This window comes from Hyla sarda, chromosome 11, assembly GCF_029499605.1.
Source record: "Hyla sarda isolate aHylSar1 chromosome 11, aHylSar1.hap1, whole genome shotgun sequence".
Lineage (NCBI taxonomy): Eukaryota > Metazoa > Chordata > Amphibia > Anura > Hylidae > Hyla > Hyla sarda.
The window spans coordinates 59,723,123-59,867,301 of record NC_079199.1 but is presented as its reverse complement, the minus strand read 5'-3'; the positions used below and the strand labels follow the sequence as shown (position 1 = coordinate 59,867,301).

The 144,179-nt window shown below is 44.6% G+C and overlaps 2 protein-coding genes across 3 annotated transcripts in view; both read right to left on the bottom strand.

Annotated features, from left to right (window-relative positions):
- SCG5 (secretogranin V) overlaps positions 1-6,064 on the bottom strand; it is a 61,839-nt gene extending 55,775 nt beyond the window's left edge. Inside the window, exons 1-2 of the mRNA XM_056547309.1 lie at positions 5,930-6,064; positions 4,757-4,988 (exon numbers count right to left, since the gene is read on the bottom strand). Coding sequence (XP_056403284.1) covers positions 4,757-4,988; positions 5,930-5,935 — 238 coding nt within the window. The 5' untranslated portion in view covers positions 5,936-6,064. The remainder of the gene's footprint in view (positions 1-4,756; positions 4,989-5,929) is intronic.
- Positions 6,065-48,001: 41,937 nt separating this feature from the next.
- On the bottom strand, positions 48,002-108,734 carry ARHGAP11A (Rho GTPase activating protein 11A). 2 transcript variants are annotated; one of them, XM_056547306.1, is made up of 12 exons: positions 108,196-108,734; positions 103,343-103,413; positions 101,335-101,431; positions 94,590-94,846; positions 89,650-89,810; positions 76,118-76,252; positions 72,789-72,863; positions 72,152-72,322; positions 59,229-59,340; positions 59,021-59,129; positions 51,975-52,107; positions 48,002-50,933 (listed from the first exon to the last, which is right to left on the bottom strand). In XM_056547306.1, the coding sequence occupies exons 1-12, from the start codon at positions 108,328-108,330 to the stop codon at positions 49,579-49,581; spliced, it is 2,811 nt and encodes a 936-aa protein (XP_056403281.1). In that variant the 5' UTR covers positions 108,331-108,734; the 3' UTR covers positions 48,002-49,578. The 2 variants fall into 2 exon arrangements, with proteins under 2 accessions (XP_056403281.1, XP_056403282.1); XM_056547307.1 differs by lacking the exon at positions 72,789-72,863.
- Between the last annotated feature and the right edge of the window lie 35,445 nt (positions 108,735-144,179).

Genomic DNA, 144,179 nt, shown 5'->3' with positions numbered 1-144,179 from the left:
TATATATAACATAAAGGATGGAAATGTAAAGTGTATGTTCACAAATGCCAGAAGCCTAGCAAATAAAATGGGGGAGCTTGAGGCCTTGATACTGGAGGAACATATTGATATAGTTGGGGTCACTGAGACATGGCTGGACTCCTCGCATGACTGGGCTGTCAATCTGCAGGGGGTTTACATTGTTTCGCAAGGATAGAATGAACAGAAAAGATGGTGGAGTCTGTCTGTATGTAAGAAGTGGTATGAAAGTCAGTGTGAACGATGCCATAGTGTGTGATGATTTTGAGGAGGTGGAATCACTGTGGGTAGAATTACAAAAGGAGGGAAATACTGAAAAAATTATATTTGGGGTAATCTACAGACCCCCTAATATCACTGAAGAGATAGAAGTTTGGCTTCATAAACAAATAGAGAGGGCCGCCCGGGCAGGTACAGTGGTAATAATGGGAGATTTTAACTATCCAGATATAGATTGGGGTCCGGGGTTGGCTAAAACTACAAAGGGGCGTCAATTCCTAAATTTATTGCAGGATAATTTTATGGGCCAGTTTGTGGAGGACCCAACAAGAAGTGATGCCTTGTTGGATCTGATAATTTCCAACAACGCAGAGCTGGTTGGTAATGTAACTGTGAGGGAAAACCTTGGTAATGGCGACCACAATATAGTTACTTTTGACTTAAAATGTAGAAAACAAAGACAGGTGGGGAAGGCAAAAACATATAACTTTAAAAAGGCAAACTTCCCTGGGCTTAGGGCTGCACTACAGGACATAGACTGGGGGAAGGTGTTATCAAATACTGATACAGAAGGTAAATGGGACATCTTTAAATCAACTCTAAATAACTATACAGCTAAATATATACCAAAGGGGAACAAATATAAACAATTAAAACTAAATCCTACATGGCTGACAAATGATGTTACAAGAGCAATAAACAACAAAAAAATAGCCTTCAAAAAATACAAATCTGATGGGTCAGCTATAACATTTAAACAGTACAAAGAGCTTAATAAAATCTGTAAAAATGTAATAAAAACAGCAAAAATTCAAAATGAGAGACAGGTGGCCAAAGAAAGCAAAACTAATCCAAAATATTTTTTAGATATATAAATACAAAAAAACCAAGGACAGAGCATGTAGGACCCCTTAATAATGATAATGGGGAGGTTGTCACAGGCGATCAAGAGAAAGCGGAGCTACTGAATGGGTTCTTTAGTTCTGTATACACTATGGAAAAAGGAGCTGACATTGGCCAGGCTGGTAACACATCATGTAATGTACTGAACTGGCTTAATGTAGAGATGGTACAAGGTAAGTTAAGTGATATACATGTAAGCAAATCTCCAGGGCCAGATGGATTGCACCCAAGAGTTCTTAGAGAGGTAAGTTCAGTAATATCTGTACCCCTGTTCATGATATTTAGAGATTCTCTGGTGTCTGGTATTGTGCCAAGGGACTGGCGCAAGGCGTATGTGGTGCCAATCTTCAAAAAGGGCTCTAGGTCTTCCCCAGGAAACTATAGACCGGTAAGTTTAACGTGCATTGTGGGTAAATTGTTTGAAGGACTTATAAGGGATTACATACAGGAATACATAGGGGATAATAGTATTATAAGTGATAGCCAGCATGGGTTTACTAAGGATAGAAGTTGTCAAACCAATCTAATTTGCTTTTATGACGAAGTGAGTAGAAGCCGTGACAGAGGAATGGCTGTGGATATAGTGTTTCTGGATTTTGCTAAAGCATTTGATACTGTGCCTCATAGACGTCTGACAGGTAAGTTAAGGTCTTTGGGTTTGGAAATTTTAGTTTGTAACTGGATTGAACACTGGCTCATGGATCGTACCCAGAGAGTGGTGGTCAATGATTCGTACTCTGATTGGTCCCTGGTAATTAGTGGTGTACCCCAAGGTTCAGTGCTGGGCCCGCTGTTGTTTAATTTATTTATCAATGATATAGAGGATGGTATTAACAGCTCTGTTTCTATCTTTGCAGATGACACTAAGCTTTGTAGCACGGTACAGTCTATAGAGGATGTGCATAAGTTACAGGATGACTTGGATAGACTAAGTGTCTGGGCATCCACTTGGCAAATGAGGTTCAATGTGGATAAATGTAAAGTTATGCATCTGGGTACTGATAACCTGCATGCATCGTATGTCTTAAGGGGGATTAAACTGGCAGAGTCACTGGTAGAGAAGGATCTGGGTGTACTTGTAGATCACAGACTACAGAATAGCATGCAATGTCAGGCTGCTGCTTCCAAAGCCGGCAGGATATTGTCATGTATCAAAAGAGGCATGGACTCAAGGGACAGGGACATAATACTCCCCCTTTATAAAGCATTGGTACGGCCTCACCTGGAATATGCTGTTCAGTTTTGGGCACCTGTCCATAAAAGGGACACTGCGGAGTTGGAAAGGGTGCAGAGACGTGCGACTAAACTAATATGGGGCATGGATCATCTTAGCTATGAGGAGCGATTAAAGGAGTTACAATTGTTTAGTCTTGAAAAGAGACGTTTAAGGGGGGATATGATAAACGTATATAAGTATATTAATGGCCCATACAAAAAATATGGAGAAAAACTGTTCCAGGTTAAACCCCCCAAAGGACGAGGGGGCACTCCCTCCGTCTGGAGAAGAAAAAGTTTAGTCTCAAGGGGCGACACGCCTTCTTTACCGTGAGGACTGTGAATTTATGGAACGGTCTACCTCAGGAACTGGTCACAGCAGGAACAATTAACAGCTTTAAAACAGGATTAGATACATTCCTGGAACAAAATAACATTAATGCTTATGAAGAAATATAAAATCACACCCCTACCCCTTAATTCCCTGGTTGAACTTGATGGACATATGTCTTTTTTCGACCGTACTAACTATGTAACTATGTAACTATATATATATATATATATATATATATATATATATATATATATATATATTGGTTTTCTGATTTTGGTGTTTTTATTTTTTGAAAGGTCTTTTAATAGATGAAGAAAGAAAGGGTCCCGGCACTCAAGTTTCTTGCTAATCTTTGCGTTTTATTTATGCAGTTTGCATAGCATACATCACAGTACATGTTACGGCTCAACAGCCTTTATCAACTGTGTATAGGTATCAGTTAAGAGGCATCTTATACACCGCATCTGACTCACAGATACCACGTCATCTCAATTAGTACTATCATTCAGAACACATGACTAAAGAAATGGAAAACTTTTTAACACAATAAACGCTTGAAAATACTTGAACAATTCTTGACGAAGATTGCTTCAGAATAGAGATTCACTTGCCCCCTGTGAAAAGAATAAAATGAGCAAATAATCACATCAACCCATGCATGACATTTACGTTAATCTAATAACTGTGACCGTTCATAGTCGCTGTTCATGCCACGCGGTTCCAGGGTCTCTAGACAGTGAATCCAAAATACTTTTTTCTGTACAAGTAATTTCTTAATATCACCTCCCCTCCGAGGCTGTATTACTTTGTCTATTACTTGGTATTGCAATTGTGCTATGGAATAATTTTTATTCTTGAAATGGGCCAGAATGGGAAGAAGGAAATTTTGACAGCTAATGCTGGATTTGTGGCGGTTAATGTGGTCTCCCACACGTTGGGTGGTCTACCCAATGTATAGGAAACCGCACGGACATTTTATAAGGTACACTACGTTGCGTGATTGACAATTGAAAAATTTGGAGATAGGGAGACCACCCAACATGTGGGAAACCGCATTAACCGCCACAAATCCAGCATTAGATGTCAAAATTTCCTTCTTCCCATTCCGGCCCATTTCAAGAATAAAAATCATTCCATAGCACAATTGCAATACCAAGTAATAGACAAAGTAATGCAGCCTCGGAGGGGAGGTGATATTAAGAAATTACTTGTACAGAAAGAAGCATTCTGGATTCATCGTCTAGGGACCCTGGAACCACGTGTTATGAACTGCGACTATGATCTATCACAGTTATTACATTAACGTATATGTCATGCATGGGTTGATGTGATTATTTGCTGATTTTATTCTTTTCACAGAGAGGCAAGTGAATCTCTATTCTGAAGGAATCTTTGTCAAGAATTCTTCAAGTATTTTCAAGCATTTATTGTGTTAAAAAGTTTTCCATTTCTTTAATAATGTGTTCTGAATGATAGTACTAATTGAGAGGACGTGATATCTGTGAGTCAGATGCGGTGTATAAGATGCATCCTAACTGATACCTATACACAGTTGATAAAGGCTGTTGAGCCGTAACAAGTACTATGATGTATGCTATGCAAACTGCATAAATAAAACGCAAAGATTAGCAAGAAACTTGAGTGCCGGGACCCTTTCTTTTTTATTATATTCATACCTGGTCCTCGGACACCAACGCTTATCTGCAGTACCGACCTTCCTTGGACTTTGTTGATTTTAATAGATGAAGCACCTGGCTTGGTTCTGACCTTCTTGCAGTTTTCTTTTTGTCCTATTAGAATCTGCAAAATGATGGACAACGAACAGAAACCTAAAGGACTCCATTAAAGTCAATGGGATCTTTTTGGATCCGTTGGTGTCCATCAGTCTGAGGACCATCCGGCTTGCATTTACCCCTACTCAAGCAGATGTAAACCTAGCTTTAGCTGGCAGTTAAAACTACACATGGAATCTTGAGTCTTTCCCTATAACACTTAACCAGTTACATAGCACAGCAAGAATTTGTTGTACAGGTGTTGCTAGATAACATATTGCAGGTTTTTAGTTACCTTCAATGTTCTGTGGCCCAACAATGTTCACTGCCTGGTGGGCCGGGTACTCTACTCTTGGCCTTGCAATCCCCAACTCTTCCATTACCCCATGAAGCAGCCGCTGGATATCTGCCTCTGACACACGATCTGGGCTTCGTACACTATGACCAAAAGCTGGATTCATCAAACGGAGCATTATGGCCAGAATGGGATACACCAAGGAGATGAAAACATTAGTCTCCATCTTTACCTAAACATAAACACAAAAGGTCCTGTTATGCACTATCGCTGTCATGCATTCAATTATGTTTTGACCCCGTTTCCTCATCGACCCCGTTTCATCATCCTCCCTCTAGCTGCAATGTGTATGAAGGGGCTCACTGTCTTCCCCCTTCACCATCCCACATCACCAGAAGGGGGCTGGTCAAACTAATAAACTGAGGGGTATAAAAAGAAGTACACTTCGAATCTCTAATCTGCTACTGTGTTAGCTTTATCTGAACAGTTTACACTTTCTCAACTTCTAACAGTGGATGCAAAATTTAAGGAAATTTACTATACTACCTTAGATACTTTTTTCTTCTTTATTCTCTATTTCCCTTTTCCCCTTTGTAGAGTTAGTAAATGTAGATATGTATAATACATAGGTGGGAACAAGTACTGGACTAATCTAGTAGTAATATCTCTATTCTTCCACTGGAGAGCAGACCTTGCAATGCATCAATGCACAAAACAAATGTAATAGCGTAGGCCGAATTTATATATGTAAGCTAGTGTACATACATATTTGTGATTAGCAATGCTGTTACCTAATATGTAATTGGATGTTTTAAATTAGAATACTTTTTGTACGTAAAAGAGGTACAGATTAATCATTATCCATGGTCAGTGCTTTTTGCAAATAAAAACAATTAGTGTTTTTCTGCTTATTCTCCTACCGATTCAATGTATGTAATTAGCCGAATATATTACACATTGTTCCTAAACAAAGGGTTAAAACAGTTCCTAGCATCCCTTTATATACAATGAAATTGAAACACAAGAGTCCCCAGCAATACATTGGAAAATGACGCCTGACCACCCAATTTCACAAGGAGCTTGCTATAAGGATGGGAATAAGATATTTAGAAATCCAACCAGAAAGACAAAAGAGATCATCTCATGCATTAAGAACGGAATCAGGAGACTTACAAACATGGAGGCTGACAGCTGGGAGATGCAAGATCAGAAATGAGAAGAGGAAACAGCAGGGAGGGGGAGCGAGGATGAATGCAGATGGAGCAGATATGTGGGCGGGAAGCTACAGTGACAGGTGAGGGGGAAGGAGCACAGGGCTGCACAGAGACAGTCTAGCCCTGGAGCCTTATGGTCTCTCCTTTATAACACATAGCATATAAAAAAAATACCCCTTAGCACACAGCAGTATTAAAACCGTAATATTCAGATCATAGAATAAGCAAATATATTTCAAAAGCAGTCACATAATGTGCTCTCTCTTTCTCCCCAAAGTCAACCAAACATTTTCTCTGTGACCGTGTAAATATGGTAGCATTGTGGGGGGAATGGATTTGGTCAGTGTCTCCCAACCAAGGTGCCTCCAGCTGTTGCAAAACTACAACTTCAGCATTCCCAGACAGCCTTTGGCATGCTGGGAGTTGTAGTTTTGCAACAGCTGAAGGCACCCTGGTTGGGAAACACAGGATGAGGTGAATGTGACAATGTTCTATGTAATTGCTAGGCTGAATTTACATGTGTTAGATTTGTTCTGCAGAAACCCATCCATAAGTAAAGGACTGATTTTTTGGTTGCAGAAATTTCCGCAGTGTGTGATTTTACCTTGTAAAGAAAAGAACGATGTCCAAAGACATAGAGGCAAGAGTAGAGTTCTAAAAGCTGCATCTTTTTATAACATAAGGGGACAATTCAGAAAAAATTACATTACGAATACATAAAAACTCTTTGGGAAAAAAATATCAAGCAGGGAATATAAATGATATATTACAGTGGTCATTTTCTTTGAGAGGACCCCCGCTGAAACCTCACCCATAAGACCACTTTTTAATGCAATATCAGGTGTTTGTTTTATCAAGGTGGCACCAAGAAGTTGTTGGAATTGAATAAAACATGATGGGGGATATTTATCATAGGATTTCGACTGGTTTTTCCTGTCTAAATTTGTCGCACAGAAAGTCGCAGTCTAAATATGAGCGACTTTTTGGCGACTTTTGCTCTAGGGGATTTTTAGAACATGATGCACTCTAGTCTATTTTAGACGGAAATGCATTGGAAAATACATTGGTGCTGAATTTATCAAAAGTGACAAGTCGCATCGGCTGAAAGTACCCTGAAATGTCAGACCATGTTGGAGCAGGTTTATATACAGTCTAAAGCATAGATCTCAAAGTCCGTGCGCAGAATTTATCAAGAGCTGTGCACCTTTTGATAAATTAGGCGAACAATAGAATAGCCTAACCCTCTGTAGTCTGGTCTATATTGATGCGGGACATAGACAGCTTTGATAAATATCCCCCGATATGTGTAAATATATTGATGATGTATGTTAGTGATTGCGATAGAAGAGCGAAGGGATAAGTTTATTGGGGAAAACTGTACAGATGAAAGGAGGCTCTGTGGCGAGGGTGTGATGAGGGCAGATGTGGTTGCCCTAGGGGCAGATGGCATTAACCCCTTGTATTCATGACGAAGGTACACCAATGGTATGACGCTGGATCCTGGGCTGGGCACGGGGCAAATAATGACTCTGACGCCAAGTTACGAAACAACGGCAGCTTTACTGAGGTAGACAGGTGTAATAGTCTTGACAGCTCAGTTTGTTCCATGAAGGTGACCAGTGACTTCAGAGACTCTAGGGCTTGCTGGGACTTATAGTGGATTTGGACAATTTGCTGCAGGCCCACACTGACTGTATACAGACTGATCTTGACAGACTTGACTAGACTGACTTCGTATGTAGCTTACTAGGTTTTGACGTTCACCTGTGGGGCACTGGATTAGTGGAAACGTGGCTGCGTGGTAGGCCTTGGGTCTCCTAAGGACACCAGACCCGCTCTGAAGGAGTCCTATAGGTCACCCTATAAGTCACGTGATCACTGGTACCTTCCTTGGTGACAACACATGGAAACAGTAGTTAAAGGCACAGTATATATACATTACAATAGACAATATAAGATATAATTAACCACTATTCCTATCCTCATTTACTATACCTTATATTACCCGACTATCTATATGTCTTATTTTAGATTTTTTGGGTTAACCACAGAACTGTCCTCACCTTTGTCACCTACCATCTATGAAGAATACCCAGTGTATGCACACTGACCATCACCTTATTTCTATACAGTGGTCCCCCAACATACGATGGTAATTCGTTCCAAACGACCCATCGTTTGTCGAATCCATCGTATGTTGAGGGATCCGTGCAATGTAAAGTATAGGAAGCTGTACTTACCTGTCCCCGCCGCTCCGGACCAGGTCCTCACCGCTCCCGCTGCTGTTCCAGGAGCTCCCGATGCTGTCCCGCTGCTCCGGTGTCTTCTTCGCGATCCTCCGGTGTCTTGCGCATCTTCTGCAGGGTCCGGGCCTCGCTTTCTGGTGACGTTATTACGCTGCTGCGCCGGCGCGGCGTGCGTAGTGACTTAATAACGACGCCGGAAAGCAAGGCCCGGACTCTGGAGAAGATGCGCAAGACACCGGAGGATCGCGACGTGGACCCGGAGCAGCGGGAACAGGTAAGTGAACCTGTCAGGGATGCTTAAACTGCTATCCGACAGCAGCTTAAGCATTTTGCGCTGTCGGATAGCAGTTAATGCGATGGCCCCGACATATAAAAGCATCGTATGTCGATGCTGACATCGACATGCGATGGCCTCTGAGAGGCCATCGTATGTCGATTTTATCATATGTCGGGGCCATCGTAGGTCGGGGGGGTTACTGTACATGTGAAGGCACACGGAATTAGTGTGCATGGTCACAAACGAACCTCTCAAGTATTGTTCACAAATCCCTGACGAGCTACCTGTAGCAATACAGAGCAGCGAAATGCGTTATATTGCATAATATCACCTCTGGTTATGCTCTACTGATAAATGTCTATCCTTGATGTATGAATAATGTGCTATACCCCTGGTCATCACCCACGGGTTTGCTATATTCTTGTATCTACCACATGTTTTTGTGTCACATCTGTGATATATTTAATAGAATTGTGCGTTTGTACTCCTCCTTTATAGGGGCTAATCCCTGCCATCTGTATCATATCTGTTTACCATATCTAAGCATTTTATCCCCCACCTAGCCCAGGGTCTACAAGGAGGTTCCGGTGTAGGCCCAGGTCACTAGGACAGGGGACCTACAGCTTGTTAGGCAGGTTTAACAGAAAGGAAAAAGATTGGGACAATTAATCCGTCTTATCCTTATGCCTTTTTTGTTACAAAATTGTGCACAAGTCTTATTGCTGTCTTTAACCACCTCTACTTTTGTTAGCTAATAGAAATATCAAGAACAACATCTTTTGAATGCATATATTTATGTCATTTCTAAAATTTTTCCTATTACCCTAAAGAAGTAATGTCTCTACAAGTTACTCCTATGCGCCCCTAGGGGAAAGAGAGACTCAGGGGACACCACAATAGAGTCCACCTGACAGGACAGCATGAGTACAGGGGTGCCACTCCTGTACTGGGCCACTACACTCTATAACCCTTTTGGGCTGCCTCTTTCCTGGATACAAGATGAGATATCGTTGGGCATGGATGCATACAGGTTCTGTTTAGAGTCTTGAAGTGTTGAAGAGTCTATGGTTCTGTATATCCTGCACACTCATATAAGATCAGCTGAGACTCCAGCTTTGATAACCTAAATGCTCTATTGGTCAAATCTGGTGACCAGGCAGGCCGGGGAAGTGTTTCAATCTGTTGGCTACCCCGGGTAACCCTTTCTTTGAGCAAGTGAGCATTATCCTGCTAAGAAATGCCAGTTGGAAGCTTTGCCATGAGGATGTCCTGCACATATCGCTGAGCTGTTATTGTCCCTCATATCACTACTATTGGGGTGATCGATCATCCACCAGCATTTGGCAAGAGATCACTAGACAGCAAAGGCAGTGTTGAAGCACTCACCATGATGCCTCCTACCGTCGTCGAATTCCAAAAAGAACCTGGATTTAACGCTATCTGTCCAGTCTTTGTTTCTTATTTATAACACTACTGTAAAAAAAGGAGACACTGGCTGGCTGTTAACGCAAGGGCACATAATGGGCATCGTGACACCAAATTTTCCTCTAGTAAGCACCAGGAAATGGTCTAGACAGAGACATGATCTAGGCAGAGGTGCGTAAAAAGGTGCTAAATGTGTCTGGATGGTAGACAAGGAAACCGTAGCTGCTCTTGCTTGTCAGCCAATTGAATATTTTACTATCCATGGTGACAGAAATTATAGATTTTATGAAAGACAGGAGGCCTCGCATTATATGCAATATCTTTCTTTACTGCAATAGTTAGCAGCAATATTAAAGGAGTTCTCCGGTGCTTACACATCTTATCCCCTATCCATAGGGATAGGGGATAAGATGCCTGATCCTGGGAGTCCCACAGCTTTTGAGGGAGTTGGAATAGATTTCTCGTAATTGATTATGAATCAGAGATTGGTTAAGAGGGATAATGTCCATTCTATATGAAGGGAGACCAGATGAAGAGAAGACTCCATGATGAGAATGTCATCTAAATAAATTATTACACGAACCCCCCTGGATTGTAGAGAAGCTACTACGGGTTTCAGTAGTTTTGTGAAACACAAAGGGGCAGAAGAGAGACCGAAGGGAAGGCAAGTAAATTGCCATTTTTGTTTGTTCCAGATGAATTGAAGATAAGATTGAGACACAGGATGAATAGGAACTGAAAAGTATGCATCTTTGAAGTTGATTTTTATCAATCAGTCCTCTTGTATTAAGAGATCTCTTAATAGATGGATACCTTCCATCATGAAGTGACGGTAACGTACAAAGTTGTTGAGAATTCTCAAATTTATGACAGGTCTGTGACCGCTGTCTTTTTTACTAGAGATTGCTTACAAAACCTGGGGAGTTTAGAGGAACCTGAACAATGGCTTTTTTCGCACGTAAGAAATTTAGAAGGGATTTGATAGAAATTCTATCTGGTAGCCCAGAACAGTGTTTAGAATCCACTGGTCAGAAGATATCATTTCCCAGTTGTGGAGAAAAGAAATGATCCTTCAACCCACTGGAAAATGGAAAGAGGGAAGATGATGACTTACCTGAGTAAGGTTTGAGCGGTTGGCGCCTCTCTGTCCCCTAGCCCTCCAGGGCCATCCTTGGTAGGGGAAGAAAGGTTGAGGTTGTGGGATCGGCATAGTAAAGGACTGTCTGTACTGTTGAGGGGGCCTCGATGTTGAGATCTGAATTGTGAGGCTCGGCTGGGAAAACGGCCCTGGCTTCTCCCAGCCTTCCCAAAAATTTTACTTGAAAAGACCCTTTTAGGTGAGGTCTGAGCCTTATCCAATGAGGAGAAAAGGCCGACATATTTGGAAATTTCTTTAATGAAGTTGTCCCCGAATAGGAGACCCTCTGTGGGTGTGGAGGATTCCGAAGTGGCCAGGTGGGCTAGTTGGGGATCCAACTTCATAAGTATAGACCATCTCCGCTCAATAGAGATGGATTCGTTAGCATTGCCTGGGAGGCATATCGCTCTTTTGGACCAGCATTTTAGTGTGTTAGTATCAACAGGAGAGCCTGAAACTGAGGCCTCCTCTGAGAGTTCTAAAATATTTGTAAGAGGACCCAGGAGGTCAAGAAGTTTATCTTGGCATGTCCTGAAGGCACGGTCAACCCCCTTTTTAAAGTTATTACCTGATTTTTGGAGGTATTTGATTAATATGGGATCTAGTTCAGGATTTGCAGAATTATTAGCGGGAAGCGTAGGTCTTGGACACTCTGCTCTCATCTTATTATGGTATTTTTTATCCAGTGCTTTTTTGATCTAGTGGGATAAAAATTGTTCCACTTGAGGATCAGGAACCCATTCTCCTAACCTAGGGTAAGTAACTTGGGAGGGACCAAAAAAGAGAATTCCTGAATTATCATAAAGAACAGTGGCATTTCCCGAGTCAAACTCATCAAAAGTGGTATCATCTTCATCACCACCCTCTGAATCAATAGGATGATATGAGGGGTCATCAAAGTCTGAGGAGATGGAATCCTCTGCAGATGTTTCCCTATGGTGTTACTGAAAGGAATCAGGTTTTAGTCGGTGAGAGGCTATATTAACCCGTTTTTTTGCTTACTTCCTCACGGGTGGAGGGTGAAAGATGCGATGAAGGAGCACCTGCTGTATGGCTGCAAGATGGGCGTAAGCTTGCTTCAATTTCCTGGCACACCTTTTCTGAGGGTTATGGCCGTCAGAATCAGAATGCCTCTTAAATTGGGTTCTTTTTTGGGTGTTTACTGGTCTGGCCTACTTTATGAGCAAAAGATTGGGATATTGCCATAGCCACAGATTTTGCCAAAGATTCATGCATGGAAATTTAACTGCCTTATGAACAGATATAGAAACTGATTGGTCAACAATATCTTGAAGTTGGTCAGTAGATACATATTCGGTATCTTTTGGAAGAAGTTTGTTCAGAAGACATTGTATTAACCCCTTAAGGACAATGGACGTACTCCTACACCCCCGTTTCCGAGTCCTTAAGGACCGAGGACGTAGGAGTACGTCCTGTCCATTCCCGGCCCCCCGCTGCTAGCCGGAGGGGAGCCGGTGCCCGATGCCTGCTGAAATCGTTCAGCAGGCATCGCGGCATATCGCCCAGGGGGGTCGGTCACCCGGTGACCCGGAATTACTGGCTGAATTACAGCCAGAGCCTGCAGGGGTGAGGTGGCACTGGTGCCACCTCACGATCGCCCTGATTAGTCGGCCGGATTCCCGGCCGACCAATCAGGGGGCCTGCTGAGGGTGTCACTCCCGCACCCGCTCCTCCCCTCTTCCGGGATCAGGGCCCCAGGAGCGACGACGGCGGCGGCGGGACTGACCTGTGCGGCGATCAAGCAGCAGCAGGAGGTGAGTGACAGCCTCCTGCTGTTGCTTAGCAACAGCTCCCAGCATGCAAAAAGGGCATGCTGGGAGCTGTAGTTATGCAACAGGAGGAGGCAGACCACCACAACTCCCAGTATGCACTTATGGGCATGCTGGGACTTATGGTTTTGCAACAGCTGGAGGCACATTCTTTCTATGGAAAAGTGTACCTTCAGCTGTTGTGTAACTACAACTCCCAGCTTGCACAAACAGCTAAAGTGCATGCTGGGAGTTGTAGTGGTGCATCTGCTGGTTGCATAACTACAACTCTCAGCATGCTCGTTGGCTGTCGGTGACTGCTGAGAGTTGTAGTTTTGCAACAGCTGAAGGCACACTGAGTTAAGTAGCAAACCAGTGTGTCTCCAGCTGTTGCATAACTACAATCCCCAGCCAAAGTAGTATGCCTCCCGCTGTTGCATAACTACAACACCCAGCATGCCCTTCCGCTGTCCGTACATGCTGGGGGTTGTAGCTTTTGCAACAGCTGAAGGCACACTGGTTGCAAAACACTGAGTTTGTTGCCAAACTCGGTGTTTCACAACCAGTGTGCCTCCAGCTGTTGCAAAACTACAACTCCCAGCATGCACTGATAGACCGTACATGCTGGGAGTTGTAGTTTAGCAACAGCTGGATGTCCCCCCCCCCCCAATGTGAATGTACAGGGTACACTCACATGGGCGGAGGATTACAGCAAGTATCCGGCTGCAAGTTTGAGCTGTAGCAAATTTTCTGCTGCAGCTCAAGCTGCCAGCGAGAAACTACTGTGACTGTACCCTAAAAACACTACACTAACACAAAATAAAATAAAAAGTAAAAAAACACTACATATATTCATACCCCTACACAGCCCCCCTCCCCAATAAAAATGAAAAACGTCTGGTACGCCACCGTTTCCAAAACGGAGCCTCCAGCTGTTGCAAAACTACAACTCCCAGCATGCACTTATAGACCCTACATGCTGGGAGTTGTAGTTTTTTTGCAACAGCTGGATGTCCCCCCCCCCCCCCAATGTGAACGTACAGGGTACACTCACATGGGCGGAGGATTACAGTAAGTATCCGGCTGCAAGTTTGACTGCCAGCGAGAAACCCCCCGCCCATGCGACTGTACCCTAAAAACACTACACTAACACAAGATAAAATAAAAATTAAAAAACACTACATATGCACATTCCCCTACACAGCCCCCCTCCCCTCCCCAATAAAAATTAAAAACGTCTGGTACGCCACTGTTTCCAAAACGGAGCCTCCAGCTGTTGCAAAACAACTACTCCCAGTATTACCAGACAGCCACTGACTGTCCAGGCATGCTGGGACTTTTACAACAGCTGGAGGCACCCTATTTGGGAATCACTGGCGTAGAATACCCCTATGTCCACCCCTATGCAAGTCCCTAAATCAGGCCTCAAATGCGCATGGCGCTCTCACTTTGGAGCCCTGTCGTATTTCAAGGCAACAGTTTAGGGTAACATATGGGGTATCACCGTACTCGGGAGAAATTGTGTTACAAATTATGGGGGGTATTTTCTGCTATTACCCTTTTTAAAAATCAAACATTTTTGGGAAACCAACATTTTAGGTAAAAAATTATTTAATTTTTTTACATATGCAAAAGTTGTGAATCACCTGTGGGGTATTAAGGTTCACATTACCCCTTGTTACGTTCCCCGAGGGGTCTAGTTTCCAAAATAGTATGCCATGTGTTTTGTTTTTTTTTGCTGTCCTGGCACCATAGGGGCTTCCTAAATGCGGCATGCCCCCAGAGCAAAATTTGCTTTCAAAAAGCCAAATGTGACTCCTTCTCTTCTGAGACCTGTAGTGCGCCAGCAGAGCACTTCTCACCCCCATATGGGGTGTTTTCTGAATCGGGAGAAATTGGGCTTCAAATTTTGGGGGATATTTTCTGCTATTACCCTTTTTAAAAATGTAAAAATTTTGGGAAACCAAGCATTTTAGGTAAAAAAAAAAATTTTTTTAACATGTGCAAAAGTCGTGAAACTCCTGTAGGGTATTAAGGTTCACTTTACCCCTTTTTACGTTCCCCGAGGGGTCTGGTTTCCAAAATGGTATGCCATGTGGTTTTTTTTTGCGGTTCTGGCACCATAGGGGCTTCCTAAATGCGGCATGCCCCCAGAGCAAAATTTGCTTTCAAAAAGCCAAATGTGACTCCTTCTCTTCTGAGACCTGTAGTGCGCCAGCAGAGCACTTTTCACCCCCATATGGGGTGTTTTCTGAATCGGGAGAAATTGGGCTTCAAATTTTGGGGGGTATTTTCTGCTATTATCCTTTTTAAAAATGTAACATTTTTGTGAAACCAAGCATTTTAGGTAAAACATTTATTTATTTTTTTTACATATGCAAAAGTCGTGAATCACCTGTGGGGTATTAAGGTTCACTTTATCCCTTGTTACGTTCCCTGAGGGGTCTAGTTTCCAAAATGGTATGCCATGTGGTTTTTTTTTGCTGTCCTGGCACCATAGGGGCTTCCTAAATGTGACATGCCCCCCAAAAACCATTTGACGCTCCTTCCCTTCTGAGCCCTCTACTGCGCCCGCCGAACAATTAACATAGACATATGAGGTATGTGCTTACTCGAGAGAAATTGGGTTTCAAATACAAGTAAAAATTTTCTCCTTTTTACCCCTTGCAAAAATTTAAAAATTGGGTCTACAAGAACATGCGAGTGTAAAAAATGAAGATTGTGAATTTTCTCCTTCACTTTTCTGCTATTCCTGTGAAACACCTAAAGGGTTAATACACTTATTGAATGTCATTTTGAATACTTTGGGGGGTGTAATTTTTATAATGGGGTCATTTATGGGGTATTTCCAATATGAAGACCCTTCAAATCCACTTCAAACCTGAACTGGTCCATGAAAAATAGCGAGTTTGAAAATTTTGTGAAAAATTTCCAAATTGCTGCTGAACTTTGAAGCCCTCTGTTGTCTTCCAAAAGTAAAAACTCATAAATTTTATGATGCAAACATAAAGTAGACATATTGTATATGTGAACCCAAAAATGTTTTATTTTGAATATCCATTTTCCTTACAAGCAGAGAGCTTCAAAGTTAGAAAAATGCAAAATTTTCATTTTCTTCATCAAATTTTGGGATTTTTCACCAAGAAAGGATGCAAGTTACCATAAAATTTTACCACTAAGTTAAAGTAGAATATGTCACGAAAAAACAATCTCAGAATCAGAATGATAACTAAAAGCATTCCAGAGTTATTAATGTTTAAAGTGACAGTGGTCAGAATTGCAAAAAACGCTCTGGTCCTTAAGGTGTAAAACGGCCTGGTCCTTAAGGGGTTAAAGAGAATAAAATAATATATTAACTTTTTTTTAACTATAATATATAATTAAATTATTAATTAATAACCAATTAATTAAACTAGAATTAAATATTGATGATCTGCTATAAATATTAGAATATATAGATATCTAATGGGGAATATATTGTATATATATTATAATGCAATGAATAGAGATAAATAGAAATTTTAGCTGCACCGTCCTAAAAAGGACAGTAGGGGGCAGCAGAGGATAAGAAATGACTTGCAGTCAGAAAAATACAGCCGAAGCGGTAATACAGTTAGTCAGTGACTGAACGTGTATGCGGAGGTACAGCGTGAGGTAACTGGGAACAGGAATACCAAGTCTGAGGAAGAGGGAGAGCGGGAACAGTTCAAATGAATGCCAATTGAACTCTAATCTCGTGAGCTTACGGTAGAAAAAAAATCTCACAAAGTAAGGGGGAGTCCAGAGATAGCGAGGAGACAATAAGGTGAAGGCTCACATGCCAGTAAGAATAATAGCGGCGAAAGTAGACCAACAAGAGGGATGCTGAGAAATATGAATATATGAGGGGGAAAAAATAGACAGAGGTAAACGGAGAGGTATTAGAGTATCTAACAATACTGTAAGGGGAATTTTATATAAAATAAAAGGAAATAGGTGATTTAAACTGATAATTTGAATAGATAAGGACAATATAAATATATAGAAGTACTCATATGCGTTAGTAGCAAAGAAAGAGGACTATTTCAGTCAAGCAGGACCTTATATCACCTGGCCTGTATGCTCATTGGTCAATACTATACACAGCATGTTTGGTTGTCTATACCTGTAATTGCTACACCTGTGTACCTAAAAGTTTTCTTGTTACCTGTTGAAAAAAACATTTTAATATTGCTGCTTTCCGTTGCAGTAAAGAAAGATATTGTATATAATGCGAGGCCTCCTGTCTTGAAATAAAATCGAATAATCCTCTAATAATCATGTACATATCTGCATAAAACATAAATGCATGACGAGTTTTGAAGCAACCTGACAGTTCTATGTGGGTGCATTATTATTATTTTTTTGTCAACTAATATATTTACACACACTGGCTACTTTATTAGGTACATCTTGCTATTATCAGGTTAGACCACTTTCAGCCTTCAAAACGGCCTTCATTCTACTGGGCATTCTACTGGGCAACTGGAAATATTCCAGGTTATGGTCCAAATAGATCTGATGGTATCACACAGTCGCTGCAGATTTGTCAGCTGCACCTCCATTCTCTGAATCTCCCTTTCCACCACATCCCAAAAGTGACCTATTGGACTGAGATCTTGTGACTGTGGAGACATTGAAATACAGTGAACTCATTGTCATGTTTAACCCCTTCCCACAGATATATTTACATCCATTTTAGCCGTGACTTGCTGCAAATATATATATCCATTCACAATCGAGGCACCACAACTCTGCAAGCAGTGATTGGCGGTGGGCTTAGGTGTACTGTCAGGCAACCGCCGCAACTATATTATACCAGAATTGAACCAGAAGGGAACAAAAGGGAACTAATTCAACATTATAACTACAAAAGTAAGTCACTCTTTTCAGAAAAAACAAAAAACAAACATGCACACACTTATTACTTACATCATTGCGATACATTTTCTCTTATATCCCCCACCGATTTCTCCGGTGGACTCTATATACATCTGTCCATGCCTCCTTCCCTCACCTATGTATTGCTCGCATGCACTGCTCACCATCATAAACCACCCAAAGTCACCTTATTCCATGGTACAGCACAGAAGTCGCTCCATCACTTCACCCAGCCATCTGCTCTCCTTTTTCTTTCTTCTGCTTTTAGCTGCTGGGGACATTGCTCCTAACCCTAGCCCACCTTTCACGAATATTTGCTCTACACTACCTGCCTCTTGCGGAACCACTACAAACTTTAACTGTGCAATAAGCTCACCCAGATTCATGACTTATTTCTCACTAATTCTCTTAAAAGGGTACTCCGGTGAAAACCTTTTTTCTTTTAAATCAACTGGTGGCAGAAAGTTATACATATTTGTGAATTACTTCTATTAAAAAATCTTAATCCTTCCAGTACTTATTAGCTGCTGAATGCTACAGAGGAAATTCCTTTCTTTTTGGAACACTGATGACATCACAAGCACAGTGCTCTCTGCTGACATCTCTGTCCATTTTAGCAACCATGCATAGCAGGTGTATGCTAAGGGCAGCATGGTGGCTCAGTGGTTAGCACTGCTGCCTTGCAGTGCTGGGGACTTGGGTTCAAATCCCACTAAGGCCAACAATAAATAAAGCATTATTATAATATTGTCAGCAGAGAGAACTGTGCTCGTGATGTCATCAGAGAGCATTACAAAAAGAAAAGAATTTCCTCTGTAGTATTCAGCAGCTAATAAGTACAGGAAGGATTAAGATTTTTTAATAGAAGTAATTTACAAATATGTTTAACTTTCTGCCACCAGTTGATTTAAAAGAAAAAAGGTTTTCACCGGAGTACCCCTTTAATCTGCTGGCTCTCACCGAAACATGGATACAACCTTCTGACACTGCTTCTCTCACTGCTTTATCTTATGGTGACCTTCACTTTTCCCATACCCCCAGATCTGACACCAGGCATGGTGGAGGAGTTGGGGTGCTTCTAGCCCCACAATGCACTTTTCAAGTCATCCCCCCATTACCTTCACTCACGTTTCCCTCTTTTGGAGGTCCACAACCTCAGGCTCTTCTGCCCATTGTCTCTCAGAGTGACGGTCATCTATCGTCCTCCTGGTTCTCCCCAAATGTTCCTGGATCATTTTGCCACCTGGCTCCATCACTTTCTTTCCTCAGAAATACCTACACTCATCATAGGTGATTTTAATATTCCCATTGATACCCCAATCTCCTCTTCTGCCTCTCGGCTTCTGTCTCTAACCTCCTCCTTTGCCCTTTCACAGCTTACTTACTCTCCCACACACAAGGATGAAATAAAAAGGATGGAAAAACGCTCCACTGTGAAGGACAATAAACAAAAGAAGGTGAGCCCCTAACAATAGAGAGACTCACCAGATGGTGTTGTGCTATAGAGGCACAACTCTCTAGCAGGCATATCATCCTTTCGGAAGGTTGGGATGGAAACTCCACATGGACATCCACCTAGGACTGCAGCTTATCCCGCCCTCAGCTAGGCATAGGGAATGTGAACTGAAGATTGTGAACTGAAGATTGTGAATTATTATGAATAAATATTGGCCCATAATCAAGAAAGATCCAATTTTAAATCTTTTACTTCCAAAACATCCCCTTCTAACTTTTAGAAGAGCAAAAACACTACGGAATCAATTATCCCCAAGCAATATGAAGGATATACATATAAAAAAACATTGTAGAACTGAATTCACAACTGGCGGTACCTTTCGATGCGATCGTGGGCGATGTATGTGTTGCGGATGGATTGCGATTCCTCTGTGCGCTTCGGTCATGTCTTTCGCAATGGGGGAAACCTTTAACTTAAAAGAAAAATTAGATTGTTCATCCAAGTATATTATATATCTTTTAACTTGTAAATGTGGTCTACAGTACGTGGGTCGTACTGTTCAATCAGCTCGCTCCCGTATGAACAAACATAGACATAATATTAAAAAGAATTTTGCTTTACACAGCATCTCTAGGCACATTATGACTATGCATAATAGTGACCCTACCTGTTTAAAACTTTCTATTTTAGAAAGTATTTCCTCTTACCAATCTGACCGCTTTAGAAAATTAGTGAATAGAGAATCCTTTTGAATTTTAACACTTAACACGTTATGGCCGAGAGGGCTTAATGAAACAATTGAGAAAACATGTTAAATATAAGAGAATACATATATTCTTAAGGGGGATGTTTTTAAACAAAGATTTTTTTGTAATTTTTAATTTTTGGTATTTTTAGTCATGTACTGGTGATTTGGAAACAGTTAATTTACTTATCACAAATGTTCCTTTTTTCTCTATGTCTTTTTATGTAAATGTTATGTTAATTTTATGCAAATGTACTATGATGTCATCACTGATCATGTGATCAGCTGTATATATTGCCGTACTTTTAGTCCTATGCATGTCTGAGGAAGAGGACGGAGCGTCCTTGAAACGCGTTACATGTAAAAAATAAATACTTTTACCATTTACCTTGGTTTTGGACAGCGCTGTAATATCCCTATTACCTGTGCACCATAAAAAGTGCACAATCTTCAGTATACACAAGGATGGGAATACACTGGACTTGATCTTCTGTAGACTTTGCTCTGTCTCTAAATTCACTAATTCTCCTTTTGAGCTCTCTGACCACAACCTTCTCTCTTTCTCTATCAATAACTCCTATCCTCTTCCGGACACTCCAACCTTGTACACTTACAGAAACCTGCGTGCCATAAACACCAGTCAATTTATAGACATTCTACAATCTTCACTATCACCAATCTCTTCTCTCTCCTGCCCTAATCTAGCAGCCAAACATTACCATGACACCCTAAAGTCTACCCTGGATCAAATGGCACCCCCTAAAACACAAACCTCCCGAACAAAGATGGCAGCAACCCTGGCACACGCTAACAACCCGCTTTCTCAGGTGATGCTCTAGGTGTGCTGAACATCTGTGGAGGAAAACCAAGACTTCTTCAGACTATCTGCACTATAAATTCATGCTTAATCCTATTACTCCGCTCTTCATCTCGCCAAACAAACATATTTTACCTCCCTCATCTCCTCTCTGTCTAACAACCCAAAACACATTTTTGACACGTTCAACTCTCTCCTTCAGCCTAAAGTACAGACCCCAATCACTGATCTCTGTGCTGAAGACCTGGCCAAATGCTTCAAAACTAAAATCGATGACATTCGTGATGAAATCCTCTCCCAGTCCCCTAAAAGTTCTGATCCAATTCCCAGCCACGTCTCCTCTTCATCACTCTCAGTTTTTGAGCCTGTAACGGAGGATGAGGTTTCCAGGCTCCTCTCCTCCGCCCGCCCCACTACCTGCTCTAGTGACCCCATGCCTTCACACCTCATCCAGTATCTCTCTCCTGCTATCAGCTGTCACCTAACTAAAATCTTTAACCTCTCCCTCTCTTCTGGGGTCTTTCCCTCCTCTTTCAAACACTCTATCGTAACCCCACTATTGAAAAAAACATCTCTGGACCCATCCTGTGCAGCCAACTATCGACCCGTGTAAAATCTCCCCTTCATCTCCAAACTCCTGGAACGCTTGGTCTACTCCCGCCTTATCTGCTATCTCTCCTAGAACTCTCTCCCTTACAGTCTGGTTTCCGCTCCCTTCACTCCACAGAAACGGCCCTAACCAAAGTCACTAACGATCTTCTGACAGCCAAATCAAATGGCAATTTCTCTTTACTGATTCTCTTGGACCTGTCTGCGGCTTTTGACACTGTGGATCACCAACTCCTCCTCAGTAGTCTCCGCTCCATCGGTCTCAAGGACTCTGCTCTCATCTGGTTTTCCTCCTCTCTCTCTGGCGGCTCCTTTAGCGTCTCGTTTTCTGGCTCTACTTCTTCTCCTCTTCCCCTTGCTGTCGGGGTTCCCCAGGGATCGGTCCTGGGTCCTCTACTCTTTTCACTCTACACATCCCCCATTGGAAAAACAATCAGTAGATTTGGTTTCCAGTACCACCTCTATGCTGATGACACCCAACTCTATGCCTCTTCCTCCAACATCACCCCTGCACTCCTACAGAATACCAGTGACTGTCTCTCTGCTGTCTCAGACATCATGTCCTCTTTATATCTGAAACTAAATCTTTCGAAAACAGAACTTCTTGTTTTTTCTCCATCAACTGATACTGTACCTAACCCTGACATTTCCATCTTGGTATGTGGTACTACCATAACTCCCGGGCAGCAGGCTCGCTGTCTTGGAGTTATACTTGACTCTGATCTGTCTTTCACTCCCCATATTCAGTCCCTTTCACGTTCTTGTCACCTGCATCTCAAAAACATTTCCAGAATCCGCCCGTTTCTCACTGCTGAAACTGCTAAAACTCTCATTATTGCTTTGATTCACTCCCGCCTCGACTACTGTAACTCTTTACTAATAGGCCTTCCTTTCTCCAAACTCTCTCCTCTCCAGTCATTCCTTAATGCCGCAGCCAGACTCATCTTCCTCTCCAGCCGCTACACCGATGCCTCCTCCCTGTGCCAGTCACTACACTGGTTACCAATTCAGTCCAGAATACAGTACCAAATCCTCAGTCTCACACACAAAGCTCTCCACAATGCTGCACCTCCCTACATCTCCTCCCTCATCTCTGTCTACCATCCTACACGTTCTCTCCGATCTGCTAATGATCTCACACTAACATCTTCTATAATCCGAACTTCTCACTCCCGTCTCCAAGACTTCATTCGTGCTGCATTGGTTCTCTGGAATGCTATACCTCAATCCCTCAGACTCAACAACAACATCCATAGTTTCAAACGTGGCCTGAAAGCACATCTCTTCAGACAGGCCTATAACATTCTTTAATTGGCCTCAACATATCCTCAACATATCCCCACACCTTGTTTGAATAGATATTGTGTAATATTATGTCTGATACTTGTCTTTGTTTGTACCCCAGAATTGTAAGCGCTGCGGAATCTGTAGGCGCTATATAAATAAAATTATTATTAACTGTCAGGAGCGAAGCAGTGCTCTGATCCTGACAGTTAATCTTTTTAATGCTGCGGTCAATGTGACCACAACATCAATCTAGATGACAAAGGTAGACAAGTAGTACTCTCAAAATAATAATAAATACCTTGGGGAGGTGCCTAAAACTTAACTTTTATTGAGTATTAAAATCTTCACCACAAGTACTTAAACAACCCAAAATTATATAAAATGACCGGGTTACTATTTTATTAGTGTTGATTTATGTAGTCACCAATAAGAACTGTATGCATGGCTACCAACGCGTTTCTACGACAACATGGTGTCTTCAGGAGAGACCATAAGTAATATCAATCCACTAAGCGACTAGACCAATACACATAGATCCAGCAAATACGTTATGGAACCCAGTCCCCTAAATTAGGCTTCCAGACTCTGGCCTCCAAAATATTGCATCATACAATGGGTAAGTGGATGTGAGCACCATACAAGAAAAAAAGTTATATAATGATTTCTATATATTAATGCGGCAGGAGCTGTTGCTCCAAGTAACCTGTGAAGAAAACAAAAAGGAACAGAGAGCCCTCTCTCAGACCTCCTACAAGTATATGCTAGTTGTATAGGGCTATGCTGTGGTCCTCTACTCACAGGTCCATATATGGTTCCACGTCGACCTAAAGAGAAACATACATATGCCCTATAAGCATACTTAATTGTCTGGTTTCCTACAAAAGAAAGTCACCCGCATCTGTGGCTGCTTATAGTTCCTTGCCCGGTCAGGATCTTATGTACAGATGGCTAGAACCTGCAGTGACAGGGAGCCGTGCAGTAACGCTGGCTACACTGCGCTTCCGTACCGGAGATCCCGGCGTCTGACTTCATACCCACCCATCAGGTCCGTATGTCATCAAGGCATGCCCCCACTATGACATTGCATTGGGGCGGGGAACGAATCAATGATGCGGACGCTGGTGCCAGCGGGATATGTACAAATCATGTGATTACGGTTATTGGTTCTCACTTTACTATATAACGAATAGAGTGGTTTAATGTGCTAAACACTAGGTAATAGGAAGTATGCTTATTTACTATGCCCTTCCTAAAATTCACAAGGGGATCACTCCTTTAAGAGAATGCCACATTGTGGCAGGCATAGGAGGTGTGGGACAAAACTTGGGCATTTATATTGACCAGGTCCTTGCTTGGGCATTCATATTGACCAGGTTCAGAGAGTTTGTGATGGCTTTGCCATCCTACACACGGGATACCACAGATCTTTTAAAAAAATTGGAGGGTTTGCTTGTAGAGAAAGAGTCTTTACTTACAAGTATAGATTTTGAAGCACTTTATTAGCGATATCATATTTTCTATCCTTTTGAGGTATCCATATGCAAGAACACAGCCAGTTAGTACTCCAACTAATGCAATTTATTTTAACACATAACTACTTTCTGTTTAACGGTACTTACTTCCACAGGCTCAGGGGTACGTCCATGGGGAGCCCATGCGCACCCACTTACACAAACCTGACTCTGGGCTGTTGGGAGGCCACCGCAGTTTTTGTTGACACAAGGGAACATTTCAGTGACCAATACTTAGAAAAAGGTGAACTTGACCTCACCGTCCATGTAGTTAATTTTCTTACGGGATCTATCTCCGTGCGGCAGGAAGACATGAGATGAGAGGGCTCAGAGCGCTCTCATCTCTGGTCTCCCTGTCGCACAGAGATCCCGTAAGAAAATGAACTACGTGGACGGCGAGTGCAAGTTCACCTTTTTCTAAGTATTGGTCTTTTCTTCTATTTTTTCGTAACTTAACACCCCAACAGTATCATCATTTTTCAGCTTCGGCCACTGAATGTATATAAGACTGTGCTTTATAATACTTGGCAGGTGCACTAACCAATGACTGTCCTCTGATCTACATTATATTTTGAACATTTCAGTGAGTGTGTCCTAATTTGGGCTAGATTTATAGACGATATCCTGATCCAGGGTTCGCCTACACAATTCAAGGAATTTATCAAATCCTTGAATGACAACACTTTAGGACAATTTTTTACGTTCGAAATCCTGGAAAATTGTCTTTCATTCCTGGATATCTGTATACATAAAAATGCAAATGGTACCTTGCGGACTACTATCCACAGAAAGACCACCTCTACTAACAGTCTCCTGAGGTGGGAGAGCTGTCACCCGGGACCCCTCAAGAGGGGGTATCTTGCATGGTCAGTATCTCTCCCTTGGGAGAAACTGTTTGGAAAGGCAGGATTTTGAGACAGAGGCAAAAAAGCTACGTACGCACATGGTTCCAAGAGAGAGGATATCCATCATATGTATTATCCTTGGCTTATCAACATGCCCTTTCAAGACCTAGGGATTCACTGCTTATACCTAAATCACATAATACAGATACAGATGTTACAAAGATAATGGTAACTTTGAATAATGTAAAATTTTGCGTGTTTTTTTTAAATCTTCTTAAGTTCCCCCACATTAATACGGTGATTTTAGGCAGCTAGTGGAGACCGTACATGTCACGATCACACCCTATCGGTCCAGCCAAAATGCTAGAGAGAGTGTGATGGTGCAAGGGTTAAAGCCGCCAGACCTCTGGGTATCCACTACTAGTCCCAGCAAGTCACCAAATGAACCCTTAGATAAACGTGTTTGCAACAGAGCTGCCTTCAGAAAGGTGAGCTCCTATATTTAGAGATCAAAGACCAGAGCTGATTAATTAAACATTTAATATGATAAAAGGCATCACAGTGCTGACTATATAAAAATACAGAAACAAAATGACATACAGGTATAAAAATATATAAAAGAGTTTAGCAAGGCAAGTTCCGAAAAAAAAAGATGAAGTTCTTACAGCATGATGATATAGTAGTCTATGAGAGTGAGTTCCAGCTGTTCTTAGGATGGTCTTGTCAGCTTGTTGCACAGCCTTGAACAACAGTTGAGTCCAGCATTTTAAGACTTATCTGCTTCTTTGGAGGGAAACTCCATTCCCCCCTCCTCTCTGATCCCACCAGGTGGGGCATCTCTCTTCCTGACCCCTTATCTCTTTGATCATATGATGAGACCAGAGTGCATGACTTCAAAGGAGATACAAACAAACAGCCAGACCCCCCAATAAATACACAATACACAAAAAACAAAGGATACACCATCTGAATGACCCCTCACCCATGTCTTATAAAACACATGTATGTTTCCATAGTCAGGCCTTGGGCCTGACACCTCCCCCTTAAGATGGAGACAGAGAGATCTTGCCTTTCCAGGCTAATAGATCTGTCTCCATTACTCCTCTATTTCTCCCTGACGCGATCGTACCAGTACTTCTGCCTGGACTGGCAGTACTTCTGCCTGGACTGGCAGTCCAGTCAATGTCTGCATCCTGTCCCTGAATCTCAGAACATACTCCACCACAGAAGTCTCAGGGGCATGTAGCCCCCCTTCCCATTCTCCCCTAACTAAATCTAGGGGTCCCCGCACTTTGCGACCATACAATAACTCAAAGGGCGAGAAACCTGTAGACTCTTGGGGTACCTCCCTGTAAGCAAAGAACAGATGGGGTAAATACTTTTCCCAGTCTCTGCCCTCTGATTCTACAAATGTTTTTAGCATTTGTTTCAAGGTGCCATTGTTACCGGACACTCTGTCCAACCAATGTAGAGGGTTGTGATCAGTTATGACAGAAAAATCCAAGCCATACAGGTATGGCTGTAATTTTTGCAAAGCCCAGACAACAGCTAGACATTCCTTCTCTATGACCGCATAGGCCACTCCCAAATGTCCTGCCAGGGGGGTCTCATGGGCAAACCTCAGCAGCTCTTTCCTGTACTGCCTAGAAACCACGAACTGCCTTTCTCTCTCCTGGGCCCCTAGCATGCCTTTGGAAAGGGACTCCCAGTACAAGATATCATTTTCCAATTATACACGATGCCCATCTGTGTCAACACCTGTATGTTCAGCACATTGTCTCAGCCCTTCAAGGGAAGGGTCACTGCGCAGAGCTTCCCGGAAATGCTCATTTCCCTCCCCCCATCTCGTGGTATCAGGGAGCACATTTCCCCCAGGTGAACTAGCATGTCCACCTTCCTCTGCTGGGGCTTGCAAGTCACATAGCTTGCCCCTTGCATCACCATCCTCCCTTCCTGTTAAAGCTGCAGCCCTGGCATGCTGCTGACGTGTTACCACTGCCACCATTGGTATGCCTCCCTGGGGTTTACCTTCCTCTCCCTCAGTTCCAGACATAACAATGTTACAGGCATCATACACAGGGCTATCACTCCTTCCCTCCTCCTCCTTAGGCTCACAGGATTGGGACATAGCACTCACTGCTGGTCCCTCATCCTTAAATGTCACCAGGGGCACACCAACCCCTCCCCCTAGCCCATCTCCACTAGGTTTTGGCATTGGCAATGCATTGTCACCACATTTTACAATACACCCCATTTCACTTTTGGAAAACATTACTGGTTCAGTCACAGGTAAACATTTATCAATCCCCTGCGCTCCCTCCCAGTTACCACATCTCGCAGTGTCTCCCAAAGTCTCGCACAGTACCTCAGAATGAACAGAGCTCTCTCCTAGCCCATCCGGTGTGCAGGTAGTGTCCTCTGGAGCATAATGACAGAGCATCCGACCCAAATCATTCCCCAGCAGAACATTAACAGGGATGTACTCAGAGACCCCCACCTCCCGCAAACCCTTGCCTGTACCCCAATCCAGGTACACACGGGCCATGGGCACAGCAGGCCTCACACCTTCAATTCCTTTTAAAGCCATGGTTCTTCCAGGGATGATATCCTCTGTATCCACCACTTCAGGCCGCACCAAGGTAAAGGAGGCTCCAGAATCTCGCAAATCCACTGTCACCCGGTCACCCACAGTTACACTCTGCAGGTTATCCACTCTTTTATCCACTGCTTCGGACACCAGAAGAACGGCTGTGTGTCCTCCAGCTACTGGTGGAGACTTCTTTTTGGTTGAGGCAAGTGGCACTCAGGTGCCCAATATTGTATCTGTAACATCGGTGGGTGTCCCCATGACCCAATGTGGCTCCTGTTGCTTTTGGGAATGATGGCAAGAATTTCCCGGCTGACCAGGTGGTGCTTTGTGGTTGTGTGGCTCCCCTCCAGGTACTTGCTCCAGCTTGTGCAGATCCACGCTTTGCTGCTGGCGCCCGGTTGTTGGCAAAGTCATCTCCTAGTTCTGCTGCTTCCATGGCTGTCTTGGGCTTGCGGTCCAAAATCCACTCTCTGGCTTCAAAGCTCCGTGTTTGGAGAAACTGATCCAGGACCATCAAGTCCTCCAGGGCCTCATAGGTAGTGACTTGTAGGCCCCCAGTCCATTGCCTGAATGCAGTCCTTAGCTGACCTGCATGTTCAGTGCAGCTCTCTGTGGCGCTTTGTTGCAAAGTCCGAAACTTTTTCCGATAAGTCTCAGATTAAAACTTTTGAGCAGGGCAGATTTTATTGCCTCATAGTCCTGGTCACTCTCAGAGGGAAGCGAAGCAAAAACATCCAGAGCTTTCCCTCGCAGCCGTGGGGTTAGATATCGTCCCCACTGTTCCTTAGGTAGATGGAACTGCCGGCAAACCTTTTCAAATCCCCTCAGGAACACATCCAGATCACCATCTTTCTCCAACATGGGGAAATGTTCCAAGCGGGGTTTGCGGTCTCCTTGATCCTGCACATCACTCCGTGCGGATGAAGCATCCCCTCTCAGCCTCAGAACCTCCAGTTCCTGCCTCCGCTGGGCCTCTCTCTCTGCAGCTCTGCCTCTCTCTCTGCGGTCTCATGTCACTCAGCTCTTCTGCACGGGCATCATACTCCACAAGATAAGCAATAAGTTGGTCCTTGTTCTTTCCTGCAGTAGGGATGTCCTTTTCTTGGCACATTAGCTCCAGTGCATGCTTGGACTGCTTGCGATATGCCTCCATATTTCCAAGATGAGACAGAGGAGGTAAAACAGGAGATGGGGAGGACAGAACTGTCTTGCACTCTTTTTGTATGTCTTTTAAACCAGCACTGAGCTCTGTCTTTGGAATTTACACACAAGAATATGTATGCAATTTCTTTTTAGTGCTAAGATTTCCTTACAGGTAAAATCCAGCAAGCACTAAAAATCTCTAAATATATCCCGACGCTGCCACCAATTGTCACGATCACACCCTATCGGTCCAGCCAAGACACTAGAGTGTGTGATGGTGCAAGGGTTAAAGCCGCCAGACCTCTGGGTATCCACTACTAGTCCCAGCAAGTCACCAAATTAACCCTTAGATAAACGTGTTTCCATCAGAGCTGCCTTCAGAAAGGTGAGCTCCTATATTTAGAGATCAAAGACCAGAGCTGAATAATTAAACATTTAATCTGATAAAAGGTATCACAGTGCTGACTATATAAAAATACAGAAACAAAATGACATACAGGTATAAAAATATATAAAAGAGTTTAGCAAGGCAAGTTCAGAAAACAAAAGAAGAGGTTCTTACAGCATGATGATATAGCAGTCCATGAGAGTGAGTTCCAGCTGTTCTTAGGATGGTCTTGTCAGCTTGTTGCACAGCCTTGAACAACAGTTGAGTCCAGCATTTTAAGTCTTATCTGCTTCTTTGGAGGGAAACTCCATTCCCCCCCTCCCCTCTGATCCCACCAGGTGGGGCATCTCTCTTCCTGACCCCTTATCTCTTTGATCATATGATGAGACCAGAGTGCATGACTTCAAAAGGAGATACAAACAAAAACAGCCAGACCCCCCCCAATAAAATGCAATACACAAAAAACAAAGGATACACCATCTGAATGACCCCTCACCCATGTCTTTTAAAACACATGTATGTTTCCATAATCAGGCCTTGGGCCTGACAGTACCTGATCTGAAGACAATATCATCTTTAGTTAAGGGGTCTGGCAGGCAAATAGGAGGTTCGGGAGTGGGGCTGCCCAATTCAGGGTGTCACACACTGCCTTGGTGTAGTAGGTGATCAATAGTGTGAGTAGGGTCAGTAAGGTTCCCTAGGCTTCCAGTAAAAAACTATCCCACCATCCTATAACATAGTACTGGCCCCAGGAGGGTGACACACAAATTAGGTTAATTAATTATGTCTATAGCCTCTGTTGCAGTTGTGCATTATGATATATCTTTTGCAGAATTTTTTTTTACATCAAACATTTTTTACATAGTTGGAGGTCCCTTACAAGTTGTGTTTTTTTGCTACTATTATGGACTTCATGTTTTCAAATTTTATGGAGTTCATAATGTTTAAGAAGAGTTACGGGTGATATTATACAGTGGGAGATCTGTCACCAAAGATGCAGAGTACTAGTGACGTCTGAGGGTTATTGGCACCTTGACTTTGCCCTCCCACTATACACATCTAATTTACAAGATACTTACCCTTCTATAATAACATATCCTTACTTCCTATTACCTAGTGTTTAACACATTAAACCACTCTTCGTTATATAAGAAAGTGATAACCAATAGCCGCAATCACATGATTTGTACATATCCTGCCGGCACCAGCGTCCGCAACATCAATTTGCTCCCCCCCATAATGCGACGTGATACTGGGGCGTACCTAGATGACGTTCGGACCCGGCGCGTGGATATGACGTCAGACGCCGGGATTTCCGGTACGGAAGCGCAGTGTAGCCGGCGTTACTGCATGGCTCCCCACCACTGCAGGTTCTAGCTCTCCGTCCGTAAGATCCTGACCGGGCAAGGAGCTGTAAGATGCGGATGACTTTCTTTTGCAGGTAACCGGACAATTAAGTATGCTTATAGGGTGTATGTATGTTTCTCTTTAGGTCGACATGGAACCATATATGTACCTATGAGTAGATGACCACAGCATAGCCCTATACAAGTGGGAAATACTTGTAGGACGTCCGACAGTGTGCTATCTGTTCCTTTTGTTTTCTTCACAGGTTACCCGGAGCAACAGTTCCTGTCGCATTAATATATAGATATAATTATATTACTTTTTTCTTGTATGGTGCTCACATCCACTTACCCATTGTATGATGCAATATTTTGGAGATCTAAATCTGGGAGCCTAATAATTTAGGTGACTGGGTTCCATAACGTATTTGCTGGATCTGTGTGTATGGGCTAGTGGCTTGGTGGATTGATATTGCTTATGGTCTCTCCTGAAGATGCCATGTTATTGTCGTAGAAAAGATATTTATCATAGGATGCAAACATAAAGAAGACATATTGTAAATGTAAAATTATCAACTGAATTATGGGGTATGACTATCTTTCTTACAAGTAGAGAATCTGGAATTCAGAAAATGCAAAGCTTTCCAATTTTCCATTGATTTTTTTTACACAAAAATTCAGAACAGAACAAAAATTTACCACTAACATTAAAGGGGTAGTCCAGTGGTGAAAAACTTATCCCCTATCCTAAGGATAGGGAATAAGTTTGAGATTGCAGGGGGTCCGACCGCTGGGGCCCCCTGCGATCTCTCTGTACGGGGGCCAGGCTCTCCGGCCAGATATCGGGTGTCGACCCCCGCACGAAGCGGCGGCTGACACGCCCCCTCAATACATCACTATGGCAGAGCCGGAGATTGCCGAAGGCAGCGCTCCGGCTCTGCCATAGAGTTGTATTGAGGGCCGCCACTTCGTGCGGGGGTCGGCATGCCCCCTTCGTGCAGGCTGCCGGGGCCCCGTACAGGAGATCGCGGGGGGCCCCAGCGGTCGGACCCCCCGCGATCTGCAACTTATCCCCTATCCTTAGGATAGGGGATAAGTTGTTCACCACTTGTTCACTACTGGACTACTCCTTTAAGTACAGGATGTCCCAGAAAAAAAAACATCTCAGAATTACTTTGATAAGTTGTAAAAGTGTCCCAAAGTTACCACAACATAAAGTGGAACGGTCCATAAGGGATTAAAAAAACAGTTTGAGATAATGGTAAATTATCCTACAGGTAGCAGCCGTCAGAAGATGGGAACACTGTGGTCATAAACAGATGGACATGGTTAGCAAAAGATTGAAGCACATAAACAAATCGCAGTTCTCTAAAGTTAAAAAGATATATAAAATATAGAAATTTTAAATCACAATTAACGCTTTTAAAAAATACATATAAAGAAAACACTGCAGTGCCCTTGTGGCCAATTTAAATAATATACAATAAAATGTAGATAGTGAAAAATATAAATATTAAAAGGAGTAGTATACTCTGTTGTGCCCGGGCTGCAGAAAAAAAGAAAAGAAAGTTTAACTCACCTTTCTGCGTTCCCCCGTAGCGCCAGGCTCACTGGGGGAGTGACACTTTGCAGGCTTCTCTTCACTTATCCCAGCATTCCTTAGTGTACTAGGGTTGCCACTTGCCACCGTTCTTGCAAAAAAAAAATATATATATACCTGCCATGCTAATTTGAATAATTAATTATAAATGCATGACATCACAGGAAGCTCCACCCATGTCCAGACACGTTGCATTACATACCAGCCCATTGACGGCATATTAACCCTTCAGCCTCTGGAGTCTCGCAGTAAGGTCCACAATGGGGGAGGGGGGGTGACGGGCAGGGGTGAATTGACAACTCATGGGGACCCCAGGTATGAGTGGATCATGGGGGGGGGGCTGAGCTTCAAACAGCACCAGAGATTTAATTAGGTCTGTAGGGGTTGCATGGTGTTTATTGTTTTAATGCCGGTGTGAACACAGTCAAGCAAGAAGTATTGTGTTTGTCCACATAACTACTGTGTGGACAGGTCTTCAGGTCTTCTATTTCTGGTTAGTTTATGTAGTGTACTGAAAAGAAATTTCACTCCGTTGTGCCCAGGCTGCCAAAAAAAAAAGAGAAACAGCTGTTCGGTACTCCAGTCCGGTCTTCTTCCTTCTGCACAAATTGTCACACTGCGCTCAACCTATTACCGGCGAGGCGGGACACCGCTGCGGCTGGTGATAGGCTGAGCGCACTGTGGCAATCCGTGCACACGGAAGAAGACCGGAGGTCTGAACAGCTGTAGCGGCGCTACGGGGGAATGCAGGAAGGGGAGTTAAAGTTTCTTTTCTTTTCTGTAGCCCGGGCACAACAGAGTGGAAATTCTTTTTAGTACACTACTCCTTTAAGATAGCATAGCAGCATAGTTTCATGTAAAAATACAAATACGTGATATTGATATGTGATATTGTTTTTATGTGAAAGTATACTGCTATGCTATTTTTTCTTTATATTTTTCACTTACTTATTAGTATCTATCAATATCTATTGTATTATTGTATATTATTTGAATTGACCCAAAGGGCCTTGTGGTCTTTTCTTTAGAAGTATTTGTCTTTTTAATAACGGTAATTGTGATAAAAAGAAATTCTACATTTATAAAAAAAAAAAAATTCCGCATAATTGTGATTTGTTTATCTTTAAAAGTTTGGTTTGGCAGCTATGCCGTACTTTTCAAAAATAGCATTTACAGACGTGTGAAACACTGTCTAAGAAGCCTAAAGCAATGTATAATGCTGCTAGGGTCACCTAGGGATGTATTAAATATAATGTATTAAATATACTGGTTTTGGTCTTAAGGTTTTAACCCCTTCCCGACCTATGACATACCTGTACGTCATGGGTGGCAAGGTGTTCCCGACCCATGACATACAGGTACGTCATGGACATTACTGCCGCTACTCGCGGCATCCCGCAGCGCCCGGAAAGATGGTGGCTATCACTGATAGCCAGCCATCTTACCGTGCGACCACGGGGGGTTTCGTCCCCCACCCCCCCCAGCGATCGCTGCTATCAGCTGGTCAAATCTGACTAGCTGATAGCAGCGTTTCGCTATGAAAATACTTAGCAGCGCGGTGTGTAAGTCCCGATCACGGGGATCGGGACACACACCGCTCTGCTAAGTGTCCCTGTCCCGTCCCCCGGCGTCACTTACCCGTCGGAGCGGTGTCCCGAGCGGTCCCGGCGGTCCCGGCTTCCTCCAGGCGGTCCCGGCGGCGCTGCGTCCCGGAGGTGAGTTTCCGGCAGCAGGGCGGCATCTTCATTGGCAGCAGTGAGATCGCCGTAAAGCGATCTCACTGCTGCCTCTGAGAGTTTCAAAACTGCAACTCCCAGCATGCCCAGACAGCCTTTGGCTTTCTGGGCATGCTGGGAGTTGTAGTTTTGCAACATCTGGAGGCACACAGTTTAGAGACCACTGTATAATGGTCTCCAATCTGTGCTCTTCCAGATGTTGCAAAACTACAAATCTCAGCATGCTCAGTCTGTCCAGGCATGCTGGGAGTTGTAGTTCTCTAACATCTGGAAGAGCACAGATTGGAGACCATTATACAGTGGTCTCCAAACTGTGGACCTCCAGATGTTGCAAAACTACAACTCTCAGCATGCCCAGACTGCCCAGGCATGCTGGAAGTTGTAGTTCAGCAACATCTGATCCTTCAGATATTGCCAAACTACAACTTCCAGCATGCCTTGGCAGTCTGGGCATGCTGGGAGTTGTAGTTTTGCAACATCTGGAGGCACACTAGTTGGGAAACATTGTCCGTTTCCTACCTCAGTGCCTCCAGCTGTTGCAATTGTTGCAAAACTATAACTCCCAGCATGCACTGACAGACCATGCATGCTGGGAGTTGTAGTTTTGCAACAGCTGGAGGCACACTGGTTTGGAAACACTAAGTTTGGTTGCAAAACACTTGAAAGTTTATTACTTAACTTAGTGTTTCCAAACCAGTGTTCCTCCAGCTGTTGCAAAACTACAACTCCCAGCATGCACGGACAGCCAAAGGGCATGCTCGGAGTTTGCAACAGCTGGATGTTTGCCCCCTCCCCCCAATGTGAATGTACAGGGTACACTCACATGGGCGGAGGTTTACAGTGAGTGCTGCAAGTTTGAGATGGCGCAAATTTTGCGCTGCAGCTCAAACTTCCAGCGGCAAACTTGCTGTGAACCTCTGCCCATGTGACTGTACCCTAAAAACACTACACTACACTGACACTAACCTAAAATAAAAAACACTACATATACACATACCCCTACACAGCCCCCCTCCCCCCAAAAAATGAAAAACGTCTGGTACGCTACTGTTTCCAAAACGGAGCCTCCAGCTGTTGCAAAATAATAACTCCCAGTATTGCCGGACAGCCATTGACTGTCCAGGCATGCTGGGAGTTTTGTAACAGCTGGAGGCACCCTGTTTGAGAATCACTGGCGTAGAATACCCCTATGTCCACCCCTATGCAAATCCCTAATTCAGGCCTCAAATGCGCATGGCGCTCTCTCACTTTGGAGCCCTGTCGTATTTCAGGGCAACAGTTTTGGGACACATATGGGGTATCGCCGTACTCGGGAGAAATTGCCTTACAAATTTTGGGGGGCTTTTTCTTCTTTAACCCCTTATGAAAAGGTGAAGTTGGGGTCTACACCAGCATGTTAGTGTAAAAAAATAAATTTTTTACACTGACATGCTGGTGTTGCCCTTTACTTTTCATTTTCACAAGAGGTAAAAGGGAAAAAAGACCCTCTAAATTTGTAACGCAATTTCTCCTGAGTACGGAGATACCCCATATGTGGGCGCAAAGTGCTCTGGGGGCGCACAACAAGGCCCAGAAGGGAGAGTGCACCATGTACATTTGAGGCGATTTGCACAGGGGTGGCTGATTGTTACAGCAGTTCTGACAAACGCAAAACAATAAATATCCATATGTGACCCCATTTTGGAAACTACACCCCTCACGGAATGTAATAAGGGGTGCAGTGAGCATTTACACCCCACTGGTGTATGACAGATTTTTGGAACAGTGGTCTGTGAAAATGAAAAATAAAATTTTTGATTTGCACAGTCCACCGTTTCAAATATCTGTCAAACGCCAGTGGGGTGTAAATGCTCACTGCACCCCTTATTACATTCCATGAGGGGTATAGTTTCCAAAATGGGGTCACATGTGGGGGGGTCCAATGTTCTGGCACCATAGGGGCTTCCTAAATGGGACATGCCCCCCAAAAACCCTTTCAGAAAAACTCACTCTCCAAAATCCCATTGTCGCTCCTTCCCTTCTGAGCCCTCTACTGCGCCCACCGAACATTTTACATACGCATATGAGGTATTTCCTTACTCGAGAGAAATTGGGTTACAAATTTTAGGGTGATTTCTCTCCTTTTACCCCTTGTAAAAATTCAAAAATTGGGTCTACAAGAAAATGCGAGTGTAAAAAATGAAGATTTAGAATTTTCTCCTTCACTTTGCTGCTATTCCTGTGAAACACCTAAAGGGTTAAAACACTTACTGAATGTCATTTTGAATACTTTGGGGGGTGCAGTTTTTATAATGGGGTCATTTATGGGGTATTTCTAATATGAAGATCCTTAAAATCCACTTCCAACCTGAACTGGGCCCTGAAAAATTAAGATTTTGAAAATCTTGAGAAAAATTGGAAAATTGCTGCGGAACTTTGAAGCCCTCTGATGTCTTCCAAAAGTAAAAACTTGTCAATTTTTTAATGCAAACACAAAGTAGACATATTGTATATGTGAATCAATATGTAATTTATTTGGAATATCCATTTTCCTTTCAAGCAGAGACTTTCAAAGTTAGAAAAATGCTAAATTTTCAAAATTTTCATGAAATTTTTAGATTTTTTACCAAGAAAGGATACAAATATCAGTGAAATTTTACCGATAAAATAAAGTACAATATGTCACGAAAAAACAATCTCGGAATCAGAATGATAAGTAAAAGCATTCCAAAGTTATTAATGTTTAAAGTGACAGTGGTCAGATTTTCAAAAAATGCCCAGGTCATGAAGGTGAAAATGGGCTGGGTCATGAAGGGGTTAAGAGTTAATGTCAAAGTTTGAAGGTAGAGTATTTTTCCCCTTCATACTTTCTCTATAAGTTGGGCTTAGTCACGTGTTATAGCTAAGATGTAGCCCCTTCCTTTCTCCCATTGTTTAACAATCCCCAGCCTTAGCCTTGTAAGTATCAGTCACACAAGAATTGGCTGTCTTTTCTTTTTTTTCCTCCCATAAAAAAAAAAAAAAAAAGGGCTGTATTTTGTCAAATATTCACCTTTTTCTTAAGCTTCACAGGTGGATTGCCGGGTTAATCCTCGAGACGTCACCTCATTCTTATGTCAGGGTTTTTAGTGCTAAGTGGGTTTCGCTGGTAGAGGTGGACAATCCTCACGCCTTGTAGTCTGGCGTATATTGAGATATATATTATATAGATAGAGAGATTACATGTCTTTTCTTTGAGCACTTCTACAGGCAGATTGCTTGTCAATCCATGCGCCTCCAGTTTGTATTCTCTTGTGGTTAAGTGGAGCATCGGGTAACAGTTCGGCCCTGATGGTTGTCATTATCATTATAGTTTCTAGGTGATGTCTCACATCAGAGAGTATGGAAGGGGCGGCCGCCCCAAATCCCCCCCCCCCCCATCACCGGGCAGATATTACTCTCTGGGAACTGTTCAGTCACTTAGGACCTGGATCATGCCTAAGATTACTGCGTCGTCGAAGTATCCTGTTCCCTGCTACAGCCAGGAAAGCTGAACTGTTTAGAATTTTGTGTTCTTAAGGCACCCTGGGTCCCCAGGACCAGACAGACTGAGAATCTGTCTCATTGGTTCAGATCCATACCATATTAAATTCCCTCTCCACATCGATGCAGAATATACAAGACAGACTAACAACTCTCGAGGCTCAAATCAAATCCTGTGATTCCTGCTGTAGCCAGAGTCCACTGGATCACCCATGCCAGGAGTCTCTTCAGGAGGTGGCTTGTACATTCGGGCCTATCCCCGCCCTGGATCCGGTCCTCGCCTCAGTAACCGTGGCCCCCTCAGTGCCTTCGGCCCCTTCAGAGTCGGGTCCTGCAGCTTTAGTTACTACCCCTTCATCCGGGGTCGCATGTCCACGTACGTTGTCGCCTACAGTGAGCCTCATCCCTGCAAATTTCATCCCGGAGGCCATCGGGAAAGACACATCCTCGAAGGAAAGGATGTTAATCTAGCATCCCTCCTAGTGGCCTCTCAAGATGTGTTAGACAACGAAACGTTTGCATGCGGTGAAGTGTCCATTGTTTTAAAAGCTAGGGATCCACGGCTTAATAGGAAGTTGAACATTCCTAAATTTGTTCTAGCTTTTGGGCTTTTCAGGGATGTAGTTTGCACTGTTAACCATAACAGGAGCATAGAGCTGGATCAGTACCTTCATAAGCTGGTAGATTTAGGGTACAAGTACGGAGGATTTGCATTTTATGACTACTACCGTTCTTTTTCTGCCAAAGCAGCAGCTACTTTATTTCAGTTCCAACAAACTACAAACTGGGCTGTGCTGGATACTGAACTTTTTTGTAGACATTTTGCCGGCCTTAGAGCACCACAATGTGCAGTCTGCCAGTCCTAAACTCATGCAACAAACTGGTGCCCTAATGCAGTAGCCAGTACCTCAGCCTCAGAGTTTGGAATATTGCCCAAACCTCAGCCAGGGCCTTCCGTTGATAAATTAGGCAGACAGATGCATTACTTAGGAAATGCACAAATTTGTAACAATTTTAACTTTACCTCTTGCCGGTTTAGCCAATGTCCATTGTTGAATATTTGTTGCATCTGTCAGAGAGCCCATCCCAAAAGTCAGTGCCCCAAAAAATCAGGGCCTAAGGTGTGACTAGGCGGGGTTAATACTCCGGGCTTACATGTATGATCATCCTCTTCCAGACTTGATCAAGTTCCTGTGTAGTGGTTTTGACCATGGGTTTGATACTGGGTTGGTGTGTCACCCTCAGGAGTCCTGTGAATGCCATAATCTTCAGTCGGCTGCTGGTAACCCAGAGGTAGTATCTGAGCTCCTGAGGAATGAAGTTCTCAAAGGTTTCATCATTTGACATTTTTCTAGAGCCCCTTTTAGTCAGTGGAGGGTTAGTCCCATCGGTGTGGCCTGTGGAAAATTTTCAAATAAATTACATTTGATTTATGATTTGTCCGCACCCCATTCTTCTACAATTCCCAGCATTATTTCTCTCATTCCGTCAGAAGAATTTACACTCAAATATACTTCTGTTGATGCAACAATTCAACAAATCTTGCTCCTTGGGCCTGGCTCTTGGCTCTCTAAAGCAGACATTTCCGATGCCTTTAAGTTATTGCCAATCCGTCCTGACCTGTGGCAATGGCATGGGATTAAATGGTGCTGGCAATATTTCACAACACGGCTTACCTTTGGGTCAAAAAGTAGTCCCTTGTTATTTGACACATTTGCTGCAGCCTTAGAATGGATCTTGATCAATCATTGGTCATGTGCGGATGTGTTACATTACCTGGACAATTTTTTTTATTCTTGAAAGTCCAACCTGCCAGCCTAAGGATCTAGAGAATGCAGAGAGACTTCAACGGGGGTGTCGGCTTTGAGAGGCGCAGGTCACAGGACAATCAAGGTAGGCAAAAGCAAGGGTAGTTTATTCTCCCAGCATGCAACGCGTTTCACTGCATCTGCAGCTTCATCATGCATAAGGATCTAGAGACGCTTTTATCAATTTTCCGCAACCTGAATGTCCCTGTGGCAGATAAAAAGGTGGAGGGTTCCGCTACGTCCATATCATTTTTAGGCGTCATTCTAGACACTGTCAATATGGAGACTAGATTACCACGGGAAAAATTGGATCGTATCCGGGCTGTTAACCACAACTTGACATGTTCACCAGTGTCTAATAGACAACAACTACAGAGCCTGCTGGGTATGCTAAATTTTGCCATGAGGATTATTCCTCAGGGCAGGGCCTTCGTCTCCAGGCTGTTGGCCCTTTTACCAACAGCCCCTGATGCAGATTCTCCCATGGTAATGGATCAGGCATCTAAAGCAGATTTAATAATGTGGGACCACTTCTTATCTGAATGGAATGCGGTATCCAGGTTTGTCCCTAAAGCCAATCAGGATTCGCCAGTTGTGGTTACTGATGCGGCAGCTTCAGCAGGGTATGCCACCATATTCTCACCTCATTGGTTGTCAGGTTCCTGGCCTTCAAAACTCTCGGCGTTAGAGTTTTCTACTACATCTGCCTTGTTTGAAATTATCCCAATAGTGGCAGTCGCCATAACTTGGGGTCATTTATGGCAAGAGCAGACAGTTGTATTTTATACAGACAACACGGCTACCCGTGACATCATTTGCAAAGGAAGGTCTAAATAGCTTATTATGTAGTTTCTCCAGAGATTAACCCACACAGCTCTGATAGGGAAGTTTCACATAGAATACGTTTATATCAAAGGGGCAAAGAACGTAGCCATTGACGTACTCTCACGCTTCAACTTTCAGTTGTTCCGGAAGCAGACAAAATTGCCACGCCGGCACCTCCTCTCAGTTCTTTGATACTGGATTGAATAGTTTCTATACGGGTGCTCTAGAACTAATCCATCACTGGTTAGCTAACAACACTGCCAGGTCCTACAAGTTAGCCTAGAATACCTTTCTTAAGTTTTAAAGGGATATTCCAGGCAAAACCTTTATATTTATAATATATATATATATATATATATATATATATATATATATATATATATATATATATATATATATATATATATATATATATATATATATAACTGGCTCTGGAAAGTTAAGCTGATTTGTAAATTACTTATTAAAAAATCTTAATCCTTCCAATAGTTATTAGCTTCTGAAGTTTTCTGTCTAACTGCTCAATGATGATGTCACCGTCCTGGGAGCTGTGCATGATGGGAGAATATCCCCATAGGAACTGCACAGCTCCCGGGACATGAGTCATCAGAGAGCAGTTAGAAAACAACAACTCAACTTCAGAAGCTAATAACTATTGGAAGGCTTAAGATTTTTTAATAGAAGTAATTTACAAATCTGTTTAACTTTCCGGAGCCAGTTGATAAAAAAAAAGTTTTGGCCTGGAATACCCCTTTAACTCGAATACCCGACACATTCCCCATTTGAGATTCAGTACATCCAGTCTTTCATTTCATTTTGCCACTCTTCTCTCAAGTTATCACATAATTGCATACGGTTATAATTAGCAGGTGTTCAACATTTCCGTTCACTAAGCTGCCCAAATCTTCCTTCCATACTCTGTGCTCACCCAGTTAAAGCAGCCTTGAAAGGAATTCAAAAGACTGAGAGCTAGGCCTCCTTCTTGAGTGCCTTTATTTGCTGCTAATTTCCAACAATTCAGCAGAATACTGGACAGCAACCCTTTCGGGGTTTCTGCTAGTTTGGTAATCAAATCTGCCATATACTTAGGATATTACGGCTTTCTTAGACCGGGTGAGTTCACTAAGACCTCATACAGTTCACATACCTTAGTCATTAAACATGTATTGCCTTCCGGTTCTGGCTTTAAGTTAGTATTGGAACAATCAAAGACCCAGCAAATAAATCAGGTTGAAATAAGTTTCTATCCCACTAACAATGCGTGGTGTCCAGTGAAAGTCCTTCAGAAATTACTAGTTTTGCTGCGTGATAATCCAACAGGTTCACCACTGCTTCCGTTCCAAGTACTACCTTTAACCTCTAAGGATTTTGTCAGACCTGTACGTATTCTCGCCCGTAACATTGGTATGGATCCACTCACAATCTCAGGACACTCTTTTAGGATGGGTGCAGCTTCATCCGCTTCCAGACACGCCATCCCGTCTCACGTAATGAAGAAAATAGGTCGGTGGAACTCCCCTTGTTTCCACAGGTACATATCGGATCCTCAGGTTGAAATGGCAAATGCCTTTAATCAGTTGGCTAATGTTTAACATGAATGTATCAGTAATAAATTGTTATTCCTATCAGATGGTGTTTTGCCCCCTTTAACCACTTAACGCACCAGGACGTAAATGTACGTCTTGGGCATAACCGCGGGCATCGGAGCGATGCCGGCATCATGTGCGGCAGGTCCCAGCTGTGGATCGCAGCCAGGGACCCGCCGATAATGGCGGACACCCGCAATCCAGCAGATGTCCACCATTAACCCCTCAGATGCCGTGATGAATACAGATCAAGGCATCTGCAGCATCACGGTCACTTAACAGGATGATCGGATCGCCCGCAGCGCTGCCTCGGCGATCCAATCATCCTACGCGGCAGACGGAGGTCCCCTCACCTGGCTCTGCTGCCTTCCGGGAGTCTTCTGCTCTGATCTGCCTTCCCACAGACCAGAGCAGAAAATGACCGATAGCACTGAACAGCATTAGCAATCGAATGGTTGCTATAAATAGTCCCCATAGGGGACTTTAAGAGTGTAAAAATAAAAGTTAAAAAAAAGTTTTAAAAAAAAATGAAAAAATTTGAAAAACTCCCTCCCCCAATAAAAACGTTAATTGTCCCATTTTCCCTATTTTACCCCCCAAAAAGTGTAAAAAAATTTTATATACATATTTGGTATCGCCGCGTGCGTAAATATCCGAACTATTAAAATAAAATGTAAATGATCCCGTACGGTTAACAGCGTGAACATAAAAAAAAAAATTTAAAAAGTCCAAAATAGCTGCTTTTTTTTATAACATTTTATTCCCAAAAAATGTATAAAAAAATGTAATAAAAGTTTTGCATAAGCAAATATGGTATTAATAAAAAGTACAGATCACGGCGCAAAAAATTAGCCCACATACCACCGCTTATACGGAAAAATGAAAAAGTTATAGGTCTTCAAAATAGGGGGATTTTAAACGTACTAATTTGGTTAAACAGTTTGCAATTTTTTTTAAGCGCAACAGTAATAGAAAAGTGTATAATCATGGGTATCATTTTACTTGTATTGACCCAGAGAATAAAAACCAAATGTCATTTTTACCATAAATTGTACGGCGTGAAAACAAAACCTTCCAAAATTTGCAAAATTGCGGTTTTCTTTTTAATTTTCCGAACCAAATAGTATTTTTTTGGTTGCGCCATACATTTTATGGTAAAGTGAGTGATGGCATTACAACGGACAACTGGTCGCGCAAAAACCAAGCCCTCATTATAGTCTGTGGATGAAAATATAAAATAGTTATGATTTTTTGAAGGGGAGGAGGAAAAAACGAAAACGTAAAAATAAAATTGTCTTAGTCCTTAAGGTCCAAATGGGCTGAGTCCTTATGGGGTTAAAGGGGTATCCCGGTGAAAACCTTTTTTCTTTTAAATCAACTGGTGGCAGAAAGTTAGAAGTAATTTACAAATATGTTTATTAAAAAATCTTAATCCTTACTGTACTTATTAGCTGCTGAATACTACAGAGGAAATTCTTTTTTTTGGAATGCTCTCTGATGACATCATGACCACAGTTCTCTCTGCTGATGTTATTATAATAATAATAACTCTTTATTTATTGTTGTCCCCAGCACTGCAAGGCAGCAGTGCTAACCACTGAGCCACCATGCTGCCCTTAGCATACATCTGCTATGCATGGTTGCTAAAATGGACAGAGATGTCAGCAGAGAGCACTGTGCTCGTGATGTCATCAGTGTTCCAAAAAGAAAGGAATTTCCTCTGTAGCATTCAGCAGCTAAGGATTAAGCTACTGGAAGTATTAAGATTTTTTTAATATAAGTAATTTACAAATATGTTTAACTTTCTGCCACCAGTTGATTTAAAAGAAAAAAAGGTTTTCAACGGAGTACCCCTTTAATGGGCTACCTCAGTCGTCAGGCTGGCACACTTCAGGCTTGTGTATATATCAGGTATGAACATTTGTATTCTTACTAGTTCATTACACGTGTATGGTAACCCAACCACAAGTGGAGGTTAGCTGTAAACAGTTAGCCTAATTTGTGGGAGGAGTCTGGGCCTACTATTTCAGGCAGAGACCCAGGGCTCAGGGTCTCTGCTGTTGTTGCGGTATTGCATGCTCCCACCCACCCTCCCTCCCTCCCTCATTTTAGATTTCGGACGGCTGGGCACACTTCAGGCTTGTGTATATACTAGGTGTAAGGTAACCAGACCACAAATACAGGTAATGAGTGGAGGACAGAAGAATCTTGAAGAAGTTACAGGTCTGTGAAAGCAAGAAATCTTGTTTGTTTGTAGTTGACCAAATACTTATTTTCCAACAAAATTTGCAAATAAATTCTTTACAAAATAAGAATTTTTTTTCTCATTATGTCTCTCATAGTTGAGGTACACCTATGATGATGTACAGGCCTCACTCATCTTTTTAAGTTGGAGAACTTGCACAATTGGTGGCTGACTAAATACTTTTTTGCCCAACTGTAATGGTATTTTAGCAGCTGCTCTCTTGATCAAATGCATGGATCTGGCAGAAATCTTCCTCAATGTGCCTTTATCTGCACAAACCGGTACAGCGACCAAGTAAAAGTCCGGGACATAGGCGCAATCCGTGTAATGATGACCACGATACAGGGTAAAGGATCAACTGTTTACTATGCCTAAATCAGAAGCGTTTCGAGATAGCTTTTTCAATGAACAGTGGCTTATAAAACAGAAAGTAACATCTGCTATTTATAAGGGCTGGAAAGCACGCAAACCTAGTAATTGACAGGCTGCCCCATGTGAATGAAGTGCCCGGCAGGTATGCGCTTAATGGTGACTTTATAGTGCCAGGTATAATAACCGGCCAGAGCAGATATAACAAATATTCAGCAATAAAAGATGAAATATTCACAAAGTATTCCACATACACACTAAAATCACATAGATGCTAAGAATTCTAATATGAGATAAAATGAAATAAGCAAACACCATTTCTAAAAATACGATGCTAAAAATAATTATAACTTGCAATACTAAAAAACAATTACATCACTTGCTAGGACAAGGACATAAAGATTGAGTGGTAATCACAATATGAATCTTAACGAAAGGAGGACCGGGACACTGTATTTTACCGTAGTGTAGTGGCTGCTGTGATCAGTGCAAAGTCCAAGCTCCGGCTCTGCGTGTGCGCAAAGAGGCATGCTGATGTGGAACTTTGACAGTTCGTATCGGCGTGCACTTGCACACTGCTGCGATACCTCAGTGTCTGACGAGTGACGGCTAAATTACTACAGTGGATATAGGTAGAAGAAGCAGATCACTAAATATAAGAAAGCAGAATATAAGGGATTGTGAATGCATGAACACCTGAGGATCCCTATAGTCTACATTGTGAAGTATATAGGCACAATGGAAATGGTATGGGATAATAGACCATGAAAAGAAACTAATATTACTGTGAAACCAAGTTGGTATGTGTTATATGAATGAACTAGATAAAAGGTTAAGAACACATCAATGGCCGATATGAGAGAAGACATATGGGGTTGTAAAACACAATCACGTCAGTCTAATAAGTAACAAATGATAAGGATATGGTAATAAAAAAATATATAAATAAATGTAAAAATGGTCAGCACAAGTAGTTCTTATATATAGTTATTGTGTAATATTATGTCTGATACTTGTCTTTGTTTGTACCCCATAATTGTAAGCGCTGCGGAATCTGTAGCCGCTATATAAATAAATTATTATTATATATGTATAAAGTTTATAAATAATTTAAGTGTCGGTTAAGACATGTTAAAATGGTATATGAATTCACCACTATGAAATATATAGTGTGATGGAATGAGTTGCCTAACTGATTATCAGAAGGATTTTACTGTGCTTGTAGGATGCGAGTTTATACTTTATCTAGGCATTTGTGGAGTCCAGACGGGTATAACGTGTTCATTTTATAAATCCAATAGGATTCACGTTTGCATAATTTACCAAAGCGGTCATCCGTATCCTCAGTGATGTGCGCCAGTGCTGTGACAGTAAATTTCTGAAAGCTGCTAATGTGTTTTTCCATAGCATGAGGTGATACACTATTTTGGGCGAATTGATGTGTAACATATCTATGGCCACTTATCCTGCTTCTCAACTGTTGCGTGGTTCGACCAATGTACTGTAATGAGCATGGACATTCTATGAATAGGTCTTTTCTCATATCGGCAATTGATGTGTTCTTAACCTTTTATCTAGTGGAGTCATATAATATATACCAACTTGGTTTCACAGTATCTTAGTTTCATTTCATGGTTTATTATCCCATACCATTTCCATTGAGCCTATATACGTCACAATGTAGACCTATAGGGATCCTCAGGTTTTCACGCATTTACAATCACTCATATTCTGCTGTCCTATAGTGATCTGCTTCTCCTACCTATATCCACTTCAGTCACCTAGCTGTCAGACACGGAGGGATCGCAGTAGCGCACTGCCGGTACAAACTGTCAGTCCCACATCAGCGTGCCTCTGTGTGCAGGTGCAGAGCCGGAGCTTGGACTTTGCACTGATCACAGCAGCCACTACACTATGGTAATACAGTGTCCCGGTCCTCCTTCCATTAGGATTCATACTGTGATTACCACTCAATCTTTATTTCCTTGTCCTAGCAAGTGATTTAATTGGTTTTCAGTATTGAGAGTTATTATAATTAGTTTTAGGCATCGTATTTTTAGAAAGGGCATTTGTGCTTATTTCATTTAATTTCATATTAGAATTCTTAGAACCGATGTAATTTTAGTGTGTAATTTTAATGTGGAATACTCTGATGATTTCACCTTTTATTGCTGAATATTTATGTTATATCTGTTCGGGACAGTTATTATACCTGGCACTATAGACGTCACCATTAAGCCCATACCTGAAGGAGCACGTCATTCACACAGGGCGGCCTGACAATTAGTAGGTTTGCGCGCTTTCCAACCATTATAAATAGCAGATGTTACTTTGTGTTTTATAAGCCACTGTTCATTGAAAAAGAGACTGGCTCAAAACGCATCTGAATTGGGCCTAATAAACAGTTGATCCTTTACCCTGGATTGTGGTCACCATTTCACAGATCATGCCTAGGTCCCAGACTTTTACTTTGGTAGCTGTATCTGTTTCTACTAGTCCTTGATCGGCGTTGGACATCCATGATACCGGTTCCCAGGCAGCTGCACTGTAATTCTGCATACAAACCCTGACGGTAGTTGTGTATTTTACACAATTGAAAAAGGTGAGCAAGCATTCATCTAGTGTACCTTTGCAATCATCTTTTACATTGTTTCTACTAGAGATAAGCAAAGTTTCAGTGTTTCGATTCGTCACAAACTTCTCGGCTTGGCAGTTGCTGACTTTAGCCTGCATCAATTAGTTCAGCTTTCAGGTGCTCCGATGGGCTGGAAAAGGAGGATACAGTCCTTTTCCAGCCCACCGGAGCACCTGAAGGCTAAACTAATTTATGCAGGCTAAAGTCAGTAACTGCCGAGCTGAGAAGTTTGTGACGAATCGAATCACTCTTAGCTCAACTCTAACCCTTCTAAGGAAATTTGAGTAGAAAAATTAAAATGTTAAATTACTTTGAAGCTCTGAACTAAATGGCCCATCATCCCCCCAAACTTTGATCACCCCCCATTTGCCACATCATTCCCTCTGCTCCTCAGTTTGGTCCCCCCATGTGCCACGTTGTTCCTCCCCCTTTATCATCCCCTGTGCCACATTTACACCCCCACCCCACTGATCCCATGTGCCACATTTTCCCTTTATGCCTCATTTCCCCTATGATTTCCCCCCCCATATCATTCCACCCTTCTCCACTGCTTTTTATATTTATTTTCCCTTAACTGGCTGGGCTACAGCAGGTTTAGGTCATGCGGCGGGTCTTGCAGGCTGGGCGGCCAGTAAAGCATGGCGAGTGATGCCCCCTGCTGACTCCTCTGCGCGGCATCAGGGACTCAATTCCCTGCAGCCACTGCTGTAGAGTGGCCACAGTGTCGGCTGCTCGCAAAAGTTCAGTAGCCCAGCCACACCCACTTTAGAACAGTGACCAGCGGCGGCTGCAAGGACCGACGAGCGACATCCCTAACGCCACGCAGAGGAGTCGGCAGGGGAGATCACTCGTCGTGCTTTACTGGCCGCACAGCACGCCTGACCTGAGCCTGCCGGAGCGTGGCTGGGTAAGGAAAAATAAAATGAAAAGCAGAGGAGAAGCGTTGTCTCCAGGCCTGCAGAAACTACTGCTGATCACTGATTTAAAGTGGCCGCAGCCGGGCTGCTGATCTTTAACAAGCAGCCGGCACTGCAGCCACTTTAAATCAACGGCCAGCACATTTATTGGTGTATAACATGCAGGTTGGGTTTTTGCCTTAAATTTAAGTTTTAAAAGTGCATGTTATATGTTGTTAAATGCGGAACTAATATCTAGAACTAATTTACCTAGATATTAAACCTAGATGTTTTATCCGTGCATATGTCTCCCACAAGTAAAGCAAAAAACATCCTCTATAGAACATTTATTTTGTAATCAGTCTCCGTTACAGCTGACAAGAATGTTGTGACATTTCATCACACAGTACCAGATAAAGAGGACCTGTGGCCTCTGCAGCCATGCCTGTTTCAGTAAATACATATAACCCCTATAAAACATTTTTCTTACTTTTTTCTTATAGCCATGTGTTGTGCCTTTCATGTTATCCTTACTAGAGATATATGAAAAATAGCCATCTGTGTATTACCATTTGGGTTATCCCTACACTGTTTGGCACAACACAGAGCTCTAAGGAAAGATGATCCAGAATTGTTACTTCATAAGGAATACAAGTATTTACTATAAACAGACAGGGCAGTAGAGATCATGAGTCAAATTACTTTATAATCTATTAAACAGAAATGTAAGCCTTGCCTAGTACAAAGCATATTAAAGTTCCTGCTATGTAATAAACCAGACATCCTGAGGAATGAGCATGTGCTAGATCACAGAAAAATAAAAAATATCTGAAATTAAAATATATTACACAATGTGCTGCAAGAGCTATGGCCGATTTCAGCCCTGAACCCACATAAAAAGAAGTAGCTGCCTCATCTGAAATTGAACTTGTGAGTGTTCTGGTCTGTGCTTTAAATCATATACCATATTCCATGACCTGAAGGAATTAGTATCAGTAGTTTAGAATATCTGAGAAACCAAGTTCTTGAGTGTAAAACATTTTAATAACAATAGGAGCTGTGCATTTAAGATGGACAATCTCACATGAGCTGGGAAATTTCTGAAACATAAGATCATAGATTGGATATATTTAAGACCATTAGATTCCTAACATTAAAGCTGCTTTGAGGGGAAGGAGAAATTAGTTTCAGTAAGCAATAAATAAGGGATGACACAATCTAACTATGACCCAGCATTCATTCACTTTGCACTTACTTATTTTAAATAGCTTTCAATTTATAATTAAAACTTTCACAACACGCAAACCTCTCTGGATGCAGCTCAATGAATAAGACACCAGAGTTCAACATAAGACAATTTGGCATGATCTTTTCTATCAAACAGTTCAATTATTACTAAAAAAATAAAAATAAATCAGAAGGCCTGAATCAAACCATTAAAAAAAATAAAAGCTCACAGCTATATACTGAACTAAAGATTCAGTTCAATAATAAGATAAGTCTCCCAAAGAGCAGAATTCAAGCTGTATTACCCGTGTATACAGAATAATAGAAAGATCTATCATGTCAAAAGCAAAGTTTTTTTTTTCCTGTTCTCAAATAGCTGACAGATGGTCCAGTTACACACAAAACCTATGAGGAAAGGATTAAGCTTCCAGCTCATAAGCGTGGAAACATAATGAAGGTCGTGGGTTCTAATCTGCCTTCAACTGTGTCAAAGTTGTTCATTATCAAAACAGAAAGTTAATAACAGTCTTTACTGGCTCCTGAATACTAAAGGAGACATCAATTTCAAAACCGTTCCAAACTGTGTCATATCAAGCGTGCAAGGTGCTTCTGACAAATGTAAAAAACATTGTTCCGTTTCAATTGGCTTGCATGTTATCATGCATGTAAACAAAACTTGCAGCCAAGCTTTACAAGTCTAAAGGCTTGGTAGCTGGCAGTAAAGTAACTCTTGCTATTGGATTTTTCGGTGATCCTCTGTAGCGCTCTCTATGCCCTCTACCAGACAGGATTCGAATTGTGTTATTGGGTGTAGTAGCAGAAAGATCAGATTTCTTGCAGGCGGACAGGCATAAATTCTGATTGGTCAGATCTTCAAATACAGTTTTTTGTGGGTTTGCATGGAAATTGAGAGAGCTAGATGTATTCAGCACAGGCTGCTTCGGAACCCTAAAGTTTCCCCGGAAAGTATAAATCGATGAACGATCCACAGAGGATTCCCGCCTTCTTCCATTGCTTAAAAGGATATCAGATGACAATGATCCATCAAAGCTAACTGCTTTTACCATTGGGGAGCCAGCAGTGTTTTCCTTCTGACAACTGATGCTCCCCTGTTTTTTCAGCTCAGACATGGAATTTATGCGGCGAACCGACTGGCGTACAGGTGTACGTTCAAATTTAATTGGGGACTTCAGTTTTGGACCAACACTGTTATCATTTAGGCAGAGTTTATTGAAGTGGTGAATTTGGTCAGACACCCTGCTGGATCTACGAGGCTTAGGAAGAGGGTCTTGAGAAACTGGAAACATAGTTGAGACAGACACTGCCTTTTGCAGTACTGGATCTGATACTGCTGATGTGTCATGAACATCACCGGAAACTGGACAGACTGGCTTACTCAAGTCACCAGGTTCCTCAATGGAGCTTTCCTTTCTCTGTTGTGCAAACAGATTGACACCGATGCAGTCATTTTCTTCCACTATCTTCAATAAAACCTCTGAAGCTTGAACACTGCCCTCCGAGTCACTGTCTTGTGCACTTGATTCTTTTTCAACAAGGCTATTCTCTTTACGTTCCTCTTCAGATGTCCAATCTCCTTTGACAACAACATGCTCATTATCTATGCTAGAATCTTTAACTGCAGCATCAAGAGAATCCGAGATGCATTCTAGATTTTCTTCTAGTTCTGCAGACTTTGAACATTCCACAACCATATGAAGATTGCTCCCAGAATCTGTAAATGCCTCTGTGATTCTCTGTACAGTGCTCTGTACTTGACTCTCTCCTTCCTCACAGAGGGAGGAATTCTGATGCTGTTCAGAGCTTGCTACAAGAGTTACCAGCTGTTTGGGCATGACTGGGGGTTTTCCAGTCACAAGAACAGGCTCAGAATAGCAGTTTCCAGCATAGAGGTACCCACTTATAGGAGTCTCCTTGTCACATAACTCTCTTAAAGGATGTGGTCCAGTCCAAGACAAGCGATTGCTAGAGTTAGATTTCTTGGGTGTTAGTAAGTTTTCTTCTGATTTACTTATATTTTTTGAGCCTGTGAAGAATAAAAAATAAAAATGCCATTACCTTAGTGGAAAAGGGCTCTAATAGTTACACTTCCTAAGTTAAAACTTCTAAACATACAAGGGTTGGACAAAATAACTAGAACACACCTATTTTTATATAGTCAAGTTGATCTCTTCCTGATAAATTTTTTATTTTTTTTATGTTACTATGTTAGACAAGACAGTTCTAAAAAGGAGTGTTGATGTGCACCCGGTAGGGGCATCTATGACCAGAGTTAATGGGGGTGTCAAGATTTGCATGTAAATATCGGCTAAACATCTGCAGACAGGGGCAGCTGACACAAAAGACAGATGAGCACTTTGTCAAATTGTAGCCAAAAACACAAACCTATGGTATTTTAAATTTGCATTCAACTCTGAATTTTTTAAAGGCACTATGCAGTAATTTGAGGGGCCATAGCTTTGTGTTTTTTGCAGAAAAGGCTCTTCTGGTCTACCCACCGAGAATTGACTTCTGACCACAGCTACTTCTGTCTACAAATGTTTCAAAGGTCCTTGATAATGAGATCTGATCAAGAAAACAAAACTCAACACAACCTTCAGGAGAGATATGCCAGACCTAACATATTTCTCCTACATATTGCAGTTTTGAAAACAAGGTGTGAATAATAATGAATAAATTTAAAGATGAGCGAAAATACAGTGATTTGATTCGTTAAAAACTTCTCGGTTCGGCAGTTGCTGACTTTAGCCTGCATAAATTAGTTCAGCTTTCAGGTGCTCCGGTGGGCTGGAAAAGGTAGATACAGTCCTAGTAGACTCTCTCCTAGGACTGTATCCACCTTTCCCAGCCCACCGGAGCACCTGAAAGCCGAAATAATTTATGCAGGCTAAAGTCAGCAACTGCCGAACCGAGAAGTTTGTGACGAATCGAATCACTGTAACTTCGCTCATCTCTAAATATGCAATTTCTTGTTACTGACGAGTAAATTTCCAGGTTACCACCACTCCAAATCTTTCCCCCTATCTAATATTGAAGCTAAACTTGGATCAAGGAGCCTGTCGCTTACCTGTACTTACAAATGGACTGATCGCTGGTGAAGAAGCAGCATCTGTCTTGCTTGCAGAAATATTAAATTCTTGTGAGTTTGCAAGTCTCCAGCCAATGTTTTGAGACCGAACACTAGCAGGAAACCCGGTGCTCTGAAAGGAATAAGAAAAAAAAAAAAAAAAAAGAAATTATCCATCCAAGCAAAAATTTTATGTTTGTCAGCATTTAATAGAATGCATAAGTATATCTGCATTATCATGAAATATGTTCATTAGTTTTAATTATTATACATATTCAGTACTGTGAGGTTTTATTTTCTGGGTTCTCCTGACATGTCCATTTTAGTAAATACTTGCATACGTCATAAAACCATTCTTAAAAGGGAACCTGTTACCAGTCGGTGTATAGGGAGAGAAGCATCACTTAATTGCAGGGCAAAAAGGAAACGCCAAATCCGCACTCTGACTATTTACCTGCATGGGCCATGATTCCAGATGCATTTTTAAACTAGGATTTCTCCCATTTTCTGAAATGCCTGAGCATATTAGTAATTCATAGTGTGCCGAGATCGCACTGCCTGCAGTTTGGGCAACATAAAACTGGTGAAAGCATCTTTCTTTAGAACTGTGTCTAGGGCAATTTTTCTCTCCTGGTAACTGGTAAGGACCAGTTGTCAATGCATTCATAAGTTTCCAGGAGAAATAACAGAGGAATAGCACAAAGCAGAATTCTATAAAATATGTTCTCCCAATGGAGGAATACAATATTTACTAAAACAGCCACATCAGCAGAGCTAAAGGAAGGAAAGCAAGGGGGCTCAACCTAGTAGAAGTCAGGGTGCTACTCAGTGATAAAGACGAACAATCCAAAAAACAGAAAAAGGACTTCACTGAAATTCAGTAGCACACCAAGAAATAATCAATATCAATTTTATTCAGAGAAAAAAAATATTTGTACAAAAAAAGCAACATATTACACACATACCGTAGTAGTTTGTCAGTTAATGACATAAACCACATTAAAAGCAATTAAAACTTCTGGCTCACTAGAACCAGTACACAACCTAGGGGAGGGGCCATGAACCCCCTCACCTAAACCGACACCCGTCCTCAACTATTGAAACTAATTATGATAATAAATATACCAACCATTAGTCCAGTCTGATTGCGAACATGCAATACAGTAATCAATACTATAGATCATAGAGTGCAAGATATATGCAGTATATAATATAAAGTGCCCAGTGCCAGTACAATAACAAGACAACAAAGTAATAATCATGAAAGGTGCAACTGGAACCAGTAGGCCAATACTTGCATATCCTAGTATCCTAAATAATAAGAGAGCATCCCAGACCGGAGTGGGGCTGGTAAACGTGGTACAAAATGAAGGACGGGGTCAGTGAGAACCCCACGCGTTCCGTTCCTGACGAAGTTGCCATTTAGGCAACCCGTCCTTAATTTGGCACCTTTCATGATTATTACTTGATATTACTTTGTTGTCTTGTTCTTGTACTGGCACTGGGCACTTTATATTAGATACTGCATATATCTTGCACTCTATGGTCCATAGTATTGATTACTGTATTGCATGTTCGCAATCAGACTGGACTAATGGTTACAATAGCTGAGGACGGGTGTCAGTTTAGGTGAGAGGGTTCATGGCCCCTCCCCTAGGTTGTGTACTGGTTCTAGTGAGCCAGAAATTGTAATTGCTTTTAATGTGGTTTATGTCATTAAGTGACAAACTACTATGTGTGTAATATGTTGCTTTTTTTGTACAAATATTTCTTTCTCTGAATAAAATTGATATTGATTATTTCTTGGTGTGCTACTGAACGTCAGCAGAACAGACACAACCTCTTATTTTTCCATCAACAGAGCAATATAAGGCACTTGGCAAAAACACCATTCATATAAACATAATCTGTTTGGAGAATTATTATTATTTTTTGTGGTAGGAAAATTCAAAAAGAAAACTACCATTTTGTTACTTTTGGGTGAGGGAGGGGGTTTACACTGTGCACTTTATGGTAAAATGGCATGTTTTCTTTATTCAGTGGGTCAATATGATAAAAAAAAAAAAAAAAAAAAACATCCAGATCAATGGCATGCATACATGTACATCATGGGTCAGGTGAGGGGAATGTGGCACGGGTCTGTGTGATAAGCGGCAGATGCCCGCTGCTATCAGCAGCTGAACCTGCCAGTAATGACGATCATCAGAGCTGGCTCCGATGTTCCTCATTTAAATAGTTAAATGCCAGAATCAAAAGCAATCAAGGTATCATTGGGATCGTACTGACCTATAGAAAAAAACTTATCTTGTCAGATTAACTGTTTTGTAAACTCAAAAAAAATATTGCCCCACAAAATAGCGCAAGTCCATATTATTTTCAAATTTGCCTTACATATATATTTATTTATGGCTCCGTAATACATGATTAAATTAAGTACATAAATGAAAAGTACAACTTGCCCCACAAAAATTGATGGTTCATCGAGGGGTTAGAATTTCCCTATTCTGACCCCTATAATTGTTCCCCCCCAAATTAAAGGAAATCTGTCACCAGTGTCGCCTGCACTAAGGTAGTGCAGGTGTCACTGATGACAACGATACTTTGTCCCGTTCTGTGCAAGGGATCTCCGGTAATCCTCTCAGTTAACTTCAGCTCTGGCCCAGCTCGGGGCATGGGCGGAGCTTAGTGACATCACTGCTGCTCCGCCTGTGCCCCAAGCCGCTGCTCTCTGCTGGCTCCCGATGCTGGAGAACAGCAGCAATGACGTCACTAAATTCTGCCCATGCCCAAAGTCGGGCCGGAGCTGAAGTTAGAGGAGATTACCGGAGATCCCTTGCACGGAACGGGACAAAGTAAGTATCGTTGTCATCTGTGTCCCTTGCACTACCTGTGCAGGTGACAGCAGTGACAGATTTCCTTTGAAGCTGCACTAGTGCAAATTTTTTTTGTGATGTGATATGTAGTTTTTTTATTTTTATAAACTGTACCATTTTTGTTTAGATTGACATCGCTCACTGTGCGGGATCATAAACTTTATATTTTGATATCTGAAAACACCACCTAGGTTAAAACAGGGGCCCCATAACCCATGTACATGCCTGATAAACAGCCAGTGGCCTAGAGGGAATAAAATTGAGGGATGGCCATTTTCAACCAAAGTGGAGATGCCATAAATCTCATTAACCCCTTAAGGACCAAGACCATTTGGACCTGAACCCCTTAAGGACTCAGCGTTTTTGCATTTTCGTTTTTTTATCCTTACCTTTTGAAAATCATAACCCTTTCAATTTTCCACCTAAAAATCCATATTATGGCTTATTTTTTGCACCATCTACTTTGCAGTGAGTCATTTTACCCAAAAATCCACAGCAAAACACAAAAAAAAAATCATTGTGAGGCAAAATTGAAGAAAAAAAAACGCCATAACTTTTGGGGGCTTCCGTTTCTACGTAGTACATTTTTCGGTAAAAATGACACCTTATTCTGTAGGTCCATACGGTTAAAATGATACCCTACTTATACAAGTTTGGTTTAGTCGTACTTCAGGAAAAAATCTTAACTACGGTATATGCAGGAAAAGGTATACGTTTAAAAATGTCCTTTCTGACCCCTATAACTTTTTTATTTTTCCGCATATGGGGGATGTATGTGGGCTCATTTTTTGCGCCGTGATCTGAAGTTTTTATCGGTACCATTTTTGTTTTGATCTGACTTTTCGATCACTTTTTATTCATTTTTTTATGGTATAAAAAGTGACCAAAAATACGCTATTTTGGACTTCGGAATTTTTTTTATGTGTACGTCATTGAACGTGCAGTATAATAACAGTATATTTTTATAGATTGGACATTTACGCACGCAACGATACCACATATGTTTATATTTATTTATAGTTTTTTTTTATGGGAAAAGGGGGGTGATTCTGCCTTATTAGGGAAGGAGTTAAATCACATTTATTAACACTTTTTTTTTTGCAATGTTATAGCCCCCATAGGGGGCTATAACATTGCATACACTGATCTCTTACACTATTCACTGCCATGCAATAGCATAGCATTGATCAGGGTTATCGGCGCTTGACTACTCCTGCCTGGATCTCAGGCATGGAGCAGTCATTAGGCAATCGGACACGCAGGAGGGAGGTAGGGATCCTCCTGGTGTACTGCAAGCTGTTTGGGACGCAGCAATTTCACCGCAGCGGTCCTGAACAGCCCACCTGAGCTGCCGGGATGCTTTCAGTTTCACTTCAGATGCGGCGGTCAACTTTGATCACCACGTCTGAAGGGTTAAAACCAGGCATCACCGCGATCGGTGATCTCCGGTATTAGACGTGGGTCCCGGCCGTTGATAGTAGGGATCGACAGATATTGATTTTTTATTAGAGCAGATACCGATAACCTGTGAACTTTCAGGCCGATAGCCGATAACTTATACAGATATTCTGTTGGCAGTATAGTTCCCCACATTAGGTGGGATCACATGTGGGGGTGGGTCCACTGTTCTGGCAGCATGGGGGCTTTGTAAACGCACATGGCCTTCAAGCCAAATTCTCTCTCAAAGAGCCCAATGGTACTCCTTCCCTTCTGAGCCCTGTAGTGTGCCAGCAGAGCACTTTACATCTACATACGAGGTATTTCCTTACTCAGAAGAAATGGTGTTACAAATTTTGGAGGCTTTTTTCTTATTACCCCTTGTAAAAATGAAATATTTTGGGCAACCCCAGCCTTTTAGTGAAAAAAAATAATTTTCATGTCCAACTTTAACAAAAATTTGTCAAAGACCTGTGGGGTGTTAAGGCTCACTATACCCCTTGTTATGTTCCACGAGGGGTATCATTTCTAAAATGGGGTCACATGTGGGTGTTTTTTTTTGTGTTTGTGTCAGAACTGCTGTAACTATCAGCCACCTCTGTGCAAATCACCAATTTAGGCCTCAAATGTACATGGTGCACTCTCACTCCGGAGCCCTGCTGTGCGCCCGCAGAGCACTTTACATCCACCTATGGGGTATTTTCATACTCAGGAGAAATTGCGTTACACATTTTGGGGCTCTTTTTTTCTTTTACCTCTTGGGAAAATGAAAACCAATGGGCAACACTAGCATGTTGGTGTAAAAAATTTGAGGCCTAGATTAGGGAATTGCATAGGGATGGACCCGGATGCAGGCATGGAGTTTGCCTCCTCCACCAAAAATACCTACGGCAGCGTTTCCTTAACAGGATGCCTCTAGCAGTTGCAAAACTCCCATCATGCCTGGACAGTCAATGGCTGTCCAGCAATACTGGGAGTTGTTATTTTGCAACAGCTGGAGGCTCAGTTCTGGAAACCGTGCTAAACATTTTTAATTTTTATGGGGGGGGGGGGGGGGGGACTGTGTAAGGGTGTGTATATGTAGTGCTTTACTCTTTAGTGTAGTGTAGTGTCTTTAGGGTACAATCACACGGGCGGGGTTCACAGAGAGTTTCCTGCTGGGAGTTTGAGCTGCAGTGGAAAATTTTCTGCAGCTCAAACTTGAAGTGGGAAACTCGCTGTAAACCTGTTGAAAAACTACAAATCCTACTATGCTGGGAGTTGCAGTTATGCAACAGCTGGAAGCAGACTTTTTCATAGAAAAAAATCTGTCTCCAGCTGTTGCATAACTACAACTCCCAGCATACCCTTTGGCTGTGCATGCTGAGAGTTGTATTATACAACAGCTGGAGGTACATAGCACTCACCTCCTGCTGTTGGATAAAAACTCCAAGCATGCTGGGAGTTGTAGTTATGTAACAGCTGGAGGCACAACTACAACTACCAGCATGCCATTTGACTGTGTGTATGCTGGGAGTTGTAGTTATGCAACAGCTGTAGCCACATTTTCATAGAAAAAAAATTGCCTCGAGCTGTTGCATAACCAACTATCAGCATGCACAGATAGCCAGGGCAGGCTGGGAGTTGTAGTTGTACCTCCAGCTGTTACATATCTACAACTCCCAGCATGCCCTTTGCATGTTGGTTTTTGTACTAATGCAGCAGCAGAAGGCACACAGGATTCACCTCCTGCTGCTGGATCCCTCCACCACTGCTCTACTGGGATCGACCACCGCTCAGGGGACCACTGCGACCACACAGGTGAACCCCCCCCTACCGCCAAACCACCGCAGATCACCCACTGATGCCGCACAGCAGGATGCGCAATTGTGAGCTGGCACTAGTGTCTCGGACAGTACCGATCATCCTACTTTTCCGGGTCACCGGAGACAGAATTGACCTGGAATCACCACAAATTGCAGATCTGAATTAACCAGTGATTTGCGGCAATCGCCAACATGGGGGGGGGGGGATGGGATGCCTGCTGAACGATTTCAGCAGTCATCCCGTTCTGTTCACCTCTCGGTTACCAGCGGTGAACGGAAACGTTCAGGGCATACAGGTACACCCTGGGTCCTTAAGTACCAGGACGCCAGGGTGTACCTGTACGCCCTGTGTCCTGTATGGGTTAAAGGGGTACTCTGGTTAGCACAAAGTATTCTTATTTTGTCCCCTCATGGCCAGACCAACTGTATGTTAATATGCACTTATTACCTGTACTGAGCAGCATTCCCAGTACAGGTAGCATTACCTGCACTTTCTCTGCTGGAATATGCTAGGCAGGAAGAAAAACCCACCAGCCTCTGTCCATTTCGTCTTCTGTCTCCCCTCTTAAAGATGAAGATCATGTGACACTTTGTCCTGGCTTGCAGCATGTTCTTGCAAGCCATGCTGCTTTCTGATGTCACATCAAGCCACGCCCTTACTTTAACATTATCCCACCAATCCACCCCCCCTTCTATAATCGCTTGCCAAGCCACAGCACTTCTGACATCATAATGGCCAGCCACGTCCATTTTTTACTCTACTCACCAGTGAGGACTGTTGAGAAATGTAGTTTTAATAGGCTATGCAGGAGGAATAAGCATAGAGAAAATGGAGCAGTGGGCAGAGAAAAAAAAAAGGTTCCTGGATAACCCCTTTAATACTAGAAGCTACAGAGTAAGTAAAAGATTAGAGATTGTTAAGTAGACTTACCACATCCTTGCTACTTTTCCCTAAACTGAATCTCAGACGGAGCGATCGGCGGACCATCTCTGTCCGACTTATTTTAGGAGAGAAACAGCCTGTTTTCCCAGATTCCACTCTGGCAGAAATATTTGTAAGAACATACAACAAAATTAATAAAATGTGTTGCTTTGTAAATAAAAATGGCAAGTGACAATAGCAATTTGATAAGCTTTACCTCTGTACTTTTCTGTTTTCTCGCCTCTTGCTGCGCCTTAGATTGCTGACTGATGGTGAAAAAGAGGATTCTGAGGCTTCAAAAAAAACACAAGGGCTTCCATCAGCCACAGCTATAAAGAAAGAATTTTAAAAAGTTACATTTAACAGAATATGCAAAAGAAAACGTATATAAAAACTGGTGTAACAGAAAAAAAAAAGGTGAAGTTGACCACAGCAATAAGGCAGATGGCTGCTTTCATTTTCAGTGGGCCTAAACATGAGAGCAGGAGCATGGGAAGTTGTTACATTTTTACCAATACCATGTGATGGTGTGATGTCTGACTCAAACAAGTTTGACGGAGCCTGGATGTTTTTCTGGAAATCTATACTATCACAAGTTATGATAGTATGTTATCATTTATGGGGATAGAACTTTAATCCAGGTATTTTTTCAGTTTGCCATGCTTGGTATCTGGCAGGAATTTACTCTCTGTTATGGGGCAATTGTCATCAGCCTCAGGTTTTTTTTTGCCTTCCTCTACATTAACATCCTAGAATTAAAAGGCTGAACTTGGACTCCTGTGTAGAGACGAGTAGTGTAGCTGCCCATAGCAACCAGATTGCTCTTTTATTGTTAAACCCTTGGGGACGGAGGGCGTATGCATACGCCCTCGCGTCCCGTCACTTAAGGACGGATGGCGTATCCATACGCCCTCCGTATTTCCGATCACTGACGCTCGCCGGGCGGTGATAGGACTGGGATGCCTGCTGATATCTATCAGCACGCATCCCGTGGCAATGCCTAGGTGGGTCCTGAGACCCCCCATGTCGGCAATCGCAGGTCAATTCAGATCTGCGATTTGCTGCGATCCTGGTGACCCGATCTCCCGGAAAATAAGCATGATCAGAGCCGTCAGAGACAGCTCCGACCAGCCTAAAGGATAGGAGCGAGGTGGCAGTGTGGCCACCCCCTCCTATCCCCTGCCATTGGTCGGTCAGGCTGACCACCAATGGCAGGAGGGGGGCGGGGGGTTAGAGTTCATTTCCCCCGCTCTGCCCACCGATCGAAGTCAGTACAGAGCGGGGGGAACACGGGCGGAGAGGGGCGAGCATGGCCCGGCTTTCACGGACCTTCGGAGGCGGCATCAGGAACCAGCGGCTGCAGCAGGAGGAACGGCGGCCGGAAAGTGCGGCGGAGAAGGCTGCAGTGAAGATCGCGATAAGTGATCTTCACTGTGGCCTTCTAAAAGCTGCAAAACTACAACTCCCAGCATGCCCACACAGCCAAAGGCTGTCTGGGCAAGCTGGGAGTTGTAGTTTTGCAACATCTGAAGTGGCACAGTTTGGAGACAACTATATGGTGGTCTCCAAACTGTAGCCCTCCAGATATTGCAAAACTACAATTTGAAAAATAGGACTACCAGTGTCCAGGATGTGCTCTATAAAACTTAACTTTTAATGTCAAATTAAAGATAACAACAAGTGTCTAGTGTTATGACAAAAATATGAATAACTCGGTCTTATTAAAGACACCAACAAGGTGTGTTCGGGACTCTGCAGGGCCCAGCCAGTCCCAAGTCACCTCTCACTAGAGGGTGCAGTTTAGTTGCACACCTATAGAGAATAGTAATCAAAAAACCCAACGCGTTTCTGCTCGCTTGTGTATAGCAGGCGTCCTCAGGGGGTATAAACGAAAGAATAAATCAATGACCGAGAGGATATGAATTGTATATTCAATCATCCATATCCATAAACTGTTAAGAGAAAGGTACATCTCTATATATGTAAAATAAAGGAGTCAATTAAGTATACAATGACATCCATAGCATAGTATATAAATAAGTAAATACAGTGACCCAGGAGCCTGAAAAGAAATTTCTATCCCTAATAAAACCTGCAAGATATAATATATGCAAGGTATTTATTCCTGTGGGGAAGAAAAAAGCTGTCCCTAGGGTCACTTATGCACACAGAGATATGATGCAGTCGGCATGAACCAGGTCCACCTACAAAAGAGAAAAAGACCATTTTGAGGGAACGGACCTGAAAAAGAAAGCCCCACACTATACGCTGATAGTGTATAGTTACTCACGGTTAGCCGAACTGTAAACTGTATGCAGGCGCAGTTCCGCTGTCAGCGGGAGCCGGAGTTGTCCGGCCGCTCTCTCCTCGTGTGGGGAGCGATGGCGTCTGACGTCACATCCGTCGGTTATTCTGCTTATATGCAGCGCGGTGCGCACCGCCCCTATGACGCCAGAAGGGGCGTGCGATCGCATGTAAACAAACACAAGCCGCGCTGTCATTGTCAAATAGCAGATGCCGATGTCTGTAGGCGTATTAGTTAAATAGTATAAGGAAAGGTAAGGAATGGAGGATTTCAATTATTCTGGATACAAACTATAGATGGCGAGAAACCGAGGCATAGATGACTGTCGCTCATGCATAACTGTCATTGTCGCAATTGACAGAGAGGGTCAGTATGCAGATGAACCTGGTATAGGAACAATGCTATCAAAATGCATTGTTCCAATCCAAGATTGGTGTATCTATGGACATCCCACGATCGGGGTAAGAGGAACATATATAATTGTAAGGAGATATCAAAATCCCATACTGGGGCTATGATTAATAAATATACAGAGGATGAAATGGAGGCAAGAATCCACACCACTCCACGGCAAATTGTAATACTACTAATAATTGCAGTATAACCCTCAAAAAAGGGGGTGAGGGTAAGATAGGATAGGGGAAGGGGGGGGGAGGGCCGATCCTAACTGTCTAAGGGGAGGGTGTGGGATTAGCGGGGCCCTAGGGATCCTGAACTCGCCCTAGTAAGCCCTGTAATCAGTCCCTAAACCTAGGCGGGGTGGCCGCCCTAAAAAGGGCGGTCCCGCATAGGAACCTAGACTATAACTGTTAGGCCCTATGGATTAAAGGGCTCGGGTGATAATTGACTCCTGTCAGACCAGCTACGGTCGTCCCTAACTACCTAGATAACACCCGTGGGGAAGAGATGTGGGGGTAGTATAAATTATAAAAAACATGCAAAATGGAGCTGCTCATTTAAACCTCTGGGAGATATCGAATCTAGGTGCTATATCCACCTACATTCTTTTTGTAGGATCAACCTGTCCAGGTTGCCTCCACGTACAGATGGAGTTACTTTTTCGATTGCTATAAATTTGATCTGGCTCAGGTCTCCTCTGTGTACTTCTATAATATGTGTTGCCACCGGGGTGTCTCGTGCATTGCGTATGTCGCCCACATGTTCCCAAATTTTTTTTTTAAAAGGGCGAATGGTCTTTCCTACGCAAAGAAGCGGGCAGGTACACACAGCTACATAGATGACACCTGTGGAAGAGCAATTCATGAATTGTTTGATTTTGATCGAAGACTGTGGAACCATGGTACTTTTCAAGACATATTGGCATGCACGACAATGTCCGCATTGGAAACACCCCTGTGGAGGTTTCGAACTATTAAGCCAAGTGTGTACCTGAGTGTCATAAATGGAAAGATGACTATGTACCAAAAGGTCTCCCAAGCTTTTACCTCGTCTATAAGTTATCTGAGGTTTAGTGCCTGCTAAGTCAAGGAGATCAGTGTCCATTCTTAAAATTTCCCAATGGTGGGAGATTATCTCCCGTATCGGAGCAGCCATTTTATCAAAAGTTCCAATTATTCTCGCTTGATGTGAGTGATTGGACTCGTGTTTTTGGAGTAAGTAGTTCCGTGCGTGGTCTGGATGCTGCCTCTCTGTATGCCTGTTTTAAAAGGTATTGTGGATAGCCTCTATCTCTGAATCTTGTAATCATATCTTGGGCCTCCACCTGAAAGTCCTGGGTTCTTGAACAGTTCCTCCTGAGGCGGAAGAACTGCCCCTTGGGGATCCCCCTTTTGAGGGGGCCCGGGTGGCAGCTCTCCCACCTCAGGAGGCTGTTAGTGGATGTCTTTTTGCGAAAAATTGTACTCTGCAAGGTAAGGTCACTATCAATGAATATCTTGATGTCCAGGAACGCCAATTCTTTATCCTGAATCTCGTGAGTAAAGAGCAGTCCCAAACTGTTTTGATTAAGAGATTGTATTAGTCGGGAAAAGTCATCTCTAGTCCCGTTCCACAAAACAAACACGTCGTCAATATACCTCAGCCAAATTATGGCTAAGTCACTAAAGTGTTCCCGCTCGTCACAAAACAAAGTGGTCGCCTCCCACCAGCCCAGGGTGAGGTTCGCGTAGCTGGGGGCACAGGGGCTCCCCATCGCGGTGCCCCTGAGCTGGTGGAAGAAGCGACCTTGGAAAAGAAAGTAATTTCTTGTAAGAGTAAAATGTAGCAACTGAAGTATTAACTGGTTATGCTCTTGGAACTGGGATCCCCGTGTACTGAGATAGTATTCAACCGCGCGTAGGCCCACTGTATGGTGGATGGACGAGTCTTGCAGGTTTTATTAGGGATAGAAATTTCTTTTCAGGCTCCTGGGTCACTGTATTTACTTATTTATATACTATGCTATGGATGTCATTGTATACTTAATTGACTCCTTTATTTTGCATATATAGAGATGTACCTTTCTCTTAACAGTTGATGGATATGGATGATTGAATATACAATTCATATCCTCTCGGTCATTGATTTATTCTTTCGTTTATACCCCCTGAGGACGCCCGCTATACACAAGCGAGCAGAAACGCGTTGGCTTTTTTGATTACTATTCTCTATAGGTGTGCAACTAAACTGCACCCTCTAGTGAGAGGTGACTTGGGACTGGCTGGGTCCTGCAGAGTCCCGAACACACCTCGTTGGTGTCTTTAATAAGACCAAGTTATTCATATTTTTGTCATAACACTAGACACTTGTTATTATCTTTAATTTGACATTAAAAGTTAAGTTTTATAGAGCACATCCTGGACACTGGTAGTCCTATTTTTCATATTCTTTATGCTGGATGTATCAACCGACACTAGGGACACCGCGTAGATCCCCCTTTAATGTTCTACGTTTATTTGCAAAACTACAATTCCCAGCATGGCCAAACAGTCAGGGATGCTGGGCATGTAGTTCTGCAATATCTGGCCCTTCAAATGTTGCAGAAATACAACTCCCAGCATACCTGGACAGTCTAGGCATGCTTGAAGTTGTAGTTTTGCAACATCTGGAGGGCTACAGTTTGGAGGCGACTACTTAGCGGTCTCCAAACTGTTCTTCCCCAGTTGTTGCAGAACTACACGCCCAGCGTCCCTGACTGTCTGGCCGTGCTGGGAATTGTAGTTTTGCAACAGCTGTAGGCACACTGGTTGGGAAACACTGAGCTAGAGTCTGTTTCCTAACTCCGTGATTCCAACCCGTGTGCCTCCAGCTGTTGCAAAACTACAACTCCCAGAGTACACTGACAGACCGTACATGCTGGGAGTTGTAGTCTTGCAACAGCTGGAGGCGCATGGGTTGGAATCACTGAGCTAGAGTCTGTTTTCTAACTCAGTGGTTCCCCACCAGTGTGCCTACAGCTGTTGTAGAACTACAACTCCCCCCCCCCCCCACCCCCAATGTGAACGTACAGGGTACATTCACACGGGGGGCGGGTTTACAGTGGGTTTCCTTCAAGGAAACTTACTGTGAACCCTTGCCTGTGTGAATGTACCCTAAAAACACTACACTACACTAACAAATAAAAACTAAAACGTCTCATACGGCAGTATTTCCTAAACGGCGCCTCCAGCTGTTTCAAAACCACAACTCCCAGTGTTGCCGGACAGCCATAGACTGTCCTGGCAGGCTGGGAGTCTTGCAGCAGCTGGAGGCACCCTGTTTGGGAAACACTGCTGCAGGGTTTTGGTGGAGACAAGCCTCCTCCTTGTAACCGGGTCCACCCCCTACTGCAAATTCCTAATTTAGGCCTCAAATTCGCATGGCGCTCTCTCACTTCAGAGCCCTGTCGTATTTCAAGGCAACAGTTTTGGGCCACACATGGGGTATCTCCGTACTCAGGAGAAATTGCGTTACAAATTTTGGGGGGATTTTTCTCCCATTACCCTTTGTAGAAATGGGGGAAAAAACTGCACTTTAGTGAAAAAATTTTTTTCTCATTTACACATCCGAATTTAACGAAAAGTCGTCAAACACCTGTGGGGTGTTAAGGCTCACCGGACCCCTTGTTACCATTTCAACAAAATCCACTCTCCAAAATCCCATTGTCGCTCCTTCCCTTCTGAGCCCTCTACTGCGCCCGCCGAACACTTGACATACACATATGAGGTATTTCCTTACTCGAGAGAAATTAGGTTACAAATTTTGGGGGGCTTTTTCTCCTATTACCCCTTGTAAAATTTCAAAAACTGGGTCTACAAGAACATGCCAGTGTAAAAAAATGAAGATTTCAAATTTTCTCCTTCACTTTGCTGCTATTCCTGTGAAACACCTAAAGGGTTAAAACGCTGACTGAATGTCATTTTGAATACTTTGAGGGGTGCAGTTTTTATAATGGGGTCATTTGTGGGGTATTTCTAATATGAAGGCCCTTCAAATCCACTTCAAAACTGAACTGGTCCCTGAAAAATTCCGATTTTGAAAATTGTGAAAAATTGGAAAATTGCTTCTGAACTTTTAAGCCCTCTGATGTTTTCCAAAAGTAAAAACATGTCAACTTTATGATGCAAACACAAAGTAGACATATTGTATTTGTGAATCAGTATATCATTTATTTGGAATGTCTATTTTCCTTACAAGCAGAGAGCTTCAAAGTTAGAAAAATGCTAAATTTTCTATTTTTTCATCAAATTTTGGAATTTTTCACCAAGAAATGATGCAAGTATCGACAAAAATTTACCACTAACATAGTAGAATATGTCACGAAAAGACAATCTCGGAATCAGAATGAAAAATATAAGCATCCCAGAGTTATTAATGCTTAAAGTGACAGTTGTCAGAATTGCAAAAAAATTCTCCCGTCCTTAGGGTTATAATGGGCTCCGTCCCCAAGGAGTTAAAAAGGAATCTGCAGGCGAAAGAAGTGAACTATTGGTTGCTATGGGCAACTACTCCCCATTTCCTCTACGTAGGTTTTGATAAATCTCCCCTTAAGTAAATACATTTTAGGACAATTGGTCATTTTTTCTCTCTCAATGTGTCAACCTGCACTGGGAAATAGTATCAACATTTGAATTCCAATTTAAGTTTTATTTTTGCAAAACACCTAAAAGAAATCTCTAGGCAACCCTATCATTTGAGGCTATTTAAACACTTTTTGGTTTCAATGATACAGAGAAATAGTTTTTTGCAGATTATGGACACACAGAAGCACAGGAAAAGGTAATCCAGGACAATACAGACACCTAGAGGTAGAAATCAATAGAGGCTTTAGGGCATTCAAACAATTTATAAAGATTTATAAAATCCTGGTATTAGAAAGCTCAGAAATTTTTTTTTGGAGATTATCAAAAGGAAAATGGTAGAGGGAGCTGGGATGAATCTTCGCATAAGTATGGGCTAGATCTCTAAAAAAACTGAAAGACTGTTCTTTGAATAAACTGCATTGCATGATACAACTAAAAAAAACTCTTTACTGAGTATACTACACCCTGGAAGACTAAATATGGGATAAAGGGAAGATGCATATTCTCCAAAATGTCAGTCAGAAAGGTTCCTTCTATCTTTTGTAGGAATGTAGGATAGCCCAATTTTTTTTTATACACGATAGTCCATAATTAGAATAATAGAAAATATGCTAAAAATGAGTCTGGAGGGAGGACCCAAACAGATCCTTTTTGGGGGAGTCAGGAGAAAATAAAAGTTTATGGTTATATCCATTTTGTTATGCGAAAATCATAATTAGGGGTTGGTTTGACTGCAACCCCCCAAATGTCAAGAATTAGCTAACATTAGTTGAAAATATTTAGAGGTATATAGGCTGTTCCACAAGACATGGGATAAATGATAAACCTTTCAACCTTATGTTACTACAGAGGAAGTTATTTTCCTTGTGAATTTCTTTTCTGTCTGACCACAGTGCTCTCGGCTGACACATGTAAGGAACTGTCTAGGATAGGCTTGCTATAGGGATTTGCTTCTGCTCTGGACAGTTCCTGACATGGACAGAGGTGTCAGCCGAGAGCACGGTGTTCAGACAGGAAAAAGATTTCAAAAGGAAAATAAATTTCCTGTGGATCATACAGCAGCTGATAAGTACTGGAAGGATTAAGATTTTTAGAATAGAAATAATTTAAAAATCTGTTTAACTTTCTGGAATCAGCTGATAAAAAAAAAAAAATTATATATATATATTTTTATATATGATTTCCACCGGAGTACCCCTTTTAACCCCTTAAGGACCCTTGACGTACGCGTACGTCATGACACCCTGGTACTTAAGGACCCATGACGTACGCGTAAGTCATGGAGAATTCCGGCCCCTGCTGTGCGAGGATCGGATCCCATGCAAACGCCCAGGGGGGTTCATCAGACCCCCCCCCCCCATGTCGGCGATAGCGGCAAATGGCAAGTGAATTCACACTTGCAATTTGCGCGATTCCAGGTCACTAAGGGTCTATGGTGACCCCGATTATAAAAGGGGGATCGCGGTTGTCTAAGACACCCACGATCCCCCTGAGGGGATAGGAGTGAGGTGGCAGGGGTGCCACCCCTCCTATTGGTCGCCAGAAGCGACGACCGATAGCAGATCGGGGGCGAGGGATCGGGGTTGGGTTAACTTTCGTTTTCCTCGTCCTGCCCACCCACAATAGGCTGGGCAGAACGGGGAAATGACAGAGGGCTGGGCGCCAAAGATCCACTTACCCGTCCGGAGGCAGCGGGCGACTGAGATCGGCGGGCGATGATGTCATGCGGCTGGAACCTACGGAAGCCAGTAAGTTGCCTAGTAACATCTAGAGGGTACAGTCTGAGACCACTATACAGTGGTCTCTAACTGTAGCCCTCCAGATGTTGCAAAACTAAAACTCCCAGCATGCCCAGACAGCTGTTTGGGCATGCTAGAATATGTAGTTTTGCAACAGCTGGGGGGCTACAGTTTGAGACCACTATACAATGGTCTCTAAACTTTATCCCTCCAGATCTTGCAAAATTACAACTCCTAGCATTCCCAAACCGCTCTGAGCATGCTGGGATTTGTAGTTTTGCAACATCTGGAGGGCCACAGTTTGGAGATCACTGTGGCCCTCCAGATGTTGCAAAACTGCAAATCCCAGCATGCCCAAACAGCTGTCTCGGCATGCTGAGAGTTGTAGTTGCGTACCTCCAGCTGTTGTATAACTATATCTCCTAGCATGCCCTTCGGTGATCAGTACATGCTGGGAGTTGTAGTTTTGCAACAGCTGGAAGCACACTGGTTGGAAAATACTGAGTTAGGTAACCGAACCTAACTGAAGGATCTCCAACCTGTGTGCCTCCAGCTGTTCGAAAAGTTCAACTCCCAGCATGCACTGTCTGTCAGTACATGCTGGGAGTTGTAGTTTTGAAACAGCTGGAGATTTGCTGCCCCCCCCCCCCCCATGTGAACGTACAGGGTGCATTCACACAGGCAGGTTTACAGTAAGTTTCCTGCTTCAAGTTTGGGCTGTGGCAAATTTTTCGCCACAGCGCAAACTCCTAGCGGGAAACTCACCGTAGCACGCCAGTGCAAATGTACCCTAAAAACACTACACAAATAAAGGGTAAAACACTACATATACACCCCCTTACACTGTCCCCCCCCCCCCCCCCAATAAAAATCGTATTGCACAGCTGTTTCCAAAACGGAGCCTCCAGCTGTTGCAAAACAACAACTCCCAGCATTTTTGGACAGCCACTGACTGTCCAGGCATGCTGGGAATTAAGCAACAGCTGGAGGTACCCTGTTTGGGAATCACTGGTGTAGAATATCCCTATGTCCACCCCTATGCAATCCCTAATTTAGTCCTCAAATGCGCATGGAGCTCTCTCACTTCGGAGCCCTGTCATATTTCAAGGAAACAGTTTAGGGCCACATATGGGGTATCTCCGTACTCAGGAGAAATTGCACTACAAATTTTGGGGGTCTTTTTCTCCTTTTACCCCTTATGAAAAGGAAAAGTTGGGGGCTACACCAGCTTGTTCGTGTAAAAGAAAAATAAATAAATTGCACTAACATGCTGGTGTTGCCCCATACTTTTTATTTTCACAAGCGTTAAAAGGAAAAAATACCCCCAAAATTTGTAACACAATTTCTCCTGAGTACGGAAATACACAACAAGGCTCAGGAGTGAGAGCGCACTATGTACATTTGAGGCCTAAATTGGTGATTTGCACAGGGATGGCTGATTTTACAACGGTTCTGACATAAACGCAAAAAAAGAAATACCCACATGTGACCCCATTTTGGAAACTACACACCTCACGGAATGTAACAAGGGGTATAGTGAGCCGTAACACCCCACAGGTGTTTAATGAAAATTCTTCAAAGTTGGACGGAAAAATGAAAAGAAAAAAATTTCACTAAAATGCTGGTGTTACCATAAATTTTTCATTTTCACAAGGGAAAATAGCCCCGCAAAATTTGTAACCCCATTTCTTCTGAGTAAGAACATACCCCATATGTGGATGTAAAGTGCTCTGCAGGGGAACTACAATGCTCAGAAGAGAAGGAGCGCCATTGGGATTTTGAAGAGAAAATTTGTCCAGAATTGAAGGCCATGTGTGTTTATAAAGCCCCCATAGTGCCAGAACAATGGACCCCCGCCACATGTGACCCCATTTTGGAAACTACACCCCTCACGTAATGTAATAAGGGGCACAGTGAGCATTTATGCCCCACAGGTGTCAGAGATTTTTGGAACTGTGGTCCGTGAAAATGAAAAGTGTAATTTTTCATTTGCACAGCCCACTGCTCCAAAGATCTGTCAAATGCCAGTGGGGTGTAAATACTCACTGCACCCTTTATAAAATTCTGTGAGGGGTGTAGTTTCCAAAATAGGGTCACATGTAGGGGGGTCCACTGTTCTGGCAGCACAGGGGACTTTGTAAACGCACATGGCCCCTGACTTCCATTCCAAACTATTTTTTCACAAAAGCTCAATGGCGCTCCTTCACTTCTGAGCATTATAGTGTACCAGCAGAGCACTTGATGTCCACACATGGGGTATTTCCATACTCAGAAGAGATGGGGTTACAAATTTTAGGGGGAATTTTGTCCTGTTATCCCTAGTAAAATTTTTAATTTGAGGGGTGTTAAAGCTCACTGTACCCCTTGTTAAGTTCCTTGAGGGGTGTAGTTTCCAAAATAGTATGCCATGTGAGTTTTTTTTTTTGCTGTCCTGGCACCATAGGGGCTTCCTAAATAGGATATGCCCCCCCCAAAAACCATTTCAGCAAAATTTGCTTTGCAAAAGCCAAATGTGACTCCTTCTCTTCTGAGCATTGTAGTTCGCCCGCAGTGCACTTGACCTCCACCTCCATGTGGTGTTTCCATACTCAGAAGTGATGGGGTTACAAATTTTGGGGGGCATTTTCTCCTATTACCCCTTGTAAAATTTTTAAATTTGGGGGAAAACTAGCATTTTAGTGAAAAAAAAATAATAATAATTTTACACATCCAACTTTAACAAAAAGTCGTGAAACACCTGTGGGGTGTTAAGGCTCACTGGACCCCTTGTTTCGTGCCTTGAGGGGTGTAGTTTCCAAAACAGTTTGCCATGTGGGTTTTTTTTTTTTGCTGTTCTGGCACCATAGGGGCTTCCTAAATGCGACATGCCCCCCAAAAACCATTTCAGAAACACTCACTCTCCAAAATCCCACTGTCGCTCCTTCCCTTCTGAGCTCTCTAGTGCACCCGCCGAACACTTGACATACACATATGAGGTATTTCCTTACTCGAGAGAAATTGGGTTACACATTTTAGGAAGATTTCTCTCCATTTACCCCTTGTAAAAATTCAAAAACTGGGTCTACAAGAACATGCCAGTGTAAAAAATGAAGATTTTGAATTTTCTCCTTCAATTTGCTGCTATTCCTGTGAAACACCTAAAGGGTTAACAAACCTTTTGAATGTCATTTTGAATACTTTGAGGGGTGCAGTTTTTATAATGGGGTCATTTTGGGGTATTTCTAATATGAAGGCCCTTCAAATCCACTTCCAAACAGAACTGGTCCTTGAAAAATTTCGATTTTGAAAATGTTGTGAAAAATTGCTGCTATACTTTGAAGCCCTCTGATGTCTTCCAAAAGTACATCAATATATAATTTATTTGGAATATTCATTTTCCTTATAAGCAGAGAGCTTCAAAGTAAAAAAAAAATGCTAAATTTTAAATTTTTTCATAACATTTTAGCATTTTTCACCTAGAAATGATGCAAGTATCGACAAAATTTTACCACTAACAAAGTAGAATATGTCACGAAAAAACAATCTCGGAATGAGAATGAAAAGGTAAAAGCATTCCAGAGTTATTAAAGGGGTTCTCCGGTGCTTAGACATCTTATCCCCTATCCAAAGGATAGGGGACAAGATGCCTGATTGCGGGAGACCCGCCACTGGGGACCCCCGGGATCTTGAACGAGGCACCCCGTTTGTAATCAGTCCCCGGAGCGTGTTCGCTCCGGGTCCGATTACAGACGACCACAAGGCCGGTGGCGTGTGACGTCACGCCTCCGCCCCCGTGTGACGTCGCGCTCCGCCCCTCAATGCAAGCCTACAGGAGGGGGCGTGACCGCTATCATGCCCCCTTTGGATAGGGGATAAGATGTCTAAGCACCGGAGAACCCCTTTAATGCTTAAAGTGAAAGTGGTCAGATGTGCAGAAAATGGCCGGGTCCTACAGTGAAAATTGGCTGGGTCCTTAAGGGGTTAAGTCACAATTTCATCTGCAAGTGGTAAGCAGCCAAGGCAGGCGTGTATATTTATTTTATAAGCCCTGCCTGTCTACACTTTAGTATAAAAAGAAGTCACCATCCCTTTAATAGAAAAAAAAGGCAATATTTACCAGAGGCCGGAGTTGAACCTCCACCGAAAAGACTGTTTGGCAGCAGTTCAAAAGTCAAATTCTGTTTAATGGATTTCCTCTTCTTAGTAGAAATTCCCTGTGCAGAGTCTAAAGGCAGCTTTCTTTTGGCACTTGGGGTAAGAATTAATGGCGTTACCATGGAACTCAGGACTGAAAGAAATAAGTTACAAGGTCTACAAATGTAATATAGAGGATTACACATTAGAAAAATATTAGACATAAGCCATACAGTATGTTAGAAGCTGGCCTCATTTTGGGTAATTTGAAAAGTTGTTAGAAAGTGTTTTTTTTATTTTTTTATGCAAGCCATATTCTATCCTCATGCATTCAAAGACATATTTTCTTATTTAAAGCGCAACCAAACTTGAAAAAGGTTTCATATACATAAATAATTTTTTGCATAATTTGCATTTATAATGATAAATCCTAAATTGGACTTTAAGTACATGCAGCATGCTAAATAAATCCAGGAATACATGCATGGCTGCACTAAAAGGTAAGTAGTATAAAATATTGTATCATTTAGGAAGTGTATCTGAAACCCTTTATTTTCTATAGCAAATGAAACATTTCAAGCAGCCAGCATCCTAAGTACTGGTTTCTACCAGTTACCTACCAGTCCTGTCTCTCTGAGGAGTAGAGGAAGGTGTTCTATTAGTTTTTAGTTTATTCAGTGCTCCACTAACAAAATCTGAAATGCAAGATATACACTGAGTATTCTTTCATAAATGTGGATGCTGCACAGAAAGGGTTAGCTTAGGGGTATTTAAGGGGCAGGTGTTAAAAGACCTACGTCCAGGCAGGTGCAAAACAGAAAAATAAACATATTTCTCACTCCACCACAGCTACCATTCTCAAAGAGTTCTGTCGGTGGTTCAGGAAGGAAACCACCGTGCCAGTGATTGGCAAAGTGGGCAACTGCACATGCCAACCCTGGAAGCGCTGAGCAACTGCAGGGAAACATGTGAGGTTAGTATATGTGTTTTTTTCTATTTACCCACCTATCTAGGCATATAGATATTGATATTTTATAACATGTATATAATAAAATTATCCAAAATACCCCTAGAAGTTTTAGGCTTCCATAATACCGCAAGAAGTTTTACAGAAGTCTCTAAAATAGTAAATTTATTTTTATCTACATGTACAGATATGGGATACAATTAGTATACAGACAAATCATAGAATTTCAGGCACAATTTTCACTTTGTGGTACAGAAGAGGGCGTCAGACCGCTAATGTTTGGTTGCAGTAGGCCCAGTGCATGAATGGGAATTCAAGTTTAATGCATTTCATGTTTTTTTCTAAAGAAGTAGCGGCTAGGGATCGACCGATATCATTTTTTTAGGGCCGATACCGATAATCGGTGCAGGTTAGGGCCGATAGCCGATAACTTATACCGATATTCCGGTATAAGTTATCGGCTATTTAACCCCCTGCGACACCGCTGCAGATCATTGATTTAAAGCGGGCGCTTTCAATCCATGATCTGCAGTGGCTTTTGCGGGGCCATAGACCGCCGCCGCCACCCGCTTCTCTCCCCCTACCTGTCAGGGTGGTCCGGGCCATCCATCCTTCCTTACTGTAGTGTCCGGGGGCATTCCGGGTGAAGAGTGAACCGGTCCGGGCTGTTCTTCTCCGGCGGTCATCTTCTCCACTCCGGCCTAGTACGCTGCATAGACGCCGCTGCGCAGTTACGCCGTAGCATCTGACGTCACGGCGTAGCGCCGTCTATGCAGTGTACTAGGCCGGAGCCTGCCCGGAGTGGAGAAGATGACCGCCGGAGAAGAAGGACAGCCCGGACCGGTTCACTCTTCACCCGGAATGCCCCCGGACACTACAGGAAGGATGGATGGCCCGGACCACCCCCATTACGGGTAAGTTTAATTTTTTTATTGACTTGGAGGGTGGGGGAGGGGCCCGACCGGTATAGCGGTATGGGCAAAAATCCATACCGGTATATCGCCCAGCACTACTGGGTGCGACGCGGTGGGTCGGGGGTGCGGCAGGGTGGCGGTCGCGGTGGGGGCGGGGCATTATCGGCAAGGTAATTGCCGATACCGATAATGCCCAAAATCGTGATTATCGGCCGATAATATCGGCCATACCGATAATCGGTCGATCCCTAGTAGCGGCTACTAAAGGTTTAGAGTATAAGTACTGCCCCCACCCCATTCAGCAGCATGTTATACCTATTGACATAGGTCTACTGGGTGTGTATGGATAAGCCCTAATTTATGTAAATGAAAGGTTCCTCAATTTTACTCTCTGTGTCAATACGATTAAAATGATACCGATGGTTACATACATTTCTATTATTGTACTGCTTTTTAAAAAAATCCAAATTTTTTTTTTAAACAAAATCAGTATGTTTAAAATTGCCCTATTCTGACCACCTATCACTTTCTTATTTTGCGCCATGATCTGTAGTTTGGTTTGGTACCAGATTTGCGTATATGTGACTTTTTACTTGCTTTTTTTTACGTTTACGCCATTCGCCGTAGGGGATCATTAACATTATATTTTTATAGTTCGGACATTTACGCACGAAACCATACCAAATATGATAATTTTTTTTAGGCTTTTATGTATTAATATGGGGGAAAAGGGCAATTTAGAACTTTATTGGGGGAGGGGATTTTTCCATATTTTTTTACATTTATTTTACACATTTTTAGTCCCCATAGGGGACTATTTACAGCAATCATTTGATTGCTAATACTGTTCAGTGCTATGCATAGGGCATAGCACTGATCAGTATTATCGGTGATCTTCTGCTCTGGTCTGATGGAAGGCAGTGCCGTGGGCGATCAGATCAGCCATTATAATTGCCGCACTGCCGCAGATGCCATGATCTGTATTGATCACGGCACCTGAGGGGTTAATGGCAGACCTCAGCGCGATCGCTGATATCTGCCATTACCGGCGGCTCCAGAAAGCCGCCAGGAATGAAGTGAGCACAATTCCTGCGCTCGCATCACAGCCGCGCCGTAGATATACGGCGCTGTGCGCTAAGAGGTGCTATGCAGCGCCGTACAATTAAAGAGCATGCCTTAAGGGGTTAATGAAGCAACTGTTCTCAAATACTCGTGTTACTAAGTGTGAAGGAAGTCTTAAGATGACCACACTTTTTTGCTCAATGCTAAACCTCATGTGCAGTTGTATGTTTTCCCTGTTGACGAGCAAAATTCATGTGGTGCACATCACTTTATAAATTTGTGTAAAATGATAGGAAGCTTCCGAATAGAGCAAAATAAAATAAAAATAAACAGAAAAGCTCACAAACTTATACTCAAGCCAGTCACTGGGGTACAATTGCACACTTTTTTTTTTTTTTTTTTTTTATAAATTCAGCTGACCTGACAGCTACACTACCTGCAAGCACACAGCAAGAAAAAGTTACATAGCCAGTGCAGACAACATGTAACTTGCACAAAATGGTGTTTGAATATCAGCAAAATTCTGAAAACGCAGAAATTAAGCCGAATTCTACAATTGTGTTTAGCAAGCTTTGCTGAACAGAATTTGTGTGGAATTGTGGAAATTCTGCTGTGTGAACATAGACTAAGTGTTCCATTCCATCTGACAAAAATGCATTCATCCAGTCCTTAAATCAAGTAAACTATACAGGTTATGCATCCTGCCATCCAACTCAGGGCAGGTAATACCAAACAATGTACTAAGAAATTCACATTATATGTACGTTAGGGTAAGGCTAGGTTCACATTGCTGTTTGCCTCTGAGTCCCAACATAGCCCAGTTTTCACAGAGTCCTGCTGGGTCCCAACATACCCCATTTACTTGCATGGGAACAGTCGGTGATCCGGTAATTTTGCTTGCACTATTTTTTTCTCCTCTAAACTTGACAAAACTGCCGACAGAGCTCCTCCTAAGAGAGCAAGCCCTAAGCCTTATGGCATCTGACAACTATTTTGAAAAGATTACCTCCAACACTCCTCCGCCTCCTTTTCCTCTCTCCAGCAGACTCTCCTTCACATGCCTCAGGTCCAGGAGTGTCAGCTCCCACATCCACTCCCAGCATGCCTGGGATCTTTTCAAGAAGGAAATCAGGAACACATCCTGGAAAAAAATAAACATGAAAAAAAGTTCAACAGTCATGAATAAAACCTCAGTACAATATGTCAATATATCAACGCTGTACAGACCTTTAACCGCTTAAGGACTCATTTTGGCCTTAAATGGGTACTCCTGTGAATTTTTTTAAACATTTTTTTTTTCAAATCAACTGGTGCCAGAAAGTTAAAACAGATGACTTTATAAAAAAAATAAAAATAATAATAATAATAATATCAATCCTTATAGTACTTATCAGCTGCTGTATACTAGAGAGGAAGTGGAGCTGTTCTTTTCAGTCTGACCACAGTGCTGACACCTCTATCCATGTCAGAAACTGTCCAGGGATGTGGAATTCCTATCGTCCGATGCCCGGGAGATGGAGTTTCGGGCGCCGGTCAGGTGAATTTTTCCGGCCCTTAGCCTGGCTTTGGGCAAGCAGGGCCAGACCTGACAAGCGCTGCGGCACTCTAGACTGTATGGAGCGGGCTTCCGACTCTATACTCTGCAGCCCCTGGCTGTGGAAACTTGTGTCCTCCTAAGCAGAGCAGGGGGAGATGAGAAGCTGTGCACGTCCTATCTCCCCTGCTATGCCTTCCTTCCCTCCCTCCAGCTCTAGCTTCGAAGAGTTGAGGGGAGGAGTGGACGCAAGTCTGCACGGGGCGCAAGTTTCCAGCCCGCATGCGGCACTTAGCAGCCTGTATGGAGCGGGCTCCGGACTCCTGCCCGCTCCATACTCTGCTGACCCCGGCTGTTCTCAGTAGACGGGGGCCGCCGCTAATAGCCAGCATGCGGCGATCACCGCGGCCGGCTATTAACCCTTTAGATCGCCGCCGTCAAAGCTGTGGGGTGGATCGCCTACCCACAGCGCGATTGCGGGTGGGCGGTCCACAGTGCAGGTAGCCGGAGGGCTTACCTCTGCTTCCTGCTGTCCCGTGGCTCTGTCATTGATAGAGCCTGGCTGGACTAGGCTCTATCAAGGGATCGCAGAGCACAAAGATCAATTGAGTTCAACAGAACTCTATTAATCTGTATGAGGAATCTAATGATTCCTCCTAAAAGTGTAAAAAAAAAAAAAAAAAAGTTTTAATAAAAGTTTAGAAAACACACCTTAACCCCTTCCATGTTAAAAGTTAATGACCCCCTTTTCCTATATAAAACCATGCAAACATAATAAAAATAAACATACCGTATTTATCGGCATATAAAATTTGGCTATTTGGCGCTGCTGCAGGCCTCCGGCGTGCGTCCCCTGTGTCGTTGCTATGCGCCGCGCAGCGCAGCACATAGCAACGACGCAGGGGACGCACGCCGGAGGCCTGCAGCAGCGCGGACCAGACCCCGGCAACAGGTAATTATGCCACCGGGAATGGGGGAAGGCAATGGGGCAGCGGCGCCGGCAATGGGTGCCGCTGCCCCTTCTTTCCCCCTGGCTATCAGCGCCGGCAATGGGGCGCCGGCACCGATAGTCAGGGGGACAGAACGGGCAGCGGCGCCGATAGCCAGGGGGTGAGAAGGGCCGGCAGCAGGGCTCTAGACCCCAGGAAAAGCAGGGGGAGAGAAGCGGGCAGCGACGGCCTCTCTCCCCCTGCCTTTCCTGGGGGTGTATCGGGGTATACACGCGCGCACACACGCACCCTCATTTTACCATGGATATTTGGGTAAAAAACTTTTTTTACCCAAATATCCTTGGTAAAATGAGGGTGCGTGTTATAGGCCGGTGCGTGGTATACCCCGATAAATACGGTATTTAGTATCGCTGCATGCGTAATTGTACGACTTATTAAAGGAGTAGTCCGGCGCGCACTTTTCTCTTTTTATCCCGTCCAGGCTGCAAATTAAAACAAAACAAACTTTCTCTTATCTGCAAACGAGCCCCCGGAGCTCCGGTACAGGTGTTCGGTCCCCGGGCTGTATTATTCTTACTTCCTGTTAGCCCGGCACGTCACACGGAGCTTCAGCCCATCACCGGCTGCAGCGATGTCTCGCCTCTTCTGGTGATAGCCCGGCATGTCACACGGAGCTTCGGACTAACAGTAAGTAAGAAGAATACAGCCCGGGGACCAAACACATGTACCGGAGCTCCGGGGGCTCGTTGGCAGATAAGAGAAAGTTTGTTTTGTTTTATTTTATTTTGCAGCCCGGACAGGATAAAATTAGAAAACTGCGCGCCGGACTACTCCTTTAAAATAGAACATTATGTATCCCATACGGTAAATCTAAAAAAAAAAATATATATACCAAACCACAGAATTGCAATTTTTATAATATCCCAGAAAAAAAAAAGTTAAAAAGCGATTAAAAAGTCAGATCAATACCAAAATGGTACCGATACAAAAAACAGATTATGGCACCAAAAATTAGCCCTCATACAGCATGGTATGCGGGGAAAAAAAAGCTACAAGTTCAGAATTTTTTTTTAAATTAGTAAAACATGACGTAAACTATAAAAATCTGGTACTACTGTAATCAGGCGGCCTAAAGTGTGAAACTAACATGTTATCTGACCACACAAGGTAAATGGCGTAGAAAAGAAAACCCCCAAATCTGCAAAATTATGTTTTACTATTTAAATTTCACATATGCACATACACACACACACACACACACAGTGTGTGTGTGTATATATATATTTATTTTGGTTCGGAGAATATGTTATTGAAGAATTAAAAAGGTATCATTATAGTAGGTATTCATGGCTATTATAGGGAGAGGAGGAAAAAATGAGAGCGTAAAAGCAAAAATTGGCCCGGACAAATGGATCATCATGAGGGACAAGTAGATTCTGCTCCATTTTATTCCTGTGGACAAGTAGTTTTTTTTATAAAATTTCCACACCCCTGACTGTCCCAAGCAGGAAAGGTTTGCTATGGGGATTTGTTCCTGCTATGGACAGTTCCTGACACGGAAAGAGGTGACAGCAGAGAGCACTGTGGTCACAGTTTGAGAGGTGACAGCAGAGAGCACAGTTTATATGAAAAACAATTGTTTTACACCAGAGTACCCCTTTAAGGAATTTTTATTTTCAAGTTTTTGTTTTTTCTCCTCTCCTCTTAAAATCCACCTTTTTTATTCCACCGACCAACCCATGAGGGTTTTTTTTTCCTACCATTTTTACTTTGTAATGACACCTTTCATCCTAACATAAAATGAACTGCAACACAAAAAAAAAATTTGTGGGCGGAAATGGTTAAGAAAACTGCAATTTTACAATTGTGGGGGGGGGGGGGGGTTTGGTTTTTCTACAGTGCTTTTTATGGTAAAAATTACAAATTATCTTTATTCTGTAGGTCAATATGATTAAAACGATACCTGATTATATATATATATATATATATATATATATATATATATATATATATATACACACACACATATATATATATCTCTATATATATCTATATTTTATTTTTTTATTATTATTATTATTGCACTACTTTAAAAAAATAAATAAAACTTTAACGAAAAACGGGCAGAATAAGCCAAAAACCGGAAGGGGGAATCTTCCCCTTGCAGCGGTAAGCAGACCGGATCCACCGAAAAATTGTGGCCGTAGAAGCAGGTCGTCCTGTAAGACGACCTTCTGGAAAAAAAAAAAAAAAAAAAAAGGAGTCACACTGCCGAAAGGAAGTGACTGAGAGAAGTCCGAACAGCCCTCTCCACAACCAGTTTGTGGAGCAAACTCCCTGGGATGAGAAGGGGCCGGACAAAAAGACGGTAGGACGATGTCCAAACCATGTCAGGTAAAAAGGACGGACCAGGATGGAAAACAACTTTTCCTGGTATACAACCAGGAAGGCAGAAGGCAGGAGAAAACTGCCAGCTCTGACACCCACCTAACAGAGGTAAGAGTAATAAGGAATGCCACCTTCCAGGGAAGGCGGCAAAGAGGAATGTCCCTGAGAGGTTCAAAGGGAGCGTCTTGCAGCTCACCTAAGACCAAGTGTAAGTCCCAAGTGGGAGAAGGGGACCGAGGAGGGGCAGTGTGTGCCACTCCCTGAAGCAGGTCTGGACGTGAGAATTGAACGCCAGAGGACTTTGAAAAGGAATGAAAAGGGCCGAACTTTGACCCTAAAGGGAGCTGAGAGCCAACCCTTGGGCCAACCCTAACTGGAAAGGGAAAAGGGGTCGGAGAAGGAAAACCACGACCGGAGAAAAAAAGGCTGAGATTCACACCAATGAAAATAAGACCGCCAGGTATAGTGGTAAATCTTCGCAGAGGAAGGCTCGCGAGCCCTCAGCATGGTGCGAACCACTTGGGAAGAGAAAACGCGGTCTCAACCTCCACGCCGTCAAAAGCTGGGACAGTAAATAGGGGTGGCACAGGGGACCTAAGATAGGAGGTCTGGGCGAGAGGGGAGGCACAGCGGTAAGTCGTTAGGAACCTCACCGCGACGACGTACCACGCCCGCCGGAGCCAGTCTGGGCCACGAGAATGGCGGGAACGCCCTCTGCTGTGAGAGTTTCTTCAGGACTCTGGAATGAGAGGAAGGGGAGGAAACAGATAAGGTAGGGCCAGGCCCGACTAAGAAACAGATGAGGTAGGGCAAAGCCTGACCAGGAGAGAGGAATGCTTCAGTTGTGGCGGGACGAGTAGAGGTCCACACCTGGAGCGCCCTAGAGGTTGCAGGTCACTGCAAACACCTCCGGATTTAGGGACCACTCGCCTTGGACGGCTGAGGACCAGCAGAGAGACCACCTACCAGTTGAGTATGTCCGGAATGAAGATCGCCGAGATGGTCGGAAACTTGAGTTCTGCCCAGAAGGGAATTTCCCAAAAAAGCAAGCAAAGACAGAATTGCCCTAGTCCCAGCATGTTGATGGGGAGAAGGGCTTCTGGGGGGACCAAGGCCCCAGACCGGTCAGTCCTTGAAAACACCTCCCCAGTCCAACAGACCGGCAGGAAGGAGCGCCCCTGAAAGGCAGGGGGAAACGAAGCCACCATAGAAGGGACCGACAAGACTGTCGAGAGAGAACGATCTTGCAGTCGAGAGACAAAGGGGACCTGTCCTACCGGAAGAGAATCACCAGTTGAAGAGGTCGGTGATGAAACTGGGCGAATGGCACGGCCTCCACGGCCGCCAGCAACCGACCCAGGACAGTATGCAAAAGCGAATGGAAACTGGAGCAGGATGCCGAAGTTATCGGACTCCTGACAAGAGAGTCAGCAGAATGTCCGGTAGAGTCTAAAGCGGGCAGAGGCCGCGTCAAACTGGAGCCCCAGGGGAGAGGATGAACTTGTCACGATTAACCATCCAACTGAAGAGCTCTGATCAGGAGGTCGTCCAAGAAAGGAATCACTGAAACCACTCTTGTCCGTAAGGACCTGCGGAGTAGTGGTCAGACCGAAAGAAAGGGAGAGCCACAATAAAAAATGGCCGTCCGGAATTGCAAAGCGGAAGTACCGCTGATGACCGGGAAATATTGGAATGTGGAGGCAGGCATCCTTGATGTCCACCGAGGGAAGAAAAACTCCCCTTGAACCATGGACTTCAGCCCCGAACGGAGAGACTCCATTTGGAATGGGAAGCAGAAGATGCTTGTGGAGATGCACAAGAACAAAATAACATTAATGCTTATGCAGAAATATAAAATCCCATCCCTTCCCCCAATATCCCACCACACCCCTACCCTTCAATTCCCTGGTTGAACTTGATGGACGTATGTCTTTTTTCGACCGTACTATGTAACCACGATTGGGCGAACAGCAACGCCCGTCTTAGGGACCACAAAGATGTTGTAATAAAAAACCTTGAAAACGTTCCCCTGAAGGAACAGGGACAATTACTCCCTTGATGAAAGGGAACTGGAACGCGCCCCGAAATGCCTCCGCTAGAGAGGAGGACCGGGGGGTCCGGGAAGAAAAAAAGCAGTCCCATGGAAGGGAGGCAAATTTGACCCTGTATCCGTTGGCTACAACATTCGACCCAGGAAACTGGAAAGTGCGTGTCCAGGCATCCCGGAAGAGCAAGACGACCAACCACCCTCCCTGTGAAGGCGCATGGCTGGACCTTTGTTGGTACCAAAGGTCCGCAGGACCAGAAGGAGGAGGACTTCCGATGGAAAGTGGTTCTGCGAGCCTTATCCAGAGGTATAAGGAACTCTTTCCGCCCGTCGCCTCACTTCTTGAAGGCTGTGTCCGCATTCCAGGCTATAAGCCACATGTAGCGAAGGAGGGCTACCAGGTAGCCTGTGGCAAAGGCAGCACAGCGGCTGCACGTGGAAGCAGAACCCATAAGATCTCCGACATAGGAGCCTCGGAGAGCTAGTCTAGATAAATCCCCAGGAGGGATCCTGAATACTACCCTGGCGGAGTTGGGAGACCATACTAAAAGGGCATCTGACACCCAGGCAGAAGCAAAAGCAGGAAGAAAGGGAGATCCTGCTGTCTCAAAGGCAATTTTTGCCTAGGTCTCCACCTTCTTGTCCGCTGGATCCTGGAAGGCAGCCGCAAAAGCCAAACGGCAAGACAGTAGTCTTAGAGAGGCGGGAGACCGGTAGATCCACAGTTGGAGAGGAGGTCCACCGAGCAATGAGGTCCTTTGCAAAGGGATACCGCGCTTGAACCTTCTTTGTTTTCTGAAACTTTTAGTCAGGGCGTTTTCAGGCAGATTCCAGCCAGGTTTCAAATTCAGCGAGATTCAGCGAGAAAGTCTTGGGTGCCGGTCGGGCACGAAGAAAGGAGACTTCTGGAGACACGTCCGAAGTTCCTGGGTCCTTTAGCTGGAAGGGGTCTCTTATGGCCGAAACCAATGAGTACACCACATCAGGCATATCCATGCAGCCCTCTGAGTCGGAGGCCAAATCAGAAACCTCATCCACAAGTTCTCCAGGTTAATGAGAACGAGGTGAGGCAGCCCTGGAAGAGGTCGGGCACGATGAAAGGCAACTTCTGGAGCCACGTCCGAAGTTCCTGGGTCCTCTAGATGAAAGGTGTCTCTTATGGCCAAAACCAATGAGTTCACCGTGTCGGCAGAATCCGAGCGGTCCTCTGAGACAGATGCCGATTCGGAAACCTCATCCACAAGCTCTCCAGGTGAATGGGAACGCGTTGAGGCGGCCCTAGATGAGGAAAAGACTGACCCGGTACACAGCTCTGGAGAGCCAGAGCGGTGACTGCGGGAGCGTCCTCTGGAAGAGGGACGCTTGTGATAAGCTGAGGTAGCGGGGCAAGACCTATGAAGGGAATGCCCGTACCTGTCCGAAGACCCCGGGGATGATTCAGAGGAAACATCCCTATTACGCTTGCGAGAAGCGTAGGGAGAAGGGGAGCGAGTCCCCCCGGAGGGCCGACCTCTCCAAGGCAGTCACCACAGAACGGGAAACCTGCGCCAAGTCGGATATAGACTGTAAGAGGGAAGAAACCCAGGCTGGAGGGAAGGCCGAACCCACCAGGTCTGGTAGAACATCCCGGGTAGTAATAGCCGGGGGGTCTGGGGGAGCAGTGGTGCAGGCAGAACAAGTTCAGCAGAACCAGACATTTTTGTGTTACAGCTATTACAGGTGTAATAAGTAACTAAGGACCTAGCTATCCGTTTAGAGGAAGGAACAGTTCTGGGCACGGACATAGTAATAAAAAGGAACAGTCTCACCCTGGTCTGTGCCCCTCAGACTGCTGCTGTGAGCAGAGATAGGGAGAGAGAAAACGCTGGACCAATGGCCAGAGGGGGCGTGTCAATTACAAGGACAATTTTGATTGGCTCTGCAAACCCCCTGCGCACGCACAGAGCTGAATGGAGGAGATTCGCGCCATCCTGAAAGGCTTCGGCGGCTCAGGGTGGGCGGAGAAGAAATAACCCAGATAATGATGGCGCCCGCTCCTGGCCCCGAACGCACCTTGTGAACGCATGTGCGCCTCAGGGGAACGGAGTGGGCGAACGCCGTCGGCAGAACACTGCCGACAACAAAAGTAAAAGCTTCTATGCGGCCAGGCTGAAGGATAGCCGCCTCATACATACTGTGCACCAAACACACACATGCCCACAATATATAAATGCCACTGCTCAAACCCCAATAAAAACTTTCCCCCATAGAGTAAAAAGTGAGGGAAGAACCCCTCCTGGCCAGTCCCATAAACCCTTATTGAAAAAAAGGGTGTCTCCAGCTGTTGAGAGTCCAGTACCTAAGAAAAAAGGGGGAAATATACTCACCTTAGTCAGAAGAACTTATTTAATGAAGTCTTCCTGACGAAGCCTTCAGCCAGCTTTTAGTCACGTGCATTACGCCGGGCTTAAAAAGCTAGACGAGCAGGGAAAAGTGGGGGACCCGTGAGGTACAACCCCAGGCACTGGCCGTTGGCGAGAGGGGGTTGACAGTACATCCAAGATGTCTGTGCCCCTCAATCGCAAATGGGGAAACAGTGAACGCTATGTTCCTGAGTCCCCACCTGAAAACAGGAAAATAAAAAGGAAATAAGAAACTAAACATCCCTATCTGAAAAAATAAAAGTTAGACCAAGTCTGGGGAGAATCCCAGACTAGTGTCCATCTCCTGTAGACACTAAGCTTAAACGGATTACCTCAGGCTCTGTAGGCGGGTATATCCTGCTGGGAGGAGCCGACTTTTTGGTTTCCATAGTGTCAAGTCTCCTAGCAACAACAGCATATACCCAAGGTATGTGTCCCCCAATGGAGCTGATAGAGAAATAGTCCTTTTCTGGCCCCTATAACATTTTTCGTATACAGAGCTGTCTAAAGGGCTCATTATTTTGCGCTGTCATATGTAGTTTTTATCGGTACAATTTTTGTTTTGATTCTACTTTTTTAATGCTTTTTATATAAAAAAAAAAATTTAATATGACGTAATTAACCCCCTTAACGACAATGGACGTAAATGTACATCATGGTGCGGTGGTACTTTACGCACCATGGCATACATTTAAGCTCCGTCATGACCTATCAGCAGACAGAAACGCACCGGTAATGGCCATCAACCCCTCAGATGCAGTGATCAATACAGATCACAGCATCTGCGGCAGTGCGGTACTTTAAATGGATGATCGGAACACCCGCATCGCTGCCGCAGGGATCATCCAGCATGGTGGCCGGAGGTCCCGTCACCTGGCTCCGGCCGTTTCCCGGGGTCTTCTGCTCTGGTTTGAGATCGAGCAGACCAGAGCAGAAGATGACCGATAAAACTGATGTCATATGCATAGCACTGAACAGTATTAGCAATCAAAGGATTGCTATAGATAGTCCTCTATGGGCACTATTAAAGTGTAAAAATGAAAGTAAAAAAGTAAATTAAAAAAAAAGCGCAAAATTGCTGCTTTTTTGTCACATTTTATAGAAAAAAAAATTTAAAAGTTTTATATACACAAATGTGGTATCAATAAATCGTACAGCTCATTATTTTCTGTCTACCGTATATACTCGAGTATAAGCCGAGTTTTTCAGCACCATTTTTCGTGCTGAAAACACCCCCCTCGGCTTATACTCGAGTGGACTCTTTGCCCTCAGTGGTCTTCAACCTGCGGACCTCCAGAGATTTCAAATCTACAACTCCCAGCAAGCCCGGGCAGCCATCGGCTGTCCGGGCTTGCTGGGAGTTGTAGTTTTGAAACCTCTGGAGGTCCGCAGGTTGAAGACCACTGCGGCCTTCAATATCATCCAGCCCCCTCTCACCCCCTTTAGTTCTGTACTCACCTCCGCTCGGCGCTGGTTCGGTGCTGCAGGACTGTCCGGTGAGGAGGTCGTCCGGTGGGATAGTGGTTCCGGGCTGCCATCTTCACCGGGGAGGCCTCTTCTCCGCGCTTCCGGCCCGGCCCCGGAATAGTCACGTTGCCTTGACGACGACGCAGAGGTACGTTCATTACCAATGTCCCTCTGCATCATCGCCAAGGCAACGCCTCTATTCTGGGCCTGAAGCACGGAGAAGAGGCCCCGGTGAAGATGGCAGCCCGGAACCACTATCCCACCGGACGACCTCCTCACCGGACCGTCCTGCAGCACCGGACCAGCGCAGAGCGGAGGCGAGTACAGAACTAAAGGGGGTGAGAGGGGGCTGGATGATGTTGAAGGCCGCAGTGGTCTTCAACCTGCGGACCTCCAGAGGTTTCGAAACTACAACTCCCAGCAAGCCGATGGCTGCCCGGGCTTGCTGGGAGTTGTAGTTTTGAAACCTCTGGAGGTCCGCAGGTTGAAGACCACTGAGGGCGGAGAGTTCACTCGAGTATAAGCCGAGGGGGCTGTTTTCAGCACGAAAAATGGTGCTGAAAAACTCGGCTTATACTCTAGTATATACGGTAGACAGAAAATAATGAGCTGTACGATTTATTGATACCACATTTGTGTATATAACATTTTTTTATAAATTTTTTTTTAATAAAATGTGACAAAAAAGCAGCAATTTTGCGCTTTTTTTTTATTTACTTTTTTACTTTCATTTTTACACTTTAATAGTGCCCATAGAGGACTATTTATAGCACATGGCATACCATTTTGGAAACTAGACCCCTCACAGAATGTAATGAGGGGTACAGTGAGCATTTACCCCCCACTGGTGTCTGACAGATCTTTGGAACAGTGGGCTGTGCAACATTTTTCATTTTCACGGACCACTGTTCCAAAGATCCGTCAGACACCTGCGGGGAGTAAATTCTCACTGTACCCCTTATTACATTCCGTGAGGGGTGTAGTTTCCAAAATGGGGTCACATGTGGGTGTGCTCATTTTTTTTTTTTTTTTTTTTTTTTTTGGCGTTTGTCAGAACCGCTGTAAAAATCAGCCACCCCTGTGCAAATCACCTCAAATGTACATGGCGCACTCTCCCTTCTGGGCCTTGTTGTGCGCCCCCAGAGCACTTTGCGCCCACATATGGGGTATCTCCGTACTCGGGAGAAATTGCGTTACAAATTTTGGGGGGCGTTTTTCCCTTTTACCTCTTGTGAAAATGAAAAGTATAGGGCAACACCAGCATGTTAGTGTAAAAATGTTTATTTTTTTACACTAACATGCTGGTGTAGACCCCAAATGTTCCTTTTCATAAGGGGTAAAAGGAGAAATGTGCCAACATGTGTTAGGCAGTTTCTCGCGAGTACGGCAATGCCCCATATGTGTCACTATACTGTTGCCTTGAAATACAACAGGGCTCCAAAGTGAAAGCGCCATGCGCATTTGAGGCCTGCATTAGGGACTTGCATAGGGGTGGACATAGGGGTATTCTATGCCAGTGATTCCCAAACAGGGTGCCTCCAGCTGTTGTAAAACTCCCAGCATGCTTGGACAGTCAATTGCTGTCCAGAAATGCTGGGAGTATTTGTTTTGCAACAACTGGAGGCTCCATCTTAGAAACACTGCCGTACAATACGTTTTTCATTTTTATTGGGGAAGGGGGGGTGGTAGGGGGGGGGGGCAGTGTACATGTGTATATGTAGTGTTTTACTCTTTATTTTATGTTAGTGTAGTGTTTATAGGTTACATTCACACTGGAGGCAGATTACACTGAGTTTCCCGCTAGGAGTTTGAGCTGCGGCGAAAAATTTGCCGCAGCTCAAACAAGAAGCGGGGAACTCACCGTAATCTGCCGCCAGTGTGAATGTAGCCTGTACATTCACATGGGAGGGGGGTCAAAACTTCAACTCCCAGCATGCACTAACAGACCATGCATGCTGGGAGTTGTAGTTTTGCAACAGCTGGAGGCACACTGGTTGGAAAACCTTGAGTTTGGAAAATACTGAGTTAGGTCATAGAACCTAACTCAAGGTTTTCCAACCAGTGTGCCTCCAGCTGTTGCAAAACTAAAACTCCCAGCATGTACTGATTGCGGAAGGGCATGCTGGGTGATATAGTTATGCAACGGCTGGAGGCACGAAAGTACAACCCCCAGCATGCCAAGACAGCCTTATGCTGTTCCTGAATGCTGGGAGTTGTAGTTTTGCAAGATTTAGAGGGGTTCGGGTTGTAAAGCACTGTCCAGTGGCCTCAAAACTGTGGCCCTCCAGATGTTGCAAAACTACAACTCGCAGCATGCCCAGACAGCAAACTGCTGTCTGGGCATGTTGGGCGTTGTAGTTTTGCAACATCTGGAGGGCCATGGTTTAGAGACGACTGTAAACTGTGGCCCTCCGGATGTTGCTAGGCAACAACTCGCCTGGCAGGACCCGGATGAATTGCTGCCGTCGCCGCACGTGGGGGATCCCCGCATGGGGGATCGCGCACCGGGATCCAGGTAAGGGACCTTCGGCGCCGTTCCCTGGACAGTTCCCCCGTTTTGCCCAGAAACCCAAAGCGGGAGAACCGAACTTTAACCTCCCCCGGTCTGCTATCGGTTGGTCGCTCGGCCGACCAATAGCAGGGATAGGAGGGGTGGCACCCCTGCCACCAAACTCCTATCCCTTGAGGGGGATAAAGGGTGTCTCTGACACCCCAGATCCCTCTTATTTTCCGGGTCACCAGTGACCCGTATGACCCGGAATTGCGCAGATTGCAGGTCTGAATTGACCTGCGATATGCGCCCATCGCGGTCATGGGGGGGTCTCAGGACCCCCCCCCCCCCCCCGGCCCGATCACCACTACCGGTGTCGCTGCACTCCCGGAACCCCGCGCCGTACATGTACGTCGCCGCGCGCCATGTGACACTTCGCGGCCCCGTACATGTACGTCGCTCATCGTGAAGGGGTTAAGGTCAAAATAGTCTTAGGCCTTAAACGTAAAAAAAAAAAAAAAAAACACAGTACTTGTTTGTTTTTTACATTTACAGTTTACCGTACAGGATCAAAAACATTATATTTTAATAGTTTGGACATTTACGCACGCGGCGATACCAAATGTTTCCAATTTTTTTTCTTTATTGTAAAATAGGAAAATTAGGGTAATTTTTACTAGGCGAGGGGATTTTATATTTTAGAGAATTTTTAATTTTACACATTTTGATTACATTCAGCATATATTGGTATGCATATGGCATAGTATTACACAGTGTGATTGGTTGGTTATTCATTGATCTACATCAGTGAGTCAGCAATCGGCGTCAGGTAAAGGGGCCCTCCTCTAACATTCTAGCTTGCCAATCCCCCGGGATCACGTCGCGGCGGTTCGGTAAGCTCCTCCAAACTACCGAAGATTTTGACTTTAGATGCAGTCGTTGGCATTGATCACATCGTCTAAAGGGTTACATGCCAGGCAGCGGCACTCACTGCACTGAAGCGAGCACAGCTACTGCGCTCACTACAAAGTCACTTAAGGAGTCAGGGCGTACAGTTAGTTCCTATAGTATACAGCAGCTGATAAGTACTGGAAGGCTTAGGAATTTTAAATAGAAGTATTTTACAAAGTTTGCTTAACTTTCTGGAATCAATTCATTAGAAAATATTTGTTTACGGCAGTACCCCTATGAGGAGAACCGCAGAGGGGGAAAAATGTTTTTAAAACAGTCTCCTGCACACTTTCATTTAAACATCTCACCAATATCTGCTGGATGATCTATAAGTATTTTCACAATTTCTACTTGAGCACGCAACTTCTTCTCAGTGCTGGGAGATATCTTCTCACTTTCCCCAGAATGTAGTAAGTTAGGAGCAAATATTACTGCCAAGTTATTGCTGTCCATTCTATTGAGGTCACATCTGCAGGGGATGTGTAAATGCATTTGTTACTGGACAGAAAAAAAATATATCTAAAAATACATAACAGTAAGTGATGACAACTTCTATTAATCTTTATCCCAACCATCAGATTACTGAAGCCCTCAAAAAACAAGTGATGCACATTTGGAAAGATCCAGCTGGTTAGGGAAGCATTCATTGTCAGATGTTTGCATTTTTTTCTATCCTTATGAACCAGGATCATTATAAATACATGTAAAGATTGGTCAGGGTCTCAGACCAGATATTCCCTCTGATTATTACAGTATCCCACACAAGTGAGTACACGCAACACATTTTTGTAACTATATTATATATTTTTATGTGACAACACTGAAGAAATGACATTGTTAAAACTTAAAGTAGTGAGTGCACAACCTGTTTATCAGTGTTTGATATTGCAGTCATTACATAACTCAAAACACAAGCATTAATGTCTAAATCTAGGTAACAAATGTGAGTACACCCCTAAGTGGAAATGTCCAAATTGGGCCCAAAGTGTTAATATTTTGTGTGGTTACCATTAAATCTCTGCACTGCCTTAGAGAACTATCACGTAGGATAGCTTATCCCCTAACCAAAGAATAGGGGATATGTGTCTGATTGTGGGAGGGTCCGACCGTTGAGAACTCTGCGATCTCCTGCACAGGAACCCGACTCTCCCCAGGAATGGGACATGTCAACACTGCCCAAGCGGTGCCCGACAAGGCCCCTCCATGTATCTCTATGGGAGAGCCGTAGTGTTCAGGTACCTCTGGCTCTCCTATACATGGAGGGGGCATATAGGCCACTACTTTGTGTGGGGGTTGGCACGCTCCATTCACAGAGAGAGCCAGGGTCCCATGCAGGAGATCACGTGTGGGTCCCTGCAGATGGAGCCCCGGCGATCAGACACTTACCCCTTTTTCTGCACAATATGCCTTTAAGCCTCGTGGGCGTGGAGTTCACCGGAGCTTCACAGGTTTCCAGGAGTCATCTTCTGCTTCTCCTTGACACTATCTAAACTAAATAGCTTTATCTTCACATTGGACCAAAAGGACATGGTTCCAGTAATCAATTTCCTTATGTGCTTGTCTTCAGCAAATTATTTGCAGGCTTTCTTGTCCATCATCTTTAGAAGAGGCTTCCTTCTGGGACAACAGTCATGCAGACCAATTTGATGAATTTTGCGGCGTAAGGTCTAAGCACTGACACGGTCTAAGACTCTTCTAGGACTGTATCCATCTTTTCCAGCCCAACGGAGTACCTGAAAGCTGAACTAATTTATGCAGGCTAAAGTCAGCAACCGCTGAGCCGCGAGGTTCATGACAAATCGAATTACTGTAACTTTGCTCATCTCTGATGCTGACCTCCCCATCCCTTCAACCTATGCAGCAAAGCTAGCAGCATTCACATGACCATTTCCCAAAAGCAACCTCTGGATGTGACTCTAAGCATGTGCACTTAAAGGCCATCTGCTGACGAAAATAACTTATCCCCTAGCCGCAGGATAGGGGATAAGTGTTTGATCGCGGGGGGGGGGGGGGTGATGTTCGAACACTGGGACCTCCTGCGATCTCCTGCACGGGCCACGGCTCTCCCGTGCAGGAGGTGGGCCGGTCGCAGTTTGATATTGCGGCCGACACGCCTCTCCCATAGAACTGTATGGGGAGGGGGCGGGGTTTGGGGGTCATAACAGTCAGGAGATCGCAGGGGGGTCCCAGCGGTCAGACCCCCTACAATCAAACACTTATCCCCTATCCTGTAGATAGGGGATAAGGCTGGGTTCACACTACGTTTTCTCCCATACGGGGGGGGAGCTGAAACCTTGCGCTCCCATATGCCTTCGTATACGCTCCTGTATGTCATTCATTTCAATGAGCCGGCGCGAGTGAAACGTTCGGTCGGCTCATTTTTGCGCTGTATCGCTTTTACAACCGGTCCTAAAACCGTGGTTGACCACAGTTTTAGGTCCGGGGAAAAAGCACATACAGCGCCAAAGTGAGCCGGCCGGCCGGCTCATTTAAATGAATGACATACGGGAGCGCATACGCTCCTGTATGGGAGAAAACGTAGTGTGAACCCAGCCTAAGCTGTATAACATTGCAGTTGTCCTTTAGAAAGAAATCTGTCAGTGTTGCCTGCACTAACCTGTCGGTACCGACAGGTAGTGCAGATGACACTAATGACAACGGTACTTACCTTGTCCCGTTCCGTGGCGGGGATCTCCGGTAATCTTGTCTGTTAGCTCCAGCTCCGGGCACCTGGCTTGGGGTGCAGGCGGAGCTTAGCGATGTCACCGTAGTGCTGGGCGATATACTGGTTCATACCTAATAAACAGTTTTTTAAAATTCTGTACAATATGAATTTTACCTATACCGCAATACCGGTAGGGCCCCTCCCCCCTTCAAATGAATGAATTATCAGCCGCTGTGTTGTCCCCACATCGGGGAACTAATCATATGTGACCCACGGGCGCTGCTCCCCCCGTACTCCTGGCGCTTTAAATGAATGAGTTGCTTGCCACGGGGAGAATACCGTTAAATACCGTGGAAGCCATAACTTACAAAAATACCGTGATATGGATTTTTGGTCATACCGCCCAGGAGTACGTCACCGCTGCTGTTCTCTAGCAGCGGGACCCAGCAGGAAGCTCATGCCCAAAGCCGCTGCTGCTCTCTGATGGGTCTTGCAGCAGCGGTGACGTCACTAAGCGCCGCCGTTTGCCCCAAGACGTTCGGAGCTTAAGTTTAACGGAGAAGATTAACGGAGATCCCCACCACGGAACGGGACAAGGTAAGTACCGTTGTCATCAGAGTCACTTGGACTACCTGTCAGTACCGACAAGTAAATGCAGGTGACAGATTTCTTTTAAACTTTGGCCGACTATAGTGCAGCCAGGTCTGAGAGCAACCTGTCCTGTGAAACTGGAGCTCAGTTTTAGGGCAATCCTCTAAAGCAGGGGTCTCAAACTCAAATCATCCGGGGGCCACTGGAGGTAGTAGCTGGGTGAGGCTGGGCCGCATGCGCCCCTCACATATAATGCTCCCAATCGTGTGCCCCTCATCATTCACCAGCAACACCCCCATCATCCACCAGCAACCCCCCCATACCCCCTACCCCGTGTAGGATGATGGGGGTGCTACTTCTGGGGGTTCCTCACATTAGGTAGGCTGCAGGTTCCCCACATTAGATAGGCAGCAGGTTCCCCACCCCCCCGACCCACACACACCCACACAGACAAACTTACCTGTCCTGCGCTTCTCCTCTCCGGCGGCGGCCTGATGAATGATGTCACTGACGTCCTCCTGTGCGGGTCTGCGGAGGGATGTCACATGCGCGACATCCCTCATCAGACTCGGGCCGTCCGTCCAAACGGAGACGGGGAGGAGGAGGGCGGGGTAAGTGAAGCCTTCCAGCATTTAGCGCTGCTTGCCCGAAGCAGGGCTAAATGCTTGAAGAAGTTACCTGCCCGGCACCCGGAACTGCATGTCCCGGGCGTCGGGCAATACAAATTACATATACCTGGTGCAGGCCACAAACTTTCGTTCGCAGGGGTCTCAAACTCCCGACCCGCGGACCATTTGCGGCCCGGGAGTTTGAGACCCCTGCTCTATAGCCTAGGCCACCTAAATGTAGAGCAACATTTTTTTTCAAGCTCCTTAGAGTTCTTTGTCATGAAGTGCCATGTTGAACTTCTAGTGACCAGTATCAGAGAGTGTGAGAGTGATAACACCAAATTTAAGACACCAGCTTCGCATTCACTCTTGTGACCTTGTAACACTAATAAGTCACACAAGAATAAGGAAGGAAAATGCCTAATTGGTCCAATTTAGACATTTCCACTTAGGGATGTACTCCATAATGATGAAAATCACAAATGTTCCTCGTGGATTGTTAATAACCCCCAAGTAGAACTCTGGGGCATGGTGCATGTTTACATAGTAAAGCTGCCTTGAGCTGTATTCAGGCCTCTTCAAGCATGATTGACAGTCCAGGCTGCTCCGACATCACCACTTTGCACAATGAAATCCTGCCCTATCCTAGGCCATGAAGCTGCTTCTGGGCAGCGGCAGATTTAAATGTGCAGAGGGAGCAGAGCTGAGACGTCACTTCCACCTAGACTTTAATAGAGCCTGCCTTAAGAAATAATTTGGACAACACAATGAGCCAGGAACTGAAGCAGTTTGTGTCTATATCTTATCCAATGTTGTCCTTTGATAGTACAACCAACTCTGGTAAACGCAAATTACATTAGTCTTGACCTTTTATGGAAGATTTAACACCACGGAGCACTTCTATTTTATTATAACCTTGAAGGGGTACTCCGGCCCTAAGATATCTTATTCCTTATCCAAAGAATAGGGGATAAGATGCCTGATCTCGCATGAAGCACCCACCTGTGGGACCTGCATGCAGCGCTGCAGCCTCCGAGTCTGCGGGGTCACGACTACGGGGCCGGAGTATCGTGACGTCACGACTCCGCCCCTGTGTGACGTCACGCCCCGTCCCCGCAATGCAAGTCAATGGGAGGGGGCGTAACTGCCCCTCCCATAGACGCATTGCGGGGCATGACGTCACACGGGGGCGGAGTCGTGATGGGACCCCGCGGTCAGGCATGTCATCCCCTATCCTTTGGATAGGGGGGATAAGATATCTTAAGGCCGGAGTACCCCTTTAACTTTTGACATGTCAATGCAACATGTCAATTAATTTGAATGACAGTAACTATTTAAAAGAAATATGGCACCAGGCCCTTCATTAACAAATGCTTTTACTTACCTCTTAGACACAGAATGCAGAAATTTGAAGAAGTATCGCAAGATTGATACTGTCTGGTCAGACAATAGGCAGGAGATTAGCATGGTTGCAGAAATCCTCTCCTCAACACTTCCTAAATTCTGAGCCTTGAAAAAAGCATCCTGAAGATCTGCAGGCAGTATAGAATCTGGTAATTCCCTAAAAAACTGCTTGAGGATGCTAGCGACATCACAAGGAGGAGCTTCCGATAGGCCATCTTCCCCTTTTTCCAGTTTTGACTAGAGAAAGCCATGAGAAATGCAAATAATAACATTATTATATATATTATATAAATATTATTATTAAATAAATTATTGGTTACCTACTAATTCAGTTCATGTTTTCTTTAAATAACTTAGAACATAGAATGTGTTAGCAGATAAGAACCATTCAGCTCATCTAATCTGCCCAATATTTTAAATACTATGAATATTTTCTGGCCCTATCTTATATGAAGAATAGCCTTATGTCTATCCCAGGCATGCTTAAAGGAATTGAAAATGAGAGCTAATTTCTTTCAAAATCCGCTCCCCATTTGTCTCCAAATTGGGTATGGCTCTGCAGCTCAGTTCCATTGAAATGAAGGGAGCCAAGTTGTAAAATCTTCACAGTATTTGAAGCCACCACTTCTGCAGTAGGCTATTCCATGCATCCACTACTCTCTCAGTAAAGTTATACTTCCTGATACTGTTGCAGATATATTTGCCCCTCTAATTTATGGATAGGGTCACACGTAATGGATTTGCAGCGTATTTTACACTGCGGATCCGCTGGTGACCCGACCCTATATGTGCCTCCAGCTGTCCCCCCCCCCGCTGTGTCCTGCTCTCAGCAGCAATCCGACGCTATGAGCAGTCACACAGGGACCCGTGAGTCGCCACACGCACTCGCAGTGTATTCAGACATCACGGAGTGGCCAAGCACACTTGTGAGGCTGCTCGTAGCGGCAGATTGCTGCTGCAAGCAGAACACAGGGGAATGGGGGGGGGGGGGTGGTAACAGCTAGAGCCACACTATAGGGTCAGGTCACCATCAGATCAGTTATGAGTGACCCTACACTAAGACTATGTCCGGGTAAGATTTTTCCATGCAAGGAGTTGGCCACCTTTAATGAAGTTTATAAATAAAGGCCCCCCCAAACCCTCAGCAATTGTCACTTCCCCTGTCACTGTTCACAGAGTCTAAAAGGGTTAAATGACCAGCTGTTGATAGCAGTGACCGAATATGAAGAGAGTGCAAATCCTGATCTTGCTTTACAGTCCCTCAGTACGCAGCTGCTGAATTTATACGGTGTTCTGCATGAAGGGGTTAATGGAGGAGATTTTTCAAAACATGTCCAGAGAAAAAGTTGCTGAGTTGCCCATAGCAACCAGAGCGCTCCTTTCATTTCTAAAAACGCCTCTGAAAAATGGAGAAGGGATATGATTGGTTGCCATGGGCAACTCAGCAACTTTACCTCTGGACAGGTTTTATCTTCCCCAATATGTTAAAAAAAAAAATTCCAATTATATTCTCAGTCTGTCCTCATGATGACGCTGCTGTACTTACTAGGAATATAGCATCATCTAGGAGATCTTCAACACTTTATCATAACTAATAGTTGTGCTGACTTATTCTTACAACAAAGCACTTAAAGGGGCACTGCGGTGAAAACCTTTTATCTTTTAAATCAACTGGTGGCAGAAAGTTAAATATATTTGTAAATTACTTCTATTAAAATATCTTAATCCTTCCTGTACTTATTAGCTGCTGAATACTACAGAGGAAATTCTTTTCTTTTTTGAATGCTCTCTGATGACATCACGACCACAGTTCTCTCTGCTGACGTTATAATAATAATAACAACGCTTTATTTATTGTTGTCCTTAGTGGGATTTGAACCCAAGTCCCCAGCACTGCAAGGCAGCAGTGCTAACCACTGAGCCACCAGGCTGCCCTTAGCATACATCTGCTATGCATGGTTGCTAAAATGGACACAGATGTCAGCAGAGAGCACTGTGTTCCTGATGTCATCAGTGTTCCAAAAAGAAAGGAATTTCAGCAGCTAATAACTACTGGAAGGATTAAGATTTTTTAATAGAAAAAAATGTACAAATATGTTCAACTTTCTGCCACCAGTTGATTTAAAAGAAAAAAAAGCTTTCCACCAGAGTACCCCTTTAACCCCTTCAGGACGGAGCCCATTTTGGCCTTAAGGACCGGAGCGTTTTTTGCACATCTGACCACTGTCACTTTAAACATTAATAACTCTGGAATGCTTTTAGTTATCATTCTGATTCCGAGATTGTTTTTTCGTAACATATTCTACTTTAACATAGTGGTAAATTTTTGTCGATACTTGCATCCTTTTTTGGTGAAAAATCCGTAAATTTGATGAAAAATTTGAAAATTTAGCATTTTTCTAACTTTGAAGCTTTCTGCTTGTAAGGAAAATGGATATTACGAATACATTTTTTTTTTGTTCACATATACAATATGTCTACTTTATATTTGCATCATAAAATTGACGTGTTTTTACTTTTGGAAGACACCAGAGGGCTTCAACGGTCAGCAGCAATTTTCCGATTTTTCACAAAATTTTCAAACTCAGTATTTTTCAGGGACCAGTTCAGGTTTGAAGTGGATTTGAAGGGTCTTCATATTAGAAATACCCCATAAATGACCCCATTATAAAAACTACACCCCCCAAAGTATTCAAAATGACATTCAGTCAGCGTTTTAACCCTTTAGGTGTTTCACACGAATAGCAGCAAAGTGAAGGAGAAAATTCACAATCTTCATTTTTTACACTCACATGTTCTTGTAGACCCAATTTTTGAATTTTTACAAGGGGTAAAAGGACAAAATTTTTACTTGTATTTGTAGCCCAATTTCTCTCGAGTAAGCACATACGTCATATGTCTATGTAAAGTGTTCGGCGGGCGCAGTAGAGGGCTCAGAAGGGAAGGAGCGACAAGGGGATTTTGGAGAGTACGTTTTTCTGAAATGGTTTTTGGGGGGCATGTTACCTTTAGGAAGCCCTTATGGTGCCAGAACAGCAAAAAAAAAAACACATGGCATACCATTTTGGAAACTAGACCCCTCGGGGAATGTAACATGGGATAAAGTGAACCTTAATACCCCACAGGTGTTTCACGACTTTTGCAAATGTAAAAAATAAATAAAAATTTTTACCTAAAATGCTTGTTTTCCCCAAAAAATTTTATTTTTAAAAAGGGTAATAGCAGAAAATACCCCTAAAAATTTGAAGCCCAATTTCCCCCGATTCAGAAAACACCCCATATGGGGGTGAAAAGTGCTCTGCTGGCGCACTACAGGTCTCAGAAGAGAAGGAGTCACATTTGGCTTTTTGAACGCAAATTTTGCTCTGGGGGCATGCCGCATTTAGGAAGCCCCTATGGTGCCAGGATAGCAAAAAAAAAAACACATGGCATACCATTTTGGAAACTAGATCCCTCGGGGAACGTAACAAGGGTTTAAGTGAACCTTTATACCCCACAGGTGTTTCACGACTTTTGCATATGTAAAAAAAATTTTTTTTTTTTTACCTAAAATGCTTGTTTTCCCCAAAATTTTACATTTTTAAAAAGGGTAAAAGCAGAAAATACCCCCCAAAATTTGTAACACAATTTCTCCCGAGTACGGCGATACCCCATATGTGACCCTAAACTGTTGCCTTGAAATACGACAGGGCTCCAAAGTGAGAGCGCCATGCGCATTTGAGGCCTAAATTAGGGATTGCATAGGGGTGGACATAGGGGTATTCTATGCCAGTGATTCCCAAACAGGGTGCCTCCAGCTGTTGCAAAACTCCCAGCATGCCTGGACAGTCAACGGCTGTCCGACAATACTGGGAGTTGTTTTGCAACAGCTGGAGGCTCCGTTCTGGAAACAGTGGTGTACCAGACGTTTTTCATTTTTATTGGGGAGGGGGGCTGTGTAGGGGTATGTGTTTATGTAGTGTTTTTTACTTTTTATTTTATTTTTTGTGTTAGTGTAGTGTTTTTAGGGTACAGTCGCATGGGCGGGGGTTCACAGTAGTTTCTCGCTGGCAATTTGAGCTGCAGCAGAAAGTTTGCGGCAGCTCAAATTTGCAGCCCGATACTTACTGTAAGCCTCCGCCCATGTGAGTGTACCCTGTACGTTCACATTGGGGGGGGGGGACATCCAGCTGTTGCATAACTACAACTCCCAGCATGCCCGTTGGCTGTCGGTGACTGCTGAGAGTTGCAGTTTTGCAACAACTGTAGGCACACTGGTTATGTATCACTGAGTTTGTGACCTAACTCAGTGTTTCACAACCAGTGTGCCTCCAGCTGTTGCAAAACTACAACTCCCAGCATGTACGGTGCATGGTGTACGGTGACTGCTGAGAGTTGTAGTTTGCAACAGCTGGAGGCACACCGGTCGTGAAACACTGAGTTAGGTAAAAAAAAACTCTGAGTTTCACAACCAGTGTGCCTTCAGCTGTTGCAAAACTACAACTCTCAGCAGTCACCGACAGCCAACGGGCATGCTGGGAGTTGTAGTTATGCAACCAGCAGATGCAAAACCATAAGTCCCAGCATGCCCATAAGGGCATGCTGGGAGTTGTGGTGGTCTGCCTCCTGCTGTTGCATAACTACAGCTCCCAGCATGCCCTTTTTGCATGCTGGGAGCTGTTGCTAAGCAACAGCAGGAGGCTGTCACTCACCTCCAACGATCCAGACGCTGCAGGTCAGTCCCTCGTCGTCTCCGCCGCCGCAGCTGCTCCTGGGGCCCCGATCCCAACAGGGGCGCCGGGGATCGGGGTCCCCAGCATCGGGGGTCGTCTTCCCGCACCCGCTCACGTCCTCCGGAAGAGGGGCGGAGCGGGTGCGGGAGTGACACCCGCAGCAGGCGCCCTGATTGGTCGGCCGGTAATCCGGCCGACGAATCAGGGCGATCGTGAGGTGGCACCAGTGCCACCTCACCCCTGCAGGCTCTGGCTGTAGCCAGTAATTCCGGGTCACCGGAGACCCGATTGACCCGGAATCGCCGCAGATCGCTGGACTGAATTGTCCAGCGATCTGCGGCGATCGACGACATGGGGGGGCATAATGACCCCCCTGGGCGATATGCCGGGATGCCTGCTGAACGATTTCAGCAGGCATCCGGCTCCGGTCCCCAACCGGCTAGCGGTGGGGGCCGGAATTCCCACGGGCGTATGGATACGCCCTCGGTCCTTAAGGACTCGGGATTCAGGGCGTATCCATACGCCCTATGTCCTGAAGAGGTTAAGGACGCAGGACGTAAATGTACGTCCTGGTTAGGTGGTACTTAACGCACCAGGACGTACATTTACGTCCTAAGCATAACCGCGGGCATCGGAGCGATGCCCGTGTCATGCGCGGCTGATCCCGGCTGCTGATCGCAGCCAGGGACCCGCCAGCAATGGCCGACGCCCGCGATCTCGCGGGCATCCGCCATTAACCCCAATACAGATCCCGGCATCTGCGGCAGTTCGCGATTTAAATGAACGATCGGATCGCCCGCAGCGCTGCTGTGGGGATCCGATCATTCATAACGCCGCACGGAGGTCCCCTCACCTTCCTCCGTGCGGCTCCCGGCGTCTCCTGCTCTGGTCTGTGATCAAGCAGACCAGAGCAGGAGATGACCGATAATACTGATCTGTTCTATGTCCTAAACATAGAACAGATCAGTATTAGCAATCATGGTATTGCTATGAATAGTCCCCTATGGGGACTATTCAAGTGTAAAAAAAAATGTAAAAGTAAAAAAAAAGTGAAAAATCCCCTCCCCCAATAAAAAAAGTAAAACGTCCGTTTTTTCCTATTTTACCCCCAAAAAGCGTAAAAAACATTTTTTATAGACATATTTGGTATCGCCGCGTGCGTAAATGTCCGAACTATTAAAATAAAATGTTAATGATCCCGTACGGTGAACGGCGTGAACGAAAAAAAAATAAAAATAGTCCAAAATTCCTACTTTTTTAATACATTTTATAAAAAAAAAAAAATTATAAAAAATGTATTAAAAGTTTTTTATATGCAAATGTGGTATCAAAAAAAAGTACAGATCATGGCGCAAAAAATGAGCCCCCATACCGCCACTTATACGGAAAAATAAAAAAGTTAGAGGTCATCAAAATAAAGGGATTATAAACGTACTAATTTGGTTAAAAAGTTTGTGATTTTTTTTAAGCGCAACAATAATATAAAAGTATGTAATAATGGGTATCATTTTAATCGTATTGACCCTCAGAATAAAGAACACACGTCATTTTTACCATAAATTGTACGGCGTGAAAACAAAACCTTCCAAAATTAGCAAAATTGCGTTTTTCGTTTTAATTTCCCCACAAAAATAGTGTTTTTTGGTTGCGCCATACATTTTATGATATAATGAGTGATGTCATTACAAAGGACAACTGGTCGCGCAAAAAACAAGCCCTCATACTAGTCTGTGGATGAAAATATAAAAGAGGTATGATTTTTAGAAGGCGAGGAGGAAAAAATGAAAACGTAAAAATTTATTGTCTGAGTCCTTAAGGCCAAAATGGGCTGAGTCCTTAAGGGGTTAATGAATCTACTGTCTATTAATAGTTTTCATGAAAAATCAAGATCCTCATCTTGATTTTTCATGAAAACTATTAATAGACAGTAGATTCATTCAGTATATACCAAACTATATGAAAAGTATATACCAAACTATAGTTTGCACATTCAGCTTGAGAAACCATGCCTACCTTTAAAAGTTTTTGCCTCAAAACAGATCCAGATTTCCTAAAAAGTCCTTCAGTGTGTACATTATCCTCCAAGTACTTGCACACAACAACAAGAAACCTGAAGTACAGAAGGCACAATATACAATTCACACAAATAAAATTTCAAATAAATATGCACCAATTCCTGACCATTTTATTTTTCAATATGGTTTGTGCTAAAAATCCATGGTTTAAGTGGACAAAATAAAGGCAATTGAGAAATATATTGAGTGAAATGCATGACATACAGAGAAAAATGTAGCATGTCCTTAATGAAACACGTATGGATTTTTCTCAACATTCGTACTGTACTTAGCAGAACATTTTCTGGGCAGCATATGTTTCTTCATACAGATACAGAGCTGCCTTGTGCACTAACCAGCCACATATTTTTCATTGTGTTATCTGTACTGATAAACAGGGTTGCTAGTATCTGACAGAAGGATAACACATAGCATGTTTGAGTAGTGTGTGGATTTTTCACATGAGAGCAAAGTGTCTGAAATTGTAGTTTAAAAGACGTATCCAAAATAAGAAGTAATTCACACTTGACAACAATATGCGTTTTTAAGAAATGCTTTAGATGTTTCTACTTCTTAGTACAAAATCGGAGCAATCTCCATTATTTTAACGTACAAATGTACAAAAGTTACTTCACCCACAGTGAATAGATAGGTGAGTCAAAAGAAAATTAAAAAGAAAACTACTACAATGAGAAGTGTATTGGATAGAAACCTTTAAACTCGCCGAGTCCAGATGGGCTCAACGAGTTATGCAATTTTTCAGTTTTTTTTTAAGTTGTTGTTAACATCTAACTTAATATTGCTGTGATGGAATGTTTTTAATTATGAAGCATGTACGCACCTATATTTTTTAATGAAATCTCTCATTTTCAGAAATGAGCGCTCGCGAGAGATGAATGCTATGTAATGGGTGCACAATAGGGTCACTTGAGAAAGGGGGCGTGTCCTCCGAAATGACCGAAGTGTCAGGCAAACACTCACCTGTCCACATGCATACGCCCTGTGTCCCCAATAGGTTATGGGTAGGGGCACACATGCTGTACTTTGCTGCATATTTTCTGCAGACGATTTTACTACTCATTGACTTCAAGAGGTAGAAAAATAACCAGCAGCAAATACGCAGCAAAAAAAAAAAGGCATGTGTGACCCTACCCTAAAGGTGAATTTCCCTTTAGGTGGGGGTTCATCCTCTCCCATTGGTCAGGAGAACAGAGAGCTATGGTCCCCCTGAATTAATGAAGTGCACTACGTGCGCACTTTATTATGTATGAGGCGTAAGATTGCCAATCTCATATGTGTAGGTGATAATAGAGACATAAAGGTGGGACGCAGGCAGGCTTTATTTATCTGAATAAGGGTGCATGCACACTACGTTTCTTAAGATATGGGACCGTATACGGCTGGGGAGAGGGGGGGCGGAGAGTCGGGGGCGGGGCAACCGCACGCTGCCGTATGCGGTCCCGTATCTAATGTATTTCAATGAGCAACCGGAGTGAAACGCTGCCTCCGGTCGGCTCCGTTTTGGGCCGTATACGGTTTCCCGACCGGCCCTACGAACGTAGTCAACAGCGTTTTTAGGTCCGGTCGGGAAACCGTATATGGGCCAAAACGGAGCCAACCGGAGGCAGCGTTTCACTCTGGTCACTCATTGAAATACATTAGATACGGGACCGCATACGGCAGCGTGCGGTTGCCCCGCCCCCGACTCTCCGCCCTCCTCTCCCCAGCCATATACGGTCCCGTATCTTAAGAAACGTAGTGTGCATGCACCCTAACTGTCCATCTGATGCTCTTGCATCTCAACACACTGAGTTGACCTGTGCTTTTTGCAGCTGTCATAGTGTAGCCAAAATCTGACCATTAAACAATCAAATGTTAATCTTATTCTGTAAAAAAGTATGTTAATAAATTCTTAACATTGAAAAGAAACCCAAATAACACTACTATTTGGTAAATAATTCACTCACGCTGGTATATTTCCATACAATGGAACATTCACTTGTGGCAGGGTATGAAGAGGTGCTCCAAATATATTACCCTAAATAAAAACATAGCAACAAATTTAGTGATACTAAACAAAAATATTCCGAGCAAGTATAACTGAAGGCCAAAAACAGATGAAACAGATACAAATCACATGAGCATGTTAAGACAGTATATTTATTGTACTAGACTTCCCATAGCTGAGTAGTCACACATGGCTTCATGCAGGATCTTAGGACAAAATGGTCTATTGTACTGTCAAAAATTCATATGACTATTAAAGGCTGCAATATAATTGATCAAAATTGGTTGGTAATGAGCTCTATATATATCATGTGATCACTCTCTTGGGGACACATTACACCTCTATACAACTCAGCAGGTTAATGGAGGATCCACTTCGTGTCACAACATCTAATATCCATGAGAAAGTACAAATAAGGCCTATAAATCTATTCAATTTATTAAGAGACTTTTCAGCCATTTCCTGTAACAGGAAGTGTAACCCTACATCCCTGTGAACTTCACACCTATTGTGCTGGGTCTGGCTGAGTTCTCATTGTAGCTGGTAATAAAGATGGTGCTGACATGTTGTTGACCTGCTTATGGCTAGCACTAGTTATACCCATGTCTTCCCTTCATACATTCAACATGCTGGCGAGCTTCATGTAGGTTGGACTCTTAGTTCCTCCTAGAGATACCGTATATACTCGAGTATAAGCCGACCCAAATATAAGCCGAGGCCCCTTCATCATCACCACCTGTCATCATCCCACACCACCCCCTTCATCATCACTGCTTGTCAATGTCTGATTTAACAATGGTCTTCAACCTGCGGACCTCCAGATGTTCCAAAACTACAACTCCCAGCATGCCCGGACAGCCAACGGCTGTCCGGGCATGCTGGGAGTTGTAGTTTTGAAACATCTGGAGGTCCGCAGGTTGAAGACCACTGCCTGGGCCTTCGTAATCATCCAGACACCCCCCCCCCCCCTTTAGTTTTGTATTCACCTCCGCTCGGCGGGACGTTAGGGTGAGCTGGTCCGGGCCATCTGTGCTGCAGTCGTTCCGGGCTGTCCATCTTCACCGGGGGGGACCTCATCTCCGCGCCTGGCTCCGGAATAATGACGTTACCTTGACGATGTTCATGAGCAACGTCCCTGTGCGTCGGCGTCAAGGCAACGTCATTATTCCGGGGCCGGGCCCGAAGCGCGGAGAGGAGGGCCCCCCCCGGTGAAGATGGACAGCCCGGAACGACTATCCCTCCCCCCGGACGGTCCCTGCAGCACAGATGGCCCAGACCAGCTCACCCTAACGTCCCGCCGAGCGGAGGTGAGTACAAAACTAAAAGGGGGGGGGGGGGGGGGGAAGGGTTTCTGGATGAAGACGAAGGCCCGGGCAGTGGTCTTCAACCTGCGGACCTCCAGATGTTTCAAAACTACTACACCCAGCATGCCCGGACAGCCGATGGCTCTCCGGGCTTGCTGGGAGTTGTAGTTTTGAAACATCTGGAGGTCCGCAGGTTGAAGACCACTGAGGGCGGAGAGTTCACTTGAGTATAAGCCGAGGGGGGGGTTTTCAGCACGAAAAATTGCGCTGAAAAATTCGGCTTATACTCGAGTATATACGGTAAAATAGCACATGTAGGGCGCCTTTCTGTGTAGAATTTTCTTGCTGTGAATCTGTGCTGCAAGGAATTGGGGTTTATTTTGCCAGAATTTTCAGCAGAAACTAACCCCTGCAATTCAAAGTCCTATTACCAACTCGCCGAAAGAAAATGTTCATTCTTTTGGAGGAATCCGGACCCACATTGGACATTCGCTACAGAACCTTCGTTGTGTGCGCTGAGCAGCAGAATTTCATTGAGATTGTGGAGAAGTGGATCCAACTTGGAATTACGTCTGAGCTGAAAACAAGCATGCTGAGGGAATTCAAGACTAGGATCATATACACTGGTGTAATACAGCTCTGTATAAGCTGAGAACTATAGATGTCTATGGGCATATAGCGTCTATGTGTATGCCATTGCTTGTATATGAAGGCATACAGAGGTTTTTTCCTGATAGATTTCATATGACTGACAAGATATTTGTGGCATGCTTTATTTAATTACCGTCCTAGGATTGAATGATCACACAGGGCGACAGAGCTGCTTGGCTGCAATACTAGAGAGTTCAAACAGGCTCAAGCACTGTCAATAAAGACTCGGGGGGGTTTCATCAAAACCTGTCCAGAGTTGCCCATAGCAATCAGATTGCTTCTTTCATTTTTAAAAAGGCCAATGAAAGAAGCGATCTGATTGGTTGCTATGGGCCAGTCAGCAACTTTTCCTCTGGACAGGTTTTGATCAATCTCCCCGGCTCTAGTACAAAATCTGACAAAAAGTTTGGCATATGATTCTACATTACTGGAGGTATTGCTTCTAAGGGCTTATTACCACGCTTGTGTGCCGATAAGTACTGGTATATGACGTAGGGCTGGGCGGTATGGCCAAATATGTGTATCGAGGTATTTTAACTTATGGCGGTTCCACAGAATATAACAGTATTCCCCCCACCCCCTCAATTTATTATTAGCCCAGCGCTGCGCTGTCCCCATCAGGGAACTACTCACATGTCACCCGCAAGCACTGCTCTCCTCGTCCTCCTGTTTGTTGCAGCTGCCGCCACTGACACTCTATACTGTGCGGTATCCCTATGCTGTATCCCTATGCCGGGCTGCAAAAGGTAAACAAAATAAACTAACGCATGTTCCGACGTCGGCCTTACGCTGGGGACGTGAACGTCGGCAGCCGTCAGCCTATCACCGGCCGCAGCAATAGGCTGACGGCTGTCCGACGTTCCATTCCCTGGAAAGCAAGTCCGTACTGACGGGGAAGGTGAGTTAAAGTTTATTTTCACCTTTTGCAGCCCGGGCATAGGGATATAGCATAGAGCAGTGGTTTGCAATCTGCGGACCTCCAGATGTTGCAAAACTACAACACCCAGCATGCCCGGACAGCCGTTGGCTGTCCGGGCATGCTGGGAGATGTAGTTTTGCAACATCTGGAGGTTGAAGACCACTGGTATAGAGTGTCAGCGCCGGCGGCCGCAACAAACAGGAGGACCAGGAGGGCAGCGCTTGCGGGTGACATGTGAATAGTAGCGCTGGGCTGATAATTTGGGGGGGGGGGGGGGCGCAGAACAGAGCTCGCAGGCCACATATGATTAGTTCCCCGATGGGGACAGCACAGCGCTGGGCTGATAATTCATTCATTCCCGGGGGAAGGGGCCAAACCGGTATTGCAGTATGGGTTAAAATTCATATCTTGCAGCACAAAAATTTCGGTATTTGGTATGAACCAGTATACCGCCCAGCCCTAATATGACGCATATTTGAAGAAGAAAGAAAAAAAAAGAACGCTTATGTATACTGCAGCATATTATTGTGGGCCCAAGTATGATTAAATGTCATCTACAAGTGAGTATGTTCTGTCCAATTATTTTGTGAGGGATAAAAAAAAAGCACCGTGTACCTGTGCCAGTATATAGGCAAAAATAATATGAATGGGCCCATGGTTTAGTTCATATCTGTGTTTGCACTTCTCGTTTCTGATCTCTCACGTGATGGACACCAATGGTGCTGACAGACCCCACTGGGATCCATCATAGTGCTGTGTCATTTTACTGACAGGGCTGCAGAAACATATTTGATAATTTTCTTTAATAGGAATTGAGCAAATCTACTGGATCATCTCTGAAGAACCTAATGCAGCTCTGTAAAGCAGATTCCTATTGGTAACCGTACATTTATGCCTGCAGGTCCAGACCTGATGCACAGAGTGCACAAAATGCTGTACTACATGTTATACATTCCAGAGAGCTCACACCGCAGTTTGCCTGGGGACAAGGTTTTCTTGCAGAATATGTAAAAAACAGAAAGAAAAAATAAAAAAAAACTGAAAAACAAGCAAACATTCCTGTAATCGCACAGAGATCAGCTGTGTGTGTGTGTATGTATGATATATATATATATATATACACACACACACACACATTATATACAAGAGTACAAAACAGCAAACTCATTTTGGGTCTGATAGGTGAATCTGTACGACACCTGTCTGGATTGAGTCCCAGATCAGAAGGGCCAGACTGCTCATGCCAAGTATGTACAGGAGCAAAGACCCTCATCAGAGAGACAGATGTCCCTGCTCCTGTATACTGGAACAGGGGGAAGGGCTACAACAACAAAACCAATTCAAAAAAATCACAAACAATTCAGATTGTAATAAATCAAATTTTGGGGTGTGAAATTTTGATCTGACAGATTTGATCGTCTCTATACAAGAGTGTACACACTGTTGTGCGCCAAAGTTGGCATTTAGTTGCACTGTATGTGGTAACTTTGGCTATTATAACTTTCTGGAGTGAGCACGGACAGTTCTTTGAGCAAGGTTGGAGGTAGCATGGACTCGCAACATATGGACACCAGTTGTGTCAGCTAAACCCCTAACCCAGTGTTTTCCAACCAGGGTGCCTGCAGCTGTGGCAAAACTACAACTCCCAGCATGCCCAGACACCCTGGTTGGAAAACACTGACCTAACCAAACAACCATAGTCAACAAACAAATTTGGCAATCTTCCATATGCAGTTGAACACTTTTGATGCAGAAAAGGACTGTGCCAAACCATTGCGCCCCCCCCCCCCCCCTTTCTAAAAAGGCTGATTAGAACATATGGCAGGCTACACAAGACATATGTTGGGCACGTTTATAACCATCATAACAGGGGGCATCAGGTCCAATACCCACACACTGTAACAAGGAATAAGACACTTTGCAGCCCCTCATACTTACGGTGTGGACGCCCCCATTTCCGGGCTCAGCCCGTGACTTGCTGTTCCAGTGCTTTATCTTGATGCCATAGGATCGGAGGTGTTGGATAACCGCCAGCCGTGCCAGGCTGTGATAGTCAGGAGTCTGCTTCATCATTATACAATGGGGCACTGCCAGCCTGAACCCACTCTACCTCAGCGTTCACACTGCACGTCCTATATGACAGCCAGTCTCCGCACACAGACCTCCCAATGCCCTCTGCACCACTTCGTGCCCAGTACAACGATCCCTCACAGATGCCCTTCCAGTCTACATTCAATACCCCCTCAGAGCACAGCACCCACACGTAACCCTCTGCCCGTCCCTTCACTTCCCGCAGCCATCTCACTTTCTTTCCCCTCTTCTGTCTCCCTTCACTCCATATCCTCTCTACCCGCTCTCAGCTGCTTCGTTCTGATTGGTCAGCGCCAGTTCAAATCCTAGGCCCCCTGCGTTTCCGTAGTAACTGGGCTGCCCCGGCACACGCCTGATCAAGAAAAATAAATGTCGACGTGAAACTTGCGACCGCTCCTCCCCTCAGCTCTCCGAAGGTTTCCGAGGCTAGAGCTGGGGGTGGGACATACTGCACGGGCTGGGGATAAGGGGTGGGGGACGTCGCAGACTGGGGATGATTTCTATGTGTGGAAGAAGGGGGGGGAGACTCCTGAATGACACATGCCAGGAGTTGTAGTCCCTTTTGTGTGTGTATGCCAGTGTATCCAAACCAGGGCTGAGTTATATCAGTGTGCTGTGTGTGTGTATATATATATAATTATTGTGCTGTGTATAACGCAGGTTTCCTCGGGCTGCAAGGGGGAGGATGAACTGCACAGGCTGGTTTCTGCTTTTTTATGGGGTTTGTACAGGACATGAGGACAAGAGTATCACTGTATGAACCCTGTGCATTTCTATGTCAGCATTCATACAGGGACATAGAAATGCACAGGGTCCATACAGGGAAGCAGAAATGCATGGGGTTCATACAGGGAAGCAGAAATGCATGGGGTTCATACAAGGAAGCAGAAAAACACAGGGTTCATACAGGGACGTAGAAATGCATGGGGTTCATACAGGGAAGCAGAAATGCATGGGGTTCTTACAGGGAAGCAGAGATGCACGGGGTTCATACAGGGACATAGAAATGCACAGGGTCCATACAGGGAAGCAGAAATGCACGGGGTTCATACAGGGAAGCAGAAATGCACAGGGTTCATACAGGGAAGCAGGAAAATCACAGGCTTCATACAGGGACGTAGAAATGCATGGGGTTCATAAAGGGAAGCAGAAATGCATGGGGTTCATACAGGGAAGCAGAGATGCTCTGGGTCCATACAGGGACGTAGACATGCACGGTGTCCATACAGGGAAGCAGAAATGCACGGTGTCCATACAGGGAAGCAGAAAAGCACGGGGTACATACAGGGAAGCAGAAAAGCACAGGGTTCATACAGGGAAGCAGAAATGCATGGGGTTCATACAGGAAAGCAGAAATTCACGGGGTTCATACAGAGAAGCAGAAATGCACTGGGTTCATACAGATAAGCAGAGATGCATGTGGTTCATACAGGTAAGCAGAGATGCATGGGGTTCATACAGGGAAGCAGAGTTGCATGGGGTTCATACAAGGAAGCAGAGATGCACGGGGCTCATAAAGGGAAGCAGAGATGCATGGGGTTCATACAAGGAAGCAGAGATGCACGGGGTTCATACAGGGAAGCAGAGATGCACAGGGTTTTTATGTCAGAGTTCATTGCACAGCAGCTTTAAGAGAAAATCATGTCAGGAGGGACGTACAGGAGAAATAACAAAGTAGCATGTAAATCTTCATCCGGGGAAATTGAGAAGGAGAAGAAAACGGATTTTGGCGGCGGCTGCCAATTGAAATCTACACTTGCAGAATTCTGCAAGTGGAGTTTTAGATTAAATCATTAACCTGTCTAGGACCAAGGACGTACCTGTACGCCCTCAGCGTTTCCGTTCACCACCGGCAACCGGCCGGTAAACAGAACGGAATGCCTGCTGAAATCGTTCAGCAGGCATCCCGTGCCAATATCTGGGTGGCTCCTGAGGTTCCCCCCCCCCCCATGTTGGTCAATTCAGACCGGAGATTTGCGGCGACTCCAGGTCATGTGGGTCTCCGGTGACCCAGTAAATAAGGGTGTTCGGGGCTGTCCAAGACAGCTTCGATCACCCTGAAGTGATAGGAGTGAGGTGGCTCCTATCTCTGCTATTGGTCAGTCAGAAGCGACTGACCAATAGCATATCAGTGAGGGTTAAAGTTCCGTTCCCCCGCTCTGCCTACCCACGGTAGTCCGGGCAGAGCAGGGAACTGTGATGTGAGCGGCGGCAGAGGTCCCTTACGGATTGTGGGCGGCGATCCTCCTCTAGGTGTGGCGGCCGGCAATTGTGCTGTTGATGGGAGCCAGGAGGTGAGTAGTTGCCTAGCAACATCTGGAGGGCCACAGTTTGGAGATCACTGTGCAGTGGTCTCTAAACTGTGGCCATCCAGATCTTGCATAACTACAACTGTTGTAGTTTTGCAACAGCTGGAGGCACACTGGTGCGGAGGCACTGAGTTAGGTTCTGTTACCTAACTGGGTGTTTCCTCACCAGCGTGCCTCCAACTGTGGCAAAACTACAACTGCCGAAGGGCATGCTGGAAGTTGTAGATATGCAACAGCTGGAGGCACACAAATAGAACTCTCAGCATGCCCAGACAGCCATTTGCTGTAGTGATCTCCAAACTGTGGCCCTCCAGATGCTGCTAGGCAACTACTCCCCTTCGGGCTCCCGTCAACAGCCTGATTGCCGCTCGCCACACCTAGAGGAGGATTGCCGCCCGCAACCGGTAAGGGACCTCTGCCGCCCCTCACATCATAGTAACATAGTTCATGAGGTTGAAAAAAGACCAGAGTCCATCAAGTTCAACCTATATCCCTACTGAGTTGATCCAGAGGAAGGCAAAAAACCCTCATACTAGAGGTAAAAATTCCTTCCCGACTCCAAATATGGCAGTCAGAATAAATCCCTGGATCAGCGTTCTGTCCCTATAAATCTAGTATACATAACCAGCAATGTTATTACTCTCCAAAAATGCATCCAGACCCGCTTTGAACTCTTTTACAGCCCCCATGTTATAGACACAGTCCTGGGCATAAACAGATCATGGGAGAGATCTCTGTATGGCCCCCTGATATATTTATACATAGTTATTAGGTCACCCCTAAGCCTTCTTTTTTCTAAACTAAATAACCCTAATTCTGCTAATCTTTCTGTGTTCTGTAGTCCTCCCATTCCCTGTATTAGCCTGATTGCCCGTCTTTGAATCCTCTCCAGCTCCACTATATATTTCTTGTACACTGGTGCCCAGTACTGTACACAGTATTTCATGTGTGGTCTGACTAGTGATTTGTACAGCGGTAGAACTATTTCCTTGTCGTGGGCATCTATGCCCCTATTGATGCACACCATGATTGTGTTGCAGAGTAGTGTTGCATGGTATAGCATTAACCCTTGATTGTTGTGACGCCAGGGTGCGGGCTTCCTCAATGTATATGTCCTACCGCCACCCATCCCAGGAACGATAGGGAGGAATAAAGGATTGTCCACAGCAGAAGTAGTAGTAAACTGGAAATAACTTTACTGCAGATTTTATGCAGATGATGATAACAAACAGTCTTTTATAAGAGGACCGGGATTTAGGCTCCTCACAGGTTGGCTGGGACTTTGAGTAAAATAAGCTTTGATTTTTGCTGTACACTGTTCCACTGAATTTAGGGGTATGTTTAGGTTCAGTAGTCGCGTAGGATTGGTAGGATGGAGTTAGATTAAAGGGGTTCTCCGGTGCTTAGACATCTTATCCATTATCCAAAGGATAGGGGATAAGATGCCTGATCGCGGGAGTCCCGCCGCTGGGGACCCCCGTGATCTTGCACGCGGCACCCCGTTTGTAATCAGTCCCCGGAGTGTGTTCGCTCCGGGTCTGATTACCAGCGACCACACGGCCGGTGGCATGTGACGTCTCTCCTCCGCCCCCGTGTGACGTCACGCTCCGCCTCTCAATGCAAGGGGCAAGGGGATAGCTGTCACGCCCCCTCCCGTAGGCTTGCATTGAGGGGCGGAGCGTGACGTCACACGGGGCGGAGACATGACGTCACACGCCGCCGGCCGTGTGGTCGCCGGTAATCAGACCCGGAGCGAACACGCTCCGGGGACTGATTACAACCGGGGTGCCGCATGCAAGATCACTGGGGTCCCCAGCGGCGGGACTCCTGCGATCAGGCATCTTATCCCCTATCCTTTGGATAGGGGATAAGATGTCTAAGCACCGCCTGAGTGGTCGAACCTTGCCAGGGGTAGCGACCTGGGTGCCGCCTGCCGCAGCAAGTCCATCCCGCTTTGCGGAGGCTCTGGTGAAAACCAGCAGCACCTTAGACTCGGTCCGAGTCATCTGCCACACAGGTCCAGCGGATCAACATCCACCGGAGTTCCTGTCTTCTGAAATGTGAGTGTTACAGTAAGATACAGCCATGGATCTTGCTGAGGTACCCCTGCCTGAAGTCGCGGATGTTCCTTGCTTTGTGGCACGTCAGGCACAGCAGTTGGCCCGACAGGCGCAGCAACTTTCTCAACTTTCATCTATGATAGAACAGCTTTTGGCCTTGCAACAGCAGCAGGTACCACAACCTGGCCCACTCCCACCACCAGCTCCTGCAGTGTCTTCTGGCTCCCAGCTACGTCTGCCTTTACCTTCCAAGTATGATGGGGATTCCAAGTCATGCAGAGGCTACGTTACACAGTGCTCTGTGCACTTGGAGCTCATGTCTGAACTGTTTCCAACGGAATGTGCAAAGGTGGCCTTTGTCATTAGTCTACTGTCTGGAAAAGCCCTGGCCTGGGCTACACCCCTTTGGGACTGCGGGGATCCAGTAGCTTAGAATTTGACGGCTTTTCTGGCAGAATTTCGCTGTGTCTTTGAGGAACCTGCACGTGCCTCTTCTGCTGAGACGGCTTTGCTGAACCTATGTCAAGGGAATTCTTCCGTTGGTGACTATGCAGTTCAATTCCGCACTCTAGCCTCAGAACTAGCATGGAATGATGAGGCCTTGTGTTCTACAGTCAAAAAAGGACTGTCTAGCAGGATTAAAAGATGCCCTTGCTTCACGTGATGATCCTCCATCTTCTTTGACTGAACTTATCCACTTGGCCACACGTATTGATATGCGTTTTTGCTGAACGGCAGGAAGAATTGCGCTTAGATAGGGAAACTGCCCGAACACAGAGATATCCTTGCCTGGCACCCGTGTTTCAACGTCCATCTCTTCTGTTTCCTGCGCCTCTTGCCGAAGAGGCTATGCAAGTGGATCGTTCCCGTCTTATGCAACAGGAGAGATCACAACGACGCAGTGAGAATTTGTGCTTGTATTGTGCTAGCCCCGAGCACTTACTCAAAGACTGTTCTGTTCGTCCACAGTATCCGGGAAAACGCTTGCACCTAAGGCCCGTAGGAGAGACGTCCCTGGGTGTGAATACCACCTCTCCTCGCTTAACTATTTCTGTACAAGTCTTCGCTTCTACCAAGTCTTCCTTCAGTGCTACAGAATTTTTTGATTGTGGGTCAGCAGGTGACTTTATTGATGCTTCTTTTGTCCACAAGTATCATCTTCCTGTCACTCGGCTTGCCAAGCCCTTGTTCATCTCCTCTGTTAATGGACAAAATCTGGAATGTAAGGTGCTATTCCGTACAGAATCTTTTGTCATGCAAGTAGGTGTATTGCATAAAGAAAAGATTGAATTCTATGTACTGCCACACTGTGCTTCAGAGATTCTTCTTGATCTTCCTTGGCTGCAATGCCATTCTCCGCACCTGGATTGGAGAACTGGAGAAATTATTCGCTGGGGACAATCCTGTCAAAATCTTTGCCTCCAATCAGTTCAGTCTAAAATAGTTTTTCGTCCTCCTCCTTTGCCTGGTCTTCCTCCACCTTACCAAGATTTCTCTGATGATTTCTGCAAGAAACAGGCTGAGTCTCTGCATCCACATCGTCCTTACCATTGCCCTATTGATCTTCTCTTCCAACATAGAGGAGCATCGTACTTCTGTTCATCTGGTTCTTCAGCGATTACGGAAGAATCCTCACTATTCCAAACAGGAGAAATGCCTGTTTGAGAAATCTAGTATTCTATTTCTTTGCTACATTGTCTCTCAACAGCGACTGCAGATGGATCCAGATAAATTGTCTGCAGTATTGGATTGGCCTCGTCCTTCAGGCCTATTATCTCAGAACTTTTTGACCGTCTATGTGGTGCCAAGGTCTTCTCCAAGTTGGACCTACGTGGTGCGTATAACCTCATTCGCATCTGCAAAGGAGTTGAATGCAAAACGGCCTTCAATACTCGTGACGGACATTTTGAGTATCTCGCAATGCCTTTTGGTCTCTGCAATGCTCCAGCCGTTTTTCAAGAGTTTGTCAATGATATCTTCTGTGATCTTTTCTACACCTGTGTTGTCGTATACCTAGAGGACATCCTGATCTTCTCTTCCAACCTAGAGGCGCATCGTTCTCATGTTCCTCTGGTTCTTCAGTGACTACAGAAGAATCATCTCTACACCAAACTGGAGAAATGCCTGTTCGAGAAATCTAGTCTTCCGTTTCTTGGCTACACTGTCTCTCATCAGGGCCTGCAGATGGATCCATATAAGTTGTCAGCAGTATTGAATTGGCCTTGTCCTTTGGACCTACGTGCTATTCAACGCTTTTTGGAATTTGCTAACTATTATTCTCAATTTATCCCACATTTTTCATCCTTGGTTGCTCAAATTGTGGCTCTCACTAAGAAGATATCTAATCCTAAGTCTTGGCCTCAAGAGGCTGAAGAGGCCTTCTCCCGTTTAAAGTCTGTGTTTGCCTCTGCTCCCGGGCTTACAAGACATGATCCAGAGAGGCCCTTTGCTTTGGAGGTTGATGCCTCATCTTTTGGAGCGGGTGCCGTTCTTACTCAGAAAAACGCCAAGGGCAAGACTGTTACTTGTGGGTTCTTCTCCAAGACCTTCTCTCGTGCTGGGAGGAATTACTCCATTGGAGATTGGGAACTCCTCCCTATCAAGCTAGCTTTGGAGGAATGGCAACCTTTATTGGAAGGTTCTTCTCATCCGGTCAGCATTTACTCCGACCATAAGAATCTTCTATACCTTCAGTCTGCTCAGCGTTTGAACCCCCACCAGGCAAGGTTGTCACTGTTCTTTTCCAGGTTCAACTTCTTCTTTCACTTCTGTCCAGCAGACAAGAACATCAGGGCTGATGCTCTCTCCAGGTCCTCTGACATATTATTCCTCCTGACCGTTTGATTCCTGCAGCTCCTGCCGAGATTCAGCAAGTTCCTCTCAGAAAATCCCTTGTGCCCGCCAGATTGAGACGCAAGGTCCTGAAATGAGGTCATTCTTCCTTGAAAGCAGGACATCCTGGAATACGCAAGACTCTACTTCTTATCTTCTGGCACTACTGGTGGCCTTATCTTGAACGTGATGTTTCTGATTTTGTTTGGCATTACACACTTACCCCTAGAACACTTTACTCTAGATAACATTTGAAATTCTGTTACCTTACTTTTGTACGTGCATTTGGTTAGCTACAGGAATACCTTCTGGCCAGTAAAGTACCCTTGGCATGCAAAGACAAGAAGAAATAAAATGAGTTACATGACTTTTTAGTGACTAACAGTGGTGTGGATTGATATAAGAATGCTACAGTCCCTAATGCATATTTGACAGAAGTTTGTGACTGATATACATGACTTTTGTGATTATGTGTGTAAACAATTTAGGTCAGTCTAGCTATCTGGCTGGCAGTTGTCCTCGTGTCGACCTTTGGGACCGACACAACACCACCTCTTTGGACTTATGAAGCTCTTGGTGCTTCTGGAGTAGCAGGACACTCTTGCAGACTGAACTCCGGAACTGAAATAGGTTCTGGAGTAGCTGGATCCACGTGGTTTAAAAGTGATACTGAGGGACTGAAATCAAAAGTACAAGCTGATGCCACGGGAGACAGAACAGGAACCATTGAAGAGACTAGGGATGGTTGCACCAGCCCTTGGGACGGAATATCACAGAAGATTGCGGGCTGACTAGCGGAGAAAATAGGGACATCTATGGACAGGTGGATGCCCTCTCCAGGTACATACTCCCTCATGGGTCTAGCAGCTGTTGGAAGAGGTGCATGAGGTTCAGGCACATCTTCTCTAAGGCACAATTTTATGCGATTTTGATGTACCACCTGTGGTTCATAACCAGTCTTTTGAATCTCATAGACATCTGGGTCTGGATAGGGCACTGCGGTGAAAGTGTCGGGCTCCGTTTCCCAAATGGAGTCCAACTTATGCGTCCTTGGGAACTTCCGCAGCTAAACCTTGTCTACCAATTGTAGAGGCTTGGCAGAAGCATGACGGTTATAGTCTCTTTGTTGTCTTTCTTGAACCTCGCCCATTTTTTTACCAACAATCTCCTTCGCCTCTTGGATTCTCCTCTGATGGTCTGAGACCCAGTCTTGTGAAGCCTGCGGAGAGTTGATAAAGGGTGCTTGCAGTCCAAATGCCTGATCTTTCGGCAGTTGCCTATGTTGACCCATCATCAGGAAGAACCGGGTGTACCCAGTGGAGCAATGAATGGTATTGTTATAGTTTTCCAACCATTCTGGCAAAAGCCGAGGCCACTGTTCATGCTTGGACACAGACGCTGCTCGCAGCATGTGGATGAAGACTTGATTGATGCGCTCACATAATCCATTCCCCTGGGGTTGGTAAGCTGTAGTCCGGAGTTTCTTGCAGTCGTGGAACCGACACAATTCTTGGAACAGTTGAGCCTCAAAGGCTGTTCCCCAATTTGTGAGGACCAACTCCGCACACTTGGTCAACAAAATGGAGGCTCTTAGCGCACTTTTTGATCAAAACGTGTCCCCCATCCACCACGCGGAGGTGGCCTCTTATCGGATGGGTCCCTAAACACTCACCTACCTCAGGCTGGGTGACATGTTGGATCCACTAACGATCCAAACCACCTCCTGTGAAAATAGGGGAGGGGATGCACGGCTACAGAGGGAGCCACTCCCCCCAAAATTGCACAGCAAAGAAAAAAAACTGAAAATGTAGCCAGCACCTAAGCCCAATACACGGGTGCACGCTGCTGTGGCAAGTACAAAACATGTAAAAAAAGAAAATGGCAGCAGCACACTTGGTCAACAAAATGGAGGCTCTTAGCGCGCTTTTTGATCAAAACGTGTCCCCCATCCACCACGCGGAGGTGGCCTCTTATCGGATGGGTCCCTAAACACTCACCTACCTCAGGCTGGGTGACATGTTGGATCCACTAACGATCCAAACCACCTCCTGTGAAAATAGGGGAGGGGATGCACAGCTACAGAGGGAGCCACTCCCCCCAAAATTGCACAGTAAAGAAAAAAAACTGAAAATGTAGCCAGCACCTAAACCCAATACACGGTTCCGTTTTGATCAAAAAGTGCGCTAAGAGCCTCCATTTTGTTGACCAAGTGTGCTGCTGCCATTTTCTTTTTTTACATGTTTTGTACTTGCCACAGCAGCATGCACCCGTGTATTGGGTTTAGGTGCTGGCTACATTTTCAGTTTTTTTTCTTTGCTGTGCAATTTTGGGGGGAGTGGCTCCCTCTGTAGCCGTGCCACCCCTCCCCTATTTTCACAGGAGGTGGTTTGGATCGTTAGTGGATCCAACATGTCACCCAGCCTGAGGTAGGTGAGTGTTTAGGGACCCATCCGATAAGAGGCCACCTCCGCGTGGTGGATGGGGGACACGTTTTGATCAAAAAGTGCGCTAAGAGCCTCCATTTTGTTGACCAAGTGTGCTGCTGCCATTTTCTTTTTTTACAGGACCAACTCCGGACATCCAGTCTGCACCCAGTTAGGAGAACATCTGGGGAGTTGTTTCGGCCGTGATGTATTTGACAGGCACAACTACTACCCACTTGGAGTAGTGATCCACCATGATGAGAGCGTGAGTGGACCCAGACTGGGTAGGAGACAACTTGACATGGTCTAGCGTGACCAGCTGATTAGGCCTTTCACTTTGGATGGGATAGAGGGGTGCTCTTGCATCCGTGCGTAGGTTCTTGGTGACATTGCGACGGCACACTCGCTGCATCACTTCTGGACATCACTCCGCATCCCAATCCAATAAAACCTTTGTCTGACAGTGGACTTGATCTTGCGGACTCCAAAGTGCCAATACATCTGCATGCACGTTTGACTTGCCACTTCTATACTTGATACTGAAGTTGTAGTTGGCCAGTATGGAGGCACAACGCTGTTCAATGGCCCCCAATTTGGCAGTATTTAGATGGACCAAGGGATTGTTGTCTGTGTAGACAGTAAAAGGTGAGGCACCCAGATAGTCCTTACATTTTTCAGTCACGGCCCAGACCAAGGCGAGGAGCTCCAACTTGAAGGAGCTGTAGTTTGAGTCGTTCTTCTCTGCTCCTCGCAGATTTCGGCTGGCATAGGCTATCACCTGCTCTTTGCCCTCTTGGACTTAAGACAGGACGGCGCCCAGACGCTCAAAACTGGCATCAGTATATAGCCGGAAGGGTTGACTATAATCCAGATACGTCAGGACAGGTGGTTCGGTCAGCAAATGCTTAAGAGCTCGGAACGCTGTATCTTGCTCTTTGGCCCACTTGACAGGTAGTCTTCCATTATAGTTTTCCTTCACGGTACCCCTGAGGAGAGCTGTAAAGGGTCCAGCAATCTGAGCAAAGTGGGGAATGATGCGGCGGTAGTAACCGGCAAATCCCAGGAAGCTCCTGATGTCTTTCACTTTGTGCGGGGAAGGCCAGTCCTTTTCCGGATCAGGTTGAACTCCCTCCGAGCTGACGACATGACCTATGTAGTGTACCTGAGGTTTCAACAGATGACATTTAGAGGGTTTAATCTTCAGCCCATGACAGTTCAACACTTGAAATACCTCTGTCAGGTGGTTAAGATGCCCCTGATAAGTTTTGGAGTATATAATGACATCATCTAGATATAGCAAGACATTCTGGAAGTTGAGATGTCCCAGGCATCGCTCCACCAACCATTGAAAAGTAGCAGGGGCTTTACATAGCCCAAAGGGCATACTTTTGAACTCAAACAACCCCTTCGGGGTCACAAAGGCAGTCTTCTCTTGGTCCTCTTCAGCCATGGGTACCTACCTGCCAGTACCCGCTGGTTAAATCTAATGTGGAGACGTATGCGGCTGATCCCAAAGCAGTTAAGAACTCTTCGATCCGGGGTAGAGGATAGGCATCTTTATGCGTGACATTATTCAATTTCCGATAGTTCACGCAGAAGCGGATGGTCCCATCCTTTTTGACGAGGACAAGAGGAGCTGCCCAGGGACTCTGGCTCTCTTGGATGACGTCAGCGTCCTTCATCTCAGCCAACATCTTCTTGACCATCTGGTACATGCCCGGTGCTACAGGGTGGTGCCTCTCCTTGATTGGCGGATTGTCGCCTGTTCCGGTGTTGTATCATGGTGGTCTGGCCGAAGTCAGTGGGGTGCTTGCTGAAAGCTTCGTGGTACTGCTTGGCCACTTTAATGACTCCACTGACCTGTTCTTCTGGGGTGTTTTCGTCCCCTTCTTGGAGCTGGGTCCACCACGGTTCAGGATGACTTGTTCCAAGCCCCAAGTCTGCCTGAGCTATTCGCAGCCTGTGTCCTAGTGAGGATGTATTTCGACCTGATGAGATACAACTAAGCAACTGGAGTATATTTTGGCAGGATAGTGGCAGCATCAGACAGGTTAACTAGACGGACTAGGACTTTCCCATCGGAGACCAGACTTCTTGCTGCCCAGACTAAAGGGTGTTCTTCCAGCTGCATCGGCTCCAGCAATGCTTGGTAATCATTTTTTTTTCCAATTCCAGGTCAGGCACGGCACCCGATGATGGTCTCCGTATGAGGCTGCAAGACTACTGACTGGATGTCCTGAATCTGTACTCCGGTGGTCCTGGAGAACTGGGTGCTGACATCTTGCATGCTTGATTAAGTGCACTGTCGCTTTAAGAAGTCTGGAGTGTGCTGGCCCTTTAAGAGGTTTTGAGTGCACTGTCACTTTAAGAAATATGGAGTGCTGCTGCAGCTTGGGTAACCTTTGACTGGGGTCCCCTGATGTATGCCGCTTACTTGTATCCCCTGCTGACTTTCGCAGAGTCTGCACAGCGGTGGACTGATATGGTGATGTGGGCGCCGGAGCCTTTAAGATGGCTGCGCCTGGGGAACTTACATCTGGGTCCGGTTGACAAATACACGGGGTAGACTTTTCGTTCCCCCCTGCAGGCTAAGGAGGCGTGACTGAGAAGGGCTGGCGGGGCGCAGCTGTGGCCGCTCGCACGCTCAGGAAGATCCAGGACTGACTGTTAACCCTTGCAGGTACACTTTGCAACAGCAATACAGTGTTCTTCACCTCCCCCCTTACTTTTCTTCAGCGGCCCTGCAAAGCACAATTTCACAGACAATGTCCCATACACTTTTGGGCGCAATCTCTGTCGCAGCTTGTGACACTTTCGGACAATTCCTTGAGGACAGTTCTGACTAGGGGGAGGACTAGTGGCTTTGTGGCAATGGCACACACCCGTATCCTGTTGCAAATGGCCTGGTGGTTTCGTGGTTAAAGGGGTACTCCGCCCCTGGCATCTTATCCCCTATCCAAAGGATAGGGGATAAGATGTCAGATCGCCGCGGTCCCGCTGCTGGGGACCCCGGGGATCGCCGCTGCGGCACCCCGCCATCATTACTGCACAGAACGAGTTCGCTCTGTGCGTAATGACGGGCGATACAGGGGCCAGAGCAGTGTGACGTCATGGCACCGCGCCTCATGACATCCCGGCCAGTCCCCTTAATGCAAGTCTATGGCAGGGGGCGTGACGATCGTCACGCCCCCTCCCATAGACTTGTATTGACGGGGGCGGGCCGTGATGTCACGAGGGGCGGAGCCGTGACGTAACGATGCTCCGGCCCCTGTATTGCCTATCATTACGTGCAGAGCGATCTCGCTCTGAGCAGTAATGATCGCGGGGTGCTGCAGCAGCGATCCCCGGGGTCCCCAGCAGTGGGACCCCGGCGATCTGACATCTTATCTTATAAGATGTCTAGGGGCGGAGTACCCCTTTAAGGCACACACCCATATCCTGTTCGTGACGCCAAAGTTGTGGTGACCCACAGTGTAAGGCGGGACCACGGGGTGTAGTGGTGAAGGTAGTGGGGCCAAATGGTATTAACACTACGCCAGGATGTGGTTGTATGGTGTAGGGTACCGCCAACAACCAACCCAGAAGCGGCATACATTAAATGAGAGTCCAAAGCAAGTTTTGATGCAACTGGAAGTTCACTGAAGAGGGCAGTATAACATTTTTTACAGATCATAATCATAGAAATCATAATAATGACCTATGGGGACCCCGCAGGAGAGCCCAGTGGACTTGAGGGACTCTACCTGAGGGGACTTTAGGACTGTACAGAACCACGTTCTGTACCGGGACACCACACGTCCGAGGCAGTCCGAAGCCACAGGCTAGCCTTTGGTGCTGGGACACCACAAGTACACACTAAAAACATGGCCTGGGATACTGATGAAAAAAATATTTAACTTTCACTTCCCCTACATATTTTTACTGCTCAGTAAGGGGTGTATCCGAGGCAAGTGGTGAGCCCACCTTCACTCACCATGTCTGCTGTGCTGTGTCTCTTCATCAAATCACTGCAGACTGCTCTGTAACACCCTCTTCTCTGTTTTTAGACAGGAGTCTGAAGACAAGACAGGAGTGAGCACAGATGAGTGCTAGTCCTGCCCTTACTTACTGGACTTTGTCCCAGGCTGTGCTTCAGCTGTGACATAAATTCTGCTAAAGCCAGACAGGATTCAATTCTGGATGGTATGGGGACACCTTTTTTTTTTTTTTTAATAAACCAAGATTTCTATAAAAAGAAGAATTTTTTTTTAGGAAGTGTTCTAGCTGAGTACCCGGTGTTGCCTGGTTTATCCTACCTAATCCTTGTGGGGGAGGAAAAACAACAAAGGAGGAGGCTTTTGTCCTCATATTCCGTCCTCATATCCTGACTTCATATCCCGACCTCATATCCCATCCTCATATCCCATCCTCACATCCCCACCTCACATTCAAACCTCCTATCCCAAATTTTATCCCATCCTTATATCCTAACTCAATATCCCATCCCCATATCCTGTCCTTTTATCCCGTCCTAATATCCCGTCCTAATATGCCGTCCTTATATCCCGGCTTATATGCCGTCCTCAGGTGAGGCCAAGTTGTGATGAAGATATTGTAAGCCGAAAATAAAGGGGGCATGGCTTTGTGGGAGTGGGTATGATTTGCCAGCCAGACCAAAGTACAAGAGGTAGAAAATAAAAGGGTGTGGCTTACAGCATTGGGTGTGGTTTTGTTATATTAGGGTGTGGCATGCGGGGAGTGTGGCTTGCAAGCCGGACAGATGCACTGACCAGGAGTTGAGCTTGTGGAGTAAGGTACCAGAAGCCCCATTTACTTGCAAACAAAAAAAAAAAAACATCCTTTATGTTAACTATAATTTAACTATCCTATATTTTTATTTGACATATAAGTCATATAGTGACCAAGTATTATCAAAATATGTCCAGCTGTTATGCATAACATTAATGCTTATGAAGAAATATAAAATCCCTTCCCCAATATCGCGCCACACCCCTACCCTTCAATTCCCTGGTTGAACTTGATGGACATATGTCTTTTTTCAATCGTACTAACTATAACTATGTAACTATGTAACTATGTAATATACCTTGCAAATGGGGGTAGATTTGAGTTAAATTAACTTATTCTATATTTTTAGTTGACATATTAGTAACATGTGTACCAAGTTTTCTGGAAATATCTTTAGCCGTTTGGAAGTGATGCTGGAACATACACACATACATACACACATAATTGAGATTTATATATAAACCAGCGTTGCCCGGTTTTTCCTTCCTAATCCTTGTTGTGGAGGAAAAGCAACAGAGGAAGCTTTTGACTTCATATCCCGACCCAGTGGCGTTGCCAGGGTTGGTGTCACCCGGTGCGGTAGAAAATGGTGTCACCCCCATACCTACCCCCTCCCCCCAGTAAGTTTTTAGCCTGTTGTGACAGACACCACTGTTGTAGCGCATTGTGAGAAATTCCAGTATAATAATCAGATATACCAGTTGCCACAGAATAGGAAAGTGTTAAAGAAGTTTTCACCATTTAAATATACAGCTCCCAGAATTACTTAAAGGGGTACTCCGGTGAAAACCTTTTTTCTTTTAAATCAACTGGCTCCGGAAAGTTAAACAGATTTTTACATCACTTCTATTAAAAAATCTTAATCCTTCCTGTACTTATTAGCTGCTGAATACTACAGAGGAAATTATTTTCTTTATGGAATGCTCTCTGATGACATCACGAGCACAGTGCTCTCTGCTGATGTTATAATAATAGTAAGTCTTTAAATATTTATTAAATAAATGTCCTTAGTGGGATTTTAACCCAAGGCCCCAGCACTGCAAGGCAGCAGTGCTAACCACTAAGCCACCATGCTGCTGTCACGATTCGGCTTACAGGTTGTGGATCCACTGTGTCAGGGAGGGATTGGCGTGGACCGTGCTGGTGGACCGGTTCTAAGAGGCTACTGGTGTTCACCAGAGCCCGCCGCAAAGCGGGATGGTCTTGCTGCGGCAGTAGCAACCAGGTCGTATCCACTAGCAACGGCTCAACCTCGCTGACTGCTGAGAAGGCGTGGGACAGAAGGACTAGGCAGAGGCAGGGTCAGACGTAGCAGAAGGTCGAGGCAGGCGGCAAGGTTCGTAGTCAAGATGGATAGCAGGAGTTCAGGTAACACAGGCTTTGGACAACACTAAACGCTTACACTGGCACAAGGCAACAAGATCCGGCAAGGGAGTGCAGGGGAAGTGATGTGATATAGCCAGGGAACAGGTGGAAGCTAATTAAGCTAATTGGGCCAGGCACCAATCATTGGTGCACTGGCCCTTTAAGTCTCAGAGAGCTGGCGCGCGCGCGCCCTAGAGAGCGGAGCCGTGCGCACGAGCATGTGACAGCCGGGGACCGGGACGGGTAAGTGACTTGGGATGCGATTCGCGAGCGGGCGCGTCCCGCTATGCGAATCGCATCCCCGCCGGCAATGTCAGTGCAGCGCTCCCGGTCAGCGGGTCTGACCGGGGCGCTGCAGGGAGAGAGACGCCGTGAGCGCTCCGGGGAGGAGCAGGGACCCGGAGCGCTCGGCGTAACAGTACCCCCCCCCCCTTAGGTCTCCCCCTTTTTTTGTCCGACAACTGCTTTACCTGGGACGAGGACACCGGGAGTGAATGGAGGGTTTCCTCAAAGGCAGGCAGTACAGCAGGAGTGGGAATGGGGAGGGAGGGCAGAGGGTGAAGCTTGGCACGGGGCAGTGTGTCACCAGGACGGGGGCCATGAGGAGGCACTGAGGCTTGCCTGACGGGACTGGGAGGGGGGGAGAGGCATTTCTTATGGCAAGCAGAGTCCCAGTTCTTGATCACCCCGGTGGTCCAGTCAAGGGTGGGAGAATGAAGCCGGAGCCATGGCAGACCGAGGAGGACCTCAGAGGTGCAGTTGGGAAGGACAAAAAATTCAATCAATTCGTGATGGGGTCCAATGCACATTAAGAGGGGTTTAGTGCGGTAACGCACGGTGCAATCCAATCTAACTCCGTTGACCGCGGAAATGTAGAGCGGCTTGACGAGACGGGTCACCGGGATGCAGAATTCATTCACAAAAGAATCCAGAATAAAATTCCCAGAGGCACCAGAGTCCAAGCAAGCCACGGCTGAGAGGGAGGAGTTGGCAGAAGGAGAAATCCGCACGGGCACCGTGAGACGTGGAGAAGCAGACTTCGAACCAAGAGACGCCACACCCACGTGAGCTGGGTGCGTGCGTGCGTTTCCTAGACGTGGAGGACGAATAGGGCAATCCACCAAGAAATGCTCGGTACTGGCACAGTACAGACAAAGATTTTCTTCCCTACGGCGATTCCTCTCTTCCTGGGTCAGGCGAGACCGATCCACTTGCATGGCCTCCTCGGCGGGAGTAGACTGCAAAGGATACTGTGGGAGAGGTGCCCAGAGATCTAAGTCTTTTTCCTGGCGGAGCTCCTGGTGTCTCTCAGAAAAACGCATGTCAATGCGGGTGGCCAAATGGATAAGTTCTTGCAGGTTAGCAGGAATCTCTCGTGCGGCCAGCACATCCTTGATGTTACTGGATAGGCCTTTTTTAAAGGTCGCGCAGAGAGCCTCGTTATTCCAAGATAATTTGGAAGCGAGAGTACGAAATTGGATGGCGTACTCGCCTACTGAAGAATTACCCTGGACCAGATTCAGCAGGGCAGTCTCGGCAGAAGAAGCCCGGGCTGGTTCCTCGAAGACGCTACGGACTTCAGCGAAGAAGGACTGGACTGAGGCTGTGGCAGGATCATTGCGGTCCCAGAGCGGTGTGGCCCAAGACAAGGCATTTCCTGAAAGAAGGCTCACTACGAACGCCACCTTAGACCGTTCTGTAGGAAACAAGTCCGACAACATCTCCATATGCAGGGAACATTGAGACAAAAATCCACGGCAGAGTCTAGAGTCCCCATCAAATTTGTCCGGCAGGGACAAGCGGAGGCTAGGAGCGGCCACTCGCTGCGGAGGAGGTGCAGGAGCTGGCGGAGGAGATGGTTGCTGCTGTAGCAGAGGCAGAAGTTGCTGTAACGTGGCGGTCAACTGCGACAGCTGCTGTCCTTGTTGGGCAATTTGCTGCGATTGCTGAGCGACCACCGTGGTAAGGTCAGTGAGACTTGGCAGCGGCACCTCAGCGGGATCCATGCCCGGATCTACTGTCACGATTCGGCTTACAGGTTGTGGATCCACTGTGTCAGCGAGGGATTGGCGTGGACCGTGCTGGTGGACCGGTTCTAAGAGGCTACTGGTGTTCACCAGAGCCCACCGCAAAGCGGGATGGTCTTGCTGCGGCAGTAGCAACCAGGTCGTATCCACTAGCAACGGCTCAACCTCGCTGACTGCTGAGAAGGCGTGGGACAGAAGGACTAGGCAAAGGCAGTCAGACGTAGCAGAAGGTCGGGGCAGGCGGCAAGGTTCGTAGTCAAGATGGATAGCAGGAGTTCAGGTAACACAGGCTTTGGACAACACTAAACGCTTACACTGGCACAAGGCAACAAGATCCGGCAAGGGAGTGCAGGGGAAGTGATGTGATATAGCCAGGGAACAGGTGGAAGCTAATTAAGCTAATTGGGCCAGGCACCAATCATTGGTGCACTGGCCCTTTAAGTCTCAGAGAGCTGGCGCGCGCGCGCCCTAGAGAGCGGAGCCGCGCGTGCCAGCAGATGACAGCCGGGGACCGGGACGGGTAAGTGACTTGGGATGCGATTCGCGAGCGGCGCGTCCCGCTATGCGAATCGCATCCCCGCCGGCAATGTCAGTGCAGCGCTCCCGGTCAGCGGGTCTGACCGGGGCGCTGCAGGGAGAGAGACGCCGTGGGCCCTCCGGGGAGGAGCAGGGACCCGGAGTGCTCGGCGTAACAGCTGCCCTTAGCATACATCTGCTATGCACAGTTGCTAAAATGGACAGAGATGTCAGCAGAGAGCACTGTGGAAGGATTAAGATTTTTTAATAGAAATCATTTACAAATATGTTTAACTTTCTGGCACCAGTTGATTTAAAAGAAAAAAGGTTTTCACCGGAGTACCCCTTTAACGTCTTCAGGACACATGGCGTATGGATACGCCCTGCATTCCGAGTCCTTAAGGACCGAGGGCGTATCCATATGCCCGTGGGAAATCCGGTCCCCACCGCTAGCCGGTTGGGGACCGGAGCCGGATGCCTGCTGAAATCATTCAGCAGGCACCCTGGCACATCATCCAGGGGGGTCCTGAGACCCCCCCATGTCGGCAATCAGAGAAAATCGCATGTCAATTCAGACATGCGATTTTCTCCAATTCCGGGCTGATCGGGTCTCTGGTCAGCAACAGCCCCGATCAGCCTAAAGGATAGGAGTGAGGTTGCAAAGCTGCGATCTCCTCCTATCCCCTGGCATTAGTCAGAACGGAGTTCTTACCAATGGCAACGCAGGTCAGGGGGTTGCCATGGCAACCCCCCGTTCTGCCCGCCCCTGGATGTCGAGGGGATCTGGGAAAAGATGGAGGCCGTACCTGCAGAAGAAGATGCCTGGGGACCTGGGATCTTCGCTGGAGCCTGCTGGATCTTTGCTCAGGTAGGGAATCGACAGTGGAGGGGGGGGGGGGGAAGTGAAAGTAAAACGATCTTTACTGTGGTAACCACTAGGGGGGCCAAACTGCAACTCCCAGCATGCCCAGACTGTCTGGGCATGCTGGGAGTTGTAGTTTTGCAACATTAGGAGGGTCACAGTTTGGAGACCACTGTTACAGTGGTGCAAAAACAGTAGCCCTCCAGATGTGTTGCCAAACTAAAACTCTCTGCATGCCTCGACTGCCCAGGCATGCTGGGAGTTGTAGTTCTGTAACATCTGTCCCTTCAGATTTAGCAATTTTCATGAAATTTTTGAAAATTGCTGCTCTACTTTGAAGCCCTCTAATTGTTTCAAAAAGCAAAAGTATGTCCATTTTATGATGCCAACATAAAGTGGACATATTGTGTTTGTGAAGAAAAATAAAATGTATTTGGAATATCCATTTTCCTTACAATTAGAGAGCTTCAAAGTTAGAAAAATGCTAAATTTTCTAAATTTTCATGAAATTTGGGGATTTTTCACACAAAAAAGGATGCAATTAACGCCGAAAATTTACCACCAAAATAAAGTAGAATATGTCACGAAAAAACAATCTCAAAATCAGAATATTCGGTAAAAGCATTTTCGCGTTATTAATTCGTAAAGTGACGGTGGTCATAATTGCGAAAAAGGGCTCAGTCCTTAAGGTGAAAAAGGGCTGCGTCCTTAAGAGGTTAAAGTAAAGTATAATCCTCACAGTACTTATAAGCTGGTGTATGCTCCACAGGAAGTTGTGTATTTCTTTCCAGTCTGACCACAGAGATATTTGCTGACCCCTCTGTCCATGTCAGGAACTGTCCAGAGCAGGATAGGTTTGCTATGGGGATTTGCTCCTACAATGGACAGTTCTTGACATGGACAGAGGTGTCAGCACAGAGCACTGTGGGCAGACAGAAAAGAAATTAAAAAAGAAAAGAACTTCCTGCGAATCGCTTATACAGCAGCTAATAAGTACTGGAAGGATTAAGAATTTTAAATAGAAGTAATTTACAAATCTGTTTAACTTTGTAGCACCAGTTAAGTACCCCTTTGAGCAGTGGTGAGGTTATGCTGGGAGTTGTAGTTTCACTCACCATAACTGTAGAACTGACAAGCGACTACAGCACTGATAGGACATAGAGAAGAGAATGTACAATGACATCAGTGATTACAGGTGACGTCTTCTCTATAGTGAGGAGAATACACAATGACATGAGTGACTACAGGTGACGTCTTCTCTATAGTCTTCCCTTATCTAATTCAGATGGGACATACTGCCAGGACTTGTTCCAGCTAAAACTTCTCTCTGCAGAACGTGACGCCCAGACGTCTCCTCACTATGTCAGCTCATTCTCATCCTCTATATGAAAACAAGTATTATTATAAACCTGCCAGACACTGTATCCTCTAAATATAATACTACTATACACTATACTCTTTGATTATAAACCTTCCATACACCATACCCACTGAATATAATACTACTACCGCACACTGTACATTCTGAATATAATACCAACACATACTGTACACTCTGAATATAAATCTGCCACACACTGTACCCTCTGAATATAATACTACCACCCACTGCGCCCTCTGAATATACAGTAACCCCCCGACCTACGATGGCCCCGACATATGATAAAATCGACATGCGATGGCCTCTCAGAGGCCATCGCATGTCGATGTCAGCATCGACATACGATGCTTTTATATGTCGGGGCCATCGCATTAACTGCTATCCGACAGCGCAAAATGCTTAAGCTGCTGTCGGATAGCAGTTTAAGCATCCCTGGCAGGTTCACTTACCTATTCCCGCTGCTCCGGGTCCACTTCGCGATCCTCCGGTGTCTTGCGCATTATCTCCAGGGCCCGGGCCTTGCTTTCCGGCGTCGTTATTACGTCACTACGCATGCCGCGCCGGCGCAGCAGCGTAATAACGTCACCAGAAAGTGAGGCCCGGACCCTGCAGAAGATGCGGAAGAAGCCGGAGGATCGCGAAGAAGACACCGGAGCAGCGGGACAGCAGCGGGAGCGGTGAGGACCTGGTCCGGAGCGACAGGGACAGGTGAGTACAGCTTCCTATACTTTACATTGCACGGATCCCTCAACATACGATGGATTCGACAAACGATGGGTCGTTTGGAACGAATTACCTTCGTATGTTGAGGGACCACTGTAATACTACCACAAACTGCGCCCTCTGAATATAACGTTGCCATACAGTGCACCCTCTGAATATAATACCGCAACCGCAGTAACACCCCTCAACATCCGTTAGCTGATGATATTACCACAGGAGGGGGGTATTGGTGGTGTTGCTAGTGGATGATGGGGGTGCTACTACTGGGGGGGTGTTGCTGGAGGATGATGAGGGTGCTACTGGCCATCCCCCCTGACAGTATCACCCCCATCATCCATCGGCAGGGTCATCGTCCTGGCAGGAGCACCGCCATCGTCCACCATCAGGATCTGCTGATGGAGGTGCTACTGCTGGGGGGGGGGGGGTGTTGCTGGTGGATGATGAGGGTGCTACTGCCAGGGGGGGGGAGCATTAGGTAGGCGGCAGTTCCCCCACTTTAGGTTGGTAGCAGTTTCCCCACATTAGGTAGCATATTTTCCCCACATTAGGCAGCATAGATTTCCCACATTTGGTACCAGTTCCCCCCCCATTAGGTAGGTACCAGTTACCCCACATTAGGTAGCAATTTCCCCACATTAGGTAGCACAGATTCCCCACATTAGGTAGCAATTTCCCCATATTAGGTAGCACAGATTCCCCACATTATGTAGCAGTTTCCCCACATTAGGTAGCATAGATTCCCCACATTTGGTAGCACAGATTCCCCACATTAGGTAGCAATTTCCCCCACATTAGGTAGCATAGACATTAGGTAGCATAGACTCCGCACATTTGGCAGTAGTTTCCCCACATTAGGCCGCAGGTTCCCTTGCAGGTTCCCCACAATGGGTCAAAGTCTCCCCCTATTAGATCGCTGGTTCAACCCCCCCCCCCCCCCCCCCCCCAAAAAAAAAAAAAAAAAAAAAAAAAAAACACATACAACACAGAGAGACACACACACAAACACACACACACAGTCAGAGAGACACACACTCACAAAATGACACACACAGAGTCTCACAGTCACACACACACACACACACACAGAGTCACACACACACAGAGTCACACAGTCCCACACACACACACACAGTCACAAACACACACAGAGTCGCACAAACACACACACGCAGTCACACAAACACACACACACAGAATCACAGTCACACACACACAGAGAGTCACACAAACACACACAGAGTCACACACACACACAGAGTCACACACAAACACACACACACACAGTCACAGTCACACACACACAGAGAGTCACACAAACACACACAGTCACACACACACAGAGTCACACACAAACACACACACACAGAGTCACAGTCACACACACACACAGAGTCACACAAACAGTCACACAAACACACACACAGTCACACACACAGAGTCACACACAAACAGTCACATACAGACAGAGACACACAGACAGAGATAGAGACAGACAGAGAGACAGACACACACATTCACCCATCCAGCGCAGCGATCCTTCTCTCCGGCCGCCCTGCGAGTGGCGTCACTCGTCCTCCTGCGCGGCCATGCGGTGGGACGTCAGGCCGGCGCAACCGAAGACGTGGGAGCGCAGGTGAAGGCGGGGGGTGTTGACGGACGGGAAGCCGGTCAGGCACAGGTGGGGGGTGCAGAGCATCTTGGTGTCACCCCATTAGGTTGGTGTCACCCGGTGCGGGCCGCACCCCCCGCATCCGGGTCGCAACGCCACTGTCCCGACCTCCTATGCCGACCTCCTATCCCGACCCGTAATATGTGTACTAGGTTTTGAAATATCTACAGCTGTACGGAAGTTATGTGGGAACATACATTTCCCATTGATTTGCATGGGACTTTAAACAAAAACCCTGACCCTCACAAATGGAGGTAGTTAAGGGTTAAATTAACTATCCTATATTTTAAGTGGACATATAAGTAGCATGTGACCAAGTATTATCGAAATATCTCCAGCCGTTTGGAAGTTATGCAATAACATATTTCCCATAGACTTGTATGGGACCTTAACCCCTTAAGGACACAGCCCTTTTTCACCTTAAGGACTGAGCCCTTTTTCGCAATTCTGACCACCGTCGCTTTACGAATTAATTACGCGAAAACGCTTTTACCGAATATTCTGATTCTGAGATTGGTTTTTCGTGACATATTCTACTTTATTTTGGTGGTAAATTTCCGGCGTTACTTGCATCCTTTTTTTGGTGAAAAATCCCCAAATTTCATGAAAATTGTGAAAATTTAGCATTTTTCTAACTTTGAAGCTCTCTACTTGTAAGGAAAATGGATATTCCCAATAAATTTTATTTTAATTCACAAATACAATATGTCCACTTTATGTTGGCATCATAAAATGGACATATTTTTGCTTTTTGAAACAATTAGAGGGCTTCAAAGTAGAGCAGCAATTTTGAAAAAATTCATGAAAATTGCTAAATCTGAAGGGACAGATGTTACAGAACTACAACTCCCAGCATGCCTGGGCAGTCCAGGCATGCTGAGAGTTGTAGTTTGGCAACATCTGGAGGGCTACCGTTTGGGCACCACTGTAACAGTGGTCTCCAAACTGTGACCCTCCAGATGTTGCAAAACTACAACTCCCAGCATGCCCAGACAGGGGCATGCTGGGTGTTGCAGTTTGGCCTTCCTAGTGGTTGCCACAGTAGAGATCGCTTTACTTTCACTTTCATTACCCCCCCCCCCCCCACTGTAGTTTCCCTACCTGACCCAGGATCCAGCATTCTCCAGTGAAGATTGGGGCTCTCCAGGCATCTTCTCCTGCAGGTGGGCAGAACGGGGGTTGCCATAGCAACCCACTGTCCTCCTCTGCCATTGGTCAGAATCAGTTCTGACCAATGGCAGGGGATAGGAGGAGATCGCAGGTCTGCAACCTCACTCCTAGCCCTCAAGATGATCGGGGCTGTCCCTGACAACTCCGATCATCGCTATTTTCCAGGTGATAGGGTCACCAGAGACCCGATCAGCCCGGAATAGCAGAAAATCGCATGTCTGAATTGACATGCGATTTTCTGCAATCGTCGACATGGGGGGGGGGGGGGGGGGGGGGGGGGGGCGATGTGCCGGGGTGCCTGCTGAAAGATTTCAGCAGGCATTCCGGTCCGTTCTCCAACCGGCTAGCGGTGGGGACCGGAATTCCACGGGCGTATGCATACGCCCCAAGTCCTTAAGGACTCGGGATGCAGTGTGTATGCATATGCCTGGCGTCCTGAACAAAAACAAAAACTCTGACCCTGGCAAATGGGGGTGAGTAAGGGTTAAATTACCTATCCTATGTTTGTTGTTGACATATAAGTAACATGTGTGCCAAGTTTCATGTTAATATCTTTAGCCGTTTGGACGTGATGCTGGAAAATACACACATACACACATTGGCCCTCATTTACTATTGCAAACCCGACATGTTTTGGCGGGTTGTGTGCCAGATTCTGTTGCATTGCGCCAGAAATTCTGTCTGCGCCAGTTTTTTGCGCCAGAATTGAAAAAACCTGACTAACTCTCCCAAAAAACGAAAAAGGGGCATGGCCACAAGGGATGGGTGGCGTGGTCTCATAAATGGGGCGTGTTCCTGACATTTTCACAAAACCCAACATATTTCCTAAGGTTTCCACATAAAATGTGGTGGATTTGAGCTGAGGAAAACCCCACAGATCAGAGCATGTGTAAAAAAAAAAGCAAAATATAGGGGAAGCGGAAAATGTAGGGAAACCTTAGTAAATACTGTGGAAAATAAATTGAAGAGAATTAAAACCCACAAAGAAACCTACACTACACTCTTAGTAAATGAGGGCCATTGAGATTTATATAGATATCTAGATTAGAAAGGTTAATGTTTTCCCAAGGTATTAAACATATTAAAAGTTTTTGATTCTGACAGTGCCCATTTAACCCCTTAACGACGCAGGACATAAATGTACGTCCTGGTGATGTGGTACTTAGTGCACCAGGACATACATTTACGTCCTGAGCATAACCGCGCGGGCATCGGAGCGATGCCGGCATCATGCGCGGCAGGTCCCGGCTGTGGATCGCAGCCAGGGACCCGCCGGTAATGGCGGACACCCGCAATCCCGCGGATGTCCGCCATTAACCCCTCAGATGCCGTGATCAATACAGATCACGACATCTGCAGCATCGCGGTCACTTAACAGGATGATCCGATCATCCTGCGCGGCAGACGGAGGTCCCTTCACCTGGCTCCGCTGCCTTCCGGGAGTCTTCTGCTCTGATCTGTCTTCCCGCAGACCAGAGCAGAAGATGACCGATAATGCTGATCAGTGCTGTGTCCTATACATAGCACTGAACAGCATTAGCAATCGAATGGTTGCTATAAATAGTCCCCTATGGGGACTATTATGGACATTTATCAACGGGTTTAGTCAGGTTTTCTTTACTATAATTGTCGCAAAATTGTCGCAACTGCGACTACACGATTTTTCGTGCGACATTTTGACTGGAAAGCGAGAAAAGCAAGTTTTCCTAAAATTTACTATGTAGTAATAATTTTAAAATGGACTACGGGTAGTCAGGTATTTATTAACTGCGACAGTCGCAACTGCGCAAAAAAAAGTCGCAACAGCGTTAAAAATTGACTAAATTTACTCCAGCTCAAACATGGAGCAGAAAAAGCTACTACCAAAGTAAAAAAGGAAAAATTGCTTACGTGAAAGAAAATTATCAACAGGCTGAAAGCAGTTGATAAATACGTCGCACATAAGCAAAAAAAAAGTAAGGAAAAAATTACATCCATTTTTAAACCGTATACAGTTTAAAAACGTGAGGAGGCATATACGGTTGCATACGTTTGCATACGTTTCAGTTCGGTGACATACGTTTTTTTTAACAGAAACTGGATACGGCAACAGTATTGCAAAAATTTAATGTGAATGCAGCCAAAACAAAGTAAAACAAATGTGAAAAACCCCCTCCCCCAATAAAAACGTAAATTGTCCCATTTTCCTTATTTTACCCCCAAAAAGTGTAAAAACATTATTTTATATACATATTTGGTATCGCCGCATGTGTAAATATCCGAACTATTAAAATAAAATGTAAATGATCCTGTACGGTGAACGGCGTGAACGTAAAAAAACATTTTATTCCCCAAAAAATTTATAAAAAATGTAATAAAAGTTTTGTATAAGCAAATATGGCATTAATAAAAAGTAAAGATCACGGCAAAAAAATGAGCACTCATACCACCGCTTATACGGAAAAATGAAAAAGTTATAGGTCTTCAAAATAGGGGGAATTTAAACGTACTAATTTGGTTAAAAAGGTTGCAATTTTTTTTAAGCGCAACAGTAATAGAAAAGTATATAATCATGGGTATCATTTTAATCGTATTGACCCAGAGAATAAAAAACACATGTCATTTTTACCATAAATTGTACGGCGTGAAAACAAAACCTTCCAAAATTAGCAAAATTGCGGTTTTCTTTTTAATTTCCCCACACAAATAGAATTTTTTTGGTTGCGCCATACATTTTATGGTAAAGTGAGTGACGTCATTACAACGGACAACTGGTTGCGCAAAAAACAAGCCCTCATACAAGTCTGTGGATAAAAATATAAAAGAGTTAAGAATTTTTGAAGGGGAGGAGGAAAAAACGAAAACGTAAAAATAAAATTTTCTTAGTCCTTAACCCCTTAAGGACTCAGTCCATTTTGGCCTTAAGGACTCAGACAATTTAATTTTTACGTTTTCATTTTTTCCTCCTCGCATTCTAAAAATCATAACTCTTTTATATTTTCATCCACAGACTAGTATGAGGGCTTTTTTTTTTGCGCGACCAGTTGTCCTTTGTAATGACATAACTCATTATATCATAAAATGTATGGCGCAACCAAAAAACACTATTTTTGTGGGGTAATTAAAAAGAAAAACACAATTTTGCTAATTTTGGAAGGTTTCGGTTTCACGCCGTACAATTTACGGTAAAAATTATGTGTGTTCTTTATTCTGAGGGTCAATACGATTAAAATGATACCCATTATTACATACTTTTATATTATTGTTGTGCTTAAAAAAAATCACAAACTTTTTAACCAAATTAGTACGTTTATAATCCCTTTATTTTGATGATCTATAACTTTTTTATTTTTCCATATAAGCGGCGGTGTGAGGGCTCATTTTTTGCGCCATGATCTGTACTTTTTTTTGATACCACATTTGCATATAAAAAACTTTTAATACATTTTTTATATTTTTTTTTTATAAAATGTATTAAAAAAGTAGCAATTTTGGACTTTTTTTTTTTTTACATTCACGCCGTTCACCGTACGGGATCATTAACATTTTATTTTAATAGTTCGGACATTTACGCACGCGGTGATAGTAAATATGTCTATAAAATTAATTTTTTACGCTTTTTGGGGGTAAAATAGGAAAAAACGGACGTTTTACTTTTTTATTGGGGGAGGGGATTTTTCACTTTTTTTTTACACTTGAATAGTTGTATAGGACATAGAACAGATCAGTGTTATCGGCTATCTTCTGTTCTGGTCTGCTCGATCACAGACCAGAGCAGAAGACGCCGGGAGCCGGAAGAAGGAAGGTGAGGGGACCTCCGTGCGGTGTTCTGAATGATCGGATCCCCTCAGCAGCGCTTCGGGCAATCCAATCGTTCATTTAAATCGCGCACTGCCGCAGATGCCGGGATCTGTATTGATCCCGGCACCTGAGGGGTTAATGGCGGACACCCGCGAGATCGCGGGCGTCGGCCATTGCCGGCGGGTCCCTGGCTGCGATCAGCAGCCGGGATAAGCCGCGCATGACACGGGCATCGCTCCGATGCCCGCGGTTATGCACAGGACGTAAATGTACGTCCTGGTGCATTAAGTACCACCGCACCAGGACGTACATTTACGTCCTGCGTCCTTAAGGGGTTAAGGAGAGGCGACTAGGGGCTGTCCTACCTGAGGGACCCTACCTGAGCGTAGGTACTCTGACTTTGGGGACCTCTATACTAGGTACGGTATGCAATACGGTACCGGGACACCACAGTATGATCACAGCCATGTGGATAGGGGGTACTTGACCTAGGAAGCCCTACTCCTACATAGTTTGCTAGGTTGAAAAAAAACAAGAGTCCATCAAGTTCAACATAAAACTCTACAGTGTTGATCCAGAGAAAGGCATATCCCCCCCCCCCCCCCATGAAGCTGATGCCAATTGCCTCATGACAGAGGAAAGTCCCTTCCCAACTCCAATATGGCAATTAGAATAAACCCCTGGATCAATGTTCTGTCCCCATAAATCTATATCCACAACTTTTAATATTATATTTTTCCAGAAATACATCAGGGCCCTCTCTTAAACTTGTTTATTGAGTCAGATATCACAACATCTTAAATCACACTTTTATGATACTGCTAAGCGACAGACACTGTTTTTTTTTTTTTTTTTTTTTGTGTGTGCATAGACCTATAGATCTCTGCTTCCTCTCTTCCAGTACCAGTATACAGTACCAGGATACAAAACAAAATAACATAAAAATATAATTTAAAAAATATTTCTGTTATTACGGTTGTTACTGATAATATACCTACTTTTCCAGCTTCACTACCTAAAAATAAATACAATAAGCTATTGGAAAAAATGCAAAAGTAAAAAAGGCAACTTGAAGAAGGAACTGAGAGTCTTTAACTCACAATTCATGCACGTGGAAACCATGGTATGATAATTTCCCAACCACAGACCAGCATACAACCTCCCTTTACTACATTACAGCAGAGAAATGCACTCACAAAGTGAAAGTCATCTTACTGAGTGCAAGAAAGCTGTAACATTTACCTGGTTGGTGGACGGTCCTTTCAAAGATCAGAACCTCTGAGGCCTGTGCATTAGCAACTGCATGATATGAATGGTAAGTGTTTAATACACATGGGGTGTGAGACAGGAAAAGCCTCATGTTTTGTACTGAGACCGGACATTCTCTTTATGTATGTTATCTACAATAACACATCAGATAAGCTGGTTTTTCACAATTGGAACTCTTTAAAACAGTATGTGATCTGCAGTTTAAAAATAGCAATTCACTTTATCACAATGGTTAGCCAACAAAATATATAGTTGATCCGTATGTAAATCTTCTTTCAGTATTGACATGATGGAATGTTGGTGATACAATAATGCATTTTAAACAGATGTAGCAGCTTTAAGTTTCATATATTGCACAACTCATTATTGATGGGTACATCTACTGTTATAGCACACACTTGTAAATTCCTGTTTCTGTATTATTCTCTATATCATTCTTAGTATTGTATGTTAACGTGTTCTCTGGTACTTGCCACTCTGTAAATTTAGATGACATATGGTAAGAATTTACACTACAGAGATAAGTAGTGGTGTACCTTAAAGATGTTGGGCCCCAGTACAAAATAATCTATAACGGGGCCCCCAGCTATAATACTTTGTTTATATCACTGGTCTAATATGTGAAAGAGAGGCCTTATAGGCTTCTTAGGCTCTTGGGCCAAAGTCCAAAAGCACCTCCAATAGTTACACCCCTGGGCAAAAAGCTGTTTTAGAAAATATGGACAAATGATTTTGTATGTGAGCAGCTGTCGGTGCAGTTTTTTTTTTTTATGCAAAAGTACTGCATAGTTGATGCATTTTTGCATTACTAATATAGCCTATCCACCATATTTCAGAACGTGGATAGGCTATATTAGTAATTACATGTTTTTGAGTCGTGCACATCCAGCATTCAGGAAATTGATCAAATGTTAGCTAAATATGACTTTCTTTGTTCCTTTTGGCCCAACAGCAACACATCAGGATGCTGATGTACAAAGCCCTAAAAACATAATGTGAATGTAGCTTTAGGGCTCTATCACATAGGGTGATTAAAAGCCAAACAAGCCAATATGTAACTGTACCAACGGATGAACAAGCAAATGAGCAAATGCTTGTTCATTGTCAGATTGTGTCTATTTGAACTGCTCAAACATTATTGGCTGATCTGGTCTTTTTGACTTGCACAATAATCGCACAGCTCCTGTGTAATAGTGGATGTCTGGATGATGGCTGACTGCAGGAAAGGGCCACTATAATGATCCAGCTTGGAGGCTCGTACTGTTTAATAGAGCCCTTAGTGATTCCATAGAGATGTAGTCACGTCTGTCTACCTTTGACTCTGGCACCAGTGCTGATCAAGAGATATTACTAGGACCAGCTCCCTATATATCTCCTATCAGGGTGTCTCTTTATGCTTTGATAATCTGTACAGTTCAGCATACAATAAACATGTAATAGTAGTTACATAGTAAAGAGGCAGGACAAACAAAAAACCCCTTCCAACAAAATGACATAATTATATTCACAATCACAATATGTGTTCACAATCAGCTGTGGAAGATGGCTTTAATATACATCTGGGCCTAGACTGCAATGAGCTGGCTCTTATCTTAGTCAATAAGAAAACCCTAGATATCTCATTCTGTGGTGACATCTAGCTAGTTCAAAGGCTCCCTGTCATGTATGTCATGTATGTGAGCCTACCTGGCCTTGCAAGAGGCAATGGCTAATAGTTTGCATGTCAGTAAAATACTAACAAGTAGGCATAATACACTGCACTAGATAGTATAATTGCATACCTTAAAATGCCTCATCTTCAAATTTCCTTGTAGGACTAATAAATATTATGAAGAGTAAAAAAAAAAAACATAAATCACATTTTACTAATTACTTAGCAATTAAAAAAGTAAACAAACAAACAAACCAATATGTACTGCAAAATAGCCCATAAATGTTGAAGCTGGTCCAGTGAAATATAAGCCATCACTTGAGTTTAATGAGTTGAGAAAAAAATAAAAAGGTTGTGACACTCAGAATATACATAGAAACAAGAGCTTTTGTTTTAAGTGTTTTATTATAATATTAATAACAACATTTATTTATATAGTGAAAACATATTCCCGCAGCACTTTACAAGTCTGGGGGTACAACAATGGCAAACTTGCAGTTTTTTTCCATTCTAACCTAGTTAATCCAAGAGGCTATATGAACTCCAAAAATGCTATGTATCCCACACAAACACACCCTTGTATCCCTACATGGACAAAAAAATGTAAACAGTTATGGCTTTAAATTTTTTTTATAAATAAATAATTTGGTCATGAAAGGCTAAATTTGTCTGCGGCTTTATTGCGAGACCATCAAACGACTGCAGTTTCAAAGAGTGAAATGTGGTTCTTAGGTCGCCACTTGTTAGTAAGAAGTAGGGGGCAGATGGGATGGGGTAATACATGACTGCAGAATCATACTACACAGAAATTTGCTGGAATCTAACCATTAAGACACATAGATCTGCATAAAACAATCAGATATTTTTAATCAAAAACTTTATTCATAGGTTTTGCAGGGTGTATATGTGCTTTATCTGTGATAGCATTGCTCCTTGGACAACACAGCAGACAATTGCTGGGGGCTCTATATTATACCCTGAGTCTTTTATGGCTTACAAATGTTCATCTGTTTCTACAAAATAATGCAAGACATTGTAGTGCTCTTCTCACATCTAGCACCTTCTACAGCCTTTGCCTTGTTCCTCTCAATATGTCCCCTCTTCTTGCTTTATCACTGTAATGGATGGATGAACATATCAATGTACCATCTTAAAGGGATTTTCCTATTTCATATATTGATGGTTTATCGTCAGGGTAAGCCATCAGTATCCAATCGGCTGAGTGCTAATCACATATTGATGTCCCATTCTGAGGATAGAACACCAATATGTGAAATCAGAAACTCCATATAACATACAGCACACTTGTATACAGCAGGCACCTTTCTCTTGGGGCCATCTGTAGGTACATATAGGTAAATCTGTCCCTGGTTGCAATAGTCCTAGTATTGCTAGTAATATTGGCCAAGTGAAGATGGAGTCAGCTTGATATGAACGATGTCAGTTAAAGAAATTTTAGATATTTAGCCACTTAGATCAATCACTTTAACCATAAACTTTCTGCTTTCAAATGATTCATAGCAATGGGTATAGCTTGTACTTTCCTACTGATTTTTTTTTTGCATATTGTCAAGTATAGGCAGGGAAGAGTGAAGCCCTAAACTCACCATCTCCCATTTGCCCTGCCTACTTGCGTACCTGCCCTAGGCAACGGGTCCACAACCATGGTGACAGTCCCTGCCTGAATAAGTGCAGGGAGTGATACGTTAACAAAATAAACTATAATACAGACGGAGGTCGGGAAACTGTATGAAATCACACACACTAACAGAAATAATAACTAAACATATACACACAATGTGTCACAGTCCACACGCCGAGTAAGTACCAAGAGATTACAGAAATGCCAAATCGCTGAAACAGGAGAAGAGTCATAGAGGGGAGCCAATGGGTCAAATATGCCATAAATTCAATATACAATCCTAACGCTAGCTAGGAGTAAGAGCTCTTTCGCAGGTAAGGTATAAGAGCAGACTGCCAGCTTTAATAGGAGGCAGACTAGGTGCTCTCATCAAGGTCAGCTGACCCGTCCAGGCCACCACTTCCGGGAACCGCGTCACCAGCCCGGTCACGGCCGATCAGGTGATGCGGTCATGTGACTGCATCACATGACCGGGCTGGTGATGCAGTTTCCAGAATTGGCAGCGTCGCTCCAGCAGACCTCCATAAGAATATTCTATGTTGTATCTTGGTATGTATGTATTCCTGACTGTGTTTACCTATGGATTAGCATGGGAAAAACTTTTTGCCCTTAAGCTTTATACAGTGTGAGAGAGAGTGAGAGAGAGAGAGAGAGAGAGAGAGAGAGAGAGAGAGAGAAAATATCTACCTTGTAATCTCTTCTTTATGGTGATGTGGGTCTGATGCTAATTTTTTCTCATCTAGTGGAATATTTTCCCTTGATATGTATTTTTTTTATCTCTCTTGTCATTTTAATGCGTACCAATAAAATAAACCATATTTTTTGCTCCATAAGACGCACTTTTTCTCCCCCAAAAGTGGGAAGGAAATGTCTGTTCGTCTTATGAAGCGAATGTGTGTGCGAATGAGTGTGCGAATGAAGTGTGTGTGAAGGAAGTGCAGGGGAGGCTGCTAAGCTTACCTGTTCCTGTGTCTGTCCAGCGAAATGCTCCGCTGCCTCTGATTCACGCCGCTGCCCCGTTCTTCCATCCTCTTTACTGCACCTGTCCTGTTCTCCTGTCCGCATAATGGAGTCTTATGGAGGAGCATGTGACACACACGTCACTCCCCTGCGCCCAGCTTAATGCTACGGTGGAAGCAGAGTGACGTGTATGTCACATGCTCCTCCATAGACTCCATTATGTGGACGGCAGAACAGGGCAGTGGTAGTGATATACCGGTAAGCAACTACAAGGGGGGTCCTGCTGGCCACAAGGGGGGTTCTGCTGGCCACAAGGGGAGTCCTGCTGGCCACAAGGGGGGTCCTGCTGGCCACAAGGGGGGTCCTGTTGGCCACAAGGGGGGTCCTGCTGTTTACAAGGGGGGTCCTGCTGTTTACAAGGGGGGTCCTGCTGGCTACAAGGGGGGTCCTGCTGGCCACAAGGGGGGTTCTGCTGGCTACAAGGTGGGTCCTGCTGGCCACAAGGGGGTCTTGCTGGCTACAAGGGGGTCCTGCTTGCCACAAGGGGAGTCCTGCTGTTTACAAGGGGGGTTCTGCTGGCTACAAGGGGGGTTCTGCTGTCTACAAGGGGGGTTCTGCTGGCTACAAGGGGGGTCCTGCTGTTTGCAAGATGGGTCCTGCTGTTTACAAGTGGGGTCCTGCTGTTTACAAGGGGGGTCCTGCTGGCCACAAGGGGGGTTTGGTTCAGAATATTTTTTTTTCTTGTTCTCCTCCTATAAAACCTGGGTGCGTCTTATGGAGCGAAAAAACGGTATATTTTTATACTGGAATAAGTTACTCCATCCTCTTTTTTTGGTTAAATATAAAACAAAGTCAACATATATAATAATATGTGTTTTGCATTTTTGTGCTTTGGGTACTGTTAAGACATTAGGTTTGTGTCTGAACATTTTCTGTGTTTATTTTTGCTTGTTTGGAAAGAGTTAACCCTTCAGCACTGGGAGGATATATAAGGCTTCTTCAGATGCTGCTCTGGGCTGGTAATTACACCTGTTACTCTGACCATGTTTAGCATTATTTTCACTATGCCTGTCTGAGTACATTTATCCTGAGTTTTAACCATGGTTATCTGTCTTGTCTGATATATAGATTTTAGCTTGCCTTGTTTTAGTACCTTTGTTGGGTTTTAGTATTCTGGTATTGTTTATCTGCATATTGTGATGACTCACTCTTGCAGACAGGTGTGGTTGCAGTATAGAGGCACGGAAACAGGACTTTTCAAATCAAAGTTCAGTGTTTTATTCACACTCAGTGTTTTCAGTGTTTTATTCATATTCAAACAGCAAACAGTCTTAAATGCAAAACAAAGGAAAAGTAACAAAAGTCCACCTGCGTTCCTTAGGTATTTGTTCACACCTGAGTCCAGGTCATGCGGCATCAAGCAAGTCTTTTCCAAGTCTCCAAGCACTCTGCTCACCAGCTTCCATGCTCTCAAGGAAGATCTCCACTCTCAGCTCTCTTTGGCAATGTGAGCTGCAACATGCAAAATTTTTTTTTTTTTTTTTTTTTTTGCAGTTAGGATAAATCTGTGATAAGTGATTGTAGCTTAGTTGCATAGTCTAGTGGTCGGACTGCTGCTTATACATACTTTATACCTCAGTGCTGCTTTTTCCAGACTGACTCCTGTGTTTTAAGGAAATCTGTCAGCTCTATTTGCTGCCAATAGCTTCAGACACCATTGGATAGCTATTGGGCTATAAAGACAAGTTGTACTTTTCCTGAAGATGATGGTGGTTGCTAAACTTATAAAATAAGCTTTTTTTTGTATATCTCAGCCAAGTGTCAAGGAAGAGGGGCAGGGCTTCCCAAGTGTCACAGTATGGCAGGCTTCCTCACTCTCACCTCCCAGCCATACCTTGATTGACATACAGGGATCAACTTACAATCAAGAAGGTGCTGGGAGTTGAGGGCGAGCAAAGAGACATGCAAGGCTGTGCCACTTGAACAGCTTGGCTCCACCTCCTTGAAGCATGGCTCTGAAAAAAAACCATATAGCAACCATCATCATCTCTACAAAATGTACTATTCAATTGTGTCTGCAGCTCTTTGCAACCAACAAGTATCTGTCACCTACACATTTTAGACCCCACAATCATGCACCCTACCATGCTTCCATGTCCTTCCTGGTTCCTTGTTAAGTGGAGAAATTAAGCTATAACACTTTCTCTTGCCGTATGTTAATATGAAAGTAGTCATTGGGGCGTTCTGTGCTGGAAACTAGTCACCACTCTCCGGGTTGTAATCACACCTATACTGGAGTCAATTATGCCTACTTAGGCTTGATTATGTGTGATTGACAGCCCTGGCACGGCAGACTTCTCAGCTCCTCTCTTTTAAGTCTGGGGCAAGCCCAGATGATAGTCTA

What these genes read in the sequence shown, in the direction of transcription:
- ARHGAP11A (XM_056547306.1), bottom strand. Translation starts at nt 108,330, where the DNA reads ATGATGAAGCAGACTCCTGACTATCACAGCCTGGCACGGCTGGCGGTT. An exon ending in CTGCATTCTGTGTCTAAGAG is followed by an intron (nt 89,811 to 94,589) that starts GTAAGTAAAAGC and finishes CATCCCCTGCAG; the next exon opens with ATGTGACCTCAATAGAATGG. An exon ending in GGAAAAGTAGCAAGGATGTG is followed by an intron (nt 52,108 to 59,020) that starts GTAAGTCTACTT and finishes TATTCCTTTCAG; the next exon opens with AGCACCGGGTTTCCTGCTAG.